Here is a 143,467-nt window from a genome sequence, read left to right as displayed (position 1 = left end):
TAAAATCTACAATCTAGAATCAGCTTTTCAGAATCTAAAGCTAAAACAAGCCCTTAAGCTCTAATAGAGCATAGGTATGTCTTAGATTAGATTTTACAAATCCATGTCATATGTCCTTAATAATCGTTACATAAAAGATCCTACGATCCATAATACCAACTCCAACGACCTCTTATCTAGACTAGACCACCCTTCTTGCTATTCGTCTTGCTTAGACTTACGTCAGCTTAAATCTAGCGAAACTGATAAAATGGCTGTCGTGGACTCGTAGTAACTGGGTCGACCATTTGTTACATCACTGCGGTGAGGTTTAATTTGATTTCGATCATCCCTTAACAAAGGGAGGGTGTGAACCAAATAGGAGCCAGGGAATCAAGCCAAGGATGAAGAGGCCACACGTCACCAAGCTTCTGCATGCTCCCGGTCGCAAAGTCCCACACACCGACGTCCTGCCGCATGACCGCTGAATGGAGCTTGTCGCTGCCGCCATCATCGGTCAGATAGGCGCAGTTTCGATTCGACATGGACGCGGGCAATTCCTTGATCGGAAGGCACACGGCGGAGTTTCGCCCTAGGAACAGCGCGTAGTCTGCATGGCCGCCGGTCAGCCTCTCCATCCTGAACCTATCGAAGTCGATCTTTTCAAGCCGGACGTCTGTTGTGGTGAACTTGTGCTTCATATGCACCTCGTCGCCGATTTCATTACAAGGATTTCATCCTTTCTTTGTCCCATCGATTGGGCTAGTGCAGCTGGATCCGGGCGGGGAGGATTTCGATCCGGCGATAGGTCGATTCGGGATGTTGAGTGTTGCTGTAATTGGGGAATTTCACTAGTCGGGTGATATGTTTGAAAATCTCCTGACCGTTGGGCGATTAGACCGCTCGCACCGGTTGTAGGCCCAGTCGTCAGTTGATCAAGCAAAAGGTTGGGAAATCTCCCACCTGTCGGGCGACAGGCAAGCGCGGCCCACAAGGGCTCCCCCACTTTAAAAGCCCGAAAACGAGATCTTGTTGCCATTTTAGCCGAGAACAAAGAGAATGAGAGAAGGGAGGGAAGGAAAAGAGAGAGGGAGAAGAGAAGAGAGGGAATGAGAGGAGAGGAAGAGAGGGGTAAATGAGAGGAGAGGGGAAGAGGTAGCGCCGCGTTGTTGTGTTGCCTTTTTTTTTAAGCTGTCGAATTTAATATTTTTATTGTCAAACCGTATAGGTTAGCTATTAATTCTAGATTTAGATTGGGAGGATTTTTTAAAATTGCAATTGCATAAGAGTAATTCTCTCGATTCTGTATCGCTCGAGATTGTACAGGGTCCAGACCAGGCGCCAGCACCTTGGAGAAGATTTGTCGAGTAAGAGTGAAACTGCTAGCTATAGAAGCTATAGTAAAGACACGTGCAAAATCCTAGTACTCTAGTGCACGCATGCCTTTTTACGATGGGCCACGTTTGATTTCGTCGGCCCAGGATAGTGATGCAAACAGACGGCCCAGATAAGCGGGCGAAGCCCCACTAATGGCTACCTCTAAGAAGAGCCCACGCGGATCAGAAAAGACACACACTATCTAACCGGCCGGTAACTGACGAAACTGAAGCTCTGTCAACTTCCACACTATTTAACCGGCCGATAACTGACCAGACAAATCAAGGGCTTTCTTACAACTCAGTAATTCGACGAGAATTTTATGAGGAACAGAACAGTCATCCAGAATTTCTATCGAAATTCCTTCTGAATGTTGGCAGATGGGTACCAACCTACCAGGAGCATATATACGAGCTGCATATTTTGTAGTTTGCAGTAAATGAATGACCGGTAAGAAAGAACAGATGAACACCCTGTGTTCCTTCAGGTTTGTATAGGCAAATGCGGAGACATTAGATCCATGAAAAAAGGGAGGTCACTTGATGATTTCATAGAAAGAGACGTGGGGTCCGGATCATTCGGCCCCGCACACGCCAGGTAAGGATGTTCGTGAGACCGTGGATATCCGTAGATCTACTCTACTTTAATAACTAAGTGTTTTTAAGTTATAATAAAAATATAAATATTATGTAATATCAATCATAAACTTAAAGTACGAAGACGTAGATGCGTTATCAAATGAATAAGTCAGGAGCGATTCTATAATTGAATTTCACATGGGATCTGGAAAAAAAAATTATCTGAAAATTTATCTCCTAATTTTTTATTAATTTTAATTAGTAAAATGAGTCTTATATTCTTAACGAGTAAACGGAGAGTCTGAAAGCTGATGGTGGATGATAAAAAATGAGTAAATTATTTAAATTTTATGGATTTTTATTAAATGAGAGAATAATAGGAGAATAGGTGAGATCAAAACCAACTCATATTTTATATAATAGATATTTAATTAAGTAATTAGTCATTTTAAATAAGTTAAAATAACTTATTAGTTAATTAAGTGGAACACGATGATCCTCCACGTCCATCTCTAACGCCATGCTCACCGGCGATGGCATTCCCCTAACCAGGCCCGAAACTCACCGGCCCACGAGCGTTTCTCCGGCCCGCGGGCAGCCTCACACGCTTCAGGCCCAGCCTTGCTATGCCGCCGGCCGGTATAATTACTTCATGCCCCTCCCCTACGATCCTCTCCTCTCCCGGCGGCGCCCTAGGGTTCTGGCTCCCCTCTCCGTCTGCGCGAGCGGCATATCGACCTCATCACTTAGGCCGGGAGCCGGCGGCGGCGAAACCCAAGGTGACACACTGGTCTCCTCCCCTCCTCGCCCTGTTACCATTCGATTCGTGGTTGAGGCGCCTCAGGATGGGCGTTTGGTTCAGAAGTTTTGCCGCGTGATCAGATCACACGAGTAGGTGACCACGTTAGGACGTTCTCTGTTTGGTTCGTGTGGGCCATGATCCGCCCCCTCCCCTGCTTTGTGATCCGGGCCAACCACATCATGTTCCAAGGATCCATCGAATTCGGATGCGCTCGAATTCTTTGGAGAGCGTGGGCGCCGGCGAAGGTAAAATTCCTGCGCCTGGCTTTGCCTCCATGGCCGGCTCTGGACTGCGGTCCGAAGAAAACGCCACGGCCTACAATCGGACCACGCGTGTGCGCATTGCTTGCAGCTACCAGAGACTACAGAACACCTACTGCTGTCTTGCACCATGGCGCGTGGAGTCTGGTGGCGCGCCTTAGGAGTCCAGCTTCCTGTCGAAGATATTGCTTTCCTTGACTGGTGGGTTGATCTACACGACCGAGTGGCAGAAGGGCTCCGCAAGGGTGTTGACTCCCTGATTCTCCTAACTTGCTAGCATATCTGGTTGTCCCGCAATGCAATCATCTTCAAAGACCGTCACCTCTCAACCGACAACTTGATGGCCCTCATATGGGAGGACGCGGAACGTCGGTGCGCAGACAGGGCGAAGAACTTGGTGACATATGGGAGGACGCGGAACGGTGGTGCGCAGCCAGGGCGAAGAACTTGGTGATGCTCTTAGTTAGGTTGCGAACCTAGGGCTCGGTGCTGTAATTAATGTCGACGCTTAGTCGCGAGGTAGCTTTGTTCTGGTATAAGTGCTTTAGAGTTAGTTATATGTGTGTTGTAATTTGACCTCTTGAGGTAGTTGTGCAAGACTCGGAAGTCTTTTTCCTTCTTAATATAAAGATGCGTAGCTCTCCTGCGTATTCGAGAAAAAAAAGAAAGATTTGTTTTTGTGGGTAGATTTTATGTTGAATTTCTAGAGGGTTTAAGTTGCTCGTCTAAATGAATCTCGTGTTAGAGGGCTTTGGTTAGGATCTCTTAGTTATGGTTTGAATTTGTGAACATTTATCGAATTGAACCACGCATATCAGATTCTTGTGAGTTATTCACTGTAGTCTCTTACAAAAAAAAGTGCTGCTAGATCATATCGCTTATTTGATGCCGATTATTTATGTATTTTCTTACAAAAAAGGTGTAATGCTTTCTGAAGGCTGATCATGAGTTACACACCTTTTCACCACCTGGGCGTCTTCCACCTGTGATCTCATTCCTGTCGCACGTTTACATTGCAATTTTAAGAACAAACACCACCTAGTTCTGTTTCATATTGGTAAGGTGTTGACTGGATTTGGAACTGCCAAAATGGTTTTTCACCTTTTCAGATTTGTAGTCATGCGTGGGACTTCCGACCTGATTTAGATACAATTTGATGTGATACTGTTACATGTTTGCTGGATGCCAACTATATGTGTAGATGCGATGTAATTCTGATTCACCTGAAATGTTTGAGATGCCTTTGCTGATCACTTTAATCATTGTATCGAATAATTAGTTTGGTCGGTAGTGTGTGAGATTGGATATGGTGTTTGTTTGTTAATTCTTATTTAGGTCTGTTGTTTCTGCATGCGTAACTGTGCCCACTGCCATCTTGTTTTGTTTCTAAAGATTTTTCTCTGTTAGTAATCTTGTTTTGACTATACTGTTTCAGGTTCATTATGTTTATCTTGTTGTTTGGCATTGCGCTTGTCATTACCCAGAGCATTGGGTTTTGCTGGTGTTCAATACTTATAAATACATAATGCGGTTTGTTTCCAAATCATAATGGTACTGTTTATATGAATATTGGCTTTATTTACTGCCTGTGTAGAAAGACATGTGTTATGATGATTGAGTACCACGTGGGGCATCTACCTTCCTGTTTTAGTATAAGCTTGTTGCTTCATCCTACATTAGCAATTGTGGTAGGTTTGTTTTTATTGTATTGTGGTGCAGATAAGAAACACCAGTTTATTCACTATTCAGTGGACCATCGATTATTTAAGTTTGTGAAACTGCTGAAGTGCTGAACCATTATAATTTAGAATCTTATGGGTTATAGCGGTTTCATCTTGCCATTGTGATAAGTTATCTTTGCGATATCTGTGAAATGCTACCTTTTAGTTTAAGTGCTATTCAAATGTCCAACTTGCAACTATTTCCCTATATATTGAATTATTTTATTTCAAAGCAGTTAGTGTAATCCTTCTTAGTTTGTAACATATTTGTTGGTGTACACATCTGCAGGTTAGTCAAGGATGGTGAGGGTTAGCGTCCTTAACGACGCGTTGAAGAGTATGTACAATGCAGAGAAGCGTGGGAAGAGGCAAGTCATGATCCGGCCCTCTTCAAAAGTGATCATCAAGTTCCTTATTGTCATGCAACGCCACGGTTAGTTTCCGTTCACTTTTAATTTGTTTGATACTATGGATTGTATGTATTCATGATTGCTAATCTTTTCGATAGGCTACATTGGCGAGTTTGAGTATGTTGATGACCACCGAGCGGGGAAGATCGTGGTTGAATTGAATGGGAGGCTCAACAAGTGCGGGGTGATCAGCCCTCGATTCGATGTTGGCGTGAAGGAGATTGAGGGCTGGACAGCCAGGCTGCTTCCATCCCGTCAGGTCCATTTCTTCACCATACTAATTATTTCACATAAAAAATTAGCTTGACAATCTGTATGCATGGTGCAGTTTGATCTCATAATTTAATGGCTTCTCATCTCACGTGCAGTTTGGGTATATCGTACTGACAACCTCTGCTGGCATCATGGATCATGAAGAAGCCAGGAGGAAGAACGTGGGTGGCAAAGTGCTCGGCTTCTTTTACTGAATGGAATTTTGTGAAAGGATTTTGGATTGTAGTAGGATATTTATCTTTCGATGGATCCTGTCTATTCCTAGTTACTTACAGGATGCACTTTGGGGGTGGTGGGCCGTTTTGGTAGCTCTGATAAATTATGCTTTTGTAACGTTTCATTTAGAATCTTGTTATGTGCCTCCTGGCGGATCTTGCCTGTATTGGCTGTTGTCTTAATTCGCCTGATTAATTTGTGCCCCGTTTGGAGCACAGGGCGGATGAAATTTTGCTTGCAAATGGGTTTCAGTCATTTCTAGAATTTGACCAAAATTTGTTGGTCCCTGGCATGTTTATACTTGGGATTATACAGCTCGTGTCTGTGACCCTGCAGGTTTCATATGTGGAACATTCACATAGTAAGTCTGCAATTCGATCTCCTCCATGTGGACAAGGCCAAACTATGAAGAAACAACATTCCCTGGTTTTCTAACAGTAACGAGCTACAAACTGAGAAGCAGCCTGTGCTCGTATGTGACGCGTTGCGCAAAATGCAGAAGGAATTTTAACGTAGTTTGAAACATGGATGGATCTGATCTTAACTAAACAGTTCTGCAAGGGCAAATGGCTGCTTGATGACTTCAAAACTGAGAACCTCAGGTTGGGGTTTGCAATCTCTGAAACGTCCAGCAGACTCTCCCAACAATCTTCTGATTGCATCAGAGGCATCCAAAACGACAGAGCCAGCAGCTCAGAATCGAAAAGGTTACTGACTGGATTCATCAGGTTTCAAGAGTTGGTTACCTCGATAAAGTTTCTCGACAAATCTACACACGCCACTTTCAAGCGTTCAATTTCAACATAAAAGATATCGACAGACAAGTTTGAAGCTGGACGCTTGGGGAACACATCAGTTTCAACATAAAAGATTTTGTGACCAGATATCGATGGCCAAAGTTTGAGTAGCTGCAAGCACACAACCGAAACGTCAGATTTTGTGACCAGAAGTGTAGCTGGTAACCTCATTTGGTTTACTTCCAGACCTGTACCGACATCAGTCTAGCATTTGTTACGAGGAATATGAACCGCGTGGTGTTTCTACTAGAAGTTATCACAATCCCACTTCCTGTCCTAATCCGAATCATACTCCACATATCCTTTTGCTGTTTGAACTACAACCTACAAGACAGTATCCTATATAACAGCTGAGAGGCACTGCTTTTCCCTAGCCATGCTGGACCGGTATTTCAGACCTGTTGGCCATCTTGGCCACTTGAGCTGGCCTCAGACGTCGCGACCGAACTGCCAGAATTTGGATCAATCTGCAGATTTTCCAATTTTGCGCCTAGGTCATTCCCGCTTCCTGCCACGTTGATTGCGGGATCTGACAATTCTGTGTCTTTTGCTGTGGTCTGAGAACTCCCTTCTTCAACATGAAACTCACTGCAACGATAATGAATGTTGTGAGCTTAGCCGGTGAGAAATAAAAGGTGATACAAAATCAGAAGAGACATTCAGTGAATTGCATTTTATAGTCTAGAAAACTTCTGAAAAGTAAACCAGTGACATGGTTGTGGCATAGTCTGATGATGAAATTAGATCCACTTTGTGAGCACATGGTTAATTGCAGTATCAGTTTGGCTTTGGAAGATCAGACTTTCAATATGGTCAACCACAAAAATACCCAGTAGCATTCTAGACCATTCTATAAAACAAAAAATGACCACATTTTCGGATTGCCGAAAAGCTAATAACATTCACTGTTGCTTATCTGCTGTGCATCAGACATCTTGGCTGTTATTTGCCAGCGAACCTTATTGACAAGGAACTAAACTTCTTTCTTAATGTTATTCCAAATGTTCATTTCTTTTACTATGAACTTAACTCTTCACAAAGAAGCTGACAATAACTAGAACAAATAAACTTTCTAGAACCAGTACTATAAACCCGTACTGCACGGATGGAGGAGACCACACATTACACTCTCAATATTAACCATCAGTTTTAGAATTAACATTGAAATGTTTTCATGGAATAAACAAGGCTGCTTTTAAACATATAGGAATATACAGGACATACTTATCCATTTATCTTACATTTCAGAACTAAGGACAGTATTCCGTCTTTACAAGTGTTGAAGAAAGTTCTGTGCAAGTGCAACACCGAGAAATACTCTATTTTGTTATATGAACAGGCACCATAGGACACTAGCAAAAAAAAAAAGTGTGTGAAACACCTCCTTTTTCTACACTAAACCCTGAATAATGTCATGTTGTTCGTTACATCAAGTGTATAATCACGATAAATAAGATAATTTGTTGGCAAAAGATAGAAGCAGTATGCTGAACTACTTGACATTTGACAACATCAATCAAAACTAGATACAGGACAGGCATTGAGTAAATAACGCTGTAAAAGGGTCCAAAGCAGTCAGGAAGTAATGAAACAGAATAAAGCCAGAGGATTATTACCTTTCTTGATGATGCTCACTGATCTTTAGATCAATCTCCAAGTTTTCCACTTCTGCGTCTAGGTCATTCCCGCTTTCTGCCACTTTGATTGGTGGATCTGACAATTCTGTGTTGTTTGCTGGGGTCTCAGAACTCTCAACTTCAACATGAACGTCACTGCAACAATAACAAAACTTGTGAGCTGAGCAGGTGAGGAAGTCAGAAAACGAAAGGACATTCAGAAAGGTGGTTATTTGGATTTTAAGTCTAGAGAGATTTCTAAAACGTAAACCAATGGCACGGTAATGGCATGGTGTTATGATGAAATATTATCCTCGTTGTAAGGAGATGATTAACTGCACTATCCGTTAGGCTCTAGAGGACTAGACCTTCAATATGATCAAGAACAAAAATTCCCAATAGCATTCCAGAAAAGAAAAGTAAATAGTTCTCTTGAACTTGAACTGCTTTTCTAAAAAGCACACTCATGGCTAAAATAATGAACTAAGAACAGTACTATGTCCTTACAAGTGTTGCAGAAAGTCTTGTGCAACACTAACAAATACTCCATTATTATGAACAGGTGCCACAGAACAAGATGCTTTAGTAGAAAACAAATGTGTATGAAACACCTCCTTTTCTACACTAGACAACCCTAAATAATGGTATGTTGCTCATTCCATCAACTGTATAACCACGATCAATAAGATAATTTGCTGAGAAATTATATAAGCAGTCTGTTGAACTACTAGATATATGACAACATCAATCAAAACTAGATACAGGACAGGCGTCGAGTAAATAACGCTGTAAAAAGGTACAAACCAGCCAGAAAGTAATAAAACAGAATAAAACCAGAGCATTATTACCTTTCTTGATGATGCTTACTGATCTTTAGTTCAATCTCCAAGTTTCCAAATTTTGCTTCTAGGTCATTCCCACTTTCTGCCACTTTGATTGGTGGATCTGACAATTCTGTGTTATTTGCCGGGGTCTCAGAACTCTCATCTTCAACATGAACCTCACTGCAACAATAACGAAATTTGTGAACTAAACAGGTGAGAAAACAAAAGGACATTCAGAAAGGGGGTTATTTAGATTTTATAGAGTCCAGAGAAATTTCTATAAAGGAAACCAGTGGCATGGTAATGGCAGGGTGTTACGATGAAATAATATCCTCCTTGTGAACAAATGGTTAACTGCACTATCCATTTGGCTCTAATGCCCAGACTTTCAATATGATCAAGCACAAAAATTCCCAATGGCATTCTAGAAAAGAAAAGTGAATAGTTATCTTGAACTGTTTTTTCCTGAAAAGCACACTCAGAGCGAAAATAATGAACGAACAAATACTCCATTGTCATGAATAGGCACCAGAGGACAAGACCCTTTAGTACAAAACACCTCTTATCTACACTAGAAAACCCTAAATAATGGTATGTTGTTCATTCCATCGACAGTTAAAGGAATTTACTCCTAACAAAATATTGATTTGCTGGTGATAAGGTAAATATCCAGCCTACTCAATGCTAGGCGTAATGAGGAATCACGATCAATAAGATAATTTTCTGAAACATGATAGAAGCAGACTGTTGAACTACTAGACATTTGACAACATCAATCAAAACTAGATACAGGACATGGGTTGAGTAAATAACTCTATAAAAGGGTATCAAGCAGCCAGGAAATAATAAAAGTTACCTTTCTTGATCATTATCGATGATCTTTAGATCCCCATCTGTGCGCAAAGACTGAAAGGAATTCATTGTGTTAGTACTTCTATTTTTCCTTTATATCATCTAATGAAACATAGTAAGATTGAAAACAATTCCGTTGTGTAGTACTTCTATTTTTTTAGTTACATCAAAAAATGAAACAAAAAATACAACTTAGGAGTGGTTCACAGAATAGCCTTGGTTATTCATGTGGAAAAAAGTGAAGATTAGGAGAAACAACATTCATCTGGGTCTTACCTGTTTATCGTCTCCCGTTTCCTGATCCTCCTTGTTTGCATGGGAGGTCTTTGAACCATGTTCCTCAACAGCAGGGCTGTCAGGACTATCAGGCTCATTTGCGAATATTGCATCAATATCAGCAGCACTGATCCACTTAACAGCTACTTTTAGATCTTCAGTCATGCATTTCACTAACTCTCTCTGTAAAGATGATTATCAGTATACAATATGAGAAAATAGCTGTATAACTAGACCTAAACAAGAAAATCCAGGGATAACGAACCCATAGGAATGATCTTGCAAGTGCCAGGATGATTCCTCTGTAATCCAAAGCAGAATCTTTGACAAAATTGTTCCACAACTCCTGAATTTCAGGAAGAGCCTCGGCAAACTGCAATGCAAAAGTATGCTTTAGAAATACCAGTACAAGGATGCATCTAAGGAGAAAACACTGAACCAAAATCATGTCGCGCCACGCAACATTGTCAAACCTCAGTAGTAGATTTATCTGTAGGCAGAGTCTTCATTTTCTCTTTAATGCTCTCAAGAAGCATATAGCCTTTCATGCACTTCTTTTCTCGTACTTCAGGAAATGGCTTTGCTCCTACTCCACTTGAAGGTGCATAAAACAACCATTTGAATATATCGTTCCTCTCGTTGAAGCAGATCATGTCTTGCTGGTCTGAATCTTGACAAAACGTGATACCATCCAGAGAATCATCACTCTCCAATGCTTTGTCACTGAGTTTTAGATCCAAAACTGACTGCAGCCGCGGCAAGACTACCCTTGGGTGCTTGCTGCACATGTGTGTCAGTAGCAAACCAGTGTCCACAAACTTCTTGCCATCACAAATGGGGCAAACCCAGAATCTCCAAGACTTGTGTTCCTTGACAAAGCTCCGCACATCGGACATGGTGAATGCATATGACAAATCAACCTTACTGTATTCATCCTGCAGCACATCGAGCCTCACCCGTAGGAAGCTGTCACGCTGCCTCTCGGTGCTCATGGAGTTCCAGTAATCACTGGCCTCCATCAGGATCTTGTTGAGCAGCTCATGAAACTCGCAGGCCATCGAAACCAGCCTTGCGCCGAGGTTCTCCCCGCTGATGGATCCGGGCGGAATACAATCGGATTGCGGGTCATCGGGATCCTTCATTTCAAGCGCGCGGCGGCACTCTCTCTCGGTAGCGTGGTACTCGCCCAGGACGAAGAGGAGTCTCGCGTGGAAGGAGGCGATCACGACCGATTTGGGGAATGCTTGCGCCGCGCGTTCTGCGATGACCAAGGTGCGGCGCAGGAACGCCCGCTTGTCGATGGACGCGTCGAGGCTGCGCACGAACTCCAAGTCCATGTACGCGTGGAGGTACTGCGCGCGCCCAAGTTTCCGGAAGCTCTCGGCGACGCGCTTCGCCTGCCTGCGCGCCTCCGTCGCGCCGTGGTGCCTGCATACGTCGAGCACCCGCTCGACCGCGAGGGGGACGAGCTCCTCGACCGTCATGCGGGCGTAGGAGGCGCGGGCCCTCTCCCTAGCCTCCGCCACCCTCTCGCCCGCGTAGGAGGGGTCGCGCTCGCGCTCGCAGCCTTCGTACATGCCGACGATGCCGTACGCCGCGTTGTGCTCGGCGGGGTCGACGGGGCGTAGGATGCTCTGCGCTCTGCGGTACTCGCTCTCCGCCTCGCCGTACATCCTGGAGGCCGCGAACGCGTCGCCGAGCGCGGCGGCGATGTCGACGCAGTCGGGGACGAGGCGCCTGGCCTCCGAGAAGGCGTCGCGGGCGACGCGCAGGTGCTTCGCGGCCTCAGCCATCCTGGCGTCCTCGCTCCCCTCCCCGCATACGGCGCGGACGGCGCAGGCGTAGTGGAGGTCGCCCAGGAGGCGGTGCACGATCGCCGACTCCCGGTGCGCGAACATGAGCGCGCGCGCGCGGGCGAGCGCCCCCTCGGTGTCACCCTCGTGGTCCAGCAGCAACGCCTCCTGGGCCGCTTTGCGGAAGTCGCCTGCGTCGGCCATCGCGGGGGGTGGGCGGAGGCGGTGCGCGCGAGGTGTTCGGGGAAATGCCGCGGCGAGGGAGGTCGAGGCGGAGGCGGAGGCGGATGCGGAGAGGAATGGGGCGTTTGGGTTTGGGACGAGGCGTGGAGGGGAAGGAAAGCGGGAGGGGGTTTTATACTGAGAGAGGAGGAGGGCGGTGGGCCCCGGTGGGCGGTGGCCGCCGCGGAGAGGTATGCTCCGTTCTCGTGCTCACGAGTTTTGGGGGAGACCGAAGAACGGCTTTGCTGTGGGGTGGTCCCAGGCTCCCGGGTGTTTGGTGTGATTTTCTTGGGCCCACTTGTCAGTTAGAGTAGGTTAGGCTATTTCTAATGGTTTCTCTTTGTGAGTCTGTTCTTTTTTTTTTTTAGAGATTTTTATTCTTTTTAGTGCTTTAACGATTTTCATTCATAGTTCTTTTTACAAATGGATTTTCTCTCCTATTCTTTTCACTCTGGAATTCTTTTTTCTTTCTTTTCATGAATCCTTTCGAAGGAAAGCTGTTAAAAATAATGAAACATATAAAAGGTATAAGAACAGTGAGAGGAAATATAAAAGTAGGTTACATGTGATTTTACCCCTAGTTTTTGAAACTAAAACTTGCAATTTTCCCTATTCCGTTAAGGCCACTTAACGGTGTGAGTTCAACTATAAAAAGACATATATGTCCTTGTACTATTTCTCCTATTTTTCTTGGTACTTTGTGATTTTGCCCATGTTTTGATATAAGTATTTTGACAAATTTTGAAAAAAACTTTGAAAGTAAAACTGATCGAATTTGCATATATTTTAAATCTAAAGGAATTTTGACATCATTTTAACACAACTTGACAACATGTTGACATAATTTGCATATATTCAATTCTCAAGTCTCATATCTGAATCCTTCACTCTTAGTGTCCTTTTGCATTTTTTTTCTTCTAATTGCAAGTCCCCAACTAAGACTCAAGGGTATCCCCACAGGCACCACATCAAGCCTATCGTTCTTGTCCTCTTGCATATCTACTGAAAAAATCCACAAAGCCTCTTCATAATATGAATTCTGCATACAATCGAGATGACACAATTCCAAGAATTGACCCATACGTTGACACTTCCCAACACATTTCGTCAAACAGAGGCAACGAAACATCAAAGCCACTGTTTCATGCAAATCCGAACACTAGCATGCTGCAAGGAATCATGTTCGGCCGCGTCCAGCTTCCCGGTGTTGGCCTGCATGGAGCTCGCCCAGGAGGCGGTGCATGATCGCCGACTCCCGGTGCGCGAACACGAGCACGCGTGCGAGCAAGCGCCCCCTCGGTGTCACCCTCGTGGTCCAGCAGCATCGCCTCCTGGGCCGCCTTGCAGACGTCGCCTATGTCAGCCATCGCGGGGGGTGCGCGGAGGCGGTGCGCATGAGGTGTTCAAGGAAATGCCGCGGCAAGGGAGGACAAGGTGGAGGCAGAAGCGGAGGCGAAGAGGAATGGGGTGTTTGGGTTTGGAATGAGCCTTGGAGGGGAAGGAAAGCGAGAGGGGATTTTATAGTGAGGAAGAGGGCGGTGGGCCCCGGTGGGCAGTGGCCGCCATGAAGAGGTATGCTCTATTCTCGTGCTCATGAGTTTTGGGGGAGACCGAGAACGGCTATGCTATGGGGTGGTCCTAGGCTCCCGAGTGTTTGGTGTGATTTTCTTGGGCCCACTTGTTAGTTAGAGTAGGTTAGACTATCTCTAACGGTTTCCTTTCGTGAGTCTCATTCTCTTTGCGAAAAGATTTATTCTCTTCAGCGCTCTAACGATTTTTATTCATGGTTCTCTTCACAAACGGGTTCTTTCTCCCATTCTCTTCACCTTAGGATTCTCTTTTCTTTCTTTTCACGAATTCCTTTGAAGGAAAGCTGTTAAAAATAAGGAAAAATATAAAAGGTATAAGAACAGTGAGAGGAACATAAAAGTAGGTTAGATGTGATTTTACCCCTATTTTTTTAAACTAAAACTTGCAATTGCCCCAATTTCATTAAGGCCACTTAACGGTGTGAATTTAGCTATAAAAAGACATATATATGTCCTTGTACTATTGCTCCTACTTTTTTTTGTTACTTTGTGATTTTGCCCATGTTTTGACATAAGCATTTTGACATATTTTGAAAGAATTTTGACAGCAAAACTTGATTGAATTTACATATATTTTAAATCTGACAGAATTTTGACATAATTTTAACACAACTTGACAACATTTTGACATAATTTGTATATATTCAATTCTCAAGTCTCATATCTGAATCCTTCAGTACTTAGTGTCCTTTTGCATTTTTTTCTTCTAATTGAAAGTCCCCAACTAAGACTCGAGGGAATCCCCACAGGCACCACATCAAGCCTATCGTTCTTGTCCTCTTGCACATCTACTGAAAAATCCCCAAAGCTTCTTCATAATATGAATTTCACATACAATCGAGATGACACAATTCCAAGAATTGACCCACATATCGACACCTCCCAACGCATTTCGTCAAACAGAGGTAGCGCAGCACCAAAGCCACCGTTTCATGCAAATCCAAACACCAGCGTGTTGCAAGGAATCATGTCTGACCGCGTCCAGCTTCCCAGTGTTGGCCTTCTACCCACATGGTGCATCCAACTCCTGAAGAGGAAACGCACTGGCCTTCTCCGCGTGGGCTACTCTGTCCAACTCTGGCCCCTCCATTTCCTACCTCATTGGGCCTCCAACGTCAGGGCCATGCACAGTGGAGGTCCCAATCGGAGGCAGTGTCGTGGAGGCCGCGGTCCTTGCCACCCTGCTCGTCTATGCCGCCTAAATGTGTCTCTGTCCATCCCTGCTCAACTGTGTTAGCCTCCTTGTGCCCACACAAACTAGGCCAGGCCGAGCGCTGCCCAGGCAGCCCACACACCAGCGTCGCTCACCCGTGCGTCCCCCGCCCACCCTCATGCCTCGCGCTGCCTCGTGCCCCTCCCAGCTGCCTCCTCATGAGAAAGAGAGGAGCAAGGGAGAGGGAGGGATGAGTGAGAGAGGATAAGGGAGGAGGGAGGGCACTATGGTATTTTTCACATTTTCTAATCATTTTTTAATTCCTTTAATCGTGCTGCCCCTAACGGGAGTTGAAAGCAGGGGCAAACGGCTCCTTCGTTCTGAAAACGGAGGGGTAAAATCATAAAGTCTAAAAGTAGTAGGGGTAAAATCACAGTTGCACTTCAAAATAGGGGTATGAACGCAATTGCCCCTTTTAATAAGAAAATAGGAAAACATGCTACATGATGCTTAAGATATCATCTACCACATAGTCAGTTATTATATCGCTACTCATTCTTGGCAAAGATTTCCATCGCAACAATCTCTAGTCTTTGGCACACCTTAAGCACATCTTCCCTCTCTTTTTCTTTCTGTAGCAACTCCAATGTCAAAGCCAATATGTTCTTCTAAAGAGTGCCAGCAAAAAAGAAGTGGATGTTTTTTGGTCAACAGTGACATCATTCGGAATCGGTTACCAAATAGCTCATTAGGATGGCAATTCTGAATATGAACGGCTAGAACCGTTTCCATATTTTTTTGCCTAGGCAAGCGAATCACCCAAAAGGGTGTTTCAAAGTGATTCATGTTTCTATTTCCCATCGAGCCTTTGCCACTAACGTCGACGCTACAACGAGTCCAATCTTGCGTAGGGCATCAGGTCAAAGGCGATGTCGGAGATGTTGAGCTCAAACTCGCCCGAGTGGGTAAAGCCAAACTCGTTGAGTGGGTCAACTGTAGGAAACATGCCCTTAGGTTGATTGCCTAAATTACATAAGGGCATGTATGTGATTTTGGTGATTAATGACAATATAGTCAATAAGACTAACATGTTTGTCAAGTATATGCTTTAGTAGGTCTCATGGATGCAACAAAAGAGAAGTCACCGAAGCCGGAATAAAGAAAGGAATGAATTGGACTTGTTCCATGAATTTTGATGTGATCAAATGGGTTGGATTTCTGTATAATTTTGTAGAGTTCTTCACAAGCTTTCAATAGAGCCCAAGATCATCAAAATCGGAGTTCGGAGCGAAAAGTTATGCCCAAAATACAAAACGCAGTTGTGCTGAAATTTGCCTCACCGGATTATCCGGTGCTCACAATGAATTTTGATGTGATCAAATGGGATGGATTTTTGTATAATCTTGTAGATCTATTCACAAGCTTTCAATAGAGCCCAAGATCGTCAAAATCGGAGTTCGTAGCGAAAAGTTATGCCCAAAATACAGTTGTGCTGAAATTTGCCTCACAGGATAATCCGGTGATCAAAATCAACATAACTCCGGTGCTTCAGAGGAATATCCGGTGCTCAAATCAACATAACTCCGGTGCTCAAATCAACATAAGTCCGGTGACCACCGGAGCTTTTCCAGCAGAGAAAATTTTCGGAGAAAAACAATTTTGTACCCACCGGATTATCCGGTGAATGCATAATATGAACACCGGACTATTTCTTGCAGAGAGCATTGCTTCGGGCCACAGTGGAAAATTACGTTCACAGGATTATCCGGTGACTTAGCTGGCAGACCACCGGAGAAATGTTGTGAAGAAACTCAGACAAATTGAACTCACCGGATTATCCGGTGCTAGCAAAAATATCACCGGAGTATTTCTTGCAGAAGGTTCTGAAATTCGAAGGGTCGGGTGAGTTGTACTCACCGGATTATCCGGTGTTGACTGTTGTTCACCGGAGTTTATCACCGGACAAATGTTGCCGTGCAACGGCTAGTGACAGCTGGCTCTGGGTTTGAACCCACCGGACTATCCGGTGATCTTAAGGATATAGCCAGCGGATTATCCGGTGATTACAGTAAAATGAGAGTGGTTAGCCAACGGCTAATTTTTTATCTCTAGGCTATAAATACTCCTCCACTCAGTCATTTGAAGCGGCTGGAGTCCAGAGAAGTTCATGTACACTTGAGAAGACATCCAAGCCACCAAAGTGCTTAAGTGATCAAATCCAAGGCGATTAAGCACACCATTAGAGAGTGATTAGTGCTTGTAGGCCTAGAGAGAGTGTAGCTAGTTGATAGCTGCATAGAGAGTGGATCAAGGAGTGATCCTAACTTGTACCAAGTGGTACGCCGGCACCTTAGAGTCTTGGTGACTCGCCGGTAAGCTTGTTGACCCTCCGACTTGGTGTGGAGAGGCGGCAAGGTATTTGTGCGGGGACGCGGAGACCCTTGCCTTTGTGGCTCAAGCTCCGAAGTGATCACGGCGGCGAGGAACCGGAAGAGAGGCTAGTGGTGAGACCTTGCCTTGGTGGTTTGGTGGCTCATCCGGGTAGAGGCCTTGTCTTTGTGACTTGGTGGCTCAAAGGCCGTGATCGGGTGCCGACCGGGAGCATATCCTTTGTGGAGCTCCAACGTGGACTAGGGGTGGCTTTCATGCCATCGAAACCACAGGATAAAAATCCTTGTGCCGAGTTTGTTCTCTCTACCCTCTTTACACTTCCGCATTTACATTCTTGCAATTTACCTTACTAGATAGGTTGCAAGTTTCCTTAATCGGTAGAGTAGACACGCTAGATAAACCTAGAGCATATTTAGATAGAAATTGATATAGGTTTATCTTGTGTTATTTTTTGAGCCAGTTTAGTTCTAAGTGTCCTAATTCACCCCCCCTCTTAGGACGTCACCGATCCTTACATCAACGCAAATCAGGGGCTCCCAAATCTTGGTCGCAGCGGGAGGCACCATCTCGACACTGAAGAGGAGAGAGAGGACCCCCAGGACCACTGTGTTAGGGGGCTAGGCGGCCATTGGGTGGTGCAATCTAGGGGAGGAGACGATGGAGGAGGCGTTGATGGTGTAGTGGCTGATGGGATTTAGGATTTGGAGGAATTTGGGGATGGCGTGATGGGTTGGTAAAGGGGAGAGTGTTGAGTTAGGGACTTCGGGTCCATCTAGCCTTACGACAAGGAGATGATTTTTCCTTAAAAAAAAGGGGGAATTGCACTTAACTTGCTTAATGAAATGATCAAATGACACGTGAGGTGGAAAACATGCAAGTCTACAACATATGAGCATAAGGGCAAAGTCACCATCCTGTCTTTCAAGAAACCAAATATAATCAGCTAGCCAAACGATTTTCAGAGGTAATTCTGATTTACGAGAGAAACATTTAGGGAGAGTCCAGAATCAAAATATTTCTAGGAGAATCTGAATCCCTACCAAATGGGCCCTTAGCAAAATGACAATTGAAGAATTGGTGTTGTATGTTTTCATTATGATTACAAAAGCAACACTTGGTATTTCCATTCCAATTGTGTTTTGCTAAATTATCTTTGGTCATAATAACCCCTTCTCTATATACCAAAGAAAAATATTTATCTTCAGTGGGAGTTTTAAATGCCACAAATAGTTACAAGCGAAGGGAATGCCTTTATTAGTCATATGGTGGTATATGGATCGTATTGAGAATTGCCCAGCATATTGATTGGTGTTTGTTATTAATACCATGTTGTGTTTACTAGGTAAAAAAACACATGTTTCAAAATTACTCTAGATTTCCTTAAGGATCTGAGATTAATGTTCTTGTTTATGTTGTTTCTTAGGAACATGGAATTTTTTCAATCGGCAGAAAATTGAACTCTTTTTTTTTTTTACGGAATTCCTACGAAACTTGCATGTTGCAAACAGGTGTAATGTTTTATTCATCGTGAGAAACCAAAGTGAATTGAGCAATATGTTCTTTAATACCACAAGAACATCCTTTGCCTAATATCTGCTAATGTTGTTAAAACGAAAAACAGTCACTAACATAATGCTATGTTCCGGATGACTCCAAATGTTCATACCATATAGTTTTCCTTCCATCTACCGTAAAGTGTCTGTGACGAGCTCCCTCCAATGACAGACAATTCAGCATCCATATGTGACATTTGATATCACATGTGGTTCACAAGGAAAGAATCATCTGAGATATGTGATGTTCAAGTGATCACAAATAATAAGATTCGTATGTGATGTCCATATCATAGACGGTGTTTTTCTTAAATCGTCTGTTTTACATCTCATATCACAGTTAATTTAAGTTTTGCATTGTGTTTATAGGCATTATTATAATATACATGTATTCATCATGTGTGACAGATATACACTCTGTTATTCATCACAATCAAGTCCAAAATGATACAAGCTAGATAAATAGCTGGTCATTATGTGTGCAACCCCCATTTTGGATCAAATTATAGCAATACATTAAAATTATAAGACAAAGGATTATAATGATATTACTGTTGGATTGTTTTTATGAATAGTACCAAAGGGGTTCATTCCAGGTAAAGAGAGAGAGAGTGGAGGTGGAAGGGATCTCTCTCCTCTTGACTTCTTGGGTCCTTTAGATAGGTGAGAGGAAGAGGCAAAACTTACTCTCTAACCCTTGGTGGGGTGCAAATAATACATACGGTCTTTATATGGGCTGCTTTGTTACATAAGCTCCTTTGTGGGTCTGAGCCTTTCCCCAAACAGTAGCCCCTCAGTTGTAATCTCCGATGGGACAGTAGGGCAAACAGCTACAACTAGAAAAAGGCCCAGACTTATAGTCATCATGTACGTCTCGCTAAAAACTCCATCCTAAAAACCCAGTGGGAAAAAAGGTATGGAGAAAAGAGCACGTACATGGCACTGGTTTTTCTTTACATGATTGCTAGAGCTATATACATTCTTATAACTACGCTTCGTCTTGTCCGGCGAAGGGGTCTTGGGCGAAGGCTGAGGACTTCGGCGGCTAGCGAAGGTGACTTTTCCTTTGTAGTCGAAGTCGAAGGTACATCCTCGATGACATGCTTGGCGAAGGCTGCTGCCTCTTCGGTGGGTGTAGCTTCAACGTAGTCGACGTAGCCGAGTTTGAAAGCTATTGTCGTGGCCCAACCAAGGCGATGATGTCCTCGCGTCTCCGCTCACATTCACCGGCCAAACTCTTGGGACTCAGGACAGGGTTTTAATCCGGGTGCCCCCTTAGCCCCTCTTGACCGGTGTTCCGGAGTGGTGAAGGATGTCACGCGGTTGACGTAGTCGGAGTCGGCGTGTGCGAAGTCATCATGGCCGAAGCCCCTTTGGTCGATGGAATCGTAGTCGACGGGGGCGAAGTTGACGTGCCCAAAGCCCCTCTGGCGATGCGGTCGTGGTTGTGGTCGACGCATGTGAAGATGTCACAACCAAAGCTCCTCTGGTTGACGCCCAAATCGACAAAGCGAAGGCGTCACAGCCATAGTCGTCACCTGGTTGATGTAGTCGGAGTCGATGAAGGCGTAGTCGTGTCAGCCATAGTCGTTGGCTGAAGCCCCCCTGTACGACATAGTCAGAGTCACCGTGGGCAAAGTCGTCATGGATAAAGCCCCTCTGGTCGACAGATTCATAATCTACAGAGGCGAAATCAACATGCCTGAACATCCGAAGGCTGGTAGGCACATTCCCATGGCACGAGGCGAAGGCAGGGACCTACACGCGATGGCCCAGTGCGCAACGTGACGGTGCGGCCAAACACATGAAGTCCAGATGCGCGAAGCGAAGGCCCAACACGTGACGCGCGCAGAGACCCGACGCACAAAGCGTTCATAAACAATAAGTAGCATATTAGTATAGATCTTTCTTTCTTTTGCGAATTTAAAAAGGAAAACATGAAAGGTGCTACCTGGAGAGCTTCGGGCCTTGATCCACGATGACACACGAAGGTGTGCACTGTGCCTGGGTTGCAACTCTCTTTTGCCTGCCTAGCAAAGTAGGGAGCTAAGGCATGCTATTGAAGCCTTGCCTTCGAGGTGTACATCCCTTCGCATGATGGGGCTGCAATAAAAGTCCGATGACGGTGGCTGGGTGCCCAAATCTCTGAGGTGAAGGCCGACCCGTATGTAGTTATGGTTGCCAAGGGGCCTAGCGCTTGAAGAACTGCTGGCCAGTTCGACACAGAAAGGTGCGTCAAATCTTCGACGAAGCCATGGCCATCCTCAGACGAGGGTGGGCCACTTTCATCCTTGGAGGCAAGGGTTGATCATGTGTGCCGAAGCTGTACTTGTCGAGGCTTGCGTCTTCCCGCGCGTGTGGAGGTCCAGGTGAGCTAGTCTCGCTCGTATTGTGCGAAGGTCCGGGTGGTGCGAAGCCTTGCCGAGGCACACCCACAGTAGAGAAGGCCAGGTGAAGGCTGGCAAAGGCCCGCACGGGTTGGCGAAGGCCTATTTCCTTCTAAATCAGATCAACACAGACTCACGATGGCGAAGGCCTGCTGGTCCCAATGTAGCTTGGCTAAGGCACACGTGCGAAGAGCGGTGGCGAAGGCTCACGTGCAAAGATGTAGCCTGACGAGTGCCCGCTCAGAGCCTGTCGTACAAACAACACTTTACATGTGTATGTTAGTACAATAAATTCCAAGTGCATGCAAAACAAAAAAGCTGACAACGCGCGTGTTCTTTTTGGCCCACGTCACCATCAACAAAGTAAAAAACAACAGCGTGCGCCACCTTCGGATGATGACTTTTAATCTCGCTAAATATCTTTAGCTGTTGCGGTTGCTAGTTTGTAGATATAACTCTCTTCGACATGGATAAAAGTATACTTGGTAGTGAAGACAGTAGCATAAAGTGATCAAGTTTATAAGTGGAGCATGGTGTGTGATTATTGCCCACGGAGTCCAAGGAAGCTCACATGGTTTCAAACTTTTTGTGCCACATCCTATCGGCGGGTGTCTCTTGTACAAAGGGTGCCTTTTGTACGAAGGGTTCTTATCACTTTTGTACGAAGGCCTGACGAAGGGTGTTTCCCGATGAAAGCCTGATGCAGTCCTTTTTCCCCGATTAGAGCTTGATGAATGGTTCCTTTTCCCCGATGAAGGCTTGATGAAGGGTTGTTGTCCAACAAAAACTTGATGAAGGGTTATTCCCTGACGAAGGCCTGCCGCAGTCCTTTTCCCCCGACTAGGGCTTGAATAAGGGTTCCTTTTTCTGGTGAAGGCTTGACAAAGGGTTGTTGTCCAACAAAAACCTGACGAAGGGTTGTTCCCCAACGAAGGTCTGACAAAGGGTTCCTTTTCCCTGACAGGCTTGACAAAGGGTTGTTCTCTGACAAAGGCCTGACAAAGGGTTGCTTTTCGATGAAGACCTGACAAAGGGTTCTCCCCAGACAAAGGGTTGCTTGACGACAAAGGCCCAACTAGTATGAAGGCTCTGCCTATACGAAGGCCCTGTCTATACGAAGGCCTGTACGTATGAAGGCCCTATACATACAAAGGGAAGGCCTCCTCTGTACGAAGGCCAGCCTCCTTGCGAAACCTGTGTGATCCAAAGGTCTCCTCACTCTTTTGAATTGGATCCCCACGATCGGTGTCAATTGTTGGAACTTTTTTCTGCTACAGTGCCGAAAGGGTTCATTCCAAGCAAAGAGAGAGAGTGGAGGTGGAAGAGATCTCTCTCCTCTGACCTCTTGGGTCTTTTATATAAGTGAGGGGGGAGGTGAAACTTCCTCTCCAACCCTTGGTAGGGTATAAATATTACATAAAGGCCATTAGAACTTTATATGAGTTGCTTTGTTACATAGGCTCCTTTGTGGGTCTGGGTCTTTCCATTAACAATTACTTTTACAATTAATCTTTGTTGTTCCCCTTCTCTCCTGCTACTAGAATCCGCATCACCAGGGGGAGAGATCACTGGAGTTGAGAAGAGTTGAGTTGAACGCTTTCAAAGGTTCTGCATGATTTACATACATTTCGTAGCAAGCACTCGGATAACCATGAACATGTTCATGGTATTCGAGCCAAGTTGAGTACATCTTAGGCTTTCAGTCGTAAAATACAACATACCAAGCCATGGATTTGTACATAGGAAATGATTAAGTTCTAATTGATGATCTGATAAGGCAAATACCATTGGCAATATCTAGAAGGGCAAACTGCATCTAGCTATCTAATATCATTATTTTCTAATATGTGGCATCCTATCATTGACATATTTTTATAATAAACATATCACCAATATAAAAAAAATAAACAAAAATTATTCAATTGTGCCTCAGTGATATTATAGGTAGTGGAGTTTAAAAAACTTCAACTAAAATTTCTACCAGAGATAACTAATCCACTAAAATCCTAAAATTAATCTACAATTGACCTAAAATAAGGTAAAATTCACCTAAAATCATTTTAATTGCACCTAAAATCATCTAGCATTGAACAGTCATCGAGTTATGCATCTTCTAGCATCAAAATCATCATTCATCCATACTTCAAGGCAGTGCGGTGGAGGACGTCACGGTGGAGGAGATTGAGGCTGTGAGAGCACGGTGGAGCAGGCTGGGGTTTTGGCGGCATGATAGAGGACGTTGGGACTAGGTCGCACCTTGTGGAGGACATCGTGGTGGGGCGGTGAGATAGAAGCGGTTGGGGCCACGATGACATCGTGGAGGACGTCGAAGATGTGCTGGCACGTGGTGGAAGATGTTAGGTCCGGGTGACGCGATGGATGTGGTCAAGGCAATGGCAGCACAGTAGATGAGGTTGGGGCGGTGGCAATGCGGTGAAGGAGGTCAGGGTTGAGCAGCACGGTGGATGAGATTTGGGGCAGTGGTGGCACGTTAGAGAAGGTCGGGCCATGGCAGAGCGCTGTGAATGACCTCAGGGTCAGGGTGGAAGACATTGAAGCTATATAGGGTTTGGGGAAAATTTTGGGAGATGAAATCTATCGCAGACGGTTGTACATGAAACACCATCTGCGATATATGTCATTGCAGACGGTTTTCTAACTGGAAAACATTTGCGATATCGTTGATGCTTGGTTTTTTACAATCTTCAATTCATACTAGTTTATATTACAATTGTATATTTGACTACATACAGAGATATGTTAATTGCATATTGGTTTATATTACAATAAACCAAAAGCCAAAATTAGGCGGTTATCCTATTTCATACACATAGATATATTAATTGTAAATATTATTACTACATTTAGATAACTCATTCTCTAAGTTATTCCTATATATATTAATTGCATATTGATTTTATCTTACAAGCAACCGAAAGCTACGGTCAGCAGAGCATAATCTTCTGCCCGTAGGACTTCCGACTTCATAAAGTGTATCAAACTGCAATGGAGCGGCGATGTTTGTCAGTACTTCTGGAATGTCTATGTGCCTTTCCTTGCCAATCATAAAGTTGGCGATGTAAAGCTGTAAACTATCATCGATAGACAATGTTCTGTCATTGAACTTAATGACTATAGTAGTCAAACATTGCAACAAATGCACTAGTCTTACATAGTTTCTTGCTTTGCCTTTCCTTCTTTTTCTTCTTAACACAACCGAAACGTGTTAAGATTGCATTGTAGTTTGGAACAAGCAACTGTACCGGCAGCGAAAATAGGAAGCGCAGATCGAAGAGTAACACCCAATCTTATTCCCACATTGACAGCTCTCAGTGTCATACTGAAACTGCTTATCCGCATCTCTCAGGAGCTGACCAAGTGATTTCATCTGAATCAGAGGTAAAAGGATGCCAGTTTTAATAACGAACGAAGCGCGCCACTGAATTATCCGCACGAGGGCATCAAATAAAAGGAAGACAAATATGCTGTTTACCTTCAGTGTCTGAATTGCACTGACATCAATGCTGTGGACAAATGTAGTGTACTCCTTTTCTTCACAGGATTAGTTCAGGCAGTTGCATTGCTTTTGTTCTCTAATGGGCAAACCAAAAACATTGTGTGGTACACATACGAAATCGAAACATCTTGATGTGCTTATTGCTCGGTGCTCCAAAGTTGCATTGTCAGAATGCAAAGAAGTATGTTACGTAAGCAACATCTCAAAGATTGTTGATATAATTCCTGATGTTCGTACCTGCCTACTACCAAAAAATCAATTCAACTGGTTAGCTACAATCAGAATCGCGAATGGACCAAATGAAGTGTCCGTTGGTATATCTGATCATATCCTCTTCCAGGCATCTGTTTAGTGGCTTGCGACCAAATGCTGAATGATCTATTCTTTTGCAGAGGCTCAACTCAGGAATTGGACCAGTAGACAACAAAATGGGACAGGAACAAACCTTCCAACAGAAATTCTGTTCGTTTAAAATATCACTGAAAGAAGTTCCCACATCACTTGGAAAAGTATTGACTCCATGGTCTTTCTCATTGTCCCAATCATTAAATATTTTGCACAAAAGATAGATAATGCAGTGGACTTCAACTGTGAAATGAGGCAGTACAAGTGGCAAATCCAGGAACCTATCGTGGAATTGACTCAAATGCCACAATGCCTGCAAAAGTATTATGAAACTTTTTAAGCGAAGAAACATCTATATATGGATAATTGCCAAATTTAAAAGCAGGATAATAAGATTTGGTTACCCGGAGAATCACATTAAAAAGTGCAGTTCCTCAGTAGAAAAGTTTGAGATATCTGTTTACAATGTTCTAGTTCAGGATAAGCGAAATAAGTCCCTTATGACTGAAAGAATTGAATCATAAATCATGAAAGATGCCATTTAGACTATACAAGGTTAAGATTCTTTACAGCCATCACATGGCTGATGAAAGATTATATAATTTGCTCGTATGGTCCTGCACAATTTATGAAATGCTACTCGGAAGCCTTTTTCTTCTGGGTTTTTGGACCTCGTAGACATAGGTTGATCACAAATAATTAAAAACAAATTAAGAGAGATGTTTATCTGATAGCGAGATCGAGGAGTTTTCATATTCCTCTGTTATGCTGATCTGATGACAGCACTGTAATCAAACGTACAGACTTCCGCCAGCATTTTCTATAAATCGTTCACTTCATTGTCCAATAGCAACATTTCAATATCTATAGAATCCACGTGCAGATTTGACAGGAAAAATCTGAACATTAATCAACAAGGCATCGAGAAAAAAGAGAGAAGCACTCCCCCTATTTACAAATATAAAAAACTTCCTTTTACTTTCGACTGCCTACAAGACATATAACTTTGACCAATGGTTAAATAGAATATGTTTGATTCCACGCAAAACTACAGTGAGTTATAAATCGAAACAGAAGTAGCACTAAAATGCAAAGTAACAACCTCCGTAAGGAAATAACCCCCAATGGATTTTTCCTTCGAAGCACACTTCAGATTAAAATCATTAAATTGCTTCAACAATAAATCTGATATTTCATATATCCTTTTCAGGATTTCGTTTCCACGATGAACACTCTTCTGGCCCATGAAAACCACTGACTCTTCCTGCGAATTCATACTGAACAGTCATCTAAACAGCACATCCACCTCGCAAGAATCATCCACGCTTCTTGAAGGAAACTTCTCAGCGTCCAAAGATAATATCAGAACGACCCTTGCTCTTTCCTGCATCACCCAAAGCCCTCACAAATTCCCAGTCTCTGTATAAATGTTTAAGCAGTGGTTCAATGGTTCCATTAGTGTCTGAAGTTCCCTGGAATCCAACAAGGCCACACAAGACGGCAATGAAATATGGCAATGGTTTCTTGGACCTGCCCCTCGCAAACTTGATCATCTTGTCCACAAGCCCAACAGGGAGAGCCTTAAATATATTGAGATTCCTGAGGAGGGAGGAATAACAACCACCCCTGTGATCGTATTTCAGTTCGTTTTCGAACCAAAATCACAAAGGAAAAAATGTGAAACAATTTACAGATGCAGAATACAATTGCGAAGCCTTGTACAAAATTTCGTAATCAAATGCATCCTGTGGAGGGAGGAATAAAAAAGACAAGTGTCGGGCTTGGGGTGGTCGGTATCTGAAATACCATCCAAATCGAGATTATAAAATCAGAAAAAAAATGTCGTAGGGACGGAAGAGGCAATTTAGAAACAACACACAAAATTTCAGAAGCAATCGCAAATATTAGAGGAAGAACTAAAAAAAGAAAACTCTTGAGGTGTGCTGGTGGTCTGAAAGACGTGAACGCAGATCTGTTGGTGCTGCGGTTGCAGATGCATAGATCTGAGTTCTTGCTCATTGGCCTGACAATAATCTTGATCTGGCTATCTCTTCTCGGTCGATCGCCGGAGTGCCGGTAGCTCCCCTCGATCAATTCATGTTCCGTTAAGTTGTTCACCTTCTTCCAAAAAAAAAAAGTTGTTCACCTTATCTCATACTTTAGGAATCAACAGGGCAAGTTCAGGATTCAGGCAGTAAAGGTAGTTAGCCAAATAAAAAACGATTTCCTTCTGATCCTTCTCTCTCGGTCTCTAAAGTCTAATGCCATGCCTCTCAATCTCTGTTATGTATTATTGTTCTTCAAGTCGTAGCATCTGCATCACCACAATCCTCTGGCATTCTGTAGTTTCAGGTGCCCTAAGTCTCAGTGTTTGAACGGAAAAAAAAAATCTTTTGAAGGATCATACTAGTACTATGCAAATTGGAGATTCCCTCTGCCGGCCTTTGACTCCCCGATGGAGCTCAAACGGCCTCCACCGTAAAGAAAAATGAAGCTCGTCGCAATCCAAGGCTGCTCTTTTAGGCATCAATGGCTGCAATTCTTGGAGCTCATGAATGTAGTCGCCCTCGACGTGCGACATGAATGAGTTTGCGTCCAAGAAAACCTTGTCGCCCGCGCCTTCGTGGCCTTGCCAACCTCCGCCGCGCCGGCGAGCACATGCACGCTTTCAGTTTGGTCGCAGTCGCAGTGCGCATTCAAGTCGTCGACGCTCGCCGTGAGAAGGCAGCGCAGCGCAGCTCGTCGTTGGTCACCGCGCTTAGAACTAACTACATGGTGGCGTGGCCGTGGCCGTGGCGGCAACAGCATGGTGGCTTCGTTGGCGCCGCCATTGCCGGCAATGGTATGGTGACGTGACTATACATGCTCAAAAGTCACGAACAATAGTTCTTGAAAAAATAGTGTGGCATTATTACATCAGGAAGGAAACACGATGTCTTGGAGGAGGACTGCAGTAGTACCGTTACTGCGTCCCCCAGGCGAGGAGCACGTACAACACACGCTGCCCTTCCTGGTTGCAGCCAGTCGTGCTGGTTGCATGCTTCGCTGCACTGCTCACTCTTGGCTTCGTCCAACCTGCTGCCTGCCCTCAACAAAAAACAAAACATGCTGCTGCCGATAAAGAAACTAGTGTGCTACTCTCCTACTACTTGTGTGTGACTCTTATATTTCTCTTATACTTCTTTCGATTGCAAATATAGATCGTTTTAGCCTTCTCAATTATTCTTTAAATATAAGTCATTCTTGAACTTTTATATATTTTTTTCTCTTTTATTCTCGTTTTACTCTTTTTAATAAATGCTACAACTCTCACAAATGAATAAGTTATTTTTTCCAATGCAGAATAAATGAAGTGCAACAAGGTTATTTGATCTATTTTCTTAATTCTTATACACAAGTCTAAAACGATCTATATTTGCAATCGAAGAGAGTAATTTTTTTCATCAACCGTTCTGACACGAATGAACATCCTTATCCGGAATTTTCGTGTTGAGAGCGTGGCGCGCGGGGGAGATAGCGGCGGCGTAAATACTGGCGCGCAGCTCCGCGGGGCATGGTGTAGTGAGTCCAACCGTCCCCTCCACCGGTAATCGGGTAGGCAGGCGGGCGGACGGGACGCGAGTCGGAGTTGCGTCAAATCGGCCCGGCGCCATTATTGTCCCGCTCCTCCCTCCCGAGGCGCGTGCGCGATCACCTCAATCCGTCCCCCCACGCCCACGGACACGACTCCCTCCGGCCGCTCGGTTGCTACTGCAACTGGAGGCAGCGCAATGCAGCAGTGCTCCGCCTCGCTTGCGTACGTCATGCCATCAGGTGCATCGGGCGCGCGGATCAGCTGGGGCGAGCCTGCCCGAGCTATGATGCGTAGGGATGGAAACAGATCGAATACGTATGGAATTGAATTCGGATAGTACGATTTACTATATTTTAATCCGAATGCGAATACGGATCCGGATATCCTCGAATACGAATACGAATCAGATAGTTTGAATACGAATCCGCATTCGGATATCTACTCGATCTTCGAAATTCAGGTTGGAAATTTAAATTTTTGAAAAAATTTGACTGAAATTTGTTCTAATTTGATTGGGCCAGAATTTTAGAAATTTTGTTCAAAATTCATGTTGGAAATTTAATTTTTTGATCAAATTTAACTGAAATTTGATGAAATTTGATTGAAATTTGTTCCAATTTGATTGGGTTGGAATTTCGTTCATATCTGAAATTTCTAAAACTTTAGCAAAATTTGGTTCCCTGGTTGGCGGATACGGATACGAATCGGATATATCTCGAATTCAGATATCCACATTTGAATCCGAATCTCGAAAATAAATTCGAATATATCCATTTTAGTATCCATTTCAGAAACGAATACAGATACGGATATCTATATTCGTATTTTAACGGATATGGAATCGGATAATTTGAATTTTCGACCATACATTTTCCACCCCTAATGGTGCGCAGCGCGCGGCCTTCGTTTGGGAGAGACCCGATGGATGGTGCCCCTGCCCGGGCCCCAGCTCGCCGCGCGCCGACGTCATGCGCTCCGGTTCCTGTCCCTCTCGGGTCTCCAGGCACGTCACGTAGAGCTTTTTAAATAATATTATTTTATTAAAAATTTGAAAAAATAATAGTTAAATTCATAAAATTACAAGAATATATACATATTGACACTAGAAATATCGATAATAACAACAAGGGACCTAACGGTACTTTGTATATCGACAGTCTACATGGCAGTAGGTTCGAGGGCTTGTCAGCACGCCGACAGAGTATCCGGTGATATGTTGGTATTCCGCGTGCCGACAGGTACTATATTCCGCAGATAATATTCAAAGAAATATTCATAATTTTTTCATATGATCTTATATGGAGATCATTTTTATATAAAAATTATAGCTATCGACGAGATCTACAACTTTGTAATTGAACATTTTTCTATTTCAATCTATTTAGATGCACAAAAGGTGACTAAGAAGTTCTAGATCTAGTTTTTAATATGAAATTTATAACAACTTTTTTTTATATCTAAACGGATTCAAATAGAAAAGTATTCAACTACAAAGTTATAGATCTCATTGAGATGAACAATTTTTATATAAAGATCACCTTCATCCAAAATCACATGAAAAAGTTGTGATTTTTTTTAAATATTATCTGCAAAATCATAAAAAAAAGTTATAAATTTTTTAAAATATCATCTATGGAATATAGGACACGTCGGCATTCAAATGCCGATAGCTCCCTGCACACACTACCGACAGGCCCTCGAGTCCACTAGCACATAGGTTGTCGGCATACGGAGTATTGACATGTACCTATTTTTTAATTTTGTGAATTTAACTATTATTTTTACAATTTTTAATAAAATAATATTATTTAAAAAATCCGTCACGTACGACCCAATCCAGCGGCGATTCGATTCGATTCGATTCGAGGAGTACCGGTACCAGTGGATGGATTAATTGTACCGTACCGCTTGCACACCGCACATCGGGGCTTCTCCCTCCGTTGGTGCCCTCTCTAGTCTCGGCCGGGCTCTGTGTGTGTACTATAATTTATTTGCTGCTTAAAAGTTCTACTAGTTTTATAGAGTCCGCCGTTTAATAATAGTCTTTAGGAAAAAAAAATCTATGCTGCACTGCTGCACAACCCGAGTCCTGTAGCACCAGCTGGATGGGCATAAGCTGTCCCCAGCATCGATCTCAAAGCGGTGGGTGATTTGGAGAAGTATGTTATGGATTTTTATAAAGCTTTGTTTAGTTCTAATAAAGATAACCATATCTATATAAAAGAAAACTTTTAGAGTATGGGGCATCAAATCTAAGATCAAGATAGGGAGTCTTTGATCAAGGAAATTATTGAAGATGAGATAAAAGGTATGGTGTTTAATATGAAATTAGACATTGCACCTGGTCCAAATGATTTTGGGATATCTTTTTCAAAAATTTCTAGGATGTGATAAAAGGAGATGTTATGGATATGGTGAGGGATTTTTAAAAAGGGAATTTGGGTCTTAAGAAATTAAACTATGGAATGATCATTTTGCTCCCTAAAGTTGCTAATGCAATCAACATCAAATAGTTCACGCCTATATGTTTGCTGAATGTGGACTATAAGTTGTTCACTAAGATGATGACAGACAGGATTAGTTCTTTGGCTGACCAATTGATTAAGCAGCAGCAAATAGCCTTTGTTAAAAGGAGGAATATTTTAGAGAGGTTGTCATCTTACGTGAAGTTGTACATGAGCTCAAGCATAGTAAAAGACAAGGTGCCATTTTAAAAATTGACTTTAGGAAGGTTTATGACAAAGTTAAATGGAACTTTCTTCATGATGTGTTGGAGAGAAAAGTATTTTCAGACTTATGGATCAAATGAGTTATGCAATCTGTCCAAAGAAGTCAGGTTTGTATAAATATTAATAGGCAAAGGAGCTCATATTTTAAGACTTATAAGGTTTAAGACAAGAGGATCCTTTATCTCTATTTTGTTTAATTTGGTGGCTAATATTCTTGGGAAATTGATTGATAAGGCAGTGGATAAAGGGCTAATCACTGGGGTGGTGAACCACTTATTACCAAAAGGGGTGTCTCACATCCAATACGTTGATGATAATGTTGTGATGATTGATGGTAGTGATCAGTCAATTCTTAATATGAAGGTGATCCTTTATTGTTTTGAGTGGCTTTTAGGTCTCAAGATCAACTTCCACAAAAGTAAAATTTTTGTTTTTAGGTATGATCAAGAGGGCAAAGAGAGAATTGTTAATATGTTGAATTGTAAATTGGGTATCTTTCCTATCAACTATCTAGGCATTTCTATATCTTATCAGCACCTTGGTGTGAGGGTTTTTGAGCCTATAAGCACAAAGCTGTACAAAAGGTTGGCTCCCTGGAAAAGGAAGAATATGTCCTCAGGGGGCAGATTGACTCTTACCAATTCTTGCTTAAGTAGCATCCCCATGTATAACATGGGTTTCTACCACTTGCCTGCAGGGGTGCATAGCAAGATGGACTCTATCAGAGTCAACTTTTTCTAGCAAGGTGCAGATGACAAGTTTAAGTACCATATGATGAAATGAGAGGCTGTTTGTAGACTTAAAGAGTTTGGTGGGTTGGGTATTGCAAACAATAAGATTATGAATAATTTATTGCTGGTGAAATGGATTTGGAAGGTTACGAGGAACAGTGAGGAGACATGGTGTCAAATCCTGAAAGCTAAATACATGCCTGATGGTTTGTTTTTTAGTTTCAAGCAGAGAGGAACATGCTAATTTTGGCAGGGGTTGCATAAAGTTAACCATTTTTTAAAGTGGGGTGCTTATTATCAAGTCAATAGGGGGGACAAGGTGGTTTTCTGGAAAGACATATGGTTGGGGGAGACTCCTCTCCATGTTCAACATCCTGACCTACACAGACTTTATGATGATCATGACATTTTAGTTAAAGATTGTGTCATGGAAAATAACTGGAGTCTTTTTGTTTAGAAGATCTTTAAACCTGAGTGAGCAAGAAAATCTTAAGAAGCTTTATGAGAGACTTATTGAGGTGGAGTTAAATGGTAATGATGATGAGGTGCTCTGGGCCTTAGATAGAATCAGAAATTTTACCACTAGATCTTTATATAGGTTTATCACTTTTGGTGGTGTTGTCAGCAAGGGTGCCAGAGTGATCTGGGCTAGTAAATTGCCTTTGAAGATCAAAAAATTTCTCTGGCAAGCTTTCCACAATAGGTTACAATTCGCTGAATCTCTGAAAAAAAAGAGTTGGAAAGGAAATGAGAAATGTTGTCTTTGTGGGCAGTTGGAAACAACTACATATTCTTTTTACCTGTCCTTTAGCTCAATTTGTTTGGTGTTGTTTTATGGAATGTTTTGATTGGAATTCTCAGCCCAAATCTTTAGAAGATTTTTTGTCTACTTGGATTGGTTTGTTTTTTAAAGGCTTGAAAAAACTGTGTGTATTCCTTTTTACAGGTTTAGCTTGGGCGATTTGGAGAGCTCGCAATAGGATGGCGATAGACAAGAAATTTCCATTCCTCCCCATTGATGTGGTTTTTTTTCTGGGATTTCATATTTGTAGATATGGAAGATTCTACTCATTTTGGAGGATAGGAAGTCTTTGGAGACAACTCTGTCCAAGGTCCTTCAATGGATTTCAAAGTTCAAGATGAACCGGTCTCTGGTTTTTGAAGTTGTGGAACTCTAATGTCTGGTTCCATTTTCATCTTTGTCTGTTGGTCCTAAAGTTTATCTTGTCTTTGAGATGTTAAGGCTCCTGGGTGAGCTAGTATGACTATTAGATATCTGGGTCTCCCCAGCTTTTTGTTTTTCTGTTATCGGTTGGTCTGTATAGATGTAAGACTCTAATTTGGCTTTCAATAGAAGCCGAGTATATCTCGTTTCTAAAAAAAAATCTCAAAGTGGTGGGTCGAGCGAACGCTGAGCGGCGCCAGGTCCATGTCGTCCTTGCCGCAGAAGCTGTTGTAGGCAAGCCACGAGCATGTAGTGGTCCAGGTCGTTCGCCACCTGCGGTGACATGTTCCCCTGCAAGGTGTGCGGCGAGGTGCTGAGCAGGCCGCAACAACTGGAGCCATGGGCGGATCCAGGGGCTGGGAACACTTAGACTTTCTAAACTCCTCTACAATTTTTTAGCATGTAAGATGAAGAAGAAGAGAAAAAAAGAGAAGAGAAAGGAAGAATAAGAAGAAATTGAACCCTTTCTAATTCTTAGCTCCGGATCTGTCACTGCCCGGAGCTCCACTGGGTGATGAAGCACTCCATCTCCGAGCTCTCCCACTTGGACTCCAGCATGAAGGCGCCACTCTCCCACTTGCACTCCAGCACCACAGTGATGCCCGGGCGGCAAAGGCATCGTCGTCGAGGAGGGGTGCATCGCGGACAGCAATAAGCGCCCGTGCTTCCACTGCTCCACCATGCTCCGCTCCCTGGGCGGCACCGACAGCGTGCGCAGGAGCCCCTATTGCTGCGTCTACAGCACCCTGCGGTACGAGTTCGTGGGGAAGCAGGCCGACGTGGACATGTGCGCTTTGAGAAGGATGTTAGGGACAGCTGGCGCCCATCCGGTTAGTGTTGCAGGACTTGGGTTGTGCAGTGGTGCACCAAAGATTTTCTCTTTTGCCTTTAGGGTCCGCCCATTGATTCCGTTCGGTTGGTGCCTAGCATTTCTTGTCAACATTTCAGCAACAAACCTGAAGGATCCTCAACACTGCTAAGGGCCTATCATAAGCAGCAAACACTGTTCCTTTGATCCAAATGACCTTCGAAGTATTACAACCCTCCAGGAAAACCCAACCAACTAGGGGTGGGCAAATAATCCAAAAACCGAATAAAGAAACAAAAACCAAACCGATTTTTTATGGTTTGTTCGGTTAGCGGTTCTATTCGGTTCCTAAAATGGTGCTAACTGATTTTCTATTTGTAATTTGGTTTTTAACTACCAAAGACCAAACTAACTTAATAAACAAAACTAATGTATACACTGTAGAAAATATCCTTTTGGTCCAACTCAATAAGCCCAACACATTATTTATACCCTAATCCTTCTAATCCTGTCCACTTTGCAACCACTGCAACCTGCAGTGCACTGCCCCTTGCCACCTTGCCCCTGCCTCTTGCCCACTCAATCCACGTTCTCTCGCTCGTCAGCTACATGGCGAACCCTCTGCTGCTCCCCATGAAGAAAACCAAAATCCAAAATATTCGAATCGGAATAATAGGTTAATTAGGTTTGATTTTTTATTTCTTAGAGTAAATCAATTTTCAATTTCCATAAACCGATAAAACCGAACCATTAACCGAATACCCACCCCTTACCACCAACAGTGCAAATGAGCAGCCCTAAACTGGCAGCTGCTACTGTCAAACTGAGCTGGCCATTGTGCATGCTCCCACCGTTACAAAGCTGTTGTGCTACTATGCACAGCTAGAGAGGATAAACAAAGATCATCCTCCCATCTGGGCTGGGTAGTACACAGTACTTCTTATTCTTCATCCTTTTTGTTTGCACATGAACACATGCAGCAATACACTGCCAACTTACACCCAAACTGTGAGTTTCTCTCTCTCTAGTCCTCACACGTCAGACCAAGCAAAAGATGTGTACTGGATCCGCAGGATCTCTACTCCAGTTGCTGTTGCTAGCTCCACTCAACACAATCTCTGCACCCTTTTCCCAGGAAAAAAAACAGCCACAGTAAACTTATTTCTCGACAAGACGGCGTGCATCTTGTCAAGCCTTCAACTGTATCTATCCACCCCAAAAATCTACCCCATCTCTTTGAAACATTTTTACCGTGCTGCTCTCCAGTCTTGGATCACCTGCACAGCAGGAACAAGGAACTCTCCTGTGTGACTTGGTACAATGGTACTGCCAATAAGGGTCCGTTTGGTTCAAGGGATGAGATGAGATGGGATGGGGCGATCCCTGTTTTTATGGTGTTTGGTTCAGGGGCAACAGGGATGGGATGATCCCTCGTAAGGAATATTCTCTCAATATGCTGGATGAAGATATCCCTCAAAATTGGTGGGATGAAGCCATCCATCTTTGCTAATCATGCACATTAGTAAAATGATTAATGATATTAGTATGCTTTTATTACTTATTAGTACATATTACTATGAGATTAGAATTTGTAAGGGTTAATGTACTAATTATTGCTAATTAATGAGCTAATTAGAGTATGATTATGGTTAATTAGTATATTTTATTGTTAATTAGTAATGACTATGGCAAGAGTAACATTAATATATGTTGGTGCATGTTGATTAGTGTATTATTAATAATTATTATTTAAAATTAAAAAATATAATTAGTTGATGATTCTCATCCCCATCCGTCCTCGTCCTTCCAACCAAACAAAAAAGAGACTCATCACATCCAACCAACCAAACAAAAAAGAGGATCATCCCATCCCTAAAAACAGGGACGGCCCTATCACATCCCACTTTGTCTCCCAAGTAGCCCTGTGGTCATATACTGCTGCTAGCTCTTGAGGTTGCCATCTGGTTTTACACTGCAGTTTCGTCCATGTCGCCGGCGTAGCCATGGGCATGGACGGATCCACCATGATGCATGGGTATTCAATTGAATACACAACTTTTTTGCAAAAAAATTAAGTATATAGCACATATACTACGTATATATATCTTTGTTGCTTCAATTCATCAGACCACTCAGCAAATTGTAAACTAATTGTTTTAGTAAACTAATAAAAGTAATTTCACTAATTTTTGGGTGTTATGGATTAGTTATGAATTAATCTATCTGCAACATATTTACTCAATCCTGCACGTTACAATAACTATTTCAAGATTTCATGTATTTTTACAAGATAGAGGATCATGTAAGAAGACTAAAAAATTTTGTTTCATAATTTTTGGATTAGTAAATAATTAACTATGCATTTAACTCGAATTAATAAATGAGTTGCACGTTTTTCTTTTTTTTCAAACTTACTCTCCATGTAATATGATGTAAAGGATATTATTTTTGAAAACAAATTTCACAAAAGGTCTTATAATTGTCTCTAGTTTTTTTTAGAATTTTTTGTGATTTTTTTAAATTTTTAAAATTTTTGGACGTGTTTTTGCAACAAAATCAAACCTTTGGGGGTTTTTTTTTTTTTTGCAACAAAACAATTTTTGGAGGGGAAAGTTAAAATCCAAGTGACTTTAGGGGGGTTTGCATTTTTTTCCTAACTGAAAAGAGCCCACATAGCAACAAATATCAGGTATTTATGATCTTTATGTTGTGACTGCCCAGTTCGGCAATTAGCAGTTGAGCGTAATTTTTTTGTACAAGTTAAGGATAGTGACATCATTAAACGCTTCCAAGCCATAAAGGAACACAAAGTTAAATTGTAATTTTGTTTAAATGCTTTGTAATTTCTTTTAATTAGTTAAAATTTCTCTACTATGAATAATTTATACTTTAAAATTTACGTTACTATGGACTTCTCGTATTTTGGATTAAATATTTTTTTTAATACTGAATACCCAATCGCTAAATTCTGAGTCCACCACTGGCCATGGGCCGCCGGTCCTCCTTGTGCTTGGCGGCGGTTGCGTGCTCCTGCTGCCTTGCGCTGCTGCTTGTGCTCCCGGCGGTTCCGGTGCAGGAGCGAGTTGGTCTTGGTACGAGCAAGCTTTCAGTTTTTAATCGTTCCTTCTCTTTTGGAAATCTTTTCGGCTTTCTCTCCCTTTGACATTATACTCTTATGCATGTAATGTACCACTGGCTAATTTTTCTCTCTTTTTTTCTACCTTTTCTTTGGCATGCATGCTTTGATGCATGCAATGTGCCGGTGATGTTCTTGTGATCGAGCTCAGCTCCGTTTTGATCTTCTTGGCGCTTATTTTTCAGGTCTGGCTGGTGGATCAGGTGGCAGGGATTATCTGCTCCCTGAACCACGGTTTCGTGTCACAGAGGTATAATTACATATACTAGCACGTCTAGATGTAAGATCTTACGTTTATAATCTACTATAAAGTAGTTTAAGTTTTTATTTTTAAACTAAAATAAAAATAAAAAATAAATTAGCTACACAAATTTTTAAAGTTAAAAATACCCAGTTTTAAGAATTAACTCTGCCAAACATACCTTTATTTTACACATGGCGTTTTATTCTCGTTTTGATTTGCTAAATACTCCAGCTTAACGTTGTGGTGGTTCAACGAACTGGCATGCAGCCGGAGGAGCAGCAGCGCGGCATGACGATGAAGGCGACGAGGTCGTCGTGGTCGTCGACGCCTGCGGCGGGGTGGGTGAGGACGGAGCTGCGGTCGGTGCCGGGCGGGCCGGACCCGATGCACCACCACCGCAGCCCGAGGCGGCCGGAGCAGGAGCGCGCCACCCCGTGACCCGGCCGTCCTTTGCCGGGCGGCCGCAAAGGATCTTGCTTTTACGACGTTCGGTCGCCTGCGTCTGCATGCCCGCCTCATGCGCTTGGCTGGCAACGTTAGGCTCGGTGCGGGGGGAGACTGTGTGGCCCTGTCTGTGTGCGTGTCTAGCGAGTATGTGGGCACTTTGGTATGTACAAAATGTCCGGTGTATCGTGGACGATATTATTGTTAAGATTTTATGCGACGCGGAACCATGAGGATTCATTCGCTGCATTTCCTAGGACAAAAAAGATCACGACTTAAATTCTTCAGTAATCCCCACATCAAGGTGAGACTTTTTCTACTATTTCCTATCATTCTTGAGCTCCAACCAGTCTCCATTTTGTTTAGATCTGAGCTCCACTCTAGCCATAGACTTCATCCTGGGGTTCTCAGAGTTTGACCCGTGCATGTCGCCTAAGCCACCCAAGAAACACTTCCCTAGTCTTGTAGAGTGTTTTAGTACTTTCATTATCGAAGGAATCACTGGAGCCTTCGCTAGTGACCTCACTGAGATGTCATCGGCTAGGCCCAACGGTCTGACCACCGCTAGGGTCGGTCTGACTATCAGGATGTGACTTGGCTGGTCAAACTTTTAGTCAAACTCCATAATTAGGAGTCTGACCGCCACTAGGGTCGGTCTGATCGCCATGAGTTCGGTCTGACTACCAGATCTACTCAATACCGATTTTTCTCTATTCGACCCCCACGGTCTGATCGCCGATTGGACTGGTCTGATTGCTAGCTAGTTAGTAATCTGTGACCTTAGGTTGTCTCCTGCGAGCTTCAACCCTCTTTTAACCTAATCACTTATGCGTTCTTTGGAAAATGTTTTCGTAACATGGCGCATTGCATCTCGTTCATGATTATGCATCATAAGTATACATCTTCGTCATTCATCTATTCATTCGATGCGTTCTTCCATTTTTTTTGAGAGTGACACATCGACGGTTCAAGCGGTCGAGGCCGACACTGAATTGGATTTGTACGTGAGCGAAGCGCCGTAGCAACAAGGCAAGAATCTAAGCATATTTCATTTTTTATTTTGGATCTTGTGGTGTCTAATTTGATAAGTTATCGCTTTATGTATGTTGTGCATGTTAGCGAGTCAATATCGGAATTTATGGGTAGAACCTATGTTGATGTATTGTTCCTACCTTGAGTTATTGATGATCCCCATCCTTGTAACCTGGGTATAACAATGTTGATGTCTAACTTAAAAGTTATCCGACATACTTAGCAATGCGTAGGTCATCAGTAGAAGTTGAGTGGTGGTTTGACCATCGTTCGCGAAGTATAGGGCTTACTTATTGTTTCACAATGAAAATGATGTTGGGATGAATGAGTTATGAGAATGAGATGAGATATGAGCGGTGCTAGAATGCTATAGACCGCTTGCATCAATTAAGCACCGATCGTTGTTTGCCGTTGGCTTTAGCACTTTTCGTACTTTCACATATTCAATAAATGTACGAATGAGCCGATTATTATATGCCGTGCTAACACTTGACGTATAGCCCTATGACGCGTAAGAGAAAAAGAATGAGGAGAAGTAAGGTGGTGGGGAGCCGGAGGTGTTCGAGACACTCGTGATAACCCTGGTGCTATAGGGGCATACATAAGTGGGTAGTTCCGGGTTTGAGAAATATTATCTCAGGGGGCCAAGATGATGGACCCAAGTCGTGTGGGTAAAGATGTACCCTTGCAGGGTGTAAGATCAATTCGAATTACCACGCTCTCGGTTATGATCATGTTTATGTCCATCCGCATCAATCATAGAGTTCCAATGTTGGGTTGTATGGAATGTTGAGAAGTGGCTAGTGTTGGTTATGTTGAGCAAAGTATGATCATGTGACATATATGTTTATGGTTATGATCTCATGGTAGCAGGGTACGAGTTGTTAATTTGTAGATGCTCACACTCTTGAGTCGATAAAATGTTTTTGCGTATAAATTTATTTAACTTTGAGACCGATTCCTTGCTACGTATCTCCAAATACATGATCATTAGAGTTGGGTTATTATATGTACCCAATATGGATTAAGTATTACGAGTACTTTCGTACTCACCTTACTTTTATTGAGTTTTACATGTGAGGAAGAAGTAGTGTACGGTTATTTCATGTCCGCCCATGTTGATGATGGGAAGAGTAGTATGGGCTACTCGTGATGTTTTAGTGGTGCCTCATGGCAAATGGTGTCACATCTCTTTTGTTGTTTATAAACTTTATTTCCACTGCATAGAAACTCTAATCGGCTAGGAGATGAGACTATTGTATTTTGTCTCTCCCAGCGTTCGTCGTTCTATAAATTGTTGAACTTGTATTAAATTAAAGACTTGTAACATATTTATATTACTCACTCTTTATTATGTATTAATGTAATTAAGCTTGTTGTAAAGACGTGTGTTCTGATCTTGGTTATAAAACACATACCAGGACTACCAAAATTGGATTCTGATTAATCATTGTTGGTCACGATTATTATGGTGAGATGTGAGTTAGCACGTGGCATGTCGATCGACGGGCGTGTGCCAACTCTCATCTTATCAAATGATCGTCCTAATGATTAATTTGAATACAATTTGGGTAGTTCCCTATACCACAAAATCAATTCCAATTAGTTGACAAGCCAGTGTTGGTGATTCAAGAGGAACTAACTAACCAGCATGCCACGCCCGGCGGGGAGCACCAATCCTTGCGTCACCACGCGTGTCGCATCCTAGTAGCGGCTGGCGAGGAGCAAACCTGATAAGCAGCAATTTGAGGCAAGAAGGGATATAATTTTTGGGTGAGATTTGGACAAAAAAGATAGACCTAGGGTTCTAATAGACAAAGACAGTAGTTTTTGTTTTTTTAAACCCTAATACAACAGACACATGCACACACTCACACCATCATACGTACGCACACACGCACAAAGTGTCTATTGAAGATCGGAGATACGGAGCTATCAACGAGTACGTCGACTATCATTGAAAGAAAATTCTGCTTTAGTGAGATACATAAAAAACAAATATAGGGTTTGCTCCCTGATGAGTAGAAGCTACAACTATCTCTATTAACCACTCAAGTCAAAACTTGCTTCTCAAGTAGGTTTTGTTCTTGGCATATGCCTTCCATTGCTTACCGATTGGGTTTACAACACACCCAAGTTCAGTGCAGCTGGAAGTAAAGTATATTGGCCGTCAGATACTGGAGAAGCAGTACAAGTTGATCTGGAGCGTTGGATCATTATAATAGCGTGTCGGATTCTTCAGACTTCTCTTTGACTTCTACTCTGACGAAACTGAACCATATTGTTCTCGACACCTGTATAAGTTCTATCATATAGGAACTCGACAAGAATTGAGTTATTTTTATGGTAAGTTAACATGGTTCATTATAAAACCTTAGGTTTGATTCACCGAATCCATCAAATTGTATTTGCACCGGTTTTTAGATGGTTTGGTAGTTCGAAAGTATAGATGCACTCTTATAGAGTCCAGGTGTAAGACCTCTCCTTTTAGCTGTCTTACGTAGTTACGAACAAAGGCCATAGTTTTCGTTCGTTCAATTCTTGATGAAGTCCCCAAAGAAAGCGAAAGTTTGGGTGCCTTTTCCTCTATTCTTCTCCAAAATATGTAATAATACTTTGATAATGACTGTTAAAACAAAACAGGGCATTTGGTCTAGTGGTATGATTCTCGCTTTGGGTGCGAGAGGTCCCGAGTTCGATTCTCGGAATGCCCCTTTTTTATTATATAACCTGTATTTTTTTCTTGTTTTGAAACCATATTCATCTTCCTATTAGTTATCAATCACAAATTGCATAACTGAACTCTAATTTCCTGCAACTGATGCACAAATCGCACTGCAAACTCCTCACAGTTCACAAACACAAGGCAAACTGAAAACAGAGCCAGATCATATTCCCGAGGAACGAGAAAAAAACATATTGGTTTTCTTCTTCGCCGCCGTGTTCACACAGATAGTTTTTCGCACATCCTGATGCTCTTCCACCGCGATTGGCACCCGTGGTTTTCTCTTGAAAGTGTTTTTCACGTAAAAATCATATCTCGTTCGTATTCGATCTTTTCCTGCATAATTTCAAACAACTCCAACTCTATAAAGATTTACAGAATCACATGTTGGCAGAATTCAGAATTCCGGACTACATGATAGTCAGAGGCGAAATGGAAGCACGAACATGTAGGAAGGATCGTGGAATGGCAGAAGACTACAAGTGTGTGGCCGTGCCTGCCATCGGAGCTCACGAGATGACGAACACTCTGAGCTCCCCCCTGTCCCCGCGGGTGATGCGGGTGTCGTCGTCGAGGTAGGTCACCTCGAACTCGCCGCTCCCGGTGTTGGACGGCGGCCGGAGGCTGTCGGGGATGCGGGGCACCTCCAGCGGCGGCAGCTGGGACAGGCTCCCCTTGGTCCTCACCGTCGTCTTCTCGAACGTGATCTTAATCCCCGAGGCCCCTGCGTCATCGTCCATGCAGGGCAATGGGCGTCAGAGTTCACAGTTCGCATGGCAGAAATTGGTGGGAGGAAGGATGGAACAGAGCAGAGCTGGGAATAGTGGATCACTCACCGATGAGCTCGAATTTGTGCGCCAGCGTCGCCGTCGCCTCGACCGGCGGCAGTGGCCATGGCGCGCCGAGCTCGAGCTCCACGATGTTGTCGAAGTCCCTGCTGACCACGTCGATCCTCTGGAACACCTGATGAACACACGCAATTACAGAAATTACAATCGCGTCGCGTCGCATTTCAGCTCAAGATTTGCGTGGATGCGGTCCGAGGTTGCCCCAACTGACCAGGCCGAGAGTGATGGGGAGGAGGCGGCCGGTGGGCGGGCCGGGGCGGCTGCCGCCGAGCGTCCGCGACGAGAACGCGCTGCTATAGACCAGCCTCCACCGCCCCTGCAGCTTGTCGAGATCCCTGCTCAGGTCCACAGGCCCACCCGCCGCCGCCTCGAGCTCCCTCGCCGCCGCGTCCGCCCGGTCCAGGTCCTCCTGGCTCGCCGACAGGCCCCGGTTGAGCCCGGACACCGCGCTCTGCGTCCAAACCACGCAAAGAAGCAAAGAACCTATCGATCCATCGACCAAGAAATGTCGGGACGACAGGGGCTAATTTCTTGGTGAATCACTGACCAACAGCTTGATCTTGAGCGAAGCCACGGCGTCGGCGTCGGTGCCGGCTCCCGCCACGGGCGGCGGCGGCGCCGCCGTGGCGCAGACGGACAGCTGCTGCCTCTTCCTCCCCTGCTGCTGCCTACAGCTCCTCCCGCTGCTGCCAGCTGCCCACCATAGCTTCTCGCTCCTGACGCCCGCAGGACGAACCACAAGCGGAGGACTCGTCGTGGCGCCGGCATAGCAAGACGACGAGCACGGCGCAGCCATGGCCATATCAATGGGGCACCTACCTAGCTCACCGTGCAGAGCAAAGCAAAGCAAAGCAAAGCAAACGCAAGCGAAACCAGCAAAGCAATGGCCTCGGAATTTAACCTTCGATCAGAGCGGCGCAGCTTGCAAGAAGTGCCTAGAAGTTTTCCATGGCTTTCCTGAAGGAGAAGAGACGAGAAAAAACAGTGGAGATACTCCGCGCGGTGGAAATTTTTTGTGGTGGGCGGCGAGTCGGGTCATCTGCAGACGAGGGGGTGGCAATGAGTTGATAGAGTACTGGCGAAATCTATATCTATACTATATATTAACCGGTCAAGACACTAAAGCCATTGTAGCATCTGAATTACTGTTTATGTGGGTCATACGTATGTGCATATGTATATATACATATATGTATATGTATGTACATATCCATATATTTACATGTCTAATATAATTTTTTGAAAAATTCTAGAAAATAGCGAAAGGTATAATAGTTATATTGATATAAATCGGTTGAAATAATCCAAATGCACAGAAAAATATGTAAAACTCAAAAAAAATGAAACTAATTTTGTTAGGTTCGTATTACTGTCGTCTACATATTAAAATTATATGCATATATAAAAATAATATTGTTTTCCCCATAACTAAATGAATGTGTTATAAAGTCATAAATTGAGATGCCCAAAATTGATGAACATAAATTTTTTAATCTTCTTTTGTCATGTTCTGTGAAAAAAAAACGGACGCGGAGTAGGCGCGCCAATCCACCTAGTAGACTTTGTACGGGCGAAATTGTTTTACCCGATGTACACTCGTAAATGCTAACGGACAAAATTTCATATCTATACCCATACCCATTGGTTCCTAGCAGCAAGCAAAACAAATACTAACCATATCAATACATGAGAGGGATCTAAATCAGTCGCACTCGCAAATGCTAACGGGCAAAATTTTATATCTATGCCCATACCCATTGGGTTTCCTAGCAGCAAGTAAAACAAATATTAACCACATCAATACATGAGAGGTATCTAAATTAGTCGACTAATTGAGTGAAAAAATAAATGGACCATACCTTCATGGATCTGTTGTTGCCATAGTTGAGGCATGGGGGAAGATGCAGTGCTGAACTTGAGGAGGATGGTGGTGGCCATGGTGTTGTAGGAGAGGCACAGATCTAGCCATGGGCGGTGGATCCTAAGCCATGGCAGCAAGGCGAGTCGTGGATCTAGCCATGGCCATGCCCTCCATCATGAGTTCATGACAACGATAGTGGCCACAACCTCCTCGGTGGCAGAGATGGTAGCAGCGGCCATGGCCTCCTTGATGGTGGAGACGGTGGCTTCAACCTCCATGGTGAAGGCAACGGTAGCCACAACCTCCTCAGCAGTGAAGACAGCTGATCTAGCCATGGCAGTGCCTTGGACAGCACATTTAAGACCTTATTTGTAGTTGTACCATGGGAGGAGAGAATGATAGGCAATGTGGCTACATTGTCCAACTCGGTGGGGGGAAGAGGAGGGGTCCCCATGGGCTGGATTGAAGGAAAGCAAAGCTAAGGTTAGATTCATGGGCCGGCTTGATGAGTTTTGGGCCAACAGTGTTAATAGGTATACCAGTGGATACCTATGGATATATTATAAAACTCATGTCTGACCTTTTACTTCGTGAGTATCTGACCCGCTGTGCCTGTGAGTAAAAAGCTCGCACCCATCGGGCGTACTACTCGTTGGTATAATTGTCATCTCTACGTGGGACATGACGCGTATGGGACGGGCATGTGTTTACGTCTCCATACCGCGCTGGCGCATTCTCTGCCTTCTTGGCCGTTTCGCTTGCACACTACACTTTAACGGGCAATAGAGGAGGTAGGTCGGATACTGGGTCGTGACAAGGCTGGGTTGGATGAGTAAGTAGCGACCAATACATCCCAGACTGATTGAGTAGAGATAAAGGTGAAAACGCTAATGGAAATTCCCATTCGGCTGGACATCATTTTTGTCTAAACAGGAAAATGATAATCTGTATCCTTTTCCAGCATTTTTTTTATATTTTCTGGTCTTATAGTTTTCGATTCCAATTCTGAGAAAAAAAATGATATTGGAAACGGTTTGGAAAATTTCCGATCGTTTCCGACCATTTTCACTTTTCTAACGCTTCCACCGTTTTCACCTGTTTATCCTACCAGCCACCCAGCACACATACATTTGAACTTCTTCACATAGTTTAATACTTTAATCAGTGTCATCCTTATAGTTAAGTTGTGCATAGGATGTCAATTGCTTCACATCAATGATTTATTATAAATCTTTCTTTCATTATTTATATGATTCATATATCTCAAGGCTAGTGGTGAAAAATAATACTAATATGATCTATTGGTTGGTGTTTGTTGTGCCTAAACTTTGGTTTCTACACTGCTCATGGATTGATCATTGGTAGAAAATAACCGTAGGAAATGCAAATATGCACTTGCTTTTATCTAACTACTATCAACGGTTCAGCACCGCTCCTTTGCACTTTGAAGTTATTTTCAAAATACTATGTCTTATTGTGTCTTATCATTTGTCTTATCATATAAGATGTGTCATATATTTATGTAGACCATAGTAATATCATGTATGACTTTATTAACTTGTCATATCTCTATCTCTACTCCTTTAAACCACGACTTTCGTCATACGTCGTATGCGTCGCTGGCCTACATCCCGCGCCCCCTAAGTCACACGCGCTCGGGCCAAAATTTTGGAAACTGGGCCATCAGTCAGGCCACAGCCACCCGCCGGCCCTTCCATGGATGTGCCGCAGCCACCTTGTTATTCCTGACATGTGTGGTCCCTCTTTCTCGTCCGCCCGCCCGCGTCTCACGTCATCCGCTCCCCGTGAGAAACGCCCCTCCATTCCACTCGCTCGCTCGCGTCGCCTCCTCTGCATCCGATCGCCCCTCGCCTCCGCGCCCCCTCGGCGCCCTGATCGACGCCAGAGCATCGCCTAGCCGCTCCGATCCCGGTACGTCCTCCCCCCGAATCTCACCGCTCCCGCCAGATCCGGCCGTGCCGGCGGGATCCGATCGGAAAACACGCGGATCACATGCGCGTAAAAAGTTCTGATCTTTCCTCGGTTCCGCCGCCGCCCGATTCCGCAGGTGTTCGACACGATGCAGTAGCCGATGGAGAACGAGAGGCCAGCAGACCCCGGCCGGCCCGTCACCCCCTTCGAGCCCGGTGCCGCCGTCCCACGGCCTCCGGGGGCGTCCTCGCCGTTCACCGCCGGTGGACCGTTCTTGCAACCCGGCCTTCGCTGATGATCGCTGGTCTGCTTTTCTCATCCACTCACCGTCGTTATTTCCCTTTCCCTTTTTTGGCCGAACTCTGACACAATCAATCTGTTGGGAACTCTATTCAGTCGCCTAAAATAAGTGGCGGATTGGGTACCAGACGTAGCAGCAATGGATCACTTGAGCATGTGAATCGGCTGGGATGGGATGCCAAGGCACGATCTCGTGAAGCGTCGCATTTTTTTAGCTTCTCTCGCCTGTTGACCCTCAACTGTTCGATAAAATGCCTGCCTCAGACGCCTTGTTTCATCACCGTTTTAATGCTTGTGTCAATTGTGTATGCGTCTGGTTGAGAGGTTAGAGTTACTTCTGTGCATAAATTTCTGCTCGTGTATATTCCTCTCTCACCTACTGATTCGCTGCCTTGAATCATCAGCAGCGATTTTTTTCCCCATAGAGTCACCAGTGGTGACAGTTCATGCGCATTTTTGTCCACATTTGTTTTTTAAAAAAACTACCTGTCTACTGGTACAAGATCTTTACCTCAAAGGCAAAAGTTGCTCTTCCCGTTTTATCATGTTTGATTCTTTGAAATACTAACAATTAGTAATAGCATAACTCCACTTACAATCAACAATCTGCGGGACATGTTTTATACATAGTATTGAATGACTTACCAAAAATAAAAAACTGCAAGTATTCTCCATCGTACCTTTTGGCAATAAGTTAAAACCTTCATTTATTTCCAAAAGAACACAAGTATCAATCACACTAGGAGCACAACCACTACACACACTCCCACTCGTGCATTGTCGCTTCGTCTCGCTACTGCTCCACTGAAAATGGCACCTGGTGCAGGTCTTCGCGCCGCCGGCGCAGGTGGGTGGCGGGGCGGGGCTGCCCTTCCCGTTTGAGTCCGTTGGGCACCACAACCGCCTTGGGCTCTTCCTCTTCACGCTCACCCAGGTACACACGCGCGCTTGCTTGCTTGCTTCCCCTTGGAATGCTGCCGCTCATGTTCCTGTCGCTGTCATGTGCTCACCACCTGTATCTGGTGATGTGGAGTTAGTGTTTCGGATCCGGGGCACTTGGGTGTTAGCCATTTTGGAATTAGCAGCATCAAATCGTTCTAAACCCTGTATCACTTACTAAATGGTGTTGATTTTTTTTCCCCAAAAAAATGGTGTTGGATTTTTTCCAAAAAAAAAAAACAATGGTGTTGAAATGTAGACCCAGCTACTACTTTCTGCGGGGAATGAATTTAGTGTCACAACATGACAAACAAAGTAGTGATTTGTATCTAGCTGTAGATAGATCATCAGCCGTTAATGCTTACATCAGGAATTGGAAATTAGAGGCATGATCTACCAGCTGCTGTTGAAATGTAGATCCGGCTTATACTTTCTGCGAGTGAATGAACCATTTAGTGTTGAGCAAAACAATCAAAACAACCATATTATCACTATAACTTTGCAACCGCAACCTTGTCAATATAACCTGCTTCATTGTTTATCGGATCCATCATTTCACTCCATTTCTCTCAGAAGTTAAACAGGTCTTCTTAACTTATTAATCTTGTAGTCATGTGAGGATTTTTTGGAGCCTCCATGGAAGAACTTTTAAGGCAGCTGAAGGCACAAGGCGGTAGACGATTTAGCTAATGGTTGGCTCTGTGAGCAGCTGACAAGGTACCCTGTCAGCACTGAACTCACCTGATGATTTGTTCAACTTTTTCGATGAGCTACGAGGTGAGGTTCACATCACGTGTGTATGTTTTTGAGTTCTTTATTTTCTTTCATAGAGAGGCTTTTAAATAGACAGCTCATAGTCACAGCTTGCTCTGAAATTATTTTTGCCAGGTGTGCTCACTGCACCAGAAGGTGTAAGTGTGGAGGACGTATTTCTGGCTCCAAATAGTCAACTTGGAGTTTTTCTTCGCTGCTGCATACTTGGCTTCAATTCAATGACCTTTGAGGTGCTACAAGTAGTAGAATGCATTCACAACCATTTGTTGTTCACGTTTTTGCCCCTCTTTATTTTCTTATTTAAGGCACCAATGTGCTCACTGAAAATGTTTTGTATGGCGTGTGCCATCTTTTGGCAAATCTTGTGGTGTACTGTAACTCCGCTGATGCTTCATATGACTTGGCAGAAGATGAGGACTTCAACAGCGAAATGAGCAACTTGATGGATGCAGATATAGGTGTATATTTGACAATCTGGGACAATCTAGGACCTTAGAAAGGGCTATCCACTGTTAGTCGCTGAATTCTTACTCTTGGTAGTAGCTGAATTCTTACTTCTTATTAGTCGCTGAATTCTTACTCTTGGTAGTAGCTGAATTCTTACTCTCATCGAGAGAGGATGACACTAGGAGTTGGGGCAATTTTTCTGGTTTATTTCTCACACAAATGCCATGCCAACCTGAGGGGTTGGGGATACATATTTATAGGCTGCTAGCCAGCCAAGCATATGCTAAGATGCTGTCCTAGATGCTGTCCTAGCTGTCCTAGATGCTAAGATGCTGTCCTAGATGCTGTCCTAGCTGTCCTAGATACTAAGATGCTGTCCTAGATGCTAAGATGCTGTCCTAGATGCTGTCCTAGCTGTCCTAGATGCTAAGATGCTGTCCTAGATGTTGTAGCCCTAGAAAGGACCACAAAGACCAGCCAAGGACCATCTGAAGCAGCCCCACAAAGACCATGTGCAGCACAGAGACGCAGCACAGAGACTTATCCCATCATTCTCCCCCTAAGTTTTGTGCGTCGTCTTGTGGGAAAGTTGAACCATCCCGGTCCTGGTGCAGAGCTCAAGGAACTTGATCCTCCCAAGAGGCTTGGTAAGCAGGTCCGCGAGCTGGTCCTTGGTGTTGATGTAGCTCGCCTTGATGCTCCCTTCCTCCAAGCAGCCTCGGATGAAGTGGTACCTCACCCGGATGTGCTTACTCCGTTCATGGAAAACGGGGTTCTTTGCCAGGGCCAGAGCGGACTTGCTGTCCATCCTGAGCTCCACCGCTCTAGTGTCTCTGCCGAGGAGATCACCAAGCAGTCGAGCGAGCCAGAGCGCCTGAGTTGAAGCGGTGGAGGCCGCTATGTACTCGGCCTCGCAGCTGGACAGGGCCACCACCTGCTGCTTGACCGACTGCCAGCTAACGAGGCACTTGCTGAGGAGGAAGAGGATCCCGCTCGTGCTCTTGCTGGTGTCGATGTCGCCGGCGTGGTCACTGTCGCTGTACCCGACGAAGTGTGCCGCCCCAGGGCACCTAGGGTAGTAGAGGCCGTGGTCGAGAGTCCCCGCAACGTAGCGGATGATTCTCTTCACAGCCTGCTGGTGCTCCGTTGTCGGTCGCTGCATGAACCGACTGACGTAGCCGACGGAGAATGCCAAGTCCGGTCGTGTGTGGGCAAGGTAGCGAAGGCTCCCCACCTGCGTAGCGTCCACCTCCTCCGTCGTGCTGTCGCGGCTCAGCTTCAGCCTCTCCTCCATCGGAGTGAGAGCTGGGTTGCAGTCGGTGAGCCCAGCTAGCTCAACGACGCGCTTGACGTAGGTGGTCTGTCGAAGCGTGATCCCGGAGTCATCCTGGTGCACCTCGATTCCCAGGTAGAAGGAGAGAGGCCCCAGGTCACTCATCTGGAAAGTGACCTTCATCTCTTCCTTGAATGCCGCCACCTCCGCATCCTTGGTGCCGGTGATCACCAAGTCGTCGACGTAGACACCCACCAGCAAAGCATTTCCTCCACTGCCCCGTCGGTAGATGGCCGCCTCGTGCGGGCTTTGCTCGAAGCCCATCCCCTTTAGCGTGGAATCCAACTTGGCATTCCACGCCCTCGGCGCCTGCCGCAAGCCGTAGAGGGCCTTGCGCAGGCGGAGCACCTTGCCCTCCTTGCCGGGGATCGCAAATCCCGGCGGCTGGTGCACGTAGACCTCCTCCTTCAAGTCGCCGTTAAGGAACGCCGACTTGACATCCATGTGATGAACACGCCAGCCCTCCTGGGCAGCTAGCGCAAGGAGGAGTCGCACGGACTCCATCCGTGCCACGGGAGCGAAGGCGTCGTCGAAGTCGACCCCCTCCTGTTGCACGAAGCCTCGTGCCACCAAGCGAGCCTTGTGCTTGACGATGGCGCCGGCTTCATCCCTCTTCAGCTTGTACACCTACTTAAGGGTGATCGCGCGGTGACCACGAGGAAGGTCAGCAAGCTCCCAGGTGCGGTTCTTCTCAACCGCATCCATCTCCAACTGCATCGCGGCGCGCCATGCCGTGTGTCTCTCAGCCTCTGCAAACGACCGAGGCTCGCCGTTGTCACACGCAAGGTGCAACTGCGCCTCCAGGTCGTGAGGCACCAGTCCCGGCACCGGCTGGTCGCCGAGAAGGTTCTCTATCGTACGGTACCGCAACGGCTCGCCGTCGTGGTACGCGTCGATGCGCTCCTCGTCGTGAGAGAAAGGAGTAGCGAGCTCAACCGGGCTTTGCTCGACACGAGCTGGTGTTGGAGTAGACGTGCCCGGAGAGGTGCCTGTCGGTGCTGGTGCCAGCTGTGGTGGAGCCAGCGAAGAACTCATCGCAGCCGAGGTCCTGGCTGGAGAGTGTGGTGCTGTCGGAGTAGCAGGCGCCGGGGTCGGTGAAGGCTCGGGGACTGGGGTAGACGTGCTCGTCGAAGAAGAGCTGCCTACTCCCCCAGCTTCCTCGAAGTGGACGTACTCGACAGTGAAGTCGTCGTACGTTGGAGCAGAGCCGTCGTCCACCGCCTTGTCCCACGCCCATCCTCGCCCTTCGTTGAACACAACGTCGCGCGCCGTGCGCACACGCTGTGTCTTCGGGTCGAGGATGCGGTAGGCCTTCGAGCCCTCCGCGTAGCCGATGAACACTCCCGGAGTGCTCCTGTCGTCGAGCTTGCTGATGTGGCCAAGCTCCTTGGCGAACGCGAGGCAGCCGAAGACTCGCAAGTGGGAGACCGCCGGCTTGCGCCCATGCCAAGCCTCGTACGGCGTCCTGCCGTCGAGCGCCTTGGTAGGCGAGCGGTTGAGGATGTAGACGGCCGACACCACCGCCTCTCCCCAGAAGACAGTCGGCATCCCCCTCTGTTTGAGAAGGGCCCGAGCCATCCCCACAACCGTCTGGTTGCGTCGCTCGACGACGCCGTTCTGCTGCGGGCTGTACGGCGCGGAGTAGTGGCGCTGAATGCCCTTATCAGCGCAGTACGACGCGAATTCAGCCGCCGTGAATTCGCCGCCGTTGTCGGTGCGCAGCATGCGCAGCTTGCGACCGCACTCCGCCTCCGCAGCAGCTTGCGCACGCCTGATGGCGTCCGCAGCCTCTCCCTTGCTGTCGAGGACCATCACCCACATGTAGCGGGAGAGGTCGTCGACAAGCAGCAGGAAGTAGCGTCATCCTCCCAGTGTGGCCGGTGTCACCGGACCACACAAGTCCCCGTGCACAAGCTCGAGCCTCTCCTTGGCTCGAAAGCTCGCCCGCTGGGGAAAGGGGAGTTGCCTCTGCTTCGTCAATACGCAGACGTCGCAGAGCTGCTCCACATGGTCGAGGCACGGCAGGCCTCGCACCATCTCCGTGGCACTGAGCCGCTTCAGGGCCTCGAAGTGAAGGTGCCCGAAGCGCTCGTGCCACTGCCACGCCTCGTCATCCCGACGAGTAGCGAGACAGAGGGGTTGTGCCACCTGCACGTTAAGGACGTAGAGTCGATTTGCGCTTCTGGTTACCTTGGCAAGAAGGCGACGACGGCGATCCCAAATCCTCATGACTCCATCCTTAACCACCACGCGCGAACCGTTCTCATCCAGCTGTCCCAAGCTGATGATAGAGTTTCTCAACGCGGGGATGTAGTAGACTCCAGTGAGCAGCCTGTGCTCACCAGACACGGCGGTGAAGATGACGGAGCCGACGCCCTTGATCTCCACGCCGGAGGCATCCCCAAACTTGACAGAGCCTCGGACGCTAGAGTCAAGCTCGGTGAAGAACTCCCGTCGACCGGTCATGTGATGGGTGGCGCCGGTGTCAAGGCACCACCCGTCAGTCTTGTCGTTGCCGGAGCCGTCGCCGAGGAGGGCGTGTGCTTTTGGCTCGTCAAGGTGGAGGAGAGCCGCTGCGGCCGGTGCCGCTGGAGGTAGCTCGATGCTTGCATGTGCCATGAACAGAGCCGGCTCCTCCTCCTCCGCCTGTGCGACATGGGCCTGGCCGCGTCGTGGCTGTCGACAGTCCTTGGCCCAATGGCCAAGCTGGCCGCAGTTGCGGCAGGTGTCGTCTCGTGCTGGCTTGTACTTGCCAGCGGCGCCGCCCTGGGCGCCTCCGCGGGCATCACCCTCGGCACGTCCTCGCGCCCCGGCCTGGGCGTCTCTGCGCGCCTTGCGCGGCTTGCCACGCTTGCAGCCGCCTGTCGCGGAAGAAGGCTCCCCCTTCTTCCGGTCACCTTGGCAGGCAGCCCACTGCTCCCGAGTGAGAAGGAGCTTCCCGCCAGTGGTGATGGGCCCCGAGAGAGACTGTGGCTCATCGCTGTCGACGACCTTGAGTCGACCTATCGCCTCCTCGATCGACATCGTGGAGAGATCCAGCAGGGACTCGATCGAGCGAGCCATCTGCTTGTACTTCTCGGGGACGCAACGGAAGAGCTTTTCGACAGCTCTCTCCTCGCCGTAGGTGTCATCGCCGAACTGCACCATCTTCTGCAACAGAGTGTTGAGACGGAGAGCAAAGTCATCAACGTCCTCACCTGGCTTGAAGGCCAGGTTCTCCCACTCCTTGCGAAGTGCCTGCAGTGTGGACTTGCGGGCGCGGTCGCTGCCGATGCGTGCCGCAGCGATGGCGTCCCAAGCCTCCTTGGCAGTCCGCTTATTGGTAAGCGAGAACTGCATCTCGGACGGGACTGCAGCGATGAGGGCATCCAGCGCCCGTCGATCCTGGTCGTAGTCGACGTCGCCGTACCGGACTGCCTCCCACATGTGCCGCACCTGGAGCTTTACCCTCATCACCACAGCCCACTCGACATAGTTGGTCTTAGTGAGGGTAGGCCACCCACCGCCGGGGCCGACGTCCCTGACAACAGCCTGGAGCCCGTGGTAACCACGGTACCGATCCGGGGAGAGAGAGCCACGCTGCCTGTGAAAGCCGCACTCTCCATCGACCCGTCCGCCACCGTTGCCGTGCTTGCCCCCTCCAGGAGCGCCACCGCCGTGCTCGCCCCCTCCAGGAGCGCCACAGCCGTGCGCGCCTCCTCCAGGAGCGCCACCGCCGTGCGTGCCTCGTCCAGGAGCGCCGCCGGCGCGTCCGCGTCTGTCTGGGCTGCCGCCGCGCTCGTGGGCGTGCGCGGCTGCCCACTGCGCCGCCCGCGCTCGCGCTGCCTCCCTCCCCAGCAACTCGAGGTCCGCGTCGGCGCTGTCGTCAGCAGAAACGGAGCTGCTGATGCTGCCGCGCAGAGCCTCGACCTCTGCTGCCGCCGCACGCGCTGCATCCGCCGCCGCCGCTGCTTCCGCCTCCGCTCTGACTGCTGCCAGCTCCGCCGCTGCCAGCCTCGACGCCCTTGCCGCCGCCGCTGCGGTCTCTGCCGCCGCTCGCTCGCATTCCTCTGCCGCGGCAAGTTCGGCCTCCTGCCGACGCTGCGTGCTCGAGGCGACCGAGCGCTGAGACTGCCCTGCGGACATGACGCGCTACCCGGGGGCTGCTGCGTGGGGAGAGGGCTGCTTCAAACGAGCTGCTGCTCGTCTGCGCAGAGGGAGAGAAGTGAGCAGGAGCGGCCGGAGCTGCTGCTGCTCCCAGTTGGGGCTGTTGCGCGGCTGGGAAAGGAGGTGAGCAGGAGATGCTCAGGCTACAGGATACTACGGCTCTGATACCACTTGTTAGTCGCTGAATTCTTACTCTTGGTAGTAGCTGAATTCTTACTTCTTGTTAGTCGCTGAATTCTTACTTTTGGTAGTAGCTGAATTCTTACTCTCATCGAGAGAGGATGATACTAGGAGTTGGGGCAATTTTTCTGGTTTATTTCTGACACAAATACCATACCAACCTGAGGGGTTAGGGATACATATTTATAGGCTGCTAGCCAGCCAAGCATATGCTAAGATGCTGTCCTAGATGCTGTCCTAGCTGTCCTAGATGCTAAGATGCTGTCCTAGATGCTAAGATGCTGTCCTAGATGCTAAGATGCTGTCCTAGATGCTGTCCTAGCTGTCCTAGATACTAAGATGCTGTCCTAGATGCTAAGATGCTGTCCTAGCTGTCCTAGATGCTAAGATGCTGTCCTAGATGCTGTAGCCCTAGAAAGGACCACAAAGACCAGCCAAGGACTATCTGAAGCAGCCCCACAAAGACCATGTGCAGCACAGAGACGCAGCACAGAGACTTATCCTATCATCCACGACCTGAATTAGTAGTGAATACTGATACTAAGAAATAGTATCCGTTACGAGTATTTTATTTTGATTCCAAACCTAACAAGTTTACCTCCTTACATGTTACAACTTTGACATCTGATACAAGAGGACTGCAGGCTAGCACAAACAGATTGCCTGCAAACTCCTGATGCATTTGAGTAATTGCATTTAGCTGGGTTACGATTCTAGCTTCTTTTTTGTCACTTTTAGATCTATTGATGTATGCTATAGCTTTTGCATATGTTTGATGTCATCTTGTGCAATTTTTATTTCCGTTGCAACGTACGGGTATTCAACTAGTAAGATGTGTAACTTGTGAGCTATAGTTTGGTATTTTCTATTCAGAATTATCGATTTCTGATCGATATCGACATATTACCGATCCGATAAAGTCGTTTTCGATTTTCCGATACAACCACTGTCGTATCCTTTTTCGGTATTATCGTTTCAATTTCGTTTCCAAAAATATAAAACGGAAAATAATTTTGCGTTTTCCAATTGTCTCCGACCGTTTTCACCCCGAAGTAGAGATGTTTTAGTTAAACGTGGATGATAGGAAAGATGTTGTTTAACCATAATAAAACTATCCAATATTTTTTTTATTGCCAGTAATGTTATTTTCTGTAACAATAATAAAACTATGGTAAGAAGATCTCCGATTTGAAAGAATTCTAACATGATGTTTAACCCCATGTTTCCGATTCATGTTAGAGTTCGAATGCATCTTTCCTCTTTCTCTCATTTTTTCCCCTCTTTCTGACGAACACCTAAATCCAAAATTCCCATGTTTTTTCTTGTGATGCATCCACACAACTTTTCTTTTAGCAATTTATGTGTTCGTTCGCTCCATAGGCTTCAAAAAGCGAGGGCATTCTAATCTTATTTTTCTGTGTTTTGAAAATATTGCGCTATAAAGAGTGGAGGAGCCAGGCATGGGTTCTTTTTGTCATATTACAATGTTTCAACTTGTATCTCTTAACATCAATAGAAGAAATAAAAACGAGATAGGAAATAGGAATGATCACATGACACACTGTTGGGATAAATTTCCTTTTTGAAATAAGCTAGCTGGACCAAAAAAACAGACCTGAAAGGTGATAGGGGCCCCAAGTGTCAGACCCAACCAACAGGCAGCAGCAGGCACAGCAGCTGAAGTCGGAAGCGCCAGCAGCTCACACGTCACAGCCTCAGTCTGCGTCGTGGTCGGCCGCCTCCCCCGCTTCGTGGACCGCGACAGGCTGCGCTCCGTCTGCCGCGTGTGGCGCGCCTCCACCGGATACATCCAGTTAAGATGGCTTTCAGGAAGGCAAACAGAATTACAGAGATGGAAGAAACGGGCAGTGTCGGCAAACAGAATTACAGAAATGGAAGAAACGGGCAGTGTCGGCAGAATGCAATATCAAAAGATATAAGCTCCTGGAGACACGTACGTATAGAAGCCTAACACCTGAAAACAGAACCATGTGCAGTTGAAAAAGAAATGAGTAGGAAATAGCTTCCTGAAAGGGCAATACCAAGAGTAAGCTTTCAGTTTCTCAGAATACGACTTTAGGCACTTCAACGGTTAAACTAAACCACATATTTTGTCAGTAAACTCAGACCATGGTATTTCTAAAAGCTAATCATAGAATACAGATATTTCATTTCAAAAGAAAAAATACAACGGAGCTATTTGCAGTTCCCTCCACATTTTCTCATCCGGGCTTGGGACCGGCAAAGGCAGTGTTAAACAGCAAACAAACAAACCACAAATCAGAACAGATTAAAATAGCAAACAAATCACTTTTTCCGAGTATGAAAAAAGCAAGATATCTTCTGAAACCTGACAGGAAGTAAATTGATCTATTGCCAGCTCTAGATTTGAAAATAAGAACACGCTATGAGCAAAAGGAAGATCGACACCAATAGGACATACATGGTTCCTTTGTATGAACAGATAATTTCAGATAGTCCATAATTTTACGTTTTGTTGGCACTAAGATTTGTGAACAGAGAATTGGTCTTGTTTTAGCCAACTGGGCTCTGGAGTATAAAGCAAAAAGGCAGTGCAGGCAAACTCTAATTCTTGTCCAATTGCAGGTTTGAGAATATGCAACCACCACCAGTTATCAAATGGGCATAAACTTATTTGAATCCTTTTTCAATGCAATTGAAGATTCCGAAACCCATATCCGCACCAAAAAAGCTCCATTGCCACAAGAACCAGCTTCTGAAAAATCAATTCCATGACCAACTATCCAAATCAGAACTTGCCACAGGAAAGAAAACACTAACAGAGTTTCAGGAAGTGCAAAGTCCAAAGCAAACAATTTGATTAAGCTTCCAGTTCTGGGTTATTACCCATCAGTGAATCTGGAGTCTAATGTACCTCTGGAGATCCATATAACCAAAATAGTCAGAAGGCTAGATCCGAAATCTGCATTAACCCATAAGCCATCTTTACCATATATGGTCACAATCAGCGAACCTAGAATTCGATTTGTCACAGAAGTGAACCAAACAGCTATTCACTGCTCATGAAAATATCGAACGAACAAGATGTGATTTGAATCCACCATCAACATCGTGTAGACTGGCAAATCTAATCTAAGTGTGAAAGTGTCCAAAATGAGCAATTTAAGTACAACGATTTAGCCTTTTAATGTACGGTTTAATAACTAGGGATCCAATGCCATCCAACTTCTCCAGATCAGGACGCAATTGATTTCACCGACCTAGTATATAGTTTAGCAAAGAAGACCATAAGCATGCAGATACTGAGGCAATCATTATTTTGTACAGCTGAGAAATCCAATATATCACAAAAGGTAACAGAACAATAAGAGATACATGACTACTGAGTACCGATAGAAAAACAGTCCACAGCTCAGATGAGTTAGCAGATAAGCAGGCGGCAGCACAAGAAGTACCAGTGTCCTCCCAAACTCCAGAAATTATTTGATAACTAGCAGTCCAAATCATAAATCGGTAATCAGCCTTGGCTAATAACAATTTGAGAAAGCCTCATTTCTCAGCCACAATCAGTGCAGATACATGCAACCAAAATTACTAGTAAGGGGCTCCGGGCTTCACTACTTTCACCATCGCCTATGTTGGCTTGGACTACTTGTTCAAGGAAGATAGTTGTTCCATCCTAACCGCATGCAAGTTGAAATTCAAATTTTTATGATGAGATGAGCTTCAGAAACACTAATCAAGACAATTAAGTGTGAAAACACATTTACCGAAAGACAGCGACCCCAGCCTAGCTTCATGCAAGATGAGTAAATACCAACAATCTGTTGAGCAGTCACACGAATGACCACATGCTTCAAATTCACAAATAAAAAAGATCAGGTGAGCAAACTCGGTTTAGTTACTGCAAAGCTTGCACAGAAACTTCAGCCATAAGCCTTTTGCTATACGTTCCAATCCTGGGATCTTCCACTTCAATGTCCCCAAACACTGCACACATAGCCTGAATAATCTGTACCAGGATGACTTAATTGCAACACAGCAACAACAATGCATCTAGTAAGAATTCAATCTATGCTGTCAAATTTTCGAGGTCCAGTACATCTTCGAAAGAAAATTCTGTGATCCGGTGGTTCCCTCCTTAATGTTATCAGATTGACATCTTTTTCCGTCACTGAAATGAACACCACACTGAAATGAACCACAACCCAACACGATGTTTATCAAACAGCAGACAAACAGAAGACTCCACAGTTCCACTTCCACCCAAAATGAACCACTCAACCCAACACGATGTTTATCAAACGGCAGACAAACAGAAGACTCCACAGTTCCACTTCCACCCAAATTTCACTTATGAAAATTTCAACCAACTGTGCAAACCAGGAACTGCAACACCGAGATGACATAAGAACTGGCTAAAAGGTGACAATTACCACAACCAGAATAGATGAAATGAGATTGCAGCAGATGGAAATCCAAAAAGAGGGAGGGCCAAGATCATGCAAACACCAACTGGAGATCCACCTTATCTCCTTTGTCATCTCAATAGAATAGAATTATAAGGAAAGTTTCTAGTGTTAGCGATACATGTTATAAGATAGAATCCACGCTGAATCCCCTAGTCAGTAATCTGCATAAAAAAAGGATGAAGCATAAAGTGTGCAGTAAAGACAAAGCAGTATCAAGGAAATTAATATTAATATTATTATAAACAAACATAATCTTTTTCTGAAAACTCAAACAAACCTAGATCGGAGTCGGTTGCTAATCACACAAGCGATGAGAGAACTATCCCATTTTAAGCTCTCCAGCCATTGCTCAAACTTTATATGAATGTAGTTGCTCATAATACCTAATCCGAAAATGGTTACTCAACCACAATATGTTCAATTTACAAAACCAGCAAAAACTCACCCTACAACCCAGTCATGTGTTGCCATCCTCTGTTCGGGCTAAATAAGTCAAATTCTGCACAGATAAGTGCAATGCATAAAGTAGAACAGAGTGCAAAGTTACTAACTAGAAAGCCAGAAGAACAAACAATTGCTAAGTAGAAAGTCAGAGGAACAAACAAAACAGTAGACTAATAGATAAAACTTTGGAGAACAATCCAATTGCCAGCACACTAGTGAATGAAAAATCTAGAAATCATAACATGACAACCGAAACTTTTATCATAACTCATCAAATAGACCAAGGTACAACTGAAAGCAATGTCCCGCACTAATAAGCAACAAGCTAAGGGCACCAACCAAAGAAAATGCAATGCAATAAAGAACAAACATTTCAATCAGCACATGAATAAACAGACCAAATCCAAATAATTTTTGCAAAATATACTAACTAGAGGTTGAAGAAGCAGAGAAATTAGGTGTTGTTTGCAAACATATTCTGCTCTGCTTCAGACTGATCTTGCAGAATCAATAGCAACCAACGCGAGCGAGAGATCATTCCTTTCTTTCTGGAGAACAACTCAAACAGTGAAAACCTGCACCAATAGCTGAGGCATTTTTTTTGCACACTATACAGAGGACACCAAAACGTTATAGGCTATGGCTAAACTACGGATATCAAAAGAAACATGTGAAACAATTATTGATCACGGGAAGGTAGAATCCACAAGATGAAAACGCCCAGAACTCAGAATGTCTCCAGCATCCATCCACCTTTAAGCTCCAACTGCTGGAAACCAACCAAACAACTGTCAAGTAAAATCGGACCAGTGAACCCAAAACGAGGAGTAATCAGGAGCAAAAGTGGAAACTCTGGGTAGAAGGAAGAATCTTATAAGATGCCCCAAACTCAGAATGTCTCAGCATCCGTACGTGTATTAACTGGAAACCAACCAAGCAGTCATCAACTAAAATCGGACAAGTGGACTGAGAAGTAATGTGCCAATCAAGTAGTCAAGAATCAGAACAATAGTTAGTGCAAACTCTAGGAAGATGGATAGCGTGTTTTTGTAGCTTTGAATCACCAAACTAGCACATAGCTTCCAAACAGCTTTAGAACCTCCTACATCTGCAGATCAATTCGAATATTCAAGTGTTGCACCACCAATATCAAGTTCTCATAATTTATCTGACTAGCAACGAAGTGAATAAGGCAGTGCAATTTGAAAGATACGAGAATACTTCCGCTCAGCAACATATTGATCTTGCTAAATCATCGATGAGAAACCAGTGACTACTTTGGGGTAAAGTTACTTAAAATTAAAGGTGAAATGATGAGTGGGAGAGTCCCTTGCTTAAGAGAGGTCAGGCACACAAAATACACTGACATTGATAGGAAATTCTATCGAATCTCTATGTGCCATATTTGTAAGAATAAGAATTCAGAAGAGTTTTTTTAGGAGGAAAGAATTCAAAGAATTACTGGTTAAGAAAATAACTGGAGAAGACTGTTAATCAAACGGAAGAACTAGTAACCCTCCTTATTAAATGCTGCAGCACAAATGAACTCCCTGGCATCCATATAATTTCAGTTCTGGGGAACAAAAGGCGCAACAGATCAGCAGACTGAAATTGATCTGTGCAGACCAATAAATCAGAAGTGAGAGGCTAGAGTATATCCAAACAAAGTTTCATAATTTTCCAATCTGTGATCTCCACTCAATTCAAAGCTCAACCCAACCTCCAAAAACTGAACATGATTCAAATCAGAGCTCACAGCTACTGATAACAAAGTAGGAAACTTCATACTGGTAATATCACCATAGCATCAAAAATCCTATCAACCATAACCAAACCTCTACCCTGCTCAATCTCGATAGCAAACATCTTCTCATGTATCTAAAGGACACAAACACACACAACAACTGAAATCAGCTTGACTAAGAATAAATCCAGGGTCTCAAACCTCGCGAGTATAATATAACTCTTCACTATCCATTGGAGGAGCAAGGTTAGGAACACGAAGGCAGAATATTACAGGCAAGCCATTTAGATCTGAAATCACTGAATCCAAGTAAACAAGACAAATTAACCAAAAGGACCATGCACTAGGCGCTGACCTGCCCCGATTTCCAGTGTAAGGTTGTGCCACAGGGAGCTCCAATGCCAAACAAGTCCTACAACCAACATATGGAGAAAGCGAGCAAGGAACATGGAGATTGAAACTAGCTGAAGCAAATCAAACCGAAGATAGAGATCCCAAACCAGACATCACAACCAAATCAGATGAACTACCAATCAGATGAGCTAAAAGATCTGCGAACAGAGAAAAGCAACATTGAAATAAAAGCTACACGAATGAAACACTCAGCATGATAAGAAAGAAATAAACTTATAATTAAAAGTTATAATCAAATTCAGGGTGTAATTTTAGAACTTCCAAAATTCCCCATCTAACTCGAAGCTCCAAAACATGATTGGTATCTTCTACCACTGCAGATCAACCAAAACATCCGATTTTTTAACCCAGCAACAATTTCATATTAACTCATGTTGTGTAAATAATGATGAACAGCCGGATATTTAACTCAATAACAATTTCATAATTTCACACGTTAATATCTAAGTAATGATGAATAGGAAGAAGTTAGAAGTACTGCCAATAAATTTCACTGCATTGGACTGGTCCTGCAAAAATACCAGCTAATGACCTGCAATGATCAAAAGGCCATTCTACGATCATTATCTAAGTCGAAACCACTCAAACTGTTAATTACGAATTAGAAAAGGTGGTAGGTTTAAAGAGATGCAGAAAGATTTCACTTGGCGTCAGATTACTCTTGTGCAAGTATCAGGTAGTGCGTTTTCTCCACCCCAAAAAAGTATCAGCTAGTGACCTGAAATAAAGGTGACACCATTCTATGGTAACTACTTGTTCAGAAGCCCTTAAACAGCAGAACACATGGATCAAATAATGCAGGAGATAGGGATAAAGCCTGATCAGATGATGACTAGCAATATCAGCTGAGTTCTCTCTGTAGTTGATATCTGCGAGAATCAAGAATTACTAACAAGCATCAACGATAGCCTATGAGGAACATTAGTTGTCTCAAAGAAGGTGAACAAACAAGGCGCAGCAAATCCAATTGATGTGGAAGGAACTCATCGGCAATCCATAACATCCAATGTTCGTTCTGGAGAAGAACCAACAATCAAATCAGAAATGCAACGGACAGAAAACTGAACTGTGCAAGCCAATAAATCAGAAAGAGGTAGAGAATATCCAAACGATGCTGTTCTTCAATACTATAATTTCCGGTCCATGTAACATTTTACTCCAAAATTGCCTCAGGGTCTCAGCTACCTCAAGATCTGGCCAGCAACAGTTGTAATAAGGGCCTGATTACGCACAACACAATCTTCGCATATCGCATCCTATAAAAAGAACCATGAAACATGCCAATAAAAAATAACCGTGACTGAGAAGTAAACATAACCCTTTCGATTCATCTGCAATATCTAGAGGACAAACAAATACCACACGCGAGATTAGCGGTCTCGAGTCCACCTCGTGCTTCGGGCTTCGGGTGATGACCCATGATTTGGCCACCGGAGAGGCCGGGCTCGATAATACGAAGCCAGAAGGTAGAACAAATCCCTAAAACCACCAAATCCAAGTGACAGGGAATCAATCGAACAGCCGGATCCACGGGACTAACCTGCCTCGCTGCCACACGACGCCACCAAGAGCTCCGACTCTCTATTGGATCCAATCCTAAAACCCACACGATGTAAGACCAACAAAAAACACACGAATCGAAACGAAGATCGAAGCTCAGCGCAGAAAAGTAACACAAAACATAAACAAGTTTAGAATCGTAGTGTATCAAAGGCATAAAAGGAGAGCACTAAGTTTTTTGCAGTTCCAAAATTCCCCATCTAGCTTGAAGCCCAAAACATGATTGGCATCTTCTATCACTGCATATTCGAATTTTTAACTCAGCAACAATTTCATATAAGATCATGTTGTGTAAGTAATTATGGATTGCAAGAGGTTAGAAGTACTGGCAACAGTTTCACTCGGCATTAGGATCGCCCCAGTTTTGAATTACTGCAAATATATTTCCGCTGGCATAGATTGCTTTGGCAAAAATATCAGCTAGTAACCTGCAAGGATCCAAGAAACCATCCTGTGATCATCTACTGTGGATGCCGCTCAAACATCATAACACGCAATAGATGAAAGGTGGTAAATTTGAAGTACTGCACATATATTTCACTCGGCATCAGATAGCTCTTGTGCAAGTATCACCTAGAGATCTGCAATAAGCGTGAGAACATTCAACGGTATCTATCAATTTGACAGATGAAGCCCTTAAACAGCACAAACATGCATCAAATAATGCAGGGATAGGGATAAAGCCTGCTCAGAATCAGATTATGACAGCAATTTGCCAATATCAGCTGCGAGAAGTCCTGTCTCTGTAGTTATGATATCTACCAGAATTTGCATTGTCCAATTCCAATATCTGGAGCAGAAGCACTCGTGGGCAATCCATACAATCCAATCGCTGGAGAAGAACCAACAGTCCAAAAATCAGAATTGCAGTGGGCAGGAATTAAACTGCGCAGACCAATAAATCAGAAAGAGGTAGAGATATCCAAACGATTTTCTTCTTCCGTTGCTATGACCCCCGGTCTAGCGCCTCAATCCACCTCCAAAACTCCACGCCTGCTGCCTTGGCAGATCTGGCCCATAACCTTCTGATCCAATCTTCACATATGTGAACTAGAGCATATAAAAAACAACCAATAAACCAAAAGCAAACCTCCACCCTTCAACTCATCACTCCTTAGCCAGTACTCACAATTCCTTCTGCATCTAAAGGGCGACATACACATACCAAAACAGAGATCAGCGGTAAGAATACGAAATCAACCCAGGGTCTCGAGTCCACCTCGTCTACCGAGTAATAACGGACGATTCAACACAGAAGGCCAGCGCTCAAGGATGAGACATCACAGGAGGGGACCAATCGAGTCTGGAACCACCGAATCCAAGTGAGAAAACCAATGGAAGACCGGATCCGACGAGAGACTGACCTGCCTGAGCCTCCGGGGCCTGATCCCCTTGCCACACGACGCCATGACGAACTCCCAACTCCCAACTGGATCCAATCCTGCAACCCACACGCTGAGAAGGCGAACACGAAGCACAAGGATCGAAAAGGAAACAGTCGAATCGGATCACAGAAAAACTAGACCGCAAACCGAACAACTCGACGACTCGATCAAACTCGGATCGATTGCTCCCCTCGTCGCACGGAGGCGAACGCGACCGTCCCAGGAATCTGCGAAGCACGGGAAGGCAAAAGCGGCGACACGAAATCAAATCAAGCGGAGAAGAAGAAGCCGATGCGACTCTAAATCGAAACGGAGAATAGGAGGAGGAACAGGAAACGCGAACGCGACGAGGCGGGGGCCAACGCCCAACGGCGCCGAACACGGAAGAGAGGAAAACCAGAGCGCGATGGAGAAGAGGCCGTCCCGTGGGCGGTATTTATCGTCGGGTAGAGGCGGTGGAGGGGCCCACCGAAGCGGAATCCTTGCCGGACACGGCTCTGCGCTGGCGTGCGCGGGGACGTTGCCCGCTGGGCGAAGCAAGGCTGGGTCGGTTCGGAGTCGGACGAGCGAGCGAGCGGTCTCGGGCGGCGGCAAAGGGAGGTGGAATTGGTATTCGGTCTGGGGTTGGATTTGGACTGGCCGGTCTGGGGTGGCTCGTGGTTGGCGTGCTGGCAACGCGGAGATACTTGCGCGTCTCGCGTGGTTTCGAGTGGGGCGCGGACCGGGAGACTTCTAGGCTCCTCGGGAGTTCTGTGGGCCACATGGGCGGCTGCTGTTGATTGCCGACCGTCGGCCGACTCCCGTGTGCGGAAGCACGTGCTGGGACCATGTTCTCGGTCGTCACGGCTCACATGTGACAACGCCCGCTTGAATTGGATAGAGTTCGTTCAAAACAATTAGGGCCCCTTTGTTCACGTGATTCTCTGAGGATTTTCACACAGGATTGCTCGTTCCTCCGGAATCTGTTCATGCCGTTTGCTTTGCAGAACTGGGCAAAGGAATTTCACAGGAACACTGTAGTGATCATGCAAAAGTACGAAAATTTCATAGGAAATGAAAATCCAGTCGAAGCTTCTTTTTTTCTGGTTCCAGTAGGACTAAGGCAAATCGCCCATCATTAGTTGGTTTTCTATCTTATGCCATTTTTTCATTTCAAACAACCAATCTCCTACGATTCATATGTTTCTCAATCCTTTGTTTTTCACGGTCATACTATCCTATTTGTGCATTATTTCAATCTTGCGTTTCAAAGGAGCTCTGAGGGTCTGTTTGTTTGGATTTTTCTTTGGCTTCTCTGAAAAGCTGTTTTTTTTTCGAAAATCTTTTTTGAATTTTAGCTGTTAGATTTTACAATAATTTTTTAGTTTCTCACACATTACTTCTCATGAAAACTACTCTCAGCTAGCTTCTCAGTTTCTAGTTCATTTCTCTAAAAATAGACTTCTGACTTCTTCAAAAACTACTTTTTAGTAAACCCGTTTATTTAAACTTCTAGCTTCTGGACTTCTGACAAAAGTAGGTGCTTGAAATAACCTAAAACAAACAAAACCTTAGAATGGGGCATCTTTGCTTATCATTAAGGGAAAAATGCAAAATCTCCCCACCTCCCAAAAGGCATTTGGATTTTGACTTTCCCCCAAAGTTGTTTTGTTGAAGAAACCCCCAAAGATTTGGTTTTGTTGCAAAAACATCCCTAAAAATTCAAACAAATCTAAAAAAATCACAAAAAATTCTAAAAAAATTAGACACGATTCTAAGACCTTTTGTGAATTTTTTTTTTCAAAAATAATATCCTTTTCATTATATTTCATGGAGAGGAAGTTTGAAAAAAAAATGTACAACTCGTTTATTAATTCGAGTTAAATGCATAATTAATTATTTACTAATCCAAAAATCATGAAACCAATTTTTTTAGTCTTCTTACATGATGATCTATCTTCTAAAAATACATGAAATCTTGAAATAGTTATTGTAACGTGCAGGATTGAGTAAATGTGTTACAGATATATTAATTCATAACTAATCCATAACACCCCTAAAATTAGTAAAACCACTTTTATTAGTTTACTTAAACAATTATTTGTGTAGGAAAACTAATGGTAGATATGAAAAAGTTAAAATAACATGAGTTAATAAATGAGCTGAACATTTTTCTTTTTTTTTTCCAAACTTCCTCTCTATAAAATATGATGCAAAGGATATTATTTTTGAAAAACAAATTCACAGAAGGTCTTAGAATTGTCTTTAGTTTGTTTTAGAATTTTTTTTGATTTTTTTAATTTTTTTGAATTTTTAGCAGGTTTTTTCTATAAAGTCAAATTTTTAGGATTTTTTACAATAAAACAATTTCTGGAGAAAAAGTCAAAATCTAAGTGATAGGGTTTTGCATTTTTCGCTATTATTAAGGGAGTTCTTGCGATCGCTAGACTTCTAGCATCGTCAACAAGAGGCCCACGCAGGTGCACCAATAACTTGCCAGCATACAGAGCCCATATACTTCTCAAACAGCGCACTTGCAGCATGGCCTAGCTTCCACCTCTCTCGTGAGCCCATTGTACCTTTCTGGCCCAGCACCTCGCCTTTCCATGGGCCGAGCCATCGAGCAGCAGAAACAACTAGTCTGCGACACTCGACAGCCCAAAAAAACTCCCCAAAATCTTCTCGCCTCCGCCGAGCACTCCTTCCGCCCTGGCGCCCCGCCACCGACTCCTCCCCCAAGGACCGAATTGCACGGGAAGTAACGGGAAGGATAGACTAAGGAGGTGTTTGGTTCGGCTGCTCTACTCATGCAGGATGCGTGCGTGTAGCTAGACGGAGAGATTGACGTTTGGATGTTTGCATCGGTGGGAAAAGCTGCACCCGCTGGTGCAAATGCATCCGCCCAGCCAGGCCGGCGGGAAACGCTGGATTCGGCCGTTTCTCCCGGGGCTGGCCGGTGGGATGCAGTGGATTAGCACTAATGACGAATAATTAGCGAATGTTAGCTCACATTAGTACATTTTAAATTATATTAAAGTTTAATATGATAAATTAATTACTATAGAGTGCATTTATGCAAAATAACATCATGTTTAACACTTGTTTTTTTTATTTCAATCTCATGCAACATATACTTATGCGGGCAACCAAACACAATCTCTTCTCAGCCAGACTGAACACATGCAACCAACCAAACAAATGCTACTGCATCTTCCTAGTCTGTCTCAACTCAGCCTGCATGAGACATACTAGCCAGACTCAGCGCGTTCGAGCAACCAAACAGATCCTAAGGTAGTGTTTGATCCTGCATGTATTTAGTGATGATTAATGAGTATTAGTGAAAATTAAGAATAATTAGTTATGAATTAGTTACAATTAGATATTATTAGTTATAATTAAGTATTATTGTGGTTAATTAGCCGTGAATAGTGACATGTTAAATTATAAGTAATAGAAATTAGTAAAGATTAGTACTAATTAGAATAATTTGTTGATAATTATAATTATAAATTATCATATTATAAAGAAATTAAGCTATAAATAGATATAGTGTTTATCTTTTTAGTAACTAAATATATTCATATGTGTATCGCATACATCCAATCAAACACTATTATGTACTATTTTATATATCGAATTAAACATGGTGCTGGTAACATCTTACCTAGAATCATCATATCCATCCTATTTAACTTTGTATGATCAACCAAACACTACTAATTTCCCCTTTAGAACACTACATAATTTCCCCTTTAGTAAAAGGAAATGGTGCAGGACAGTAGCAGACAGTAGCACATGCAGAATGGACTTTATTTTAAACCACATTATTTAGGATCCTACTGTTTAATCATTGAAGTTCTTCTTCCCAAACAGATTGAAGCTGAAGCATTTCTGTACTAGGCAAGTAGCTCAAAGCGCTTGCTATATAAACCTCTACATTGGTTTGGATCCCTGAAGTATGTGAAAAAGAATTACCACAGGAATTAAACTTACATCTGGCTGTGGTGAGCATGGTGGATTTTGTGAGTATTGCATTTTCTATTTTTCGATATGAAGACCTTCCATAATCAATCAATGTCAATACGAATTTCATATATAGTGAATAGGTCACTTTATTTGAGAACCATTTGAGCTTGCTCCCTCATTACCAGCCGATTTGTTTTTTCATCTGAGCACATGCGGCACAATAATTCGATATATGAGCACGGAGAGTTCAGATTTCCATTTCTAAGCAAGATGCCCACGTCAGCCTATGTGACCGGAAGCCCAAGGAATTAAGTGGGCTGCTTGCTGCCGATTTCTAGAATAAACTACACGCACAGCCTTATTCCCTTTATTTTGTTTATTTTTCTATTTTCTTCTTAGTTAATATTTTCTTTATTTTTTCTCATCTCCAACATCTTCTCTTTAAGAGGAATTATGAAGGAAAAGTAGAGAGAATCCCGTCCTGAAGAGATGACCTTGAGAATCCTTTTGTGATAGAAATCGTGAAGGGAAATCGTTAAAATATTGAAGAAAACAAAAATCCTGTCGTGAAAGAATTCTAACCCTAAAGTAAAACCGTTAGAGATAGTCTAATAGCCTGCCGTTTGCCGATTCCCTTGAGGTTAGATCGATCGTTCACTTACTCGCACACCGAGGTTTTAGAACTCTTCAGTATATCTTTAACGTCTGATTATACACATATACATGTGTAGGATGTGAGTGCAACGTGTGAGTCACCTTTCTTCATCCTCGATGCCGGCAGCTGTTCCTCTGCCCTAATCCAAAGAACCTAGGATTTTTTTTATTTTTTTATTTCAGGTATCCACAATCAACGTATCTGCTATTAGAATCGGTGAACACTCGGCAATCTCCGATCAAGATCTTCTTGTCTTGAAAGCGTAGGAGCGTTGCTGTTGTACCAGAAGAAAAGCAACAGGTATGTAAGTGTTATACTATTCAGTTATCAATACTACCAATGCACATTAGCTAATTAGTTATATTGTATATAGTAGTTCGATTAGTCTCATGTTGAATTTCACGCGGTGCAGAACTTGGCTTGCAATAGGAATCGGAGCCGACACTCTTTACTGTTCATTTTTAAAGAAAATATTCAGACTCGTGGCATGATGGCTTCTCATGTGTATCGTTTCATACCGACGTGCGTGTAATTGATTCAGTGGTCGGGCACTCGTGTTGGGCTGGGCTGTGTACGTGATTGCTAGAAATCAACAGCAAGCGGCTCATTTAATTCCTTGGCCTTCCGGTCAAACAGGCTAACGTGGGCATCTTGCTTGGAAATGGAAATCTGAACTCTCCGTGCTCACGTATCGAATTATTGTGTTGCATGCTCAGATGAAAAAAAATCGAAAGTTCCAGTATTTACCCTGAGCAACCAAGATCTCATTTTTTTGTATTGCAAGGAGGGTCCCAATGATTTAACTGCAGTGCTCAAGACAAATTATATTTCACTGCAATGCTCATGTAAAATTATGATTATTTCCTAAAATGAACACAAAAAATCTTGCTTCCCAGTTCAAGCTCCTAACAATTACTTGTGCATATGGTTAGTTATAATTTTCTCCCGATATATAGCTGTATGCTGAACTACACTGCAACCTTCACCAGTGAGATTTAGCTGCAGCTTCCACTTACAATATGTATTACCCAGCTAATGCATAACCAGTGTTCTATCCTTATTAACTACCGGTTTCAGTTCTCCAATAATATTAGGTTTAAAATAGCTTCCATGATTCCCTTGTGCTAAAACAGTTGGGACTTGGGAAACTAGAGCTCTTAATCCTGCTTAGGTACTACCTTTAAACGTTCAGTAAAGTTTTGTAGGTACGAGCCTGCAAAATTATTAATTTCTCATAACTTAATATTTCTGCCATTAATTTTCAGTAGTATATTTTGTGTCCTGTGACAATTTCCACAAGTATTTAATACTACTTCTTAGATAAGACTGTCATGTGGATGTGGGGACGTTCGTATGGTTGGCGCCACAAGAGGGCACAGCTGCAGAGGTGTGAGTGGATAAAGATGTGATGCGTTTTGCATACCGTACTTTGGAGGTGACGGTTATTTAGATTTTTACCAATCATGAATAGAGATTTAGCAATAGGCTTTGTGTCTAATAATAAGCTCTTCCATTTAAACTATGTTGGTCTTTTTTAAAACTTTGTTTTATCCATATGACGGTTTGTGTGATATGATGTTTGGGTAGTTATATTGCTTTTTTAATAAGTTACGGTTATATATCCTGAGGGGGGCAGAGGCTGAGAATTTTTAATTATCTAGATGAAATATAATTCTCTTATTAAAAAAATAAGACCGAAGAAGTCCTCTGGATCAGAATGCTTGCAGTCAGCTTCAGTTAGAGTTTTGGTTTGTCAGCTAGGTGATAAGATTAGTTAAGTTGATTAGGTCGGTTTGCTAAGATTTGCATCTAAGCCTACTCTATATAAGGAGAGGCATAGTTAATGAATAAAACAAGCAAAGATTAGATGCTAATTATTTCCCTTGGTGCTCCACACCAACTCCACCATAGCTCTGGGGAGGCGAGGATACAAGCCTCGCCCTCCTATCTATCACAGCTACAATATCCGAAAACATCCACAAGTTCCAGTTCACAACATCTTGGTATCAAATTTAGTTGATACTGTGCCCATTGTCACCATGCTTGGGAGTCAATATGGGGATGGCGACGAGAGAAAGAAGACGTTGGTCATCATCCTAGAGAGGCTCACCAAACTCAATGTCATTGAGGGGCAACTCCATGACTTCGTCCAACAACAACGCGCGCACAACCTCACCATCATCCGGCTCAAGCTTAACTGTGACATCGCTCCCATAGGTCACGACGCAGGTGGTCAGCATCACGACCGCGACATGGAGGGCCACTTCGGCGAGCGTCCGCCATGTTTCCACAAGTTGGATTTTTCCAAGTAGGACGAACATGGGGACCCACTACCACACCTCAACCGGTGCGAACAATTCTTCCATAGCCAGCACATCATCAAGGAGGAGAAGGTCTGGATTGCGTCATGTCACCTACTTGACACTGCTCAGCAATGGTACATGCGCATTGAGCGCTAGGAGGGCACACCATCCTGGAATCACTTTGCCGAACTAGTCCATCTTCGTTTCGGGCCACCCCTTCGCGCCAAGCCGGTGGGCTGGCAGTGTGTCACCAGCTCCATTGCAGACTACTCCAAGCGCTTCCTCGAATTGATGACGCAAGCTGGCCCCTTCAATGAAAATCAACAGGTACAACTCTTTACTGTAGGCTTGCAGGAACAATGAGCCTTGACGGCCATGAGCTTGGCCCGATCGTTCTTGCACCGAGACCATCGCATCACGTGGACCGGAGTGGTCGGGCCACCAAGCTCACATCTCCAATCTCGCATAGGCCACGAGCTCATTGATGTCTTCACTGAGCCACATGGCCTTTCACCGCCTTGCTCGAGGGACCATAGAATCCACTTGCTTCGGAGGACAGCGCCAGTGGCGGTTCGACCCTATTGCTACCTAGCGTCGCACACGGATGAACTCGAGCGCCAATGCCGCATGATGGAAGTGCATGGCCTCATCTAGTGCAACTTGTCCGCGTTTTCTTCCCTGGTACTGCTTGTCAAGAAGGCAGACGACACATGGAGATTTTGTGTCTATTACCACGCTCTCAATGAACATTAATTATAAATTCCCTATTCTGATCTTCGACAAACTACACGGTGCCGTGTTCTTTGCCAAACTCGATTTGCGATCCGGCTATCACCAAGTGCGCATGCACCCTGATGACATTGCCAAGACAACATTCTCACCCATGATGATCTCTTTGAATTCCTTGTCATGCCATTCAGCTTGACGAACGCGCCGGTGACTGTTTTTGTGCCAATTCATTCTCATCTTCTTTTACGACATACTCATCTAGTACAACGACTCGTGGTCAGGTCGCCTTATGCACATCCGAGCCGTCCTCAATGTCATGCGGTCACACCAGCTGTTCCTCAAGCAATCCAAGTATACCTTCAGTGCCGATTCGGTCACCTACCTCGGCTTTAATCTTAACAAGTTCAGGATAAAAGAGGTTCAAGCTATCAGGATCCTTCTAAGCAAATGCTACAGCGCTCAACCTCAACCATTCATGCACAAGGCAGTTCCCAACCTTTGGTTAGTATCTACTGTTGTAACTTAAGACTTGCAATGTAATAATCAAATTATACATGACCATGTACTACGAACCATGTTGTATGTGTGTACGGTACGTGATATAATTATGGAACTTGCCGTTATATTTAACTATGCATTATTTATATATGATTCTATGAAAATTTTATATAACCTTATTTTATTTCAACCTATAGTCCAGCGATGAGGGCTATCGGGCGCGCCATCTTTCTAGTCAATCTCCGTTGACCAGGCGCAGATAGCAGCCTGGTTAATGCTGGTGAGTAACCAGCTAGATCAAATCTCAATCAGTTTTACAAGGAGCGGAGTGGGTTCTCTTCTCTCCTTTTTTTCTTTTTCTTTTTTCTTTTTTGCGAAGAAAGGAGTGTCGGTTCTCTTTTGGTACCGTTATTGACTTTATTGGCGCCATTCGACGTGCTAAAGCTAAAAAAAAATAGACCAGCTGATGGAGGCAGCCACGTATATGAGCTGTATGTTCGTACCCCCGAAAGCGTCTGGAAATTTCATTGCCATCAGCATTCTCTTGTCACCAATTTCGTAAATTTTAATTGCTCTACTGCTACACCATGTGACAGGCGATCTGTTTTTTTGTTGTTACATAATCCATGTGAGGATGCCCTGTGCCACTGTGAACATCTGGTCATTAATCTGAACTGTCAACTGACGTACAGGTGTTACTAACGCTAAAACGTACTTACAGTAGGTAAACATTCATGTGTCATGCTCTTTCTTTTCTTTTCCCTTCTGGGAAGGCACGTCTCATGCACATATGAACCATTGAAGGCTTGCTCTGCCACGTTATGATTTATTTGTATTGCATTTTTCCACTATTATACAACATTTTACTTGGACTATTGGAATCCAACGCTTCATAGAAAATTTCAAATGTTTGTCATTCACCATTCATAACCATATTTGAAACTTTTCCGGGGCATGGCAAGCGGGGTGTTCTCTATCATTTTCCTCTGTCCGTATATATATTCCCTCCCGGGCTTCTGAACACGCCTTGACGAAAACGAGCGGTGAACGCACTGCAGCGGGCCGGAGACGACGAGCGCGAGAGGGCGAGAGCAGAGGCAGCAGCATGGAGGCGGGCAGGAGCTGGAGCATCGACAGCTACCTCAACGAGCACTTCGACATCCCCACCAAGAACCTGCCTGTCATGCTTCGCGCGCATCGGACGGCTGCTGCTGCTCTCAGCTCATTTACGCGGGAGGAGACAGTTAAACGGGTGTTTTCGTTCGGTAAACAGTAGTTTATTGCCGGTTAATCTTCAGTTAGCAACTGAGTACTCTTGGTTACTTTTGCTTTGCTGATTCCCGGTGAGCTGTAACCGGACTGGGAAGGTTATAACCCAGCCGGGGAAGGCTTCTAAGGACTATTCCATTTTGTGTAAACCTGTAACAGAACAGTATATTCATGGTGAACAGTAGGGTTCTTCCCCAATTTCCCCCTTTCTCTCAAACTTGCTGCGAATTCTCTCGATTCTGTTCGATTGCTTGTCCGATCGCCTTGCGGTCTTGACACCGCCTGGTGAGGCCTGCCTCTGCTGGCGCCGCGTCGTCATCCTCGTTGTCCACAACCGCCACCGCCGCTTCCGCATGTTCTCCGGCCTCGACTCCCTCGACGACGCCCAACGTCGCAAGATCCTGGCACACGGCCCCCACCATTCCCCCCTTCCCCCACCGCCACGTTCCTGTTGAGATCGATACCTGCGCTGGTGCAGCCGCACAACTCGTATCGTACGTCGCTTTCGTCGAACCGTTGATAAATTACTTACGTGCGAGCAAGGGGATTTGAATCGCACCATTCAAGTGGTGCATTTGGGCTTTGTGAAATTGCTCGAAAACTTCCTCCGGATTAGTCTTGTGATGTGGATGTGTGCGTCTGCCTCCATCGGCCACTACTCGTGCTTCCTATTGGCGGCCATGACCTTGACATGTCTCAACCTCAAGTCGAATTCCCATCAGGCCATGTCAATGTGATAATGTCGGATGTCTCCTCCCGTCTGTACTGTCTTGTGGGATGGGGGCTTAGATTCCTGAGGCATCCCTTGCATGGCTAAGACTCTGTTTATTTTAGCTTGGGATTATAGATTCTAGCTTTACAATCCCAAATTGAAACAAACAGACAACTTCTTACCACAGATTATAACAATTCGCTTGTTGGATTGTGGTAATCCAACAATTCGATCTCCTCCAGCTTTTTCACAGATTATTCATAAAAATTACTCGCCCCTACCATTGCCCATTGAGCCGCCTCGCAGCTCTTTCGACATTGATGCCTCACTGTTGATTTCCATCGCCCCCAGTCGCCTCCCCGCCGGCCCGCTGTTGCTGGTCGCCATCGCCCACGCCACCGTGTCGCGCCTCCCCATCGCGTCGCCCCACCTCTCCCATCGTGCTGCCACCGCTCCTGTGCAGCCGTGTCACCACCGCCCCTGTGCGACCACCATCGGTCAGTGTCGCCTGCAGCGTTGCCCTCCCCACCTTGTCGCCAGATGTGGGAGACAGTCCCCGGAGTCACGTTCCTCTCCGTGGCCACCGAGGCCGACGAGTGCCGCAACTCCTTCAGGCTCTACAACGGCTGCGCCCGCCTCGTCCCGAACTGCCAGCACGTTCGACGAGAGAGGCACGCGTGAGCTACTTTGCTGTTTTGCGCTTGGCCGAGAGGAGCAAGGAGGAAGAAAGGAGTAGTTGCTGCTCCTTGCAGCCGAGAGAGAAAAAAAGAAGAGAACAGGAGCTGAGGGGAGGAGATAAGATGGAGGGCGCCAGGTTGTGGTTGGCCGGTGTGGGTTGCTGCATAGCTGTGGGGAGAAAAAATGGAGGAGAAAGAGAGCAGAGAGATTGATAGCATCAGGTGGGGAGAAAAATTGGAGGAGAAAGAGAGCAGAGAGGGCATTGCAGACTTTTAACATCTAAAAGCAACAATTCAACCCCTCTACAATCCAAGTTGCAAAATAGCTATCAACTTTTTGACCCTCAGTTTTTAACAATCTAGCGTTTTACAATCTACAATCTATAAGCTGTTTTTCACAATCCTCTAGCTGAAACAAACAGGCCTAAGTATTCAATACTCTTCTTTTCTGCATGCCTATTTTGGTCTAAGGTTCACATGTGACATGTGGTCTTAGACGACTCGGCACGACCACTTCTAGAGGAAAATTTCCAATGAAGGGTCACATGTTATTTCAGGGAAACTAATGGTCACTTGATATGAGCACATGATGTATGTGTGTTTTTTTTGGAACAGAATAGTATCATTCCATTAACCCGTGGACGAAGCCAAATTGCTCGCCACTAAAAACCGAACACAGTCCTAGATACCATCTACATCTAGATACCCACATCACGATTACATACATGCACTGCCAGAGCATGCGCCATCTTATTACACTCTCTAGGGCAATGCAAAATTGAAACATGTATAAAATGCATCTCTAACAAAGACTTGATCTCCAAAATAATCGATTGAGCAAGAGATAAATCAAACGCATTATTCTCCAACGCTAGCTTAAACATAGTTGCATATGTTTCTACCTCAACATGGCCCATATCTCTCTCCACAGCGGCACATATCTATAACAAGCATGCAAGTGCAAGAGCTTCTGCATGAAACGAGTCATGTATGTGCGGAAGACTGCCAGCACCAGCGTTAACCTTTAATCACATCACTCGTACTGTCCCTAATGACATAGCCACATCCACCGGATCGATCCACCTCCCGGAATGCACCCTTAGAATTGATTTTTAGAACACTCTCCCTTGGCAACGACCAACTCCTAGGTGATCTTGGTATAGCCACATTAGCTGCATTGTAAACTTTCGTAAACTCCACAACTTGTCTCCTAATAATATACACTAGCTCATCAGCTACTCTTCTTCGCTCACCTTCTCTAACCTTATTCCTCTCAGTCCACCATATCCACATGCAAAGAATAATTAGTTGCTTAGTTTCCTCTTGCCGATCCATAATATCTTTAATTACCTATTGTACATATTGATACGCCTGGAGTTAGTAGCATATTTCTTCAAGTTGCAAGGCAAACCAAACTGCTTTCACATGTTTGCACTTAAAAAAACAAATGAGCTCCATCTTTGATACACTGATGACACATAGGACATGTATTATCAATCTTCATCTTCCTCTTAGTCAACACAACCCGAAGAGCTAGTGTATTATGAGCCACACGCCAAAGAAAATGCTTTATCTCATTTGGAAATTTGACTCCCCATATCTTCCTCCATTGTTCTTCATCCAAAATTTGTCTTTTTTTCCTTAAAAAAAAATTGTTTGTTTGCTGTCGAAGCATCACCAGCTCGCCTATTTCTTCTCCATCGATCCCATTGTACCTTGTATGCCGATCTAACTGAGAATAGCCCCATTGTATCAAAGTGCCATGCTGGTGTATCTTGCAGTTCATCATGTGTTGGCAGTGTCAGAATCAACTCAACATCTTCAGGCCAGAAAGTTTGTCGTACTAGTTCCTCATCCCAGGAGCCCGTTCCTGGATCAATGAGTTCAACAACCCTTGTGATGAGATCAGATCCCCTAGGCGTAATTGACCTTCTTGTCCAATTCCTCAGCAATCACTGATCCTCCCATATACGCACACATTGTCCATCTCCTATCCTCCGTATTATTCCATCATTCAACAATTTAATCCCTTTTAGGATGCTTCTCCATGTATATGACATACCATGCATAGGTTCAGCCCGCATAACATCACCCCCTGGGAAATATTTTGCTCTCAAAATCTGATCACATAAATATTCCGGTTCTTGTAAAATCTGCCAACCTTGTTTGGCTAACATTGCAATATTGAAAGCATATATATCACGAAAGCCAGGCCCACCATTACATTTTGGTTGAGTAAGCTTCTCCCAACTCAACCAATGAATGATCCTTATCTTGCTGACTCCACCAATATCTGCAGATCATAGAACTTATTTGGTCACAAAGATCCTTAGATCAAAACATGCCATAGCATATGTAGGAATAACCTGTGCCACTGCTTTAATAAGAATCTTCTTTCCCGCCCTTGATAATAATTTTTCCTTCCAGCCCTGAATCATTTTTCATATCTCAAAGATTGTACACATGATGTGTTCATAGTTCACACATTGGAAAGAATTCTATTGCATTGCCTCAACCTGTATCATAAAAAAATTATAGTTCAAGTGGCATAAGTATTGGACTGCATGAGATGAGCCACTACTAGGCCACCACCTGAACTATCCATATTTAACTTACCAGAGGGTGTCACCATACAAAGGCACATCTTCTGAATGATTATGGGAAGGGGCAATTGATTACTGAACTCGAATTGCAAAAGACTCTGCTCAGTTATTTTTTGCTCGATAACGGGATCGTTCCAAGATTTATTTCTTTACCTTTGAGATGCTTTGCTTTTCTTACCCAGGGAAAAGTTCAGGTTGTAATTAATGTGCATAAGGCAGCGCTTCAATTTATCGATGGTGTGGTCTCATCAACTAATTCTATCTGGTTTGTTGCTCTTATTATCATCACTTTCCTGTGGCATTTCACCTTGATCACTTAACTATGCAGGTGTAAGACGACACCACCTATCCCATGAGCTTATCGAAGAAGGATTTTGTATCAGTCCAGATGAACTGGCAGCAATTACTGGCATTTGTTAAGATTCTACTATCTTCAAGACGCATGGCAGAATGAGTGGAATATCTAGGAAAATCAAAGCCTCGTTGGAGGATGGTGTCAAGGAAGCTGAAATAACAACCAGGCAGAAACTGTATGGCACTAACAAGCATGCTGAGAAGCCTCTAGAAGCTTCTGGATGTTTGTCTGGGATGCACTGCATGACTTGACACTGATTGTTCTTAGGTATCTATGATGGCCTTGGCATAATACTCAGCATTTTGTTGGTGGTACTGGTTACTGCATCCAGTGATTACAAGCAGTCACGGAAGTTCATGGAACTGGACCGTGAGAAGCAGAAGATATATGTCCTAGTCACTAGCAGAGATAGGAAAACCAAGGATCGGAGGTTCTGATTCATGATTTGGTTGTGGGTGACATCTTGCATCTTTCAATAGGTGATGTTGTTCCTGCAGATGGCTTGTTCATCTCTGGCTACTGCTTAGTCGTAGATGAATCTAGCCTGTCAGGTGAGAGTGAACCGCTTCATGTTTCCGAAGAAAAGCCCTTTCTTAATGCTGGGAGTAAAGTGGTAGATGGAACAGCCAAGATGCTTGTTACTGCCGTTGGTATGCGTACTGAGTGGGGCAAAATCACGGATAATCTTAATGAAGATCCCCGGATACGGTGTGGCCACAACCATAGAACCGATCGGGTTGGTGTTTGCTGTTCTCACATTTCTAGTACTTCTAGTGAGGTTCCTGGTTGACAAGGGAATGCGTGTTGGATTGTTAAATTGGTCAGCAAATGATGCATTAAGGCTTTCTTTGTTTGAGCTAGAGATTATGGATTGTGGTTTTTATAATTTTTAACTCAAACAAACAGGCAGCTTGTGGAATTAAATTGTAGCAATCTGACATTCAGATTCTAATAATCCAATGATCCATCTCCCACCCGTTGCCGCTGAAATGCGAAAAGACCAAAATACTCATCGGACTTTCAGTTTCGAGCACCCAAAACAGTTGAGGGTATTACAAACTTTTAACATCTAAAAGCAGCAATCTAACCTTCCTTGAATCTAAATTACTAAACATCTATTAACTTTTTAATCTTCAGTTTTTTATAATCCAACTTTTTACCATCTACATACTATAAACTGCTTTTTATAATACTTAGCTGAAACAAACAGGAACTAACAAGAGAGATATTTTGCAGTGGCTGTACGTCTCGGTCAGAGATCTTCACGGCAAGATATCATGCTGAATGTTTTTGTCTGAAAGAACACACGTCTGAGAAGCTGTTTCACAGCTTGTCACTGGCATGCAGTTGATCCACCTCCACAACCCTCCTCCAGAACCAGTGCTCCCTCCACACCTTCCCGATCTGCTCGATGGGCAGCCCCTTCGTCTCCGGCAAGAAGAGGTACACGAAAGCCGTCATCGCCAGGATCCACCCGGCGAAGAAGAAGAACAGCCATGCCTTCATCCGGCACAGCATGGCGAGGAACCCCTGCGCGACGAAGATGGTGAACGCGAACCCCGACGCCACCGTGATGCTCTGCCCCGCCGACCGGATCTCCAGCGGGAACACCTCGGTGGGCACCAGCCACGTCATGGGTCCCCACGACCAGCTGTACCCGGCCACGTACACGCCGAGGAGGACGAACAGGGCCGCCGCGTAGGCGTGGCCCATCCCGCCCTCGTCCCCGAGCTTGGCCGCCATGATGGTGCCGATCAGCAACTCGGAGACGAGCATCTGGAGGCTGCCGGCGATGAGGAGCGTTCGCCGGCCGAACCGGTCGATGACGAACATGAATACTATCGTCGACGCCGTGTAGATGAGGACCGTCACGACGGTGGACAGCAGGGACGCGCTCTCGCCCATGCCGACCGTGCGCAGCAGCACCGGCGCGTAGAACCCGATGGCATTGATCCCGCTAAGCTGCGACAGAAAGCATGGCTGCTTCAGTCATCACGTTCGCAACAAAGATAGCTGCTTCAGCGACCTCACCTGCGTGAACGCCGGCATCAGGACAGCGATTACAAGCTGCGGCCGGTATCTTCGCTGCGAAACGATCAGCCACAGGCCGTTGCCGCCGCCCTGCGCCACGCTGTTCGCCGCGACGATGTCATCCAGCTCGTCGTCGACGGCGTCCGTGCCTCTGATCTTCTGCAGCAGTGCTTTGACTTTGTGACGGTCCAAGCCTTGTTGCACGAGGCTGTTCGGCGTCTCCGGCAGAAAGATGGCGCCGAGGGTGAAGAACGCGGCGGGGACCCCGGCGAGGCCCAGCGAGAGCCTCCAGCCCCAGCCTCCGGTGATCTTGTCCGCACCAAAGTTGATGACGTTCGCGGCGAGAGAGCCAAGACATAGGGTGAGTTGGAAGCCGTTGCTGAATGCTCCACGATATCGTGCAGGAGCCATTTCAGACAGGTACAAAAGAACTGCCTGCAAATTTTGTTTCAGCTTTTTTTTTAAATGTTGGTAAGATACTTGACTTCGACTTGTTTGGCTGATTGAAATTTAAAATAATTTTTGCACAACAATTTTCATGAACTTCCTAGAATTTTTTTCGCGACTTCTAACATGGGATTAAAATTTCGCTGAAATTTCCAGAATTTTAGAGGGAACGAAATATTTAATTTCGAAATTTTCTTTCATTAACGTGTGGGACCCACAAAGCAAAGGAAAAAATATGATCAAAATTTCACAAATTTTGGTCTTTTCCTCAGTAAACGAAAAAAATTGTAAAACAAAATTAAATCCCTAACGAGGGAAAACTGTTTTGGTTTGAAATTTTCTCTGTGGGCATCAAAATGAATAAAATTGGGTAATACCAAACTTCGTTGAAGTGATTCTAACAGGGTTTGAATTGTTGGACGAATTTTATTTAAATTTGGACGAAATTGAAATTTGGACCGAATTTCAGTGAAATTTCACATAAAATGTTTTCCACGGTTCTGACCTGATTGGCGAACCCAAGACCAACGCCGAGCAGCGCCCTGCCCAGGATGGCCATGTAGACATCCACGGCTGCGCCGCTGACCGCCGCTCCAGCGAGGAACGCCACACCGCCGATGATCATGGACGGCCGGCGACCGTGCCTGGCCGTGAACCAAGACGAGAGGAGCGTCGCGGTGAGCAGGCCGGAGATGTAGAGCGAGGAGGTGAAGAGTGTCAGCAGCTGGCTGTCGAACTTGCAATAGTTGCTGACGCGCACGTCGCCCTTCATCCGCCGGTACACGTCCGGGAAGAACTCCTTGAGGAATGACCCCATGGACGACACGCCGCCTGTGCAAGAACTTTCTAATCAGCCATTCTAAACCCAAAAGAATTTGAAGAAATTATCAGTTGTCCTAGCCAAATTTGTAATTATTTTGTTTCTATGACATGGTCATACGTGGAGCATGGTATTACCTGAGGTTCCGAGGTCGTAGCCGAAGATGGCGCCGCCCATGGCCGCCGTGACGCAGGAGAGCGCCACGAACATGGTGATTCTCCCGCCATACCGCCGGCCCTTGCTGCCGGCGGCATCAATGGAACTGACGGCCATGGTCACAGCTCAAGGTGAGCACGGCCGGACAATGACCTTGGTGCCCGGCCGTGCTCTTCTGTTGACTAGCTGGCTGCTGTTGCCATTCCAGTCAAGCTTGATGTGCTCTTGTTTGGAGCTTTGCCTGCTGCTGGCCGTCGGCGATTTGTCTGTTTATACATCTTGGTACGAATCTTCCACACTCCATAGCGATGCTTGGCCTATTAGTTGCAAGAGTGTACTACTGTGCACCTCATAACTTTTGCTTTATTTTGCCGTGAGATATTCTATCTGATCAGCTTTATTCAAATTTATGAATTCCTAATATCCTATTTGTGTATACTATATGAAGATATCTATCATTCACCAATTAAGCATGTTCATGCGGTTGTAGTTCACTTTAAAAATATCTGAATACTGACAGGTTATTTCTTGTCCACTACTTAAATTATTTGCAATTTTTTTGCTTAATTTCTTGTACAATATCTCACAAGATAGGCTTATATAATTTCCCAATAAACATGGAGAACACTTGTAGTGCACTATAAAGATGTATAATATCTAGGGATGCAAATGAGTAATCCAATGGGTAGTTTGGGTCATCAATATGGTTCATAGGGCTCTTGATTGACTAGCAAGAATAAACTAGCCATTAGATGGAAATGTAAGTAGTGGGTTTTGGGTCGGAAAAAAAAAACAAAACTTGCATCCAGGGGTGGATCTAGCATGATTCAAGGGTATTCAGTTGAATATCCATTATTTTGGGAAACATATTTGATACATACAGTATGCATTTGATATAGATGGTAGCTGCCAAGTGTTTTCATATGTTTAATTTCAGTTTCAAGTGCTAATAGATGAGAAAAATCCTCCAGCACGGGAAGGGCCCACCCCATGCCCAATTTCCCCACTGAGACCACTCCATCATTCGTAATCCCATTTCCATCTTCTCACTTTGTCAGCCTATTAATCCAATCAAGCGCTACCTTAAGACTTGAAAGATCAAAGTTGAGAGCAGGTAGGCCGGTCATGCGCAGCGCGCCCACTGCCCAAGCCGGTGCTCTGGAGTGGCGTCTCATCACCGAACACCGGAAGTTCGGCACCGCCCCATCCCCATATCAATTATGCTATTCCCCAATTCTACATTGGCACGGTAAGTTCTCAATTTATAATCCTCTATTTCTTTTTCTGAAAGCAAATAACTCCATGTCTCACTTCTTTTGATGTTATTCTGATGGTTTAGAAAATAGTGTAAGAGTCATGGTCGACCTTAGCAAATTGTTCATGTTAATTTGATGTTCTAACTCTTGTCTTGGCTTGGTAACCTAGATCAAAATGTAAATATTCCATATGTATTAATATAGTGTGTTTCACCTATCTTTTGTTAAATATTGGATAATCAGTGGGTATGAAAATTGCACTAGCGCGCATCCATCGTATAGTATATTATACTAGATTTAATAAAAGTCATTTCTTGTGCTAAAAGCTATGGTTTACGAAAAAATTTCTTTGGCGCTATCGCGCGATGCATCGATCAGTGTTTACATTAGAGTTAAACATCTTTTTAATAACTTCGAATACCTATTCTTTAAATCCTGACTCTGTCACAGCGCTACATCTGTCAGCTTCGCCTTCGACCGCCTCGGCGTCCGCGTCCCGGCGCTCTTCATCTCCCCGTGGATCGAACCGGGAACAGGTACGACGTCCGTTCATCTCTCGTGTCAAGCGCATGCATGCGTGTCTATCGACAGGTTGTGAGTTTGTGACGCGAATGAAGCCGTCAACGTGCAGTGGGAGCCGACGTCGCAGTATGAGCACTCGTCCATCCCAGCGACGGTGAAAAGATCTTCAACCTCAAGGAGTTCCTCACCAAGCGCGACGCGTGGGCCGGCACGTTCGAGTCCGTGCTCACGCGCGCCACGCCAAGAACCGACTGCCCAGGTGCGTGACAAGCAGTGACATACTGACATGCAACAACGTCGATCTCAGTCTAACAAACACTTCACAAATCCTAGCATGTGTCATTGGCATGCACGATGGATCGATCGTCGCCGTGTTTTATAATTGATATGCAATTGCAGAAAAGCTCACTAGTACAAAATAAAGCTATTTTTTAACACATCTCAGTTTTATTTTTATAGACGGTTTACAAACCGTCTAAGTACGTGGCTACGATAGTGCAGTTGTGTACCGTCTGTGAAAATTAATTTTTTCAGACGGTTCTTTATGTGAACTATTTGTGAAAATAGCTCTATAAATAGTACATCCAATCAGGTAACTCCGTTCAGACAGAGAGCTCTACTGTTCAAGGTGGCGGTGGATTTGAAAAGTAGGGGGGGGGAGAAGGTTTTGTTTTTAAATTCTTTGGAGGAGTCATCTAAGGTAAGGATATCTCATCCCTAACTAGTATTTTTTTAAAGTTTAGATTTAGATTTAAGGTTTAATTAGGGTTTAGTTGTGATCTAGAGATGCTCATGGTTCTTGCCATTTAGATCATCAAATTAGCTAAAATTTATTGCCAATATTGATTCAATTGTATAGATTCACATGATTCTAGCATTATATTTAAAAAATATAGTTAGAATTTAAAGTTTTTTAGTCTTAGGAGGTTTCATCATGAATGAGAATTTTTTCTCTCTAGATCTAGATCTCTAGGGAGAGGGAGAGGGAGAGAAAATAATGAATTCACATTATTTTGAGCCATAAATTTGCGCCAATGTAGATTTAATTGCGTAGACATAATATAATCATAACATGCCGACTGGAGTCCGGGAGGGAGACAATTGCTCGACGAAGACGGACTCCGGCACAGGCTGTGCTGGTTCGGCGCGAGGGCGCGGCCCAACAGAGCGGCAGGAGCAGGGACGCGGGCTGGCGTAGGTGGGCTGGCACGGGGAGATGGGCCGAAAGGTGGGAGGAGCGGCTCGAGAGGAGGGTTTAGATTTTTCTTTTTTTAAATGCTTTTGAATTCAAATCAAAGCAAAACTAAACTCAAACAAAGCCAAATAAAATCCAAATAAACCCTACATGCCTATTTCAACATGAATGCACTCAAACAAATAATAATGACCTTATTTGAATTTGAATTTGAATTTAGAAAATAGGCATTTTCCTATTCTAATTATTCAACCGATAATCTAATCTTGGAATTTTTTTGAAATTTACGAAAAGTAAAAATCAGGGTGTGACATCAAACCAAGCCTAACCATCAAATTCTAATCATGTCAGGATTTCGCACCGCTCTTAACCACAAGCACGACTAATTACTCAGTTTTACACTCTGTAGAGGTTGTACACTTTACTCACGGGTCATATTTTTTCATTTTGTTCCTGTGTGTCAACACTTACACACTTTCGAGATGTGCAGTTAGCAATACACTACAAGGCCGTTACAAAAGATCTCCCAACATGTATAGGCCCATTGAGGTTTCACCGATGTGGAAAAAATTCACCTCCCCTCTAGAAGCCCCATCTTGTGTCATACGGTTCCAGAAAAGCATGTCGTACCACCATCTAGCCTATACAATGCTGAGAGGATTGCTAATTAAATGGCCAAGTTGCACCCATAACCTGGCTCATGCTTATACTATAAGCTCGAAATGATCGCTCCATAAACCGGCCCTTAAAAGATACGAGGAAGACTACCACTAACCAAATCGTGCAACCCGCACCGGTTTCCACCAACCTCTTGTTCAAACCAAAAGTTTCAAGATGCTAACAAAATTGTTCCACCAATTTTATCACAGCTGCATAATACCATTAGCAATTTCAATTATAAATATGATCACCAATATCCCAAAGCATGCTAAGCAAAAATTAGCATTCCCAAATCTTTACCAATATCGGGGCAACAAGGAAAATCGAAAATACCTAATGTATAACCCAATTTGGGTTTCCCACAAATTATTTGCATGCAATTTTATAGACCAAACATTTGTAATAATATGTACAAAATGTTTCAATGACAACTTTCCTTCCTGGAGCTCAGCGGGGTTGTTGAAATCCTGATCTTGAAATCCTCCTAGCTCTTCCTCCAGGATATCAGCATCTAATTGCATAAACAGGACAAGGAAAATAAACACTAAGAACCAAAAAGAACAAGATAATACTCAAACTTAGCTTAATTAAATCGATTAAGGTTTTTGTTGAATTTTGATGAAAGAATCAATCGGAACAGAGTTACAACAGACAAGATAACCTCTCAAAAGATTAAGACATGAGGAACTAGATGAACAAGAATTTCTTAAAATTTTCCGGAACGTTATGGGATTTTTAAGAGTTATAGGAATTACTTGGAATTATTTTACTAAAGGAAAATATTAAATGAAGCTTTCTAGAAATTATTTAACAATTTTCAGTATTTAACAATATTACTATAATTATTTTTCTACTGGAATACCTATTTAAGGATTTTTGGAATTATTTTACTACTAGAAAACATTTTTATTGCATCAGCCAGATCTAATTGTGACGTCAGGAGAGGGATTTAATCAATTACAAAAACTGGCTAGGTTGGTTGGCTGGGCTATCACGTGGGCAAAAAGGGATGACGTGATGGCTGACTAGGTTTAAGAGGCTAAACCGGTACACTTCAGTCTAGGCATAGGATCTAAAAGGATCCGCTACGATTTAAAATATTCGAATCGATACTCACTTTATAATCTTAACCACAGAATCTAGATCGGACAACCGACGGCTCACTTGGCCTAACTCTGGCGTGATGAGGATTGCCAGTGACTTCTTTCGTGGTGGCTCGTGGCTAGAGAAGTTCGGATCTGGCCCTACGGTGGTCGGTGATCTCCGACAATCGGCAGAGGTTGATTGGATGATGATGGAGACTCTTGATGCTTATACGAGCACTGGGAGCCTCTGCAGTACCGTAGTGACGGCATAAAATGGAGATGGAGCTCGGGGAGTGTCGGGGGCTCTCTAGCGGCCCAAGGTGGGGAGGGAGTATGGGTCAATTTATAGGGCGAGGGGTAGGGTGTCACAGTCGAGCTAGCTAAGGATTCCATGGCAGCAAGCAAAGACTCTGAGTCGGTTTCCAAACTTTGTGAATGAATTGCACGTCATTGATCACGGTGCTTAATATGGGTTTGTTTCCATACTTTGGACGGTCTCTTCCCTTCTTTGATTCCCTGGCGGAATCGACGGGAGTGGTCGGGTTCAAAACCGAGCAAGAGAGACAGAGAGTGTCGGCGGAAGGTAAGGGATGACATGTGAGGCCCGACGGTCAGCGCCTCATTTGGGCCAAGAGGGGGAGGGGGGAGGGGGTCGGTCCAAAGGAAGGTCATCCTAGAAGAGAGAGGAAAGAGATAACAGGTCGAGAAAGAGAGTGAGGCGAGACAGGCCAAAGGTGGGCTTTGGATCAGGAAGAAGGGGTTCGACTCGAATTGATTTTTTTTCCTTATTTCCTTTTCTTTTCTATGTTGTTCATTTGATTAATTTCTTCTTTGATTCTACTTAACATACTTAATTCCTTTAATAATTTCTTAGAAAAAATTAGTTAATCTAATTGGATTATGAGGGACCTTATAAAATTATTTGCATCTCATGAAAATGTTCTTGGTTGTCATTTATTATTCCATACTTTTCCAACTTTATTTATTAATTGAAGAAAAAATTATTAAATGCCATAATTTTTCTAAAAATTTGACGTGTCTAAAACCGGGCTGTTACAGTGTTGTTTCAAAATTTAAAGTCATTTGTCTTTCAAGCTAGGTTTCTGATTTGAAAATCATTTGAACCGTGGTGCCAGTTGCAACTAATAAAAAAATTATTAATATTGAATGTCTCTGGTGCTTATTCATAATAATGGAGTAGTTGTTAGTGTTGCACAGGACTTTCTGACTTTTCTGCAACACTTGTAAAGACACAATACAGTGCTTTGTTCATTATTTTTGCCTTGAGTGTGCTTTTCAGAAAAGCAGTTCAAGTTTTTATTTTTGTATTGTAAAGACATAATAATGTCCTTAGTACATGTGCATGTTTATATTCTAATTGTTAGAAATATTGCACGACATATCAAACATGCGACATGGATTTTATGTGGAAAATCTTTACGGGAAAAAAAAAACACAGGTGCCAATCGACGGTCTTCACTATACGAGGAGTTGTGTACAATTATAGAGAAATTACAATGAGGTGTTGTTTTCACGTGCGGCTTACAAGAAGTATATATATGGGGGAGCTACCATGATTAGAGATAAATACGGAGACAAATCCGTTTAAAATACATAGTCCTACCAAAACACGTTAGGCGTCCCCAACGAGGATAAACTTGGAATTGGATCGTGTCTCAACAAACTCCATCTTAAAATGAATTCCGTCTTATAGAAAATAATGTATCATCAAACAATTCCCTTCAATAATAAATATCATTGTGCTGAAAGTCTCTAGGATTTAAACTGTAACACCAACTAAACTTGAGTATAGCTCAAATTTAGTAGCAAAAACTGGCTTTGTTATCATATCGGATTATCACGAGTACTTATCTTGCATACTTTAATGTCACCTTAAGCAATGACACCTCGAATGTAATGATATCTCACATCAATATACTTTGTTCTTTCATGAAACATCTGATCATGTGTAAGGCAAATAGCACTTTGACTATCATTGAATATATTAGTGCAAGAATCATCTCCACAAAGCTCAGTATATAAACCTTTCAACCAAATAGCTTCTTTGAATGCTTCAAAAATAACCATATATTCAGCTTCAGTAGTTGATAAAGCAATAGTAGTCTATAAACTTGCTTTTCAACTAACATCACAATTACCAATGGTGAAAACATAACCTGTGAGAGATCTCCATTTGTTTAAATCAGCAGCATAATCTAAGCCAACATAATTAATAAGTCCATCTCCATATTTTTCAAACTCCAAACAAGTATTAGAAGTACTACACATATATCTAAGAATCCACTAAACAACTTTCCACTGCTCTTTATCAGGATTAGCTAACTATCTACTAACAACACTTAGTGTATGAGATAAATTAGGAAGAGAACAAACCATGATATACATAAGAGAACTAACTGCACTAGAATATTGAACTCTAGATATGTATTCAATATCATATTCTGACTTAGGATATAAAGCTGAAGATAATTTGAAATGTGCAACTAATAGAGTAATCACTAGTTTTGCATCATGCATATCAAATCAATGAAGGACCTTCTCAATATAGCCTTGGTAACTAAGATATAACTTGCCAACTTTTCTGTCTCTAATAATCTCCATGCCAAAAAATTTCTTTGCTGCACCTAAGTCCTTCATCTCAAATTCATTACTCAATTGTGATTTCAATTTTTTAGCTATTTCTGATTTATCTTTTGTAGCAATTAACATATCATCAACATAGAGAAGTAAATAAATAACTAAACCATTAATAGTCTTCAAATAGACACAGCTATCATAATCAGAATGCTTAAAATCATTAGAGCATAAATGAGTCAAATCTCTTGTACCATTGTCTAGGAGATTGGTTCAAACCATAAAGAGATTTCTTTAATTTACAAATAATGTATTCTTTTCTAGGAATAACAACATCTTCAGGTTGGTCCATATAAATATCTTCATCTAACTCCCCCATGTAAGAATACAGTTTTGATATCTAATTTCTCAAGTTCATAATCATGCATAGCAACAATACTGAGTAAAGTGCAAATAGAACTATGCTTCACAATAGGGGAGAATACATCATTATAATCAATACCTGGATTCTAGCTATAACCTTTAGCAACCAACCTTGCTTTATACATTGCTGGTTCATTAGGAGAAATACTCTCTTTTCTTTTAAAAACCCACTTGCAACGAACATGCTTCTTCTCTTTTGGCAATTTAACTAAATCTCAAGTATCATTCTTTTCAAGTGACTATATCTCATCTTGTATAGTAGTCATCCAATTTTTGCAATCAACAAAAGTAGTAGCCTTATTATAATTAGAAGGTTCTGCATTACTTTCAACCTCTTCTACACAACTCAAAGTATAAGCAACAATATTACATTCTTCAATTAACCTCTTGGGTGGATTAATTTGCCTTCTAGATCTATCAATTGCAATAAAATGTTATGTAGGCTACACAACGGATGAAGAAAGTGGATCAATGACTGAATTTTCAGCAATAGGTGCATCCTGGACAGTAGCATCTGGTGTATATTCTGTATCAATAAAATGCTCCACTTGTACATTAGAACTATACTGACTCTGAACATAAGCATTAGTAGACATAGCAGTTTCATTAAAGATCACATTCCTACTAATCACCATATTTTATGTTATAAGATTCTATAATTTATAACATTTAACACTATATTTATAAACAAGGAAGATGCACTTAACAGTTCTAGGCTTTAATTTACTATTATCAACATGAGCATAAGCAGTACAACAATAAAACTCTTAAGTTTGAATAATTAGCAGGTGATCTAGATTATATCTTAATTGGAGTTTTCTTATCTATAGTAATGTTGGGTGATCGAATAATAAGATGACAAGCAGTGGAAGTAACTTTAGCCAAAAATGCTTATGAAAACGTGCATTAGACAACATGCGACGAGCTTTCGAGATGATAGTTCTTATCATATGTTCAACTACACTGTTTTGTTGTGGAGTACCAGAAACGGTATAGTGCCTAACAATACCTTTAGACTTTCAATAGGAATCAAATAAATCAGAACAAAATTCCATCTCATTATCAATACAAAGCTTCTTTACCTTCTTTTTAGTTTACCTTTCAACCATAATCTTCCACTCTTTAAATTTAGAAAATATTTCTAATTTATCTTTCAAGAAATATGGCCAAACTTTTCTTGAATAATCATCAATAGTTGTTAGCATATAACGAGCATCACCTAATGAAGGACTACAAGACGATCCCTATAAATCAGAATACACATAATAAAGAATACCTTTTATAGTATGAATTGAAGTATTAAATTTCACCCTCTTGTGTTTGCCAAACACACAATGCTCACAGAAATCCAGCTTGTCAGAGCTATATCCATCAAGAAATCCTCTCTTGCTTAATTCTGCCATACAAGTTTATTCATATGCCCAAGATACATATGCCAAAAATTAGTAATATAAAATCAGACAATGATTTAGAAATTACAGCAGCATCACATGTACTTGTAGTACCTCATAGACGATATAAATTAGCAGATTTCAAATTATCTTTCATTATAACAAGAAAACCTTTTGATACCTTTAAAACTCCACCTCCACCAGAATATTATACCCTTTGCTATCAAGAGTACTTGAAATAAGAATTCTTGTCATACCTGGAATGACAAGAGTACTTGAAATAAGAATTACCTTTCGGCTTGTATGTATCGTTTTCTCTTTTCCTTATTTTTCGACTTGTAGCATTCAGATATGTTATGATTATTTATCTTGTAATATTTGTAAAATTTATCCTTGCCTCTGGACTTTGCCTTATAGTCATTATTTGATTTTCTTTCTTTTGTCATGCCACATATAATCATACCTTCTCAATTAGAAGTCGAGTTTTCAGTAGACATCATCTATTTCATCTTTTTTTTTTTTGCATACAAGGCCTTGTAAACTTCTTTCAGAGTTAGAGTATCATGACCGTATAATATGGTACCTCTGAAGTTTATAAAAGAACTAGGTAATGAGCATAAAAGGATAAGACTTAAGTCCTCATAATCATATTTTATCTCCATAGATTGAAGGTCAGCAATGATATCTTTGAAGTCCGAAAGATGGTTAAGCATAGAACCACCATCTTGTAATTTATGTATGAATAACTTCATCTCTAGATGCATTTTGCTGATCAGATTCTTGAACATGCAAATTGTTTACAACTAAAACCATAAAGCAGCAGTGGTTTTTTCCTGCAAAACCTCTTGCAAAATATTATTTTATAGGTAAAAATAAATTTGAGACAAAACCTTACTATCTTTCTTTTTCTCCTCAATAATCCATAAGTTCTTATCTTTGTACTCAAACTTATCAAGTACATCATTCAAATCAGCATATATCAACATAGGCGTACATCTTAACTGGCCATAAAAAAAATCTTATATCTCGATCAAGCAGTAAAATATCATACTCCATATAAACCATGTAAAAAAATAAAATAAACTTTCGGACGCGCGACGACCAGCGGAACATGGGACGCCGACGCGATGAACAGCCGTACGATGAACAATACCGGTCCGGTACTATATATATAACCTAACCGACGAACAGTAATGCGAGATGAAATTGCCGCTTGATGAAAAGTACCGCATGATGAACAGTACCGATTCGGAATTGTTTCTCGGCTTGTGGCTGGCGCTGATGCTTAGAAATATTACACAGTAAATTGAATACGAGATAAAAAAATTTACCTGAAAAATCTTGCGAAAAAAATTACGGTGCCATTCAACGATCTTAATTATATGCGAAGTTATGTACGATCACAGAGATATTATAATAAGACATTGTCTTCCGTGCGACTTACATGAAGTATATATAGAGGGGGCTACTATGATTAAAGATATACACGGATACAAATTCGTTTAAAATACAGTCTTACCAAAACACGTTAGGCGTCCCCAACGAGGATAAACTTGGAATCGAGTCGTATCTCAACCCTAATCAATTTTTCATCTCTTATCTTATCCAAATTTACGCGACCTTATAAATCGTTAAAACCTGGATCCACCATCGAACAAAGAAAAAGTGAAAGGGCAGATTTAGACAGTACAGATGTTTTCTTTTTCTCGAATTAACGTGATAATTATTAGACTTTGAGAGTGAACGCAAGGACGGTCCAGATCTAAATATTAATAACTCTGACGAGTTGGTCACACGTTCTGCAGTCCCCTCCGTCTTGACTCGTAATCGACTCCGCCGCTTCTTCTCGCCGCCGTGGCGCGTGGTGATCTCCGCAAAAACGCCTTCTCCCCTTCCTCCTCGGCATTGCGTCGTGCACCTCGTGCACCGCGTCGTGCACCGCGTGCGCGCCTCCTCCCCCGCGGCGGCGACCGCTGCCGCGTTTCACCGTCTCGGCCACTCCGCTAGAACAAGAAGCGCAGCAGAAAGCCGCCCCTCCCCGCGGACTGGGAAGACTCCACCGCTACCTTCAGGAAGGAGGCCGAGCACGCGATTCGAGCCTGGTTGGACGGCGACGACGGCGTCACGGCCCACCTCGCAGAGCGCCATCCGGTGTCGCCCCTCGCGCACCACGTCCTGGGCCACGCGCTTGCGTCGCTCTCGAGGGCGGGCGAGGCGGTCCCGCCTCTCCGCCGCGCCGCGGAACTCGCCCCTAGATCTCTGCCAGGCTCGCATCCGCGCTCCTCTATGCCCGCCGGCCCGGCGAGGCACTCGCGGAGTGCGCGCGCGCTGGCCGTGGACGACCCTACCGAGGGTCTGCCGCGGGGGGCTCATGGTCCCGAGCTCCCAGGCGCGCGTCGCCGCCGCGCAGGAGCGGCTCCTCGGGGTCCGCGCCGACGCGGAGGCCCTTACTGTATCGGCCACGGCACCATGCCATTGCCGCCAATGATGGCGCCAACGAAGCCACCTTGCTGTTGCCGCCACGCCACGATGCGGAGCGCGGTAACCGACGACGAGCTGCGCGGCCGTCTCACGGTGAGCATCGACTACTTGAAGGCGCACTGCGGCTGCAACAAAACTAAAAGCTTGCATGTGCTCGCCGGATCGGTGGAGTTTGGGAAGGCCACAAAGGCGTGGCCCATGCGTGCGACAAGGTCTTCTTGGGCCCAAACTCATTCACGTCGCACGTCGAGTGCGAGTACATTCATGACCTCCAAGACTTTATCTCTTTCTCTTTGAACCATTCTTGTAGTTTTTAACTGACCGATTGACAAGGAAAGGCATATAGACATGTCAGAAGTATCGATAAACATCGGAAAACATGTGTCCAGCTCCATGATACTGATTAGCCAAAAACATGTGTCTAGCTCTCTATAGTCAACACTCAACTGTACTGGTGCATGTGCTTTACTTACGCCATGTGCATGGAGTTGTACACTTGTATCACATGTGACAAGTTTATGCTTGAAACAATCTTACTTTGTCATCAGGTATGCTGTGTTAGAGGAGGAACACCGTACCTCTGCTTCGCTTGGCAACAGGGAGAAATGGATCATATATGGAAGCAAGATAGTCGAGGCATGGATTCTCGATTAATCTTTCACTTTTGTTCTTCACTTCCAGATTGTTCCTTCTTACGATCTTTGTTGCACATGCAGTTTGCAGATTCCTGGTATAGTTTTGTTCTTCATAGCTCTGTTTCTACACATCCTTGTCTAGTCCTATTAGATTGTTAAGCTCTGTTTGGCCAAAGCTCGGCTTGGGCCTTTGGGCTTTAGAGCTCAATCTCGCAAGAAGTTGGCTCTTAGAGATGCTAAGATCTCAAGATTTGCCTTGAATTGCAACTTTTGAAGCAATTTGCTCGGAATACATGAGAAAAGATGCTTCTGAATCTGAACATAACAAGGGAGGGAGGAGACGCTGAAGCCCACATGGGTACAGGGTTCAAAAATGCGACGAAAACCAGTCGATATTCGTGAAATTCGAAGAATGCGAGCGGCTCGATTTCTTAATGCGACCGATTTTTGAATTTGAATTCAAAAAATAAAAAAATCACAAAAAATTATAAAAATACTAGAATAACTTCTGTGAAAAAAGAATAACAATAATATCGTTTGCATCACATTTTATATAGAGGAAGTTTGAAAAAAAAGAAGAAAATACTGAAATGGGCCATATGAACAGGATGATGTGGCCCATCATATTAAGAAAAAGCTTAACATACAAACACATATTTTTCTTGTGTAGGACGTTTCTTAAGAGAATCTTTAAATTTGTTTCACTTTATTTAGAATTTTAATAATTTCTCCATGATTTTTACAAAATTCACAAGCATAAAGTGAATATGTTAAGAAACAGCACTGTAATTAACTTTTTCATGTCTACCATTATTTTTACTACATAAATCATAGTATATATAAACTAATAAAAGTGGTTGCACTAATTTTAGAGGTGTGATGGGTTAGTTATGAATTAATCTAGTTGCAATACATTTACATAATCTTGCATGTTACAATAACTATTTCATGAGTTGATGTATTTTTAAAAGACATAATATCATGTAAGAATACTAACAAAATTGGTTTCAAGATTTTGGATTAGCAAGAATTAATTATGCATTTAATTAGGTTTAGCAAATGCATTTTCTCACAGAAAATATTCAACTTTTTAATGATTATAAATACTTTTATCATGTAGATGATGTTACAAGAAATCCAACAAATTTTTTTTCACTTGATTTGAAGCTCATATGAAATAATTATTAATTTTACAAGGTTGAGCTGTTTTTTGGTTTTAGCCGCATCCCTAAGCAAAATTTGGTTTTACCAAATCTTTCATTTCAAATTCAGACTTTAAGTATGAACTTGCTTCCTCTATTTCTTCTTCTGTACCAATAATATTTAGATCATCTATATATACGGATATTATGCAAAATCCATTCTGGAAATTTCTTATGAATACACAGGGACAATCCGTGCTATTTTTGTAGCCTCATTTTTCAAGAAATTCACTCAAACGATTGTGCCACATTCTATCGGACTGTTTCAACCTATATAGCGATTTCTTCAATTAATATGTCTATTTCTTCTATCCTAATTCGACAATGGTATTTCTTCATGTACCTTCATATAAATGTTTGAATCTAGGCTCCCATAAAGATATGCAGTCACAACATCTATCAATTTCATTTTTAACTCCAAATTGGCTGTCATTGAGATTAAATATCTAAATATAATGCCACCCATCACCGGAGAATATGTTTCTTTATAATTAATGCATGATCATTGAGTGAAACCTTATACCACTAGTCATGCGTTGTACCTCACAATTTCATTCCTTTCACTTCTTTTACCAATAAAAACTCACTTGTATCCTACTGGTTTGATGTGGAGAGGTGTATGGCATACTGGCTCAAAAACCTCTCTTTTTATTCAGGAACAACAATTCTGCTGTTATTGCCTTCTGCTAGTCTTCCCAATTTGACCTCATTCCACATTCTGTGAGTGATGCAGGCTCAGGGTCATGATATATAACTGTGGCAATTTTATTTGCGAAGTATACATCAACTATTATGGTTGCTCTGTTCTAAGATTCTCCTGAATTCACATAGTGTATTGCTATTTATCATGGGTTGCACTTTCAGGTGCTTCTACATCTTGCTCTTCATAATTTCTTTTAGGTGCTTCTTCATTATTTCTTACTGTTGGAGCAAGGCCCTTTAGTTTACTAGTGTCAATTTTAATGCGCGTATTTTCACTAATTTCTTCCTGTGTGGGAAGATTCAAATCCGGTATGCCTACTTTCTGAGGTTCCATACCATCATCATGTCTCAACTGGCTCCCATTATTTTTGTTTTGGGGTATTTTTATGATTGGCTATGGTAAACTCTCATTCCCCACTTTCGTCAGACGTCTCCAGCTATTTGGGACTTGAGGAATCAAATTTCTTACCCTTTATTTACTTTTCAGAGCTCCTAGGACAAGATGAGGTGTACCTTCTTTTGGTACTTCTACCCTCTCCTGTGCATTACGTGCAGGCACATGTGACTTAGTCACACTCTTCAAATCACAAAAATGATCAAGCACTCGCTAATTTCCGCAAATCGATAATTTTCTGTACTTCATCATTTGCTTCACTAGTGCAAAGATCATGTGCCGCGATTTCTTCAGCCTGACATATAATTTCCCGATATTTTTCATCAAAGGGTATATTTCCTCCCCCTAATGATGAAAAAATATTTTCATAAAAAATGCAGTTAGCGAAGTAGGCCGTGTGCAAATTTCCAGTTGCTGGTTCTAAATATCGGATTATGGATGTAGTCTCATAATCAACATATATTTCAACTTTCCGCAAAGGTCCCATAGCGGTTCACTGTGGCAGCAGTATTGGCACATAAACCATACATTAAAATTTACATAAATAGGAAATCTTTGGAATTACCCCTTGTACTAGTTGCATAGGTGAATGGATGCTGTAGGAGGATGATCTATTATTAATAAGGGCTGCCACATGTAAGATTGCATGTCCTCAACATGTAGCAAGAAAATTACAATGTTACAATAAAGGTCTAGCAATAAATTTTAGTCTTTTTGTCAGTGCTTCGGCTAGACCATTCTGATGTGGACGTACGGTGCAAAATGTTCAATTTTAATACCCATACTAGTGCAATAATCATCAAACGCCTTAGAAGTAAATTCTCCAGCGTTGTCCATTCTAATGGATTTCACGCGATGATCCAGAAAATTATTCTTGATTTGTATGATCTACGAGATCAACTTTGCAAAGGTGTGGTTACGGGTAGATAATAGACATACATGCGACCACTTCGAGGATGCGTCTATCGATACCAAAAAGTACAGAAAAAGTACAGGTCAGAGAGCGGCTGAATATGACCACAAATGTCCCCTTGGATTCGTTCCAGGAATGCAGAGATTTCATCTTGTACCTTCAAGGTAGATGGTCTTATAATTAATTTTCCAGTTGCACATGCAGGGCATACAAAATTTTCATTATTCGGGAAATTCTTCACATTTATGTTATGACCTTATGAGTTAGTAATTATGCTCCTCATCATTCTAAGACTAGGGTGACCTAATCTATCATGCCATAGGGAGAATAATTCTGTACTACAAAACACAGTCTTCAAGGTAGTGAACACTTCAGGTGCTTTAACGTGAGTGTAGTGCAAGCCACTGCTTATGGAGGAAAGTTTTTCTAGTATTATCACTTCACTATAATGCTTAGTGATATGTAGATACTCCCTACCATCTTCTTCTCCAGTTTCTATATGGAAACCGTTAGCACGAATGTCTTTAAACCTTAAGAGATTGATTGTAGATTCAGGATACAACAATACTTCTTCAATGTGCAAAGTAGTTCACATAGGTAGTATGACTGTGGTTCTTCCAGAATCTACTATGCATTTATCACTACCGGTAGCGGTTATCACTCTTCCAGAGCTATTTCTAATAGACTGAAAATATATATTTTCTCTTAAGATGGTGTTTGTGGTTTCACTATCCACAATACACATTTTCTCCTTGCAGGCGTCACACATATTCTATAAATAAACATTCAATCATTCACACGTGAGGAAGTAGCAACAAGACTAAATGCTTTATTAACTATCGAAAAATATTGTTTGCAACTAACATTGTTCTTCTAGAGCTTACATTTATTTATTCAATTCTTCTAAATTCAGCAACTAAGTAAATGACTAATTACTTTGATTCTAGATAGAGTCTATGAAATATCCGGCCACTTCATCTTCAATGACTTTCTTTTCCATTTCATCCTTCATGGTATCTTCTATGACAGTTGTCGGAGGGTGAACTCCACAAGCAGGGATCCGGAGGGACCCCCTTTGAGATTTGGCTAGGGGGATGATTCTGAATCCTCCTCGTACGAGAAATAAATGGGAGTGAATGAGATGCAGGTGGAGATAAATGCTTGGGAGATTTTTAGATAGATTCGGACCTCACTGAGCGTAACACCCTACTCCTGTGTGTATGCCATAAATGCTATGAGAATGTTTCTCTGAGGATCTAGTGTGCTACAAGAATATTTGTCTAAGTCTAGAGCTTCGTGTTCCTTATTCTTCGGTCGATCTAAGTCTCGGTTTCCATCTTGTATGTTCGATTCAGGCTCGCTCTAACTCAGAAGGACTCGATCCCTTTCTCCAGGGAGCCCACCCCTCTTTTATACCCGTCGGGGCGGGTAACGTGCCCAGAAAGGATTGGTGCAAGTTCCAAGGCGCCATAAATGAAAAGCAACCATCATGGGCTGCTGCATTTTGGCGAGTGCTGCGGGGAGGGCACACCGGGTAGCCACTGAGCAGCCCCGCGTGCTCACCCGATCAAAGCAGGCCTGACACAATAGGGTGGCAGGCAGTGTGCCTCGAGTTCTGCGACGTTATCCTGAGACGCGTCGGATGACACGCGATGGGACCCGTGCATTAAATATCCCCACGCCTCCCTGCCAGACCGTGGCAGGGACTGACAGCAGGCGTGGGGGGAGTGGTTGGAAGTGACAGGCCACACGCCCTCTTAAATGTGGCATCGGGTCTCTCACCAATTGACACCTCACTGCCGAGCTCCTGTGGGGACCACCGGTAAAGGACTTCTCAGGTCCTCGGGGAACTGTGAGTGCTCAGGGATTACTGTTCATAGCGCAGAGCACTCTCTCACAGATATGCCCTCTCTTGGTCCTCGGGGAACCGGGTGCTCGGGGACCACTGTTCACGGCCCCGAGCACTCTCTCCCGAAACTTGACTACTCGGGTCCAAAGGGAACTCGGGTGCTCGGGGGCCACTGTTCATGGCCCCGAGCACTCTCTTCTGAAATTGACTTCTTTTGTCATCGGGAAACTCGAGTACTCGGGGGCCACCGTTCATGACCCTGAGCACCCTCTCCCAGAACTCGACCTTCTTTGGTCATCGGGGAACTCGAGTACTCGGGGACCACTGTTCATAGCCCCAAACACCCTCTCTCGGGACTTGGCCTTCTTAGGTCATCGGGGAACTTGGGTACTCGGGGACCACTGTTCATGGCCCCGACCACCCTCTCCCAGAACTTGATCTTCTCGGACCTCGGGGAGATAACCCCCGAGGGAGGGCACCACATGGCACTCTGCTTTCCTGACCTCGGGACTCGGGGACCCCTAGTTCCCATGTCACCAACAGCAGCCCCCTGGCCCATTGGTAGGCGATGGCCCAGAGACTACAGATGGGGCCCTTGTTTTCATCGAGGCTGATCCCAGCACTGATGCCACGTGGGCTGTTCTCCAGCGCTGGCCTTTCTGGCTCAGGCTTTTGGTACGGCCCAAGTGGGGAACCGAAAGGACGCGTGTCCCTCCGACTTTCGAGGTGCGTGATAACAAGGCAGGCGGCACGCGCGGCAACCGGGCGGATTGAGGGTAGTGCGCCTAGCAACCGCACAGATTGAGGGAGATTCTCCTGGCACCCACGCCGATTGAGGGAATGCTCCTCACTGAATGCGCTGCAGAAAGCGCCGTTTGAAATCCCTAGGACATAAAAAGGAGAGGGGAGCGAACCATTGCCCCTTACTCCATTCTTGCGATCATTGCCTCTGCTTTCTTCTTCCTTGCACTCAGGAGCTCTCGCCCTTCCTTCGGCTCACTGCTCATCCTCCCCCTCATCCCTTCCAGCACACTCCCCACCCCTGAAAGATGCTGAGGGCAGGAAGTAGCTGCCGAGACAAGTCGGGCTCTGACAGCGTGCTGCCAGAGTCATGCATCGTCAATGAGGAGGGGGCAAAGAAAGTCCGCAAGCTAATGGTGCCCGCCGGCCAGCACGAGGCGTCGGTGGTGATGCCATCGAGCTTTACGCCCTCCACGCGCCGGCCGGAGCGGATTGTCATCTTCGTCTCCTTCATCACCGTTGGGCTGGTGCCGCCCTTCTCCACCTTCTTCCTTCAAGTAATGGACACCTTAGGCATCCAGCTCGTCCACCTAAGTCCAAACTCGGTGGTAATCATAGCCATCTTCGCTTATTTCTGTGAGATGTTCCTGGGAGTGCCACCATCGGTGGCCCTGTTTCGGCATTTCTTCGTCATGCCACCGGCCGGGAAGAAGAGGGGATCCTCCGGTGTGGACGTCACCGGCTGTTGCAACTTCCGGCTGCAGGACGGACTCGATGAGCTCTACATTCTGCAAGTGCTACGGAGAAGATGGGAGGACTGGCACTGAGACTAGGTCTACGTCGACGTCAGCCCCCATGACCGCGTCACGCTGCCTGAGACAGCGACGGAGCCCCACAGGCTGACTTGGGAGGTGGCCCTGGTGGAGGATGAGCGCATGCGCTCGATGCTGAACCGCATCGACGATCTGTGCTAGGCGGGGCTGACCTCGGTGATGGTGGTGGCCGACTTCCTGCGCCACCGTCTAGCACCCCTACGGGAGCAGGCCCGCTCCGCCTGGATGTACACGGGTCCGAACGACATCACGAGGAGCCACATCAGCGCAGACGGGGACCTAGATGAGGGAGCGCTGGCGACCTTGCTAAGGGTAGTGACCAGCATCAAGGACCTCACCCAGGCGGTCCTGCCCCAAGAGGAGCTGGCGCTCTGCTTAGACCCTGGCCGAGTGGCACTGCAAGCGACGCTGTCGGAGTTCAACACCCAGGGCCTGGTGGACTGTCCGGGGCGCCGAAACCCCGGGACTATACAAATCCCTAGGGTGGACGAAGAGGCAGGTGACGGGCAGCAGGCCGACGGCAGGGACGCCGGCGGCGGCAGGCCAAAGACCGGTGGTAGGGACACCACGGGTGGTAGGCAGTAGACCGGCCGCAAGGATGCCTCGGGCAGCGGCCAGCAGGCCGACAACACAGACATCGCAGGCGGCAGGGCAGCGGCCCAAGGGGACAAGGGGAAGTGTCCCCGGTCTTATGTGGCCCAACCATCATCCTCATCATCGTCGTCACCTCCACGACAACGGCCGACGGCAGGTGGTGCGACAGAGGGTGGCTAGGGCAGCCAATCATCGGGCGTGGAGTCCGGGACGGAGGCCAGGTCCAGGGCTTGGGAGCCCGGGGACCAGGGGCCAGTCGGCGGCGCAACAACTGGCGCCTGAACCAACCCACCGTTGGAGGCAGGAGGCTCCAAGGCGGCCCCTCAACGGCCCGAGGGCCAGAGCCCTCCACCGAAGAGGAGGAAGGCGGATCCCGGGCCGAAGCCATAGGGCCCCGACTTCAGAATCCCCGAGTCCTGGTGGCAGTACCGCAGACCGAAGTCCATGTAAGTTCCCTCTCTGTCCCGAGCATGTCTGCCCGGATGCTAGTTTAGGTACTTACCTTTTTTGTTTTCAGGCTGCCCAAGGACCCTGCAGGAGGCCAGAGGCAGCCAGAAGAGCCGAGGCCAGCTCCCGCTCCTGGGCCAAGAGCGCCTGCCCTAGAGCCGAGCACGCCGACGGACCCGGAGCCACGAGTACCACCCTTGCCTGGGGCAGCGGCTGCTTTCGAGCAGCCAGTGCCATCCGAGCCCACCCCAAGCATTCCGAGGGCAGAGCGAGTGGCCGCGGTGGAGGTGGTTGCGGTGAGGGCGGCACCAGCGGGGCAGTCATCGGGGACCCTGAGCGCCTTTGCAAAGAGGGCTCGCAAGGGACCCAGCACTTGGCCACCATCAAGCCAGGCCCCGGAACCCCTTTTGGTTGTGCTCGGAAGCGCCTGGGAGGTTATCAAGCGGATTGAAGCAGCCGTGGTGGTAGAGTGAGCTGAGCTCGACAAGGACCGTGCCGTCCTCGCTGAAGAGAGGGGGCGGCTGGAAGAGGTCGGCAAGCTCCTGGAGGCCCGTATCGCCTTGGCCCACGCAACCCACGAGAGGTCGATGTGGGCAGTGGCCGAGGAGCGGGAGGCTTTGGAGGAGGTGCGCGATGAGGCTGTCGCCGCACAGGAGAAGGCCAGCCGCATGGAGCGGCAGGCAATCGAACACGACCAGGTGTCCCGGAGGCAGGCCGCGGAGCTGCTCGCTCGGGAGAGGCGGTCGGCAAGTGTGAGAAGTCTGTGCAGTCTGCCCAGGCGGACTTAGCCCGTCGGAACGACGAGTTCGAGCGTGGCCACGCTGAAATCCTTCGTCAGGAGGAGGAGGTCGCGATCCGTGAGACCGACGTCGAGATCACGGCGACGGCTCAGGATGCCTGGGAGGAGCAGATTGCACAGCGTGAGGCAGAGGCCGCCTCGGCATCGTCGGCCCTCATTGCCCAGGAGGAGCAGGCCGCTAAGTGGGAGGCCGAACTGGCCGTCCGAGAGCAGGCCATCCCCACCGACATAGGCGATGGTATCAGCCTTGAGGAATGGCTGTAGATCATGAAGGACAAGCTCGAGACCGTCATGGCCGAGCGGATCAACATGAAGCTGATGATGCGAGACATCCTTCATTAGGCGAGGAAGTCCGTGAAGGTAGCCGGGCTCGGGCACGTCAATGTGGGCAAGCAGGGGCTGGACAAAGAGACGATCGGCCACATCGCCCTCGGCTTCGAAGAGATTGTGCGGTGCCTCAAGGCTCTTCCGAAGGTTGTGCATGAGCTGGCGTCCCGGGAGGGGCGTGCTCTGGCCCAGGCAGTGGCAGAGCACGTTCTCATCTGCTACCGCAGCCGAGACCCTACCTTCCCGCTGTAGCCGGTCCAGCAGGGAGTGGTTGAGGCTGAGGAAGCGGCCGCCCTGGAAGCTGTTCGGGATGTTTCCACCGAGGTGGCGGCATGCTTTACGTGGGAGGCACCACTGGAACCAAGCAGCGGTAGCAGCAACGACGTGTCCTCGCCCCCGTCGGAGCCTGTGGATTAGCTTAGATTTTTTGTTTTTTGAATGTTGTAAATATGGGAGTGATTCCCTCCAGGATGGTTCTTTTAAAATATAATAGAAGCCATCCTTTGGGATCGAAACTCCATTGTGCTTTTCTTGATGTTGTTTGTTTTTGCTTGATGTCCCGAGAAGTACTTGGCCGGACCGAGCCCAGCCCTCCTTCCCCGAGAGTGAAGTTGCCCCGACCACTCATCGTCCGAGTAGTGGGACCATCCGAGCGTTCAGCCCCTGAGTCCTTGCGAGTCCGTAGTCGCTATGTCAAAGAGACAGAGACACAAACTTCTTTGCTCGGAGACGAGTCCATCTAGCACGAAGCACGCCGCGACCAGTGAACACTTTCCACCGTGCGACCTCCCAAACGAGTAGATCAGAGACACGTGCGGGCAGAAATGCGACCAAGAGTGCCCACGGTTTGGTGGTGTCCAGGGTAGGACTGACCAGACCGAGCACCAACAGCCCGCCACTGGGGTCTAGGCGGTCCCGACCACTCTTTGTTTAAGCAGTAGGATTACCCGAGAAGCTTAGAGACTCGGTAGTGCCCGGGGTATGACCAAGCCAGCCGAACACCACGGCCACCATAAAAGACCTCGGTTAGCCATCACCGTCTGTACAGTACACCGACCACTATCTGTTTCTATCGTTCTGGGAAAGCGAGCACGTGGGCGGGGTTTTGTGTGCGAGGGGACCGTCTTGCCGAACAGATTAGAATGCGAGGGTCCCGAGGATTACTCGGGAACAATAATTTATTGCGTATGTACGAACAAAAATTCATATGACTTTAGTCACTCACTGGACAGCTGTCAGCCTTTAGGCCGACCAATCCAGGAGGGGTAGGCGCCTTGAGCTCGGGACGTCCAGGGACGTTGGTTCCCCCGTACGGAGTGCCCAAGCACTGGAAAGCTGGTGAGAGAACCAGGGGCTATGCGGTCCCCACCACACATATTCGAGTGGTAGGATTACTCGAGGACCCCGTAGGCTCGAGCAGCGCTATGGGCACTGAGGCCCTTGAGGTCGGGCTGCTTTATTCTTGATCATTTGATCTGTAAACTTTTGAAAATAGGAAAAGATTCCTTGACTGGTGCGCTCTATTAGTGCAGTACTCATTATAGACTTCTCTCATTTTTTGACCCGAGACCTCTTGAATACCAGGATCGGCGAAGTATATAGATAGAGGCATAACCAAGAGGTCCAATGGTTCGGTGGTGTCCGGGGTAGGACTGACCAGACCGAGCACCAACAGCCCGCCACTGGGGTCTAGGCGGTCCCGACCACTCTTTGTTCAAGCAGTAGGATTACCCGAGAACCCCAGAGGCTTGGTAGTGCTTGGGGTACTTCCAAGTCGGCCGAACACTATGGCCACCACAACAGACTTAAGTCAGCGGCTACTGCCTGTGCACATACCGACCGAGATCCATTTTTATCAACAGGAAAAATGAGAGAGTGTGTTTTCTCGCACAATCGAGCATCTCGCCAAACAGATTAAACACATGGTTTTCAAAGAGAAAATTCAGAATAAGAGAGTATATTGACAATTTTGTACAGAAATGGTAACTTACATGGTTGGTGGCAGCCCCCGACCAACTTGGGCGGGGGGACCCCTGGCCTGGTTGGCCCGAGCACGAACATGTCCACCTAAGGATAGAATTTGCGCCGATGCTCGATGCTCCACGCATTTAGGAGCGGCTACCCGTCCTCTACGGCCAGCTGAAATGAGAAGGTCGTGGGACACCGGTCACGATGAAGGGGCCTTCCCACATAGGGGACAGTTTATTCTTTCCTTTGCGTGATTGGGCACGTTGGAGAACTAGATCCCCAACTTTGAGTGACTAGGCCTGGATGTGACACTAATGATAGCACCGCAGGCTCTGCTGGTATCTGGCTGCTCGGATGGCGGCTCATCGCCGACGCTCCTCCATGTGGTCGACGTCGTCGCACTTTTGCTGTTACTGTTCGCCTTCTTAGTAGGCATTCACTTGAGGGGAGCCGAGAGTGAGCTCGGAGGGGAGGAATGCCTCGGCACCATACACGAGGAAGAACGGAGTCTCCCCAGTGGCGCTGCTTGGCATGGTCCAGTTGGCCCATAACACAGCAGGCAGCTTGTCGATCCACCCTTTCCTGTGCTTTGTGAGCACGTTGTAGGTCTGAGTTTTGAGCCCCTTTACTATCTTAGCATTTGCACGCTTGACCTGCCCGTTCCTCCGAGGATGAGCGACAGAGGCAAAGCAGAGCTTGATGCCGAGGTCCTCGCAGTAGTCCCTGAACAGGGCACTTGTGAACTGGGTGCCATTGTCGGTGATGATTCTATTCGGGACGCCGAAGCGACTTGCGATACCATGGATGAATTGAAGCGCCATGTTCTTGGTAATCTTGATGACTAGGACCGCCTCCGGCCACTTGGTGAACTTATCAATGGCGACGTAGAGGTACTCATAGCCCTCGATTGCTTGGGGAAATGAACCCAGGATGTCCAGCCCCCAGACCGCGAAGGGCCATGACTGGAGGATGGTATGGAGAACCTGAGCTGGCTGGTGAATCTGCTTTGCGTGGAACTGGCACACCCTGCAGCGCCAAACCAACTCAGAAGCGTCCTGGAGAGCTGTATGCCAGTAGAAGCCTTGCCGAAAGGCCTTCTTGACCAACCTCGGTGACGAGCTCACCGCCTTCTGCCCGGGTGATGCATTTCAGGAGGACACCATCCGTGCCGCACCGATAGAGATCCCCATCTACTATGGCATAGCGTTTGGACTGCTATGCAAACCTCTCGGCGGAGGCATCATCCCCGGGAAGGATATTTTCTTTCAAGTACCCTTGGATCTCGTCGATCCACGAGGCATCTTGAGAACTACTGGAAAGGGCAGCGCACTCGTCGGGCGGCGGCACCCTGACGGGACTTCCCACTGAGGGCGCCGCCTGGGTTCCCTCAACAAGGCTCGAGGGTTCCCCTTCATCCTGCTCGGTAGGCAGGACGGATGGCCGTGTGAGACTTTCTTCAAAGGATCTTGCTGGGACGAGCGCTTGGGTAGAGGCCAGGCGAGAGAGTTCATGGGCCAGAGTGTTGTCGCGGTGAGATATGTACCGCAGCTCTAGGCCGTCCAAGTGCCTCTCCAGCCTCCTGACTTCTGCCACGTACGCCGCCATCTCAGGATCTGTGCACTGGTATTCCTTGGATACTTGGTTGACCACCAATTGGGAGTCTCCCTTGACCAGCAGGCACCGAATCCCGAGGCCCACCGCTGCTCGAAGGCCAGTGATGAGGCTCTCATACTCCGCCATGTTGTTGGTTGCTCGGAAGTGCAGCTGTATGACATACCAGAGAACTTCACCCGTTGGGGAGGTGAGAACCACTCTGGCCCCTGTGCCTTTCAGTGTGAGGGAGCCATCAAAGTGCATGACCCAGTACTCAGGCCCATCTTGCCCGGGGTACACGGAAATTCTTCATGGTCGATCTCGGGGACCGGCGTCCAGTCTGCCACAAAGTCAGACAGGGCCTGGCTCTTGATTTCCTGGCGGCTGACGAAGTGTAGATCAAACTCCGTCAACTCCACTGCCCACTTGACGATGCGCCCAGTGCCTTCTCGGTTCCAAAGGATCGACCCTAGTGGATATGTAGTGACCACCGAGACCTTGTGCGCCTGAAAGTAGTGGCGCAGCTTCTGGGAAGCGATGAGCATGGCATAGAGCATCTTCTGGGCTTGGGGATACCTTGTCTTGGCGTCTCGAAGGACTTCACTGATGAAGTACACCGGTCACTGTATACGGCAGGCCCGGACCGTGGCCTCGCCCAAGGACTCATCATAGCCCCTGAGCTCGGCACAGTGGTCAGGGCCGGCCGGGCTCTCAGGCTCAACTCCCTGGTCAGGGGGAGCCATGGTCTCGGGCTCGACTCCCTGGTCAGGAGGAGTCGCGAGAATTGAAGGCTGTCCGAGGGCGACCAGGAGCTGGGACCCAGCACCTTGCCCTGAGCACTCGTCACGCTCCACCACTAGGACCATGCTCACGACCTGAGGAGTGGCCGAGATGTAGAGCAATAAAGGTTCACCCTTGGAGGGGGCCACCAGTATGGGTGGTGAGGTAAGGTACTTTTTCAAACCTTGGAAGGCCTGCTCAGCCTTCGGCATCCAGTCGAAGTGACCGGTCTTCTTCAGTAGTTTGAAGAGAGGGAGCCCCAGGGTTGCCATGCAACCAGCGAGACACTAAACTTCCTTGAGTTGAGCTGGGCGACGCATCTGTTCGATGGCCCAGATCTTCTCCGGATTAGCCTCGATTCCTCGGCTGGAGACCAAGAAACCGAGGAGCTTGCCCACAGGCACCCCGAAGACGCGCTTCTCGGGGTTGAGCTTCAGGCGGGTTGCGCGGAGACTATTGAAAGTCTCAGCTAAGTCCTCCAGCAGGGTGGCACGGTCTCAGGACTTGACCACGAGATCGTCGATGTAAGCCTCGATGTTGCGACCAACCTGTGAATCAAGGGTAATGTGCACGGCCCGCTAGAAGGATGACCCAGTGTTGCGCAAACCAAAGGCATTGAGACATAACAATAGGTCCCCACTGGGGTAGTAAAAGAAGTTTTTTCCTCATCCTGTTTGGCCATGCGGATTTGGTGATAACCCGAATTTGCATCTAAAAAACACAAAAGATCGCATCCCGTAGTGGCTTCTACAATTTGATCTATGCGGGGCTAAGGAAAAGGATCTTTCGGACAAGCCTTGTTTAAGTTGGTGTAGTCAACACACATGCGAAGTTTACCGTTAGCCTTCGGGATGTTGACTAGGTTTGCCAGCCACTTTGGGTGGAGGACCTCTCGGATGAAGCCGGTGTCAAGGAGCTTGCTAAATTGCTCCCAGATGAACTCCTGGCGCTCGGGCGCTTACTACCGGCCGTGCGTCGAGGCACACAGCAAGGTGGTGCTCGATCACCTCCCTAGGGATCCTGGGGCATATAAGACGGCTGCCATGCAAACACATTGACGTTAGTCTAGAGGAAGGCGACGAGTGCGCTTTCCTATTTGCTGGCCAGGTCACCGCCGATCCGGACGACCTTGGAAGGGTCTTCGCTCACCACGACCTCTTTCGTAGGAACGGAGGCGTCGGTGGTGAGTCTGGGTTTGGATGAAGAGGGTCCCTGGCCCCCTGGGTGTCCTTCGACCTCGGCTTGAGCAGAGACCAAGGCCGAGTAGAGCTGCTCGGCGCAGGTGATGACGCTGCTGGTCTCGGCGGGCACGGAGATGGGGCCAGCAGGGCCCGGTATCTTAACCGTGAGGTAGGCATAGTGCATGACTACCATGAACTGAGTGAGCACCGGGCACCCGAGTATGGCGTTGTAGGGGAGAGGGACTTCCACGACATCGAAGATGACATTTTCCGTCCAGAAATTGTCCCAGCTCCCAAATGTGACGGGCAGCTCGACCTGCCCGAGGGGCAGGGTATGCCCTGGTGTCACCCTGTAGAAGGGGAGCGACGGCTTTAGGCACCTGGAAGGCACCTGCAGCTTCTCGAAGGCCTCCTGGGATAGGAGGTACAGGCTTGCACCCCCATCGATCAGCACTCTACTGACATTTACGTTGCAGATGGTGGGGGACACTACCAGGGGTAGTCGCCCCATGCCTGCAGTACTTGCGGGGTTGTCTGCCATACTGAACGTGATCGGGGTCTCCGTAGGGGCCTCATGGCTGATGTGCTCAAGGTGGCCGAGCACACCTCCCGCTGCATGGTCTTGACGCAGCGACGAGAGAAGGGCATGTACGCGCCCTCGTCGATGAAGGCGATGGTATGCTCGGGCTCCTGGAACCCGAGTTCTTGGTTCTCGGGGGCGGCTCTATCGTCGCTGCCCCTGCGGTGCTCCTCGCGCTCCTTCTAGTGCTGCTCGACGAGGCCTTTGACCGTTTGACACTCTGTGAGGTCGTGCTAGTCAGTCTGGTGGATCTCGCTCCACTTTCCTAGTTCGGGCCTCGTGGGAGCAGGTGCCCTCAAGGGGAGCAGGAGCCCTCGCTGGTGTGCGCCTTCTGTCGGCAGCCACCTGGCATGCCGGCCTGCAGTCAGGGCCCTCTGCCGACCTATGGGTAGGGCCCTCTGCCGGTACAATAGGGGCAGCATCGCGCCTCCTTCTCTTTTTCTTTTCCCACCTGTCAGAGCGGGAAGGACCTGGTTGATCGGCAGCGGGTTGCTCAGGGCGCGGAACATGCCACACCCGAGCCTCCGCCACCTTAGCGCACTTGTCGGCTAGGGTGAAGAGCTCTGCAGTGGTCTCGACCTCATGCGTACCTAGCTTTTTGAACGTCCGCTCATCGCAGACGTCCTGCCGTAATGCGACGATAATGGCGTGGGGGGTTATCCGCAGGATGGTGTTGCGAACCTGGCTAAAGCGCTATATGAAGTGCCTCAGTGTCTCCCCCTCTTGTTGCTTGACCGCATGAAGGTCGCACTCCAAGCCAGGGCGTGTGAAGGTGCCTTGAAAGTTGGCCATGAATTGGTGGCACAAATCATCCCAGGAGCCGATGGATCCTGGGGGTAAGTTCATAAGCCATGAACGGGCAGAGCCCCTCAAGGCTACGTGGAAGTAATTGGCCATCACTTTTTCACTGTCGCCCGCCGCTTGAACGGCGGTGGTGTAGATCTGGAGGAACTCGACGGGGTCGATGGACGTGTCGTACTTCTCCGGTAGTTCTGGCCTGAACTTCGTGGGCCAGTTGACCCGACGGAGCTCATTGGTGAAAGCGCAGCAGCCTGTGCCGTATCCTGCGGTGCGAGCGGCGCCCCTGGGTGGTGAACGCCGGCGAGCCGGGGAACCCTGGTGGTCATGGGTCGGCACAAAGGAGGCCTAGTCCTCTGCCTCGGCCTCGTGCCGAGACTCCCATTGGTGCTCGAGGGTGACACGCGCATCTTCAACGGCCCTCTGCTCATTTAGGTATAAGAGGAGGTCCTGAGCTTCGGTTGTGGCCAGTGGGGCAACACTCCGCCTGGAGGCCCTCCGGCCGGTTTTGTGGCGGGAGGAGGCATGGGAGCTCTCGGCCAGCACCTGCCGGTGAGCTGTGCCCACCAGGGCAGACACCTCCTGCAGCCAACGGCCTTCTGAGGTTTCCCTCGCTGCCTGGACAGGCGGGTGCCTGAGGAGTGCTTGCGCCACAAGCAACGCATTTCCAGGACTGGCGTCACCAAAGGCGAGCCTGCGCCATAATGGCGCCTGGTGCTGCTCGGATGTAGATCTCGCGGCAGGAGTGTTTGCCGCTTGCTGAGGGTTGGGCAGCCCGCTGGTGACGGTGGCGGTGGCCCTGCTAGGCCTAACGCCATTGTCCCCATGAGAGGGAAGCGCCATACGGGTGGACCGTGGTTGCTGCTGCTGAGGAGCAGCAGAGGATGGGGCTTCTTGAGCGATGGGCTCCACTTCTTCACTGGACCTGGAGCCGGTGCGTCAGAGACGATGTCCACCTGCCATCTTTTCTGCAGAGAACAAAGAGGATTCAGGGATGCAACCCCCCTACCTAGCGCGCCAGCTGTTGGAGGGTGAACTCCACAAGCAGGGATCCGGAGGGACCCCCTTTGAGATTCGGCTGGGGGGATGATTCTGAATCCGCCTCGTACGAGAAATAAATGGGAGTGAATGAGATGCGGGTGGAGATAAATGCTCGGGGGATTTTTAGACAGGTTTGGGCCGCACTGAGTGTAACACCCTACTCCTGTGTGTTTGCTATAAATGGTCTGAGAATGTCTCTCTGAGGATCTGGTGTGTTACAAGAATATTTGTCTAAGTCTAGAGCTTCGTGTTCCTTGTTCTTCGGTCGATCTAAGTCTCGGTCTCCGTCTTGTATGTCCGATTCAGGTTCGCTCTATCTCAGAAGGACTCGATCCCTTTCTCTGGGAGCCCACCCCTCTTTTATACCCGTCGGGGCAGGTAACATGCCCAGAAAGGATTGGCGCAAGTTTCAAGGTGCCATAAATGGAAAGCAACCATCATGGGTTGCTGCACAAGGTGATGGGGAGGGTTGAAAACGTGCCCCCGTCCGGTCTTGTTCGTCATCATTTTGCATTTTGGCAAGTGCTGCGGGGAGGGCCTACCAAGCAGCCACCGAGTAGCCCCGTGTGCCCGTCCGGTCAGAGCAAGCCTGACACAGCAGGGCAGCAGGCGGTGTGCCTCAAGTTCTGTGACATTATTCCGAGGCACGCTGGATGACGCGCGATGGGACCCATGCATTAAATATCCCCACGCCTCCCTGCCAGACTGTGGCAGGGACTGACAGCAGGCGTGGGGGGAGTGATTGGAAGTGACAGGCCACGCACCCTCTTAAATGCAGCATCGGACCTCTCACCAATTGACACCTCACCGCTGAGCCCCTGTGGGGACCACCGGTGAAGGACTTCTCAGGCCCTCGGGGAACTGTGAGTGCTCGGGGATCACTATTCATAGTGTTGAGCACTCTCTCCCGGGTATGCCATCTCTTGGTCCTCAGGGAACCGGGTGCTCGGGGACCACTGTTCACGGCCCTGAGCACTCTCTCCCGGAACTTGACTGCTTGCGCCCTCGGGGAACTCGGGTGCTCGGGGGCCACTGTTCACGGCCCCGAGCACTCTCTCCCGGAACTGACTTCTTTTGTCATCGGGGAACTCGGGTACTCAGCGGCCACTGTTCATGACTCTGAGCACCCTCTCTCGGAACTCGGCCTTCTTTGGTCGTCGGGGAACTTAGGTACTCGGGGACCACTGTTCATGGCCTCGAGCACCCTCTCCTAGGATTTGGTCTTCTCGGACCTCGGGGAGATAACCCCCGAGGGAGGGCGCCACGTGACACTCTGCTGTCCTGGCCTTGGGACTCGGGGACCCCTGGTTCCCATGTTACCAACAGTAGTGGAGGAGGGCAAAGTATAGGCCTCCACATCCTTCATTGGGAGGTCTTTTACTGCTAGTGCGGGAGCGTCATCAACTTCCATGTGAGATGCTTTCCTTTAAACTGCAGCTGTTTTGTCCTCTTCCATCCCCACTGCAATGGTGAGGTGTGCTTCTGGCTGCTCCTTCTTCTTTCGGTATGCTTCCACAACACGCTTTGGTGCTTTGCAGATTTGGGATCAATGGCCCCAAACACCACACTTATAGCATGTCTAGTCTTGCTCACCATATGGCTTGACTTCTTTCTGTCTTGCCATTATCATCATTAGGCTTGACTTTGACTGCCACCACTTTTCTTCCTCCCTTCCCCCGCTTCTTATTGCGGCTCTTGCGTTCTTTGAAAGAGTTGTGATTGACTTCATGGTCACTTCTCTTTCTTTGCAGCTGGGATAAGAAGTTCTTATTTATGATTTTATCATGAACTTCATGAAGCTGCAACACATCAATTAGTTCAGAATACTTATTGTAATTTGATTGACGGTGATTGCAAGCAGATTTTTCCATATTTGGGTGGAAAGTGGAGAGAGTCTTCTCAATTTTCTCCTCTTCTGTGATCTCTTTCCCATAGAGACACAGGAGTGTGCAAATGCGGTGCAGCGTGGAGTTGTGCTCTCTGACATGCTTGCAGTCACAGAAATGGAGCCGGACATATTCTTGCTCTGCAAGAGGCTTGATGGTGTACTTAAGACGCTCAAAACGCTCCTGCAGTGCGTCCCATAGTGCCTTAGCACTGGTCATTACCATGTACTTATCCTTCAAAGTGGGAGAGAGATGGTGGCGAAGAAAATGAAGTGCCTGATCATTCTCATCCTTCATGGGAACCATTGCACTACTTGTCCCCAGACCAATGGCAGTGCGGAGCCTTTTCGCTTCAAGTTCAATCTGGACATCCGACGCCCAAGTGAGATAATTGCTGCCATCAGCACTCAGCTCAGCGAACTCCTTGTTCGTGATTCCATCCATCTACATATTTTAAATGACACAAGTATTACTACCAGTAAAGTAGCATTATATTGATAAATTGGATTACTACAAATTTTTTGATATTTTCTATGCTATTATTCGAATTTGTATAGAATTTAAATGCACAACAGACAATTCAAATAGTAAAAATAATAATTAACAACATAGAAATAATAATAACAGAATTAAGTACTGCATAAATGCTAAAACATATACAAAATTCGAATTCTAGGGGTACTTCGATGCAACAACAGAGCCTCTGGATAATTTTCAGAACAACCACGGGCCTAAATGCGAAAATTTAGGGGTTATGCTCAATTAACAGGAAAATCAGAGGTCTAAACGCAATTTTTTTGGAATTTTCTTTTCTTTTTCTTATTTTTTCCTAATTTCTTTCTTATTTTGGTCAGCCCACTAGCATTGGGTCGGCCCAGTCCACTTTGGCCCGCTCGCCCTACTTATATGGGGCAGCTAGGGTTTGAAAACCCTAGCTGCCTCCCGATTCATTCCGAGCGGCGGTCGGTGGTGCACGATGTGGAGCAGCGCCAACGGTTGGTGCGATGCAGTGCTTGCGGCAGGTGCGGGGCGGCGCCGACGGCATGGTCATGCGCACGGCAGCGCGTGCTCAGGGCGACGCCAGTGGTCCTCTAGGGGTATAGCGGCGCGGTGGCCCAGCGGTGCCGCTTCGGGCGGCTCATGCTCGGAGGTGACGTGACGTCTTGTGCTTTCGGCGCAGATGCGCTTCCAATGCGGTCGGGCGCACGACGAGCAGCAGGCGGTCGGCGCGGCACTACTCCCTTTTTCTTTCTCTTTCTATCTGTGGCGGTAAGCTTCGAGCCACTGCATCGTTATGTAAGGAAACGGCCGCCGGTTTGCGGCTGGCGACACGGTGGCGGTGCTGTGAACACAGTTGGGAGGCTGCCGGCTTCCATGCCAGCGATGCATCCCCCCAGTCTTCTCTTTTTTTCTCTTGGATCTATATAGAGGGGTGGCCGTTGGTTCACGGCCGACGGCGAGGTGGCGGCTGGGGGCCCTACCAGCCGTGTTCACGCTGGCGATGCTATTGCTGTGCATATCATTCTCGCTATGCTACTGTTCATCACACTATTATTCATGTAAATGTGATACTATTCATGCATATATGGGCTACTGTTCCTACGAGATGCGATACTGCGATGGTGTTCATACAATACTCGATTGTTCATGCGAACTTGCTACTATTCATGTGATACAAATGTATTTCGATGCAAAATAAACAGGAGCAATGCGTATACATACAGAACAGATCGTACCTTTCAATCCTTACGAGCGAGGCAGTCCGATTCCCTAGCTTGTCTCTGGCAGAGTCTCGTGTTAATAACGTGTTGAGAAACCGCTGCTACCGGGTTTAGTACAACGATCCCTCGAGAGAACAATTGCGAAAGGAAACACAATATAAGAGAAAAACTTTCTATTCTTTATTAATTTGTGTTTTACAATGAGGAGTTACAGCATATATATAGTGCCAAAACCCCTAAAAAATATACTCGAATCCTTCGAAAGATTGAGACGAGTTTACATTCGATTGCAAACTTTAGGTTTCCTAACACTATCATGTACCTGAAATTACTGTGGTGTTATTCGTTTTAACAACATGAGGAAATATTAGGCGAAGGAAAAATGTCAAGAAAAGTATTAGAGAAGCTAATCAATTTCTACTCTAACTGACAAGTGGGACCAAGAAGATCACATCGAAACGCCTGGCCCGGAAGCCTGGGCCCCCTCCCCCCGCCCCCAAAAAAACAAACACGTGAGCACGAGAACCTCTCTGCTGCAGCCAGCACGGTTCACAAATGCGTCGGTAACCGCCCAAAAATCGCGGTTACCGACCTTCTCGGTCCGGTCCTGTTTCAGAAACCGAACGGTAACCAAAATTTGAATTCAAAAAATTCAAAAAAATAAAAAAATAAAAAAATTTAAAAAATCTTAAAAAAACTAGACACAATTCTAAGACCTTCTGTGAATTTTTTTTTCAAAAATAATGTCGTTTGCACCATATAGGGAGAAAGTTTGAAAAAATGAAAAAAAATTGAAACGTGCGGCTCAGTTATTAACTCACGTTAAGAAAAAGTGTAACATGCAAACACATATTTTTCTTGTGTAAAATGTATTTCAAGAGAATCTTTAAAATTAATTTCACTTTATTTAGAGTTTTATTAAATCCTCTATGATTTTTATAAAGTTCACAAGCATAAAGTGAATATGTTAAGAAACAGCACTGTAATTAATTTTTTCATATCTACTATTATTTGTTTCTATGTAAATAATAGTATAAATAAGTTAATGAAAGTGGTTTCACTAATTTTTGAGGTGTGATGGGTCAGTTATGAATTAATCTAGTCGCAACATATTTACACAATCATGCATGTTACAATAACTAATTCATGAGTTCATGTATTTTTAAAAGATATAGGATCATGTAAGAATACTAACAAAATTAGTTTCATGATTTTTGGATTAGCAAAGAGTAAACTATGCATTTAAGTTGGTTTAACAAATACAATTTCTCACAGAAAATTTTGAATTTTTTATGAGTATAAATACTTTTATCATGTAGATCATGTTACAAGGAAACCAACAAAATTTGTTTCACTTGATTTGAAGCTCAGATGATTTAGTTATTGATTTTACAATGTTGAGCCCCTTTTTAGGTTTTTTGTTGAACTGCGCTGAAATTTGATAAAACCGCTCGATAAATCGAGAAAATCGAGCGGTTACCGACCTAAACCACTCGGTAACCAACCAATTCAAAAATGCGAGAAAACCGCTCGGTAACCGACCAAAACCGCTCGTTAACCAACCAAAACCGAGCGGTTACCGAACAGCTAAAGTCGTAATTGTTTTTAAAAATTTCAAATTTTATCAAATAAATTTTCTCTAATTTTTTTTTAGTTTTTGACCAATAACCATAGTTATCGTGTATTTTCAGTTACTGGCAGAGCATACCGAGCTCCATTGCCCTCCTCCCTCCTTCCACGAGTGCCACTATAAAATCCCCTCCTGCTTTCCTGCCCCTTCCTGCTTTCCTCCCCCCCTCCACGTCTCTTCCCAAAACCCACACCATTCCTTTTCGCCTCGTTCTCCCTCGCCGCGGCATTTACCGGAGCACCTCGCGCGCACCGCCTCCGCCACCAGCGAATGGCCGACGCAGACGACGTCCGCGCGGCGGCCCAGGCGGCGCTGCTGCTGGACCATGACGGCGACACCGACGGGGCGCACGCCCGCGCCCGCGCTCTCCTGTCCGCGCACCCGGAGTCGGCGATCGTGCACCGCCTCGTGGGCGACCTCCACTACGCCGGCGCAGACCGTGCCGCCCGCGAGGAGGGGAACGAGGACGGCAGGAAGGCCGCGGCCGCGAAGCACCTGCGCGTCGCCCGCAACGCCCTCTTGGTGGCCAGGCACCTCGTCCCCAACTGCGTTGACATCGCCGCCGCGCTCGGCGACGCGTTCGCGGCCTCCAAGATGTTCGGCGAGGCCGAGAGCGAGTACCGCCGCGCGCAGCGCATCCCGCGCCCCGTCGACCCCGCCGAGCACAACGCGGCGTACGGCATGTACGAAGGCTACGAGCACGAGCGCGACCCCTCCTACGCGAGCGAGAGGGTGGAGGAGGCCAGGGAGAGGGCCCGAGCTTCCTACGACCGCATGAAGGTTTATGAACTCGTCCCCCTCGCGGTCGAGCGGGTGCTCGACGTCGGCAGGCGCCACGGCGCGACGGAGGCGCGCAGGGAGGCCATGCACGTCGCCGAGAGCTTCCCGAACCTTGGGCGCGCGCAGTACCTCGACGCGTACATGGACTTGGAGTTCGTGCGCAGCCTCGACGCGGCCATCGACAAGCGGGTGTTCCTGAGCCGCACCTTGGTCATCGCAGAACGCGCGGTGCAAGCATTCCCCAAATCGGTCGTGATCGCCTCCTTCCACGCGAGACTCCTCTTCGTCCTGGGTAAGTACAACGCTGCCGAGAGAGAGTGCCGCCGCGCGCTTGACACGAAGGATCCCGATGACCCACAATCCGATTGTATTCCGCTCGGATCCATCAGCGGGGAGAACCGCGGCACAAGGCTGGTTTCGCTGGCCTGTCAGTTTCATGATCTGCTCAACAAGATCCTGATGGCGGCCAGCGATTACTGGAACTCCATGAGCACCGAGAGGCAGCACGACAGCTTCCTACGGGTCAGGCTCGATGTGCTGCAGGATGAATACCGTAAGGTTGATTGGCCGTATGCATTCACCATGTCCGATGTGCGGAGCTTTGTCAAGGAACACAAGTCTTGGAGATTCTGGGTTTGCCCCATTTGTGATGGCAAGAAGTTTGTGGACACTGGTTTGCTACTGACACATGTGCAGCAAGCACCCAAGGGCAGTCTTCCCGCGGCTGCAGTCAATTTTGGATCAAAAACTCAGTGACAAAGCATTGGAGAGTGATGGTTCTCTGGATGGGGTAACTTTTTGTCAAGATTCAGACCAGCAAGACATGATCTGCTTCAAGGAGAGGAGCGATGTATTCAAATGGTTGTTTTATGCACCTTCAAGTGGAGTAAGAGCAAAGCCATTTCCTGAAGTACGAGAATATAAGTGCAAGAAAGGCAATATGCTTCTTGAGAGCATTAAAGAGAAAATGAAGACTCTGCCTATAGATGAATCAACTACTAAGGTTTGACAATGTTGCGTGACGTGACATGATTTTGGTTCAGTGTTTTCTCCTTAGATGCATTCTTTTGTAAACCGAGACTAATGTTTTACATACTTCTGCATTGCAGTTTGCCGAGGCTCTTCCTGAAATCCAGGAGTTGTGGCACAATTTTGTCAAAGGTTCTGGTTTGGATTACAGAGCAATCATCCTGGCACTTGCAAGATCATTCCTATGGGTTCGTTATCCCTGGATTTTCTTGTTTAGGTCTAGTTATACAGCTATTTTCTCATACTGTATACTGATAATCATCTTTGCAGAGAAAGTTAATGAAATGCATGACTGAAGATCCAAACGTTGCTGCTAAGTGGATTAGTACTGCTGACATTGATGCAATATTCACTAATGAAGCTGATAGTCCTAACAGTCCTGCTGTTGAGGAACATGATTCAAAGACCTCCCATGCAAACAAGGAGGATCAGGAAACGGGAGACGATAAGCAGGTAATACCCAGATGAATATTTATCTTCATTTTTTTCCAAATGAATAGCTAAGGCTATTCTGTGGACCACTCCTAAGTTGTATTATTGTTTCATTTGTTGATGTAACTGAAAAAATAGAAGTACTACACAGCGCAGTTTCTTTCAATCCTACTATTGTTTCATTAGATGATATAAAGGAAAAACAGAAGTACTAACACAATGAATTCCATTCAGTCTTTGCGAACATATGAGGATCTAAAGATCATCAATAATCATCAAGAAAGGTAACTTTTATTATTTCCTGGCTGCCTGATACCCTTTTATAGAGTTATTTACTCAACGCATGTCCTGCATCTAGTTTTGATTGATGTTGTCAAATGTCTAGTAGTTCAACAGTCTGCTTCTATCATGTTTCAACAAATTATCTTATTGATCGTGATTAAACACTCGATGCAATGAACAACGTACTATTATTTAGGGTTGTCTGGTGTATAAAAGGAGGTGTTTCATACGCATTTGTTTTCTACTAAAGCATCTTGTTCTGTGGCACCTATTCATAATAATGGAGTATTTGTTAGTTTTGCACAGGACTTTCTCCAACACTTGTAATGACAGAGTACTGTTTTTAGTTCATTATTTTCGCCCTGAGTACGCTTTTTAGAAAAGCGGTTCAAGTAATGACAGAGTACTCTATTTGGGAATTTTTTGTGCATGATCATATTGAAGGTCTGGTACTCTAGAGCCAAACGGATAGGGCAGTTAATCATCTCCTCACAAGGAGGATAATATTTCATCAGAACACCCTGCCATTACCGTGCCACTGGTTTTCTTTTTAGAAATCCAAATACCCCCCTCCCCCCCTGAATGTCCTTTGTTTTCTGACTTTCTCACCTGCTCAGCTCACAAGTTTTGTTATTGTTGCAGTGATGTTCATGTTGAAGTTGATATTGAGAGTTCTGAGACCCCGACAATCAACTCAGAATTGTCAGATCCACCAATCAAAGTGGCAGAAAGCAGGAAAGGCCTAGACGACAAAGTGGAAAACTTGGAGATTGATCTAAAGATCAGTGAGGATCTTCAACAAAGGTAATAATCCTCTGGCTTTATTCTGTTTTATTACTTCTTGGCTACTTTGTACCCTTTTACATCGTTATTTACTCAATGCCTGTCCTATATCTAGTTTTGATTGATGTTGCCAAATGTCAAGTAATACAACAGACTGTTTCTATCTTTTGCCAACAAATTATCTTATTTATTGTGACTATACACTTGATAATGAACAACATGACATTATTCAGGGTTGTCTAGTGTAGAAAAAGGGGTGTTTCACACACATTATTTTTTTGCCAGTGTCTTGAGGCCTCTTCATAACAAAATGGAGTATTTGTCGGTGTTGCATTTGCAGAGAACTTTCTTCAACACTTGTAAAGATGGAATACTGTAGTTCTTAATTGTAAGATAAATGGATAAATATGAATTCGTCCTGTGTACTCCTACAAGTTTAAAAGCAGTCTTGTTTATTTCATGAAAACATTTCAAAGTTAATTCTAAAACTGATGGTTAATATTGAGACTGTAATGTGTGGTCTCCTCCATCCATGCAGTATGGGTTTATAATACTGGTTCTAGAAAGTTTATTTGTTCTAGTTACCGTCAGCTTCTTTGTGAAGAGTTAAGTTCATAGTAAAAGAAATGTACAACTGATAAGCAACTGTGAATGTTACTAGCTTTTCAACAATCCGTCTTTTTTTGTTTTCTAGAATGGTCTAGAATGCTACTGGGTATTTTTGTGGTTGACCATATTGAAAGTCCGATCTTCCAAAGCCAAACTGCTGCACTTAACAATGCGCTCAAAGTGTATCTAATTTCATCATCAGAATACGCCACAACCATGTCACTGGTTTACTTTTCAGAATTTTTCTAGACTCTATAAAATGCAATTCACTGAATGCCTCTTCTGTTTTTTCTATCACCTTTTATTTCTTACATGCTAAACTCACAACATTCATTATCATTGCAGTGAGTTAAACGTTGAAAAGGATGAGCGCCTCCTCGCTGCTTTGCACGCGGCGTTCGCGGCTGCCCCCGAGGGTATGCAGCCGTGCATCGCGTGCATAAGCGAGGCCTTCAATGGAGGTGGGGACACTTCAGCGATGCGTTTTTTCAGAGCATCAGGTTTGCTAAGTCATTACAAGAGTGTACACAAAAAGTTCATGCGTTTTAAGCGTCAAATCTCAGAATGTGGGCGCTGTGGAAACTGGTTTGCTTCCGTTCTACAGCGTAAATGGCACCAGCGGAAGTTTAAGCATTAAGTACCAGGTACGAACAAAATGAATTTCTTTCAGTCTTTGCGCCCAGATGGAGATCTAAAATCATTGATAATCATCAAGAAAGGTCACTTTTATTATTTCCTGTCTGCCTGATACCCTTTTATATACTCGACGCATGTCCGTTGATGTTGTCAAATGTCTAATAGTTCAACAGACTGCTTCTATCATTTTCAATAAAATGTCTTATTGATCGTGATTATACACTCGATGGAATAACCAAAATAATGCTATTTAGGATTCTCTAGTGTAGATAGGAGGTGTTTTGTACACATTTGTTTTCTACTATTTAAGTTCAAGTTCAAGAGAGAACTATTTACTTTCTGTTCTAGAATGCTGTTGGGAGTTTTTGTGTTTGATCATATCGAATGTTATTTACTTGATGCCTGTCCTGGTATATAGTTTTCATTGAAGTGGCCAAATGTCAAGTAATTCAACATACTGCTATCTTTTGCCAACAAATTATCTTTTTTATCGTGATTATACACTTAATGTAACTAACAACATAACATTATTCAGGGTTGTCTGGTATAGAAAAAAGGGGCGTTTCACACATTTTTTTGCCTGTTCATAACACAATGGAAGATTTATCCTTAGTTCTTAATTGTAAAGATGAATGAATGAGTATGAATTTGTCCTGTATATTCCTATATGTTGAAAAGTGACCTTGTTTATTCTATGAAAACATGTCAAAGTTAATTCTAAAACTGATGGTTAATATTGAGAGTGTAATGTGTGGTCTCCTCCATATGTGCAGTACGGGTTTATAGTACTGGTTCTAGAAAATTTATTTGTTCTTGTTATTGTCAGCTTCTTTACGAAGAGTTAAGTTCATAGAAAAAGAAATGAACATATGGAATAACATTTAGAAGAATGGAAGTTTAGTTCCTTATCAATAAGGTTGGCTAGCAATTAACAGCTAAGATGTCTGATGCACAACAAATAAGCAACACTGAATGTCACTAGCTTTTTAGCAATCCGAAAATTTGTGATTATTTTTTTGGTTGTCTATTTTTGTCTGTTGTGGTCGACCATATTCTTCCAAAGCCAAACTGATACTCAGTTAACCACGTGCTCACAAAGTGGACTCTAATTTCATCATCAGACTATGCCATAACCGTGCCCCTGGTTTACTTTTTAGAAGTTTTTTAGACTCTATAACATGCAAATAATTTCCTTGTCATCACTGATGTCCTTTTGTTTTCTCTGTCACCTTTTGTTTCTCACCTGCTAAGCTCACAGCATTCGTTATTATTGCAGTGAATTTCACGTTGAAGATGGGAGTACTCAGACCACAGCAAACGCCACTGAAGCAAGGGAAAAACAATGCTTCTCACCTGTTCGGGTACTGTCTTGTAGGTTGTAGTTCAAACAGCAAAAGGATATTATGTGGAGTAGAAACACTACGCAGTTCATATTCCTTGTAACAAATACTAGACTGATGTTGGTACAGGTCTGGAAGTAAACCAAATGAGGTTACCAGCTACACTTGTGGTCACAGAATCTGACGTTTCGGTTGTGTGCATCAACTATTCAAACTTTGGCCATCGATATCTTTTATGTTGAAACTAAACGCTTGAAAGTGGCGTGTCAGCGTGTGTAGATTTATTGAGAAAATTTGTGGAGGTAACCAACTCTTGAATCCTGATGAATCTAGTCTAACCTTTCGATTCTGAGCTGCTGGCTCTGTTGTTGTGGATGTCTCTGATGCAGTCAAACATTGTTGGGAGAGTTTGCTGGACGTTTCAGATAATAGAAATCCCAACCTGAGGTTCTCATTTTTGAAGTCATCAAGCAGTCAATTGCCCTTGCAGAAACTGTTTCTTTCCCCAACATGAGGTTCTCATTTTATGAAGTCATCAAGCAATCATTTGCCCATGCAGAACTGTTTCGTTAAGATCAGATCCATCCATGTTTCAAACTACGTTAAAATTCCTTCCGCGTTTTGCGCAACACGTCACGTACGAGCACAGGCTGTTTCAGTTTGTTGCTTGTTACTATACTGTTAATAAACCGGGGAACCTTGTTTCTGCATAGTTTTGGTCTTGTGCGCATGGAGGAGATCCAATTGCAGACGAACTCTGTGAATTACATATGAAATCTGAAGGGTTACAGACACGAATGTGAATTGATCTCTGCTGGGGACGTGCCCCGAACAAACAGAGCACGGCGAGAGTCCTCATTAGAGAGGACTTAAGTTTGGAGATGTGCTAAGAGCCTTGAGGAGAGGGATAAATTAGAATCATATGTGAGGCTCATTTTATAGAGAGGGGGATAGATGAAATTAATTTTTTTCTCGAACACGTAGGAGAGCTACGCGTTATTATATTAAGAAGAAAGAGTGACCTAGTTTATAAGGAAAACTGGGTCCAAAAACCTTAACAAGCATTACAATACAACCCTTGGAGCCCTGCTCACGCATAAGACAGAAGAAAGAAAGAAACCCCAAACCCCCTATAACAACCGGACGATAAAGATACAGAAAGCAGCTATAACCCGGCAACCACACAACAAACAGTATCCGCACCAACAACGCTACACCGTAAGCAAGTATACCCTGCTAATACCTCGACTAGGACAAACTGACAACTCAACAGGTGTAGCCCTGCTACCATGTCTGACTACCTGACTCGGTCGGCGGCTCCCACGCCAAACAACAAGCTCAAAGACGGGTCCTGGGACGTTGGAGCATAGTCACTACCGCGAAGCGCCGAAAGGTGAGGGGAAGCCCCGCCGAACAGGAGAGTGGGAAAAACAACAATGGAGGATGGTGTGCCTTGCAAGTAATGTTACCAATTGTAACACCAAAGAAACATAGGGATTCTCCAAAACGATGCCTTCAGGAAGGTAGCGGCAATGACCCACCATTGCTCATCTGGAAAGCCAAACAGAGTTTTCACCCTAAGAGATCCTAGGGGTAGCTTTGTCACGATGCCTCCAGGGGGGTAATGACTCGCAAGTGCCACCATTGTTGATAATGACAAGGTAACTATTTGGGCTTTCACCTTCAAATCCCCCTACCACGGTGCAACTCTATGAAACCAGAGGCTCAACGGGTTGATCAAACCATACACCTGCAAGAGAACAACTAGCAGTACAAAAGCACAAAACATCCACCAGCAAAAGACGACCGGAGGCGAAGCCCCGGCCCGTATCCATGAACAACATGGTCGCCAGGGTAGCACCAACATCATCTTTCACAATGGCCGCCCACCTCAAGGAGCAGGCCAGCTGACTGATTGGTTGACTAACTGGTGGCGGCACCCCAGGGCCTCCCCGGCCACAGAGCCTGCCAGCACCCCCACCGAGGCAACCTGGCAAGCCAACCAATCCATAGGCGGCAAATTAGAATCGACGAGAAATTACTATTCTGCCTCCAAATTTTTGTTACACTTATGTACATGAGGTTGGCCATTTGTTCGTTTTACATGGGCTATATCAATTTGGTAATTTAAGTTGCCACGGTGTGCTGTTGTACACCGTCTGAGTATCCATAGGCCAAGGCAATTTCCCCACCAATCTCTCGTTTGAAACCTCAGATAGAGTCTCTGGACTATAGCGCCTGTAGAATTGGTCGTCCACATAACAGAAGCATCCGCACGATGCGATTTTACCGAGTTGTATAATCCCAGTATAAACATGCTAGAGACCAACAAATTTTGGTCAAATTCTAGAATAATGACTGAAACCCATTTCATCCGCTCTGCCCCAAATGGGGCATATCAGACGAATTAAGACTACAGCCAATACAAAGAAAGATCCCCCGGAAGGCAATAACAATATTCCAAATAACGATGGCTACTCTCCCTCACCCATGCTCTAGCTCCCACCTCCGTCGCGCTCGCAACCACAACCTCCACCGCCGTCGCAACCCTCTTCCACCATGGCTGCTAAGCATCTAGCTTTTGAGCCATGGACCCTCTCCAAGAACTCATGAAAGACTGGGACTTCATGCCGGGAAAGAAGTTTCAAATTGAAGTTCTCTCTCGTTTCAACTCCTCGGTACACCATCCTTCCTCCTCTACTGATGGTTGTTTATTCTTGCTTGCAATCTTCTGCTGGTTCACTTTCAGATTAACAGAGGAATCTGTCATCCTCGCTACTCATGCTTGTTTGGGGGATCTCCTAATGGTTTTCATGTTTCTTATCAAAGTGATCGTCATTTTCGCTTTTCGGTTGCTTCCAAAGCCGTGGGTTTCATGTGTGCTCTCTAAAGAGAGTCATCTCTAATCATTTTGATGTTTACTTTCATCTTTGATGTGATGGAGGGGCTAAGTGACAAAGAGATAAGGAAGCTTGAGAAAGAAGATAGACAATAGACCACAGTCATCAGCAAGAAGAAGGCTTGGAACAAGTCTCATGGCAAAAAGAGTCTCTTTTGCCAAGAAACTAGTTCAAGACTCCTCGATTAAAAAATCTTCTCATGTTCTTGCCCCTCCCTCCATTAGAATTGGGAATATGTTTTGTCCTGTTAATTTTAAAGAGATATTCAAATTTAGGGACAGTTCATCAATTCATCTTGCTCTGACTAAGTCAAACACAGTCTTCAGCAGGATAAAGCAAGCACTTTGCATTAACTCCACAGATCTTGCAGAGCTTAGCTCTCACTGGTCGAAATCCCAAGAAAAGCTCCCATTGACACATGAAGGTGCCACATGCCAAACACTGAACACCTTGTGTGCAATCCTAGACTAGAAGTTCCGACCAGGAAAATCGGAAGTTCCGATGTGGATCAGAAATTCCAATGATAACTATCTGATGGGCAGGACCTAGGAAACCCTAGTCGGGCCACCACACTGTTGAACCTTCGTCGTCACCCACACTCGGGAGGGACCCTGTCAGAGCACAGGAGACCGGTGACTTGTCCATTGTCGTCGAGATCAAGAACGGGTAGCAATGGAGGTTGGAAAAGAGAATTAGGGCAAAAAGAGATAAAAAATGAAAGATAAAATAAATTGTATTTGATCAATTGGATGTTGGATATTCTCAATTGGCCATGGCCCTTTATATTTATAGGGTTGGTCAGTCTTACCTCGTTTTGAGTCAGAATCTATCAAAACACGTCTTCAAATTTGACTCGGTCTCTTTCCAAAAAAAACTCGATCTGACGAGGATTGGATGTTCAGATCATATCGGAATGTCCGAGTTTTTCAAACATGGGCATCTCGGTTTGGTCAAAAATACTTAATCGGAAGTTCTGATTCTAACATTGGATGTTCTGATCCTGTCGGAATGTCTAATTTTTCCAAACATGGGGCTCTCGGGTTGGAACAAAAATATTTAATCACAAGTTCCAATGTTACCATCAGATGTTCCGACATGGTCGGAATGTCAAATTTTTCCAAACATGGGACTCTCGGTCTGGGCAAAAATATTTAATCGGATGTTCCAATCTTAACATCGGAAGTTCTAACCTGTTGAAATTTCTAGATCCGAGGCTCTTACAAAATGTCAATTTTTGTTATCACCATATGCCCCCCTGTTTTTTTGGTGAAGCTTGCTTAAAAAAACATATCATCTCCCCTTCTACCTTTCTTAGGGCGATGATCAAGACATGGTAACTGATACATCAGCCATGTTTCTCTAGGTATCTTGCCACACACTAGGATAGAATTTCTTCAAGTATCGTTCGTTAATAGCTCTGGGCAACTTCTTCTCCTTGCAAGGTTTCTAACAAATAAGAATTTCTAGACATGATACTTACAATTATATATGGACCTTTTCAACTTGGAGATCATTTACCAAACTTGTTATCCTTCGATCCGATAGGCAAGGTAGTCTTTCACACAAGATCCCTAATATGAAATGACTTTGCTTTTACCTTCTTATTGTAGACTTTGGCTACCCTTAACTTGTTTGTATCAATCTCCCTCAAAGCATTCAACCTTTCATCCATCACTTCATCAATCATGTCCATCATTAGATCATAATAATCCATATACAATAAGTTATTCGGCTCAGCCAATCTTAGAGTATCAAGATTTACTTAACAGGTAGTACAACCTCTTATCCATAAATAAGTTCATACGGTATTACTTTAGTGACACCATGTATAGGTGTGCCCACAAAGCCTCTGATAGAATTTCATGCCATCTTTTAGGATATTCCTCTATCTTCTTTTTGATAAGATGAATCAAAATTTAATTACTAGACTCAACCTGACCATTGGCCTGAGCATAATATGAAGATTAATTGAGAAGCTTAATTTTCAAGGACTCCGCAAATTCACTTATTTGATGTGACATGAATGAAGTACCTTGATTCGTAGTTAAAGTTTACAGAATATCGAATATATGAACAATATGCTCCAATATAAAGTCAATTACCTCATTATGTGTCATGTTCTTGAGAGGAACAACTTCAACCCACTTGGTGAAATAATCAGTAACTAGCAAAATAAAACGATGACCTTTAAATGGTGGAGGATGTATTTGACCAATGAAATCCAAGCCCCATCCAAACTTTTGACATGCTTCACACCCTTTATAATACCTGAAGCAATCTTCAATCATAGTAGGCAATGTAAACCGGCTCTTTTCAATAACCACTTCATCTTGCATGCTGATTGATGCGTGCCACATATGCCTTCATGTACCTCTCCCATAGAAATTCTTGCTTGATCCTAATCCAAGCACTTAAGAAGCAAACCATCCACAGTTCGGCGATATAAGTCATCATTCAGCAATGTAAATTTGAAGATTTGTCGCCAAATCTTTCTATCAACGCTCTTGCTTGGATCCTTAAAATAATCAATTAAAAGTCTTCTCTAATCCTTAGATTCAGCAGCTTCAACCTTTTCCCCTGCCGGAGAAGATACCACCGAACCCAAGAATTCATGTTCGGTTATGCAATAATCAATACTTTCAAGCATTGGTCTTTCAATCACAAAGAATTTGACTCTATTGACTTGATAACCAGATGCGTGTTGTGCTAAGTCATTAGCTCTAAAATTATCATCTCTGGACACATGACTAATAGAAAAATTATCCAAGATGGCAATGATGTCTAGTCATTTATCAAGATAGCTATTTAGTGATCCATCAAAATATTGATAATTACCGGAAACTTGTTGCACAACTAGCAATGTACCAAAAGCTTCTATATTTTTTACACCCGTGGAGCTTAAAATTTCCAATCATAATAAGAGAATTTCATATTCAACTTGATTATTGGTTAAAAAATAATCTAAACGACAAGATGTTTAAAAAATAGCACATCTAGGTGAAACAAAAACAAGACCAACAACTTGTCCAACCCCACAACACGAACCATGAAAATAAAGCTTCCATGGTTTAATAGATACATAGCCGACTTCTAAATCATTCTTATCATCAATCTGATGGTTAATAATAAAATTAGCTATAATTTCTCCTTTCATAGATTTCAAAGATTCATAAGCCAAATCATATTCTATAAGTGCATAAACCAATTTACCAATCCTACCACTTCAAATTGTCCTCTAAAACATATATTTAATTGCATCGGCTTGAATAATTTTTCAATAAAGACATACCTTGTCTCCGCTTCCAAAAGATGTCGGCTCAAATAGGTAATTATGTGCTCCTGGACATCAATTTCTTGTGTCAAAATAGCACCAATCACATTCTCTCCCACAGAAATGTATAGCCATAAAGGTAATCTGGCTTTAGATGCCTGAAGCATCGGAGGAGTAGACAAATATCTCTTGATTTCATCAAATTCAAGTTGTTGTTCTGCCCCCCCCCCCCCACCAAACCAAGAAATTCAATCGCATTCTTTAACCGAAGTATAGGTGTAAAAGCACTAATTCTTCCTGACAAGTTTGATATAAATCTTCTCAAGTAATTTACCTTACCCAATAATTTCTGCATATTTCTTTTACATGTAGATGCCTAAACATTTGTATAGCCTCCATTTTAGTAGGATCTATCTCTATGCCCTTCTCATGTATTATAAAATCTAAAAACTTTATAGCTGACACACCAAAAGCACATTTGAGCGGCTTCATTTTCAGACCATACCAACGCATCCTTTCAAATGCTAATCGTAAATCGGCTAAATGAGAATCATCGCCATCCGATTTAATGACTATGTCATCAATATATACATCTAGTATAACACCAAGCAAATCATGAAAAATTAAATTCATAGCCCATTGATAAGTAGTACCGGCATTTTTCAACCCAAATGTCATAACCGTCCACTCAAATAAACCAACAAAACCAAGACAATGAAAAGCCATTTTAGACGTATCTTCCTCGACCATAAAAATTTGATTATAACCAATATTACTATCAAGAAAGCTAATTATTCTATGTCCTGATGCATCATTAATCAACATATTGGCTATACGCATAGAATATTCATCTTTAGGAGTAGCTTTATTCAAATATCTAAAATCAATGGAAACTCGCAACTTACTGCTACTCTTCTTCTCAACTGGGGTGATATTGGAAATCCAATCCGCATACCTGCATGGCCTAATAAATTTAGCTTTCAATAATCGGTCTATCTCTTCTTTAATCCGATCATACATGTTAGGATTAAATCTTCTAGGTGGCTATTTATAAGGCCTAAATCCCGCTTTAATAGGCAACCGATGCTCTACCAACTCTCGGTCAAGTCCCGGCATCTCATGATATTCCCAAGCAAAACAGTCGATGTATTCTTTAAGCAACTCGATCACTTTAGCCTTGTAATTAGCTTTTGTATTTTTGTTTACAAACATTAGCCTTGGTATAGTACTATCACTTATATCAACCTCTTCTAATGGACTAGCCGACGAAAAACCTTGACCTAACTTATCTAACTCATCAAGTCCTCAATAGACTCACAAATATCGTTCTTATTTGACCAATATTGCTCCATACGCTTTTGCAGCCATTCTAAATTCCTATCCCTACTCATTGATACACTACATCATTGAGACGATTATCACAAGTCAGCTTTACAACCACATGCATGAGTCCATTCTTGGAGACATTAAGAAAATCATAATCTGAAAGATCAAGCCTTGATAAGCACTTAACATTGTCGTATCTCCAATCAGCCGATGCATCGGCCAAAGCAACATATGCCGAAGTATCCATATGTATTATTTCCACATCATCATCCACCCATTGAATTAAAAATTGGTGCAAGGTAGATAGAACACAACTATTTGCATGAATCCAATCGCGTCCAAGAATAACACTATAGTTACCTTGCACCTCAACAATGAAGAAGGTAGTGGATAACGTCTTACTCACAATAGTAAGCTCCATAGAGATAGCACATTTCGCCTCATTAGAATCACCCACAAATCCATTGAGCATCAAGTTAGTTTTTCATTAATTCATCATCATCTTTACCAAGCTTCTTGAAAATTAAGTATGGCATCAAATTAATTGCAGCTCCACCATCAGTAAGCATTCTTGAAATCGGCTTCCTATTAATATGGCCTTTTACATATAATGGCTTTAAGTGCCGATTCGTCTCCTTTGGCTTCTCAAAAATAGCTTCTTTTAGCCCCAAGTCCAATTGAGCCACTTCACCTTCATCCATAACACGAAACTCCGAAGATAACATAAAAACCATATTGATATACATACCTTTAGTTGGCGAAGCATCATTAGTGTGCACCGATGAATCCCCATAATCAAGCAATTCTTCATCTTCCTTGTCGTCTTGCGTATGCACTGGTGTTGTTGTTGGCAAAAGAACTATTGTAGGGGTTGTTATAGAACCTAGCTTTGGTTTCCACATTTGCTTCACGGGTTGCATTGGTTTAACCTCATTGAAAGTAACATCCCATATTTTTTCAGCTTATTGCTCCATCAATTCTTACTTGCGCAACTGCTATAATCTTCTCTTTTTTGTGTGAGATAAGCCCAAAGGACACCACCTCGGCTCCAAGTACTTAGGAAGTGGCGTGCTACTGCTTGCTTCATGATCATTGGTCATTGAATCAACTTGGACAACAATAGGCATATGTTTAGATTTGACCGAATTATTACCAATGATAATAGGTCCTTTGTCAAGTTCTTCGATGACCAATTTCATTGAACCAATCTCAATAATATCAGTAGCAGTGGTCATTGACTTATCAACATTAGAATATGAATTTTGAGTAGAAACATCACCCTTCTTGGCTTGGTATATATTTTTTTCACAACTTTAGTATGTTGAACATCACTAGACCGATTTATATGCCCCAATCAGTCATGAATAGGATGTGATACTCTATCAAATACCGGCCTCTGTGGTGCTACCCATCCCGGATGAAAAGGATGAAATTGCATGGAAGAAGGCGGCATCCACATACCATCATAGCCCCACGTTGGGCAAGGAGGAAAGGGCATTGGAGGGAGCATCCATGGCAATGGCGGCGATGGACCAAGTGGTGGGTAAATAGCAACAACACGTTCCTCCCTTGGTTGATGATGATTATGCACCCTTTGCTTGAAGGTGATCTTGGTCACTTAATCCTGCTTGGCCGGTGTAACACTCTGATTTTTATATTTCTCAATTTTCTAAAATTTTTCAAGATTATTGAATAGCTTCACCAGTAGTATAGGTTTAAAACCTATTTTCTTAATCAATCAATCAATAAAGGTTATTATTTTGTGTGCATTGCATGCTGAGTTTTGATAGTAGCCAGGTAAATGCATTAGAGTTCTTTTTCTTTTCTTTCTCTTTGGTGTTTTGAGTGAAAAAGATTTTGAAAAAGTTTTTACAAAACTCAGTAGTGAATAGGTTAAGGATCTTAATAGTTAGAATTTAAAATCTTTGAATTCATCATCTATTCAATCTTTGATCATACCTGATCCTTCTCTAGGTCAATTCAAATCTTATCTAAATCCTTGTTTAAAGCCAATCTCTCATCTTCTCAAATTCTACCTAAATCCAAATTCAAATTCCTTCTCTACTCCTATTCTTGTTCAACCTTATTTTTCGTTCCTCTTAAATTCACTCCAAACTCAATTCAAATTCAAACTCTATTCAAATTTCTCTGCAAAAGTTTCTTTTCTAAACCCTAGATATACCTAAATTTTCTTTGGGCTCAATCTTGCTCAAGTCCAAACCCTTAGCCAAATCTTCTAGATGGCCCAACAAATGATCCACGAAATCTGTAGAATTTTCACGGAGTCCTGGACAGCCTCATATTCTCATGACATTTCGGAGTTCAAAACGGTTTCAAATGCAAATCTTGACAATACCAAAGTTGCAGGTCTCGTCGAGAGCTTCGATTTGAACATATGGAAGTTCTCTTTTGGATAATGGAGATAGGAGTTATGGCCCCCGAAATCAGTACTGCACAGAGAAGTCTGAGTTCAAACAGTTTATCTTGTGGTGCATTTTTGGAAATCAAGATGACATTTTCAGAAGTTTCAATGACTACCAAAGTTGTAGATCTTTTTGCATAATACAATTTAGAATCAAGAACGTCCAATTTGGAGTCCGGACGATAGATATATCATCTTCGGAATACAGAGTTATGAAAAAGGAAATCGTAACCGACTCGAACTCGAATCCGATTCGTGTTCGGTTTGGACTCCACCTCAACCCTCTCATACCTCTATTCCACACCCCCAAATCCTAGAAGTTGCTGCTGTCCTGCCTGTGCATCGCCGGAGTGCCGCCATTCGTTGAAGCCGCCACCGCCACCGCCCGTGATGCGCTACATCGTCTTCTCCTCGAATCCTCCTTTCTCGACTATCAAAGCAATGTGAGGACCCCTTTTTCTCCTCCCTTACTACTTTTTTAGCATCATACTAATTCTCTAGCCAAGCTCTAGCCCCGGCTAAAGCCCGATCTACACTGCCACGGTCGTCGCCGTCGCGGACAGCCGCAAGACAGCAGCGCTGTAGCCGATTGGCATCGATGTTCCCGACCGACCAGAGGTCAAATCACCAAGCCCTTTCACCGGTGCATGTCCCATGATATTCCCCATGCCCTCACCAACCAGTTTGACCAGTAGAGCAGCCAAACTACCGCAATCAAGGTCAACATACCCGCTGTCCGATTTCTCGACGTGTTCTGCACGCGCACCGGATTTGCATTCGCGTCCCCTGTCAATCCGAAAGCCGTATGGATGCACCAACTGCATCACGGCATGTCCCATGGAGTCTTCTATATGATCCTAGGAGCCCATCCCCGTTTGTGCAGCAACATGACCAGGACACCATCGTTCTTCCTCTTAGTGGATGATCTACCAAAATCCATGCCATAGCATTGTGTTCCTGGGTTATATGAACATCTTTGTTCAAACGGTTTCATAAATTTTATAGCCAATCTCCTGGAACGCGAGCGTATTCGTTCCTACATCTGTTCGTGGTCACCACCAAACCTAGAAGCATTCATCGCTGTTTTGCCGCTACCTCGGATAACCCCTTCCAAAACCAACCATACTGCTAAGTTAGTCTTTCCGCGTTCTACACCATGCTCCCCTCATTTCACTGTAACACCACTGAAGCCAACATCGATGTCTGTGAGCACATGCCCGATCACTATCTCCAACGAAACCCGAACCACCACTGCTATATAGAGTGACCAGTAGTATCCTTAACCTAGAAGCGTATCCTTCGGCCTTTTTGATCCATCATAGGTGATCGATACTAGATCTCAGTGTATCCTTTTTTTAATCCAAGATGGTACTTGCATAGCATACCAAGTCAGCGCCACATCATTCTCCTTAGCCTAGTCAGTGAAGTCTAGTCTACCCTAAACTTCTTGAATCTTATGCAATGACGTTGTCAAGCCTAGCGCAATGATTACACAATAAACTCTTTTCCCATAGGAGGACAACTCCAGTAAATTAGTCTTTCTTTTCAGTCTAATTTAGGTGATTCTTGTGTCTAAATATTTCTAAAATCATCCCTATCCAACCATAGTATTTTTAAAGTGTTTTGATGATGTTTGGTATGTTGTTCTTAGTGTTTCCTTTGTGTTGTTTATTGGTAGTTCTCGCGATTAGTCGATAACATTCCGGTGCAGTTTGAGGTACTTCAAGATCAAGATTTCGACAACACTGAGCAGTATTGGGAAAAAGGCAAGTGTCCTTGATCATATTGAATCTATATTTTTAAATATTTTATTTTACAAAATTGCATGCAATGTCTGTCGATATGATGGGTAGTCACCTATGTTAGGATTTTTCCTAGATTTTTCCTTATCATCCCTTGGAACCTAGATGGTTTATGGTTAGGTGTCCTTTATGGGTAGATTACTTAGCCATATTTTTGGGATGTTAAGAAGTGTCATAATCTCGACTAATGAATATATACAATATTGATGGTTAATTTGTTAATGGTCTAGCAATATGGAATCTTAGGCCTTGAGCAAAGTAGTTTTAATGGTTGTCATGGTTATGATGTTGGTTTAGTATTTGCTCAAGTAACATAAGTAAGGACTGGTTCATGGAGCGACAATCCAAGAAGTAACGTACCAACCACAAGGCTAATATGGGTAAGACATGATATACTGATTAGAGTCTATCTAGTGTGTGTTGGGTCAGGACAAAAGGGAGGCTTCTGGGTAGGAGCTTAGCTTGCGTAAAGCCTGGCGGTGAAACCTAGTGGGTAGACACACACTGGATTAATCTTTGGTTAGTGGCAAATGTCATGCAGTGATTCTTGGCGTGTCACATCCTAATTTTCAAATTTTGCAATTCTCTAAATTTTTTCCTAGATTTAATTTGAGTTTAAACAAATAGCATAGGATAAAATCTAATTTCTAAATTTAAATTCAAATTTGAATTAGGATTATTATTTTGAATGCATTCATGCTGGAGTTAGGCATTTAGGTTTTGGTTGACTTGTTTGAATTGTTTGCTTGTGAATAGATTTAGCAATATTTAGAAATAATAGAAAATAGTTTTGGAAAAAGGGAAATAAATAAAAAAAAGAGAAAAAAACCTAAGTCTACCAGGCCTCCCTTCTCTCCCCCTCACCCTTTCGGCCTAGCCCCAGTCGGCCTGCTTCCTTCGGCCCGTTTCCTTTTTCCAGCCTGCCCAGCCCGCCTCTCCCGCCTCCCTCCCGCCTGGGCCGTGCCCCTGCTCCGGCCCAGTACCCCGCGCCTGCGCACTCGAGCCAGCTCAGCGCCATGCTGCCGCTCGCGCCGAAGACGCCCCGCGCCGAGCCGCCTTCACCGAGTCACCGCCACGTGGGGCTCGCACGTCGGAATCGTCTTCCACCCGGACTCCGCCGCCGTATCCGAGTCGATCCGCCGCCACCTTTGAGAGTCCTGGTCTGTCCTTGAGCCTCTTCGCCCACCTATATGTGTCAGCCGCCTCTCCTCAGGTTTTCCCATCACCTCATCTCGCCAAAACCCGAGCCAAATCGTCGAGATCTATCTCACCGTCGCCATAGCCACCGCCGTTATATGAGCTCGCCGCCCCGCCGATCCCGAGCATCTCGGAGCCTTCCGAGCCCACCATCGGAGCAACGTGACCTACCCGAAGCTTTTTCGAACCTCGCCGTCATTGATAGATCTCCAGAGCGCCCTCTCTGATGAAGGCTCGAGCCCTCCGCCGCCCCTTGTCGTTGCTAACGATTAAGTTTTACCCTTTAGTTGATTCGGCTTGAGTTGGCCGAATTAGAATGCCCTTGTCTTGGAGATCAACCACATTAACCAGGAATGGTTGCTTGTCTACTTGCATCTCCGTAAATTTCAATCATCCTTCATTAATGGCCAATTGAATCTGTCGACGAAAAGCATTGCAATAGTTAGTCGCATGAGAATAAGAATTATGCCATTTGCATTAAGCTCGTCTCTTTAATTCTTCTAATGGCAAAATTACATGACCATGAGATAGTTTAATCTGTTTTTCTTGTAGCAAGTAATCAAAAATTCTATCGCACTTTACTACATCAAAAGTAAATTTAATTCCTTCTTGCCAATTCTTAGGAAGCATCGACTTAAGAGCAGAGCAAACGACTGGTTTAGACTTAGAAGACCAAGCCCATTCGGCCACAAATACATCAACATCATCATCATCCGAACTTTCCGATTCATATTCAAGTATGTGAACATTAGGACAATCAACTCTTCATTTATCATTTGATATATGAAAATTCCTATATTCTTTAGCCCTCTCTTGTGCCAGAGCTCTTTGCAAGACTTGACTAACATCTTGAAAATCATAACCCTCTAGTTTTACTTTAAGATGAGACAATAAGCCCGAATAAGCTAATTCGGCCAAGTCTTTTTTCAGAAAGTGTCAAGTTAAAACATTGGTTCTTTGTACCTCTAAACCTCCTAATAAAATTAACAACAGGTTCATTGTAGTTTTATTTAACCGATATTAAATGTGAAAGTCTCAATTCAGTATCAGCACTATAAAAATTCTCATGAAAATTTTCTTCTAATTGAGACTACACATGTACAGAATTAGAAGCAAGAGATATAAACTATGTAAAAACAGTTACAGATAATCACAAAGGAAACAATCTAATTTACAGGATATCATTGGAACTAGCTTCAATCAATTGTGCAACAAATTAACCCACATGCACCCTAGTTGTTCTGTTATCCTTTGAAAGTTTGGTAAAAAATATTTAATCGAAAGTTCCGATTCTAACATCGGATGTTCCGATCCTGTCTGAATGTCCGATTTTCCAAACATGGGGCTCTCAGGTTGGACCAAAAAAAATTAATTGGAAGTTCCGATGTTACCATTGAATGTTTCGATATGGTTGAAATGTCCGATTTTTCCAAACATTGGGCTCTCGATCTGGGCAAAAATATTTAATCGGATGTTCCAATCTTAACATTGGAAGTTCCAATCTGTTGAAATTTTCAGATCCGAGACTCTTACAAAATGTCAATTTTTGTCATCAACAACTCTTTTTCTTGGGCAGAACTAAGAGAGACCAGGTGCTGCATGCAGAGACCGGTGCCCATTGGTTGCATATCCATGCAAAAGGGATTTTTCCTAGGGACAATGCAAAGAAATCTGATCCTATATCCAAACCACCCTCGTCTTGGCTTTGCTTTAAATGTCTGAGCACAAGGCCACCTTGTCCGAGACTGCTTAGGGCATATTATCTGTAGAAGTTGCTTTAGCTTGTAGATAAAGGGAGTTCTATATCATCAAGCAAATGAAAGCATCCCGGTCTCTACATCTTTCGATGTATGTGACTGACAATTATTACAATCATTTTCGGTGTTAAGCAGATAACCATCTACTATATAGCCATCACACACCCTCCTACAAAAGAAGTTTAAATAAAGATAAGTATTCACCATTAAAGACATATTCTATTATTAAATCTCCACCCATATGTGGCAAAGATCTCCATTATAGTTATCTCCAACACACAGCATGCAATGCGCATTGTTATCCTATCTTCCTCATTTTGCAACAATGTCCAAAGTCTTGTCCAATGTGTAGCCCTAAAGATAACCTGCATAGAAGAATGAATTTATATTTTATCAAAAAATGCATCATTCTAGTTCAGCTAAATTGCCCAACAAATGGCACTAGCCCCCACAAGAATTTGTTTTTTCAATCTTGTTCCTATTCCCCTAAGCTATGTTCCAAACGTATTGGGAATGCTATGAGGAGGATGTAAACCAAAGGCAATCTCTAGCGTTCTCCAAATAAACTTAGCAAGACTGTAATCAATGAGTAGATGTTGAATTGTTTCATTCTCATTACAAAAGCAACATTTTTCATTGCTATGCTAGTTTCTTTTAACTAGGTTGCCTTTTGTAAGGACTACACCTTTCTGTAGAAACCACAAAAATATCTTGACTTTTAGACGATTTTCTTTTTCCACACATGTCAGTTGTGGTCTATGTTGTTCTCATTTATAACAAACGTATACATCGATTTGACTGAGAATTGCCCATTTTGCTTTAATGACCATCTGAAAATGTCAGATTTTTCATTAAGATGAACATATGCAATTCTTGCTAGTAGATTATTCCAAGCTATTAATTTGTTTCCCACTAATGCACATCTAAAAGAGACATTGAGTTTAACACTTCTGATATAGTGGCATGTTTTATATACACTATATTATATAGTACCAAAAATTGCTCACTTAGTGTACTTGAACCGAACCATTTGTCTTCCTAGAATCTAATTTGTACTCCACTCTGTACTTCAAATTTCCCAAAGGATAGAAAGAGTGTTTTGACATTCATTAGACCTGATCAGAAATGTGAATCATCTGACTTCTTTGCCACTTGAGCAATTATCTTAGTACCTAAATACTTGTTTCTCAGTAGGCTTTGCCATACTCCTCTTCATTAATTAGTTTAAATAACCATTTGCTAAGTAGACATTTATTTTGAACATCAAGGTCTTGTATTGTTAGACCCTCTTGTTCTTTAGGTCTACATAGAATGTTCCATTTTGCTAGTATGTATTTTTTATGCCCATCACCCTGTCAGAAAAATCTGGACCAGTAATAATCTAATTTCTTTAAGATTCCTCTTGGCACCTCAAGGAAGGAGAGCATAAACATCGTCAAACTATTCATTACAAAATTGATTAAGATCAATCTGCGACCATATTGTTTTCCTTGTCAACTGCTTAATTTTTTTTAAATGTTCCTCTACTCCTTTTCAGTCCTTATTACTTAATTTCCTATGGCTCATTGCTATTCCCAAATAATGGAATGGGAGTTCACCAATCCCACATCCAAATAGTTGAGCATATTGTTCTTCACATTCCTTCGCCTCTCCATAGTAGAATAATTCACTTTTATGGAAATTAGTCTTAAGGCTAGACAATTGCTCAAATGCACAAAGCACCAGCTTTATATTAAGAGCCTTTTCGATATTATGATCCATAAATAGAATAGTATCATCTACATATTGTAAAATTGAGAAGCCACCATCTACTAGATGCGGAACGACCCCCTTAACCTGACCATCTTCCTTTGCTCGTGCTATAACTATAGCTAACATATCGACAACTAAATTGAAAATGGTTGGTTAAAGTGGGTCTCCTTTGTGATCCCTTTCTTAGTTTGAAAAAATCTTCCCACATCATCATTGACCTTAATTCCAACACTACCCCTTGACACAATTGTTCTATCCAACTACACCACTTTTTTGAAAACCCTTTCATCTGTAAAGCTTGTTGAAGGAAAGGCCATTTTACCTTATCATACGCCTTTTCAAAGTTGAGTTTAAGTACTACTCTATTGAGATTCTTCCTATGCATCTCATGTATTGCTTCATGAAAGATAATAATCCCTTCCATTATGTTTCTTCCAGGCATACATGCCATTTGCATTGGCCTTATCACCTCATCAGCTACTCCTATTATCCTGTTAACCCCAACTTTACTAAAGATCTTGAAACTAACATTGAGTAAACATATTGGATGGAATTGCTTGATTTGTGTGGCTTCTTTTTGTTTAGGGAGCAAGGTGATAACACAGAAGTTTAAACTATAAAGTGGCAAAGTTCCTTTGTGAAACTCCTTAAACAAAGCCATGAAGTCATGTTTTATGATGTTCCAAAAGGCCAGATAAAACTCGGCCATAAACCCGTCTGGACCCGGTGCCTTGTTTTTTTTTTTTTCATTTTGAAAAGTGCCTCTTTTACTTCTGTTTTTGTGAATGGTGCAACTAACATCTCGTTATCTACCTCTGATACCTGTGGAATATCATCCTCTGGGTTCCAACTAAAGAAAAAATCCCCATCATCAGGAGGTCTAAATAGCCCTTTGTAATATTGGGTGATATATTCTTTTAGTTTTTCCTCTCCCTGGATGGTTTGATCCCCATGTTCGAGCTAAAAGATGTGTGCTTTTCTATGTTTACCATTCGCCAGGAGTTGAAAATATATTGCGTTATCATCTCCATAAAGCAACTGTGTTGTCTTAGATCTTTGGTACTATTTAATCTCTTTCTCTCTTAACATATGTACTAGTCTCTCCTTTAGGCAATGTTTTAAATCTATCTCATTTGGTTGTAGCATCGTGTGTTACGCCTTTTTGTCCAACTTTTCTATCTTTGTAATTAGTTCCTTCTTTTGCTTTTTATATATACCACTGATATTTTTGGCTCATCCCAACAAAAATTGCTTCAATCTTCTAATTTTATATTTCCATATTTGAAGAGGAGTAGACCCACTAGTTTCTTTCTGCCATATATCCGCTACTAACTCAAAAAAACCACCCCGAGTTAACCAACTAAGTTTGAATTTAAACATATGTTAGATAGCTCTACATGATGTATTCCCCATGTTGCTTTAGCTATGGCCATATTGCCGGAGACTGTTTCAAACGTAAGAGTAATCAACGACATAGATGGATTCGAAAGCCAAGGGTAGCACCATCAGCTATAGAAATAGAGATTGTTCTTTGGAGGTGATGAGACGGAGGTTCATGTGGATGTCGGTGATCCATGCGGCTCGACAAAGGCAATCCAACACCTTGATGGCTGGAAGAGATGTTTGCGAGGCGGATAGGATGGCGAGAGGCCCGGAGGCTCTTTCGTGCTCGGTTGAGGTGCTAGCACTCGACTTTCAGCTTTCGAAGGTGCTACGAGCCGCTCGGGTTTGGCCAGAGTGGGATCCTCCATCTGGTTCCAACCTCGAGAGGCTGACATCTCTGCTGATTAAATATGCGCTAATGGTGGAATACTCGATGAAAGACCTTGGTGGCGCAGTAGACTTTCTGGTGTCGATCGACAAGGCACAATCAAAGGTAAAACTAATAAATGTGCATGCAGGGATACAAATGTTGGTGGAGGCGGAGCAGGTCTCTCGAGTAGTCACTGTGCGTGGACGTATTTCAGATCGAGGATGGAAGGGGCCGCTCAAGAAGCCGCGATTGTCACCAGTGCTCACTCTTGTTGGCAATGGCATGTTCAGGAACACCGTAAAAATATGTATGTGGTGCCTTTCCCATGCAAAGTGGAACTTTAATGGATGATTGCAATCAAGAAAGTTAAGATTGATAACGATGAAGGTGTCATGACTTTTAAGGAATGAGGACAAAATATTGAGCCTACAGAGTATTTGCAGAAGGTTTGGATCAAGATGTATGTAGTACCTTTTCAAATTCGCTCTTTTTTTTACCTTTGTGGGCTGTTGGCACCATCCTTGGGGCCACCCAAAAGGTTGATATGGTGATCACTAGAAATAGTGAAGTGGTGCGTCTCCTGGTTGCGGTAATGGATGCTAAACATATTCTAGATGTTACTGATGTTGTGATTGATGATGGCATTTACGAGATTTTCTTCAAGGTTGAATCGGTTATTAGTGGTGGTGGAGGGGCTGTTGATGCAGATTCATATGAAGGAGATGATGATACGGAAGATCTGAACAGCAAGGAGAATTACAAGGATTCCGATAGAGATCCTAAATGGCCAAAAACTTCTAAAAAGAGGGACTCATCAGTGACACATGAGAATACCCACAAGGAGGATGATATGCAGGAAGATGAACAAAAATTGCAACCGGAGAATGGCTTGGACAAAATTGACTGTGCAAATGCCGCGGTGATGACTGTTGCGGGGGCTGGTTCCTTTGTCTCTGATAAGGAGTACATGGATTCACTTGGTGACGAGGCTATCTCAACGGCAGTAGAGTCCCTTCTACAAGTGGCTGACCCGGGTGATTGAGGAAGTTGATGACGTTCAGAGGGACTCGAGCGTGGTGCTTGTGGAGACTGCCATGTAGAATGACTCGTTCATGGAAGGTATGGATATTGTTGTGCTAGAAGAGCCCAATAGCATGGCATATATGGAGCAGGCAACAGTAGACCTTCCACTAGGCTCGGAGGATCTGGACGATGAAGCTCTTCAGGTTCTGGGCGTGGTCTGCCTGGAGGCCTTGTGGACACGGTGGGCGACACCCTGGATGCCAGAGTTTTCGTTACTGATCGGAGCTCGGTAATCGAGCTTCGGCAGTAACCAAAAATTCATGATTACCGTGGTAAACATGAGAGCTCCTCTCCATGTACCTGTGTATAGTATACATATCTAATAGTCTGTACGATAATAGATAGAACTAGGTCTAAAATAATAGTTAGGCCTAGCAGTCCGCATAGTAGAATGCAGATGCCTGGTTCCTCTGGTCCATAAAAAAGTCAAGTGACCTACCTGCTTAGCCTATTTGTCTGTTTGCCTATTTCGTGTTTTCTTTTGTCCAAACAGTCTAGTTTTTTATGTTCCGTGGGACCACAACTCCAAGGTATTTCGCATACTCTTAGCTTCGATCGAGGACATGCGTCAACCATTGCCATATAAGTTTTCGTCGTTGGTTTTGTACTCTATAATTTCTACTCCACTCAAATATTTATAATTAATATATAAATATTTTAATATTTATATTCAATAGGATCCTGTTTTTAATTTCATCCCGAGTCACTACAATCTCAGAATCGGCCCTGCCTGTGAACACTAGTGCCGGCACCTGCTTGCATGCTGATCCCCGGCAGGAGCTGCTGGCTTTGTTCATGGTCGATCGCTAGTGGACGCCGCGATCTCGGCCCAGGTGCTGGTTGTGAGGGCACCTGCTGCGATAGCTATCGACGACCCCTGCTTGCTCGAGGGCAACGCGGGGTCAGCCAAAGCGGTGACGTCTGCGCCACCGGCTGTCCTGGCTCCTGCGCCGTCTCCGGTGCTGCTGAGTGCCCAAGAGGTGGCTGTGGCCGAGGCGAGGAGGTTGGATGCCTTCGTCTCTGGCAGCTCTTTCGCGGGCGACGCGATGCTGGGCGGGGCGCTGGCTGCAAGTATTAGTCCGCTCACTGTTGGAGGTGCTGGCATGGTCATTGAGGGCCGGCTGTGCAGCTGCTGAAGTACTGCTTGTCTGGGCTGCCACGACCCGCTGATGCTCATGATGACAAGCCTTATGCAGCAAAGTTTTCCTATGTTGAAGCACTGCTCAAGGCAGTGAGCCATGAGTGCATTATGTCCTAGAAGGTAGTTATTGAGATCAACAAAGATGAAAGTTTAGATCACGCCTCAAACATTCACTTGAGGCAACCTCCTACGGGGCAGGCTGATATGGGGGTTGAGGTGCGGCAAAAATAAAACTGACTGGCACTGTCTTCCATCATCTTGCTAGGAACAAATTGCAGGCTTTATGCAAAGCAAATGGCATTCTGGCGAATATGTCCAATCATGCCATGGCTGCTGCACTCGAGGCTCTAGATGTTGTTAAGGGACTGGATGAGCACACTGTAGAGCTACCAGGGGATAATATATTCACTGTCCCGAAGGAGAACAATGGTGGGCAGCATTCGAGTAGGCGTGTTGCGACTGCAGACAATGAGGATGCTCTGACAAAAGCAAAGCGTCTGGCAGCACGAAAGAATCTAGATGAAGGTACGTCCAGTTTATGGGTTAATTTCTTTAATTCTTTACCTTCAAAGCTTATTACCTCCAACATTAAGAATTTAGGGATTTCCATAGGAAAAGATAATAGACCATTACCCAATCTGTTATTGCTATAAAAAATATTGAGATAGATAGATTAACTATTGCAGAACAAACTCCTAATTCTAGCGAGGGTAATAAACCGGGTATTAGATCAGTAGATCTTTATTCTTCTAAGGAAGATGATGAAATGAGAGGTTTTGAAGCGGCCCTCAGTCACATATGTCGTAATTTAACTGAGATCCTCAATGACGAGAGTTTAGATCACATTTGTCATGATCTAAAAGCAGTTCCAAGAAAAAAAAAACCAATTCAGGGAAATATAAGGGCAAGATTGACCGTCCTCTCAAGAAGCCAAATACCCCATCCAAAATGTTCCTTAAATGGAAGGAATTTTTTGGAATAGCAGAGATCTGAGAGACTTGGCTAAGTATAATTTCAATTTCCAATACGGTAAAAGAACAACAATTAGATTTTCTAGCTATCTTGGAATCAGGCAGAAGCACTTTTAATTATTCAACTCTTAGACACCTTTGTGTCGGTTTGGAGTATTTATGGCATAGTATGGCTGGTGGAATGCTTATTAGGGTAAATGCAGTTGTGTTTCATTTTGGCTCAATTGTTGAAGGGGATTTTTATACAAAATTTCTTTTAAAGAATAAGGAGGATGGTTTTACTTGGGCATTATATGCGGTGTATGGACCGGCCCAAATGAGCTCAAATCTGAATTTTTTGATGGAGCTAGCTTATGTCTGTAGGATTGAAACTAATCCAATATTGATCGGTGGGGATTTCAACATAATGAGACAACCGAAGGAGAAAAATAATGATAAT

General features: G+C 44.5%; 6 protein-coding genes, 1 long non-coding RNA gene, 1 other non-coding gene and 2 pseudogenes across 10 annotated transcripts; 6 read left to right on the top strand and 4 right to left on the bottom strand.

Annotated features, from left to right (window-relative positions):
* The first annotated feature begins 2,586 nt into the window (after positions 1 to 2,586).
* LOC133887298 (small ribosomal subunit protein uS8z/uS8w-like) lies at positions 2,587 to 5,845 on the top strand. Its single transcript, XM_062327233.1, has 4 exons — positions 2,587 to 2,713; positions 5,007 to 5,150; positions 5,226 to 5,386; positions 5,496 to 5,845. The coding sequence occupies exons 2-4, from the start codon at positions 5,018 to 5,020 to the stop codon at positions 5,592 to 5,594; spliced, it is 393 nt and encodes a 130-aa protein (XP_062183217.1). The 5' UTR covers positions 2,587 to 2,713; positions 5,007 to 5,017; the 3' UTR covers positions 5,595 to 5,845.
* A 630-nt stretch (positions 5,846 to 6,475) lies between these two features.
* Positions 6,476 to 12,278, bottom strand: LOC133887297 (uncharacterized). The gene is made up of 7 exons (XM_062327231.1): positions 10,455 to 12,278; positions 10,247 to 10,354; positions 9,982 to 10,164; positions 9,710 to 9,759; positions 8,878 to 9,033; positions 8,030 to 8,185; positions 6,476 to 7,001 (listed from the first exon to the last, which is right to left on the bottom strand). Exons 1-7 carry the CDS (start codon positions 11,976 to 11,978, stop codon positions 6,806 to 6,808), a joined length of 2,373 nt encoding a protein of 790 aa, XP_062183215.1. The 5' UTR covers positions 11,979 to 12,278; the 3' UTR covers positions 6,476 to 6,805.
* Positions 12,279 to 36,984: 24,706 nt separating this feature from the next.
* Positions 36,985 to 37,816, top strand: LOC133886466 (protein FLORAL ORGAN NUMBER2-like). Its single transcript, XM_062326161.1, has 3 exons — positions 36,985 to 37,090; positions 37,320 to 37,384; positions 37,610 to 37,816. The coding sequence occupies exons 1-3, from the start codon at positions 36,985 to 36,987 to the stop codon at positions 37,814 to 37,816; spliced, it is 378 nt and encodes a 125-aa protein (XP_062182145.1).
* A 3,680-nt stretch (positions 37,817 to 41,496) lies between these two features.
* On the top strand, positions 41,497 to 41,568 carry TRNAP-UGG (transfer RNA proline (anticodon UGG)). The gene has a single exon. It is a non-coding gene; the product is annotated as a tRNA-Pro (tRNA).
* A 158-nt stretch (positions 41,569 to 41,726) lies between these two features.
* On the bottom strand, positions 41,727 to 44,907 carry LOC133887112 (plastid-lipid-associated protein 6, chloroplastic-like). Of its 2 annotated transcripts, none has more exons than XR_009903523.1 (5): positions 42,975 to 43,595; positions 42,639 to 42,878; positions 42,416 to 42,542; positions 42,026 to 42,303; positions 41,727 to 41,915 (listed from the first exon to the last, which is right to left on the bottom strand). XR_009903523.1 is itself a non-coding variant. In XM_062327032.1 (5 exons), the coding sequence occupies exons 2-5, from the start codon at positions 43,227 to 43,229 to the stop codon at positions 42,089 to 42,091; spliced, it is 837 nt and encodes a 278-aa protein (XP_062183016.1). In that variant the 5' UTR covers positions 43,230 to 43,466; positions 44,287 to 44,907; the 3' UTR covers positions 41,921 to 42,088. The 2 variants fall into 2 exon arrangements, 1 of the variants encoding a protein (XP_062183016.1); XM_062327032.1 differs by lacking the exon at positions 41,727 to 41,915 and adding an exon at positions 44,287 to 44,907 and having other exon boundaries at positions 41,921 to 42,303; positions 42,975 to 43,466.
* An 11,579-nt stretch (positions 44,908 to 56,486) lies between these two features.
* LOC133887205 (uncharacterized) lies at positions 56,487 to 65,033 on the bottom strand. Its single transcript, XR_009903533.1, has 2 exons — positions 58,092 to 65,033; positions 56,487 to 58,000 (listed from the first exon to the last, which is right to left on the bottom strand). It is a non-coding gene; the product is annotated as an uncharacterized LOC133887205 (long non-coding RNA).
* An 8,542-nt stretch (positions 65,034 to 73,575) lies between these two features.
* Positions 73,576 to 78,979, top strand: LOC133886465 (probable calcium-transporting ATPase 6, plasma membrane-type; annotated as a pseudogene).
* Positions 78,980 to 79,076: 97 nt separating this feature from the next.
* LOC133887531 (hexose carrier protein HEX6-like) lies at positions 79,077 to 81,769 on the bottom strand. Of its 2 annotated transcripts, none has more exons than XM_062327515.1 (4): positions 81,522 to 81,769; positions 81,070 to 81,395; positions 80,118 to 80,570; positions 79,077 to 80,048 (listed from the first exon to the last, which is right to left on the bottom strand). In XM_062327515.1, the coding sequence occupies exons 1-4, from the start codon at positions 81,655 to 81,657 to the stop codon at positions 79,410 to 79,412; spliced, it is 1,554 nt and encodes a 517-aa protein (XP_062183499.1). In that variant the 5' UTR covers positions 81,658 to 81,769; the 3' UTR covers positions 79,077 to 79,409. The 2 variants fall into 2 exon arrangements, with proteins under 2 accessions (XP_062183499.1, XP_062183500.1); XM_062327516.1 differs by having other exon boundaries at positions 80,118 to 80,552.
* On the top strand, positions 81,656 to 83,595 carry LOC133886463 (uncharacterized). The gene is made up of 4 exons (XM_062326160.1): positions 81,656 to 81,822; positions 82,599 to 82,789; positions 83,247 to 83,332; positions 83,428 to 83,595. The coding sequence occupies exons 1-4, from the start codon at positions 81,656 to 81,658 to the stop codon at positions 83,593 to 83,595; spliced, it is 612 nt and encodes a 203-aa protein (XP_062182144.1).
* A 32,437-nt stretch (positions 83,596 to 116,032) lies between these two features.
* On the top strand, positions 116,033 to 120,286 carry LOC133886462 (uncharacterized; annotated as a pseudogene).
* The last annotated feature ends 23,181 nt before the right edge of the window (positions 120,287 to 143,467 follow it).

This window comes from Phragmites australis, chromosome 12 (assembly GCF_958298935.1).
Source record: "Phragmites australis chromosome 12, lpPhrAust1.1, whole genome shotgun sequence".
Taxonomy (NCBI): Eukaryota; Viridiplantae; Streptophyta; class Magnoliopsida; order Poales; family Poaceae; genus Phragmites; species Phragmites australis.
Note: the sequence above shows the minus strand (reverse complement) of the source record. Positions and strands in the feature narration are given on the sequence as shown.

Bases quoted from the DNA above. Each gene is read 5' to 3' on its own strand.
- LOC133887112 (XM_062327032.1), bottom strand. From the start codon at position 43,229: ATGGCCATGGCTGCGCCGTGCTCGTCGTCTTGCTATGCCGGCGCCACG. The intron at 42,879-42,974 runs GTCAGTGATTCA...GTTTGGACGCAG, and splicing joins CGCTCAAGATCAAGCTGTTG to AGCGCGGTGTCCGGGCTCAA. The intron at 42,543-42,638 runs GTCAGTTGGGGC...TGTGTTCATCAG, and splicing joins TCCCCATCACTCTCGGCCTG to GTGTTCCAGAGGATCGACGT.
- LOC133887297 (XM_062327231.1), bottom strand. From the start codon at position 11,978: ATGGCCGACGCAGGCGACTTCCGCAAAGCGGCCCAGGAGGCGTTGCTG. The intron at 10,355-10,454 runs GTTTGACAATGT...TTTGCATTGCAG, and splicing joins CAGATAAATCTACTACTGAG to TTTGCCGAGGCTCTTCCTGA. The intron at 7,002-8,029 runs GTAATAATCCTC...TTATCGTTGCAG, and splicing joins AGTGAGCATCATCAAGAAAG to TGAGTTTCATGTTGAAGAAG.
- LOC133886466 (XM_062326161.1), top strand. From the start codon at position 36,985: ATGGGCCGCCGGTCCTCCTTGTGCTTGGCGGCGGTTGCGTGCTCCTGC. The intron at 37,091-37,319 runs GTACGAGCAAGC...CTTATTTTTCAG, and splicing joins GCAGGAGCGAGTTGGTCTTG to GTCTGGCTGGTGGATCAGGT. The intron at 37,385-37,609 runs GTATAATTACAT...TAAATACTCCAG, and splicing joins CACGGTTTCGTGTCACAGAG to CTTAACGTTGTGGTGGTTCA.
- LOC133887531 (XM_062327515.1), bottom strand. From the start codon at position 81,657: ATGGCCGTCAGTTCCATTGATGCCGCCGGCAGCAAGGGCCGGCGGTAT. The intron at 80,571-81,069 runs GTCAGAACCGTG...TTAAAAAAAAAG, and splicing joins GTCTTGGGTTCGCCAATCAG to CTGAAACAAAATTTGCAGGC. The intron at 80,049-80,117 runs GTGAGGTCGCTG...TTTCTGTCGCAG, and splicing joins TGATGCCGGCGTTCACGCAG to CTTAGCGGGATCAATGCCAT.
- LOC133887298 (XM_062327233.1), top strand. From the start codon at position 5,018: ATGGTGAGGGTTAGCGTCCTTAACGACGCGTTGAAGAGTATGTACAAT. The intron at 5,151-5,225 runs GTTAGTTTCCGT...TCTTTTCGATAG, and splicing joins TATTGTCATGCAACGCCACG to GCTACATTGGCGAGTTTGAG. The intron at 5,387-5,495 runs GTCCATTTCTTC...TCTCACGTGCAG, and splicing joins GGCTGCTTCCATCCCGTCAG to TTTGGGTATATCGTACTGAC.
- LOC133886463 (XM_062326160.1), top strand. From the start codon at position 81,656: ATGGTCACAGCTCAAGGTGAGCACGGCCGGACAATGACCTTGGTGCCC. The intron at 81,823-82,598 runs GTACGAATCTTC...TCACTTTGTCAG, and splicing joins TTGTCTGTTTATACATCTTG to CCTATTAATCCAATCAAGCG. The intron at 83,333-83,427 runs GTACGACGTCCG...GTCAACGTGCAG, and splicing joins GTGGATCGAACCGGGAACAG to TGGGAGCCGACGTCGCAGTA.